We start from the raw sequence: 144,179 nt of genomic DNA on the forward strand, positions 1-144,179 counted from the left end.
CACTTCTCAGCTGAGCCAGAGGCCAGCAAGGCAACAGCAAGGTAGCAATCCTTCACAGCAAAGCATTCCAGGTGAGTCATTTGGGCAGCTGGCAGCTCCTCTCGGCAGGCTGCAGGTTCTGGTTCAGAGAATCTGTCTCAGGAAGTGCCTTAGTTGGTAGGGTCAGGTACCCAGTTTATGTACCCAAAAGTGCCTTTGAAGTGGAGGAGACTTCAAAGAGTGTTTTTTAAATGCACAAGGTCCCCTTTCAGTACAGGTCTGTCTGCAAGGGTCCCAGAAGGGGTTTGGCAGTCCATTGTGTGAGGGAAGGCCATTAGCCTTTGAAATGTAAGTTTCAAGCCCCTCCACCCTTCCATCCCAGGAAGACCCATGCAATATGCAGATGTGTGCAAGTGTGACTGAGCATCCTGTGTTTGTGGTTGTCTGGGTGAAATGCACAAGGGAGTTGTCAACCAGCCCAGCCCAGATGTGGATTGGAGACAGGCTGTAAGGCACAGATGGATTTTAGGTGCAGAGAAATGCTCACTTTCTAAAAGTGGCATTTCTAAAATAGTAATCAAATCCAACTTCACCAATAAGCAGGATTTTCTATTCTCATTCTGGCCACACTAAACATGGCCTATTTACCCCTTTCTGATCAGACTCTACCACTCAAACAGTATATGAGGTTAGCCCTAATGTTAGTATATGAAAGGAGCAGGCCTCACAGCAGTGGAAAACGAATTTAGGAGTTTTCCACTACCAGGACATATAAAACACACAGGCATGTGCCCTGCCTTTTACCTACACAGCATCCTGCCCTATGGGTTACCTAGGGCCTACCTTAGAGGTGACATATGTAGGAAAAGGGGATTTTAAGGCTTGGCAAGTACTTTTAAATGCCAAGTCGAAGTGGCAGTGAAAGCGCACACATAGGCCTTGCAGTGGCAGGTCTGAGACATGGTTAAGGGGCTACTTATGTGGATGGCACAACCAGTGCTGCAGGCAAGCTAGTAGCATTCAATCTAAAGGCCCTGGGCACATGTAGTGTACTTTACTAGGGACTTACAAGTAGATCAAATATGCCAACTGGGTATGAACCAATGTTACCATGTTTTTAGGGAGAGAGCATGTGCACTTTAGCACTGATTAGCAGTGGTAAAGTGCACAGAGTCCTAAAGCCAGCAAAAATGAGGTAAAAAAAAGATAAGGAGGAAGGCAAAATGTTTGGGGGTCACCCTGTGAGAGGCCATTTCCAACACTCTGTAACTGTGCGGATTAAGCAACAGCAAAACAGGGAGCAGAAAGGATAAACCGAAAATTAGGCTTGTTTGGAGCATGTGGAGCGTTCACAGTTGGAGGCTGGGGCAGAAAAGGAGTGACTTCCAGGGTCATACTTGGAGCACAGCCAATCATAGACTGCCAGCATCACATCCCTCCAGGCCCTAGGGTATTTCCTTCCTCAGCAAGATAAGCAGGGTCTTCAAGGTTGAACTACACACCATCTTCAGATGTAGAGTTTCCGTTGCTGTGGTGTTGCACACAGCTCCTGTCCTTCCATTTTTGTTGTTTTCCCCTTCTGTGTATTGTATTCCTTATAGGTGTATCTTCATTGCATGCCTTCTGAGAATCCTAAGGATGTTTGCAAGATCTGATCGTCAAAAGCCACAAATCCTGCCGCAGTTGACAAACCTGACGATTATCCTGCTACATTTTGGACCCAGTCACAGTTCCTCAGTGGGAACCCTGGGATAAGAAAAACAAGGACATTGGTATTGCTGATAGACAACGTTTTCCTTGCTTTAGGTTTAATTAGGTCATGGCTCGGCAGTTGATTGTGTCGCCTGCATAATCCTGTATTTTGCTTTACCTGGACTCACCCTGGAAGGCCAGTGTATTCCCGAAGACAAGGCCATCTTGTGTTAAGTTTCTCTTTTCTTTACTCCTATTTGCTCCCTGGGCAAGTGAAAACCTTTTGGGGGTTCAGGATTTACAGAATGTGAGATTTGTGGACTAGCATCGGAATATTTACTTCTTCCAAACCTACGTAATAACAAGGTCTTGACAGTGACTCTTAAATGAAGCTTCGGTGGTGTGGGATCATTCTGCACAACAAATCACAGTTCACATGAGCGCAACAAAAAATGAACAGTCTTCAAAGGAAAATATGAGGGTAACAATCTGAATCTACCCAAACTAAATTTGAACATTCGCACAACTATTTAATGGGAAACTTGGTGTACTCCTTACCATAGTCCCTTAACAGTTTTCCTTAGAAATATTTTGCGAAGAAGAACCTAACACAATTTGCCTGAGGAAAACTTGTCACACAGAGGCAAAACATACGGCAACTGGGTAAGCAAACTCAGATACCACAGGTTTAATTACAAAATGATAGGCTAAAACTGCACATAATAAATAACACATCTTGGGCTATCGACATTTACTTGGTGTGCTATTTGTGCACAAAATAAGGAGCAACTTATAATGTGGCCCTTTGTGTCTCTTTTACTCTGTAATGTACACACAGGAAGACGTAATATATGGTCGCAGAAAACATGATTGTATGGCCAAATGCTTTATAGAACATGCACTTTCATTGTTTTAACCACTGCATTGTCAACTAGGAAGTTAAAATGACTGTACTAGTGAAATGGTATTAAAATTATTTTTAATAATATCGAGAACTCTACATAAAGTTATACACTGGTAAAATAAAGAACTGTTCGCCGATTCCCAAATCAAATTTGATGTTACAAAAAGTTGTTCACAGCTAAATAATATTACACATATTCAGAGCTGACATTTACACTATTAGAGGTGTAAACATGTTTAAAGCCTATTGAAAATATGTAGTTGTCAAATTAAAAAATAAATTACGGACTATTTACCACAACATCAACTTAAGTGTTGAAGATGCCAGTAATTGGTATACAGCTATTCTGCCATGGACAACGCCGTGTAGCGGGATCCACCAAAGGCAGGGGCGTAGCTTCAGGGTGGTATTTGGGGTGTAGCACCCCTCGAAGACAATATTTCCTAATAAATAGTTGGGTACAGGTGCTTTCAGTCGGGTATGGTGGTATATCTGTCAGATTATACTAGGAATTTTTCCAATTTACACAGACAAATGCGCACCCCCCACTGTTTCTTGAAAGTCCTCAAAAATATGGAGTATTTTACAAAATATTGTGTTTTCTCTCTTAGTACTCCTACCAATCCGCATTCCTCTACCTTTTCACTGCTGTTTGGCAACGGCAATTGCTGCATATGTGAAGGCGGGGTGGGGGCAGGACGACGGGGAAGGTGGGCGAAACAACATCAAATAAAAAAAAACACTTACCCCGTGCCGCCCATTTCCCACCACAGTCTCCTGCTGCTTCGTTCCTATTGTGGTGTCCCAGCATTCACTGGGAGACCAGCACAGGCTCCCAAGCAATCCTGGCACTGCTTACATGCTACACGTAGCATGTAAGCAGAGTCAGCATTGGTCTGAGTGGCAGTCACTGCAGCTCAGACACAAGCCTGGGATCTGTGGTTTTCCTCCAGCCCAGTTGTGTATACAGCCAGCTTGGAGAAACCTAAGTGTACATGTGTGTTCGGCTGGCCTCAGACAGACGGCCAAACACACATGCGCACTAGTGTGCTCCCCCCTCCTCCCGCCTTCCATCTCCCATGGCCCAGCCCTGCTGGCTGAGCCAGCAGATGAAAAAATTGTAGAAAATGAAAAGATAGCAAGCTATTGTTTTATTTTTCATTGGCTGGCACAGCCTGAGGGGATGCCCCCTCTGCCACTGCAGAGGAGCCGCCCCTGCAGCTCAGGCCCCTCTCATGCACCCTGCTTGTCGAATAATGAATTTAATCATTATATGTGAGCCCGATTTTCCGAAAATCTGAAGCTCACCCCATCCGCCCCCAATCTTACTAACCTAGCTACGCCCCTGCCCAGAACACACCATGGCTACATCTGTCACAGGAGTAGTGACAATAGGGGACAGTGTCCATATGATAGCTCACTGATGCCACGCGGGCAGGCGAAACCATGTAGTGTACACAGGGGCATAGGGGGAACATGGTACGGGTACTGCCTGCGCTGAACTGACCTAGAACCAAAGAAATGTATTACACTGTACTTAGCTTTATGGCGAAATCATGAACTTCACTAACTCTTCGGAGCTGGCACAACTCGACAAGCAGAACATAGGTGACAAGTAAGAACATTCATATGAAAAATATTGTTACTGGTTTAAATGGAGGTATGAGCCAGAAATGCTCATTCACATTTTGCCATTTTATTTAGGAAATACAGGATTCTTTCTGCTATCTTCAAGACGTCTTCTGTCTAAGCATACTGCAGCTCTTAGGCCTACATTTATACTTTTTTTGCACCGCATTTGCGTCATTTTTTGACGCAAAAGGAGCACAAACTTACAAAATACAATTGTATTTTGTAAGTTTGCGCCACTTTTGAGTCAAAAAGCGGCGCAAATGTGGCGCTAAAAAAGTATAAATCAGGCCTTTAGTTCGTAGCGACACTTAAAAAAATCGAATTGCCTTTCTGGAAAAAATGTGGCTATCACATTGAAGAGACTAGATTGTCAATAATCCTCCCCAGCCCTCCAATTTCAAAATTACATTCTGGTCAAGGGTATCACTTAATTTAGAACGAACATTATATGTGACAAGCTAACACAGCGGTGACATCAGTGAGGATTACACGCCTTGGTTTTAAAGATGAAGGTAAGTAACTAACATTTACCGAGTTAAGACGAACGTTCCCAAGGTAAGTGCAGTCAGAAGGTGTCAGAAAAGTCACACATCCAGCTGAGAGGCTGAGACCAAGTTTCAGAGGTTGTGAGAACGAAGTGCTATTTATGTAGCTGATAAATGTAAACAGCACCCACCATGAGTGTTTAGGAAATAACGTGAGTTGTGGTGCTTACCTTCTCAAAATCTGCATGGTTCGGTAAGTATCATCCACTTTTCCCATTAAATTCTGGCAAGTATGACATTGCGAAATTTAACAAAGGGTGTCTTATTTAATGCACTGGATAATTGCTGGGTGCAGTAAATACCACCCAATTCCTGCAAACTGGGGGTTAGGCAGGGGACAAAATATTCTGACCAACGTTTACTCGGGGCCTGAGATTGCACTATGTCTGTTCCTCATTGACTATTCAGGGCAGCTAGCATAGTCAAACAAGGTTAGGCCTAGCTTCCACTTATGGTGGACCGTATTTCACTAGATTCTGATGAATGGCAAGGGTAAAAAAATGACGTTTAAGCCCCTTACTGAATTTAAAATACAGTCACTAATAGCTCACTGAAAACAGCAAAGCATCCAACAGCCTGACATAAGCAACAGAGAAGGCCCTCCCTCCATACATAGAAGTTGTGAAAGGGCGAATAATTAGTAATATTTGGAACTCTGAGTGAAGCATGCGTAATGAAACAGAATGACGCAGAACGTTTAACAGCCACTGAGGTTCTTGGCCTTAGAATGCGTCATGTGCATGTCGCACGCATCTATATAATGCGTTTGAGCGGGCACTTGATATGATTCTTTCACATAAGCCCTTGAGCGCCAGAAATTCACAATGCAAACCAAGGCTCCAATAGAGTTATCTACATAAATGTGTTCTAAATGTTGTCAAGTCCCAAACGGGAGGAACTGAAATACACTGGGCATTATCCCTACTTTTGAATGTGACCGTAATACTAAATAAAATACAAATTAAAAAATAATGGGTACGACATTGCCAATCAGTGACTGATCGAAGACAGCTGTATCTAATCACCTCTCATCACTGGCAGATATGAAACCAGTTCACCTCAGAAAGCGTGATTCGAAGGCAGCCCATTGGTAACCCTGACACTGCCGATGCTGTGCTCTAGAAGACATGTGCACATTCTGTAATTTCCATTACCATTTTAACTTTCAGTTTCTTCCGCCCAGTCTTTACACAGTTAGGAACTTTAAATCGGGAAGAATAAGACCTTTTCCAGGACCACGGATACCTCCGAGTATTTCAGCATACATAACATCTGAAGGAAAGTGTATGTCAACGTCCTCAGTTAGAGTACACTCTCCTTGTATACTTTGTTTGAATATTGATTTACCATGTACATCATACAATTTTGGCTATATTGTGTTTACTCGTGTGAGCATTTAATTAAGTAACTTTAAAACCTGTACCTAAATCGTTGTTCAACTTCACTCACCAAAACAAGAACTTATTTGCCTTTCCTTCACAAAAACGAAGTGTTGTGCTCTCCATTACTTAAATATACTAAATACTCGTTAAGCTATTTTTTGCATGTTATGTTGTTTTGTGTATTCAGGACTGGAAACTACATCTTCTGTATTTGCAACTCTGCTGTTTCAAAGTTGCTTCACAACTGCAAATTGAAAATCCACCTGAAGTACTATTATCCCACGGATATTAAATATGTAAAACAGGCTGCAAATCCTCTGAATAGAAGAATACTCTACGGCGAAATGCAAAATATCATGTGCAATAACTCGGTATAAAATTTCACTGTAGTAAAGTTACCAATTTTAAAACATTAGAAAACACATTAAAAAACAGTAGTTTACTGCACGTGTGAAAAAAAATCAGTGCAGACAAAAGACGTCAGTAAGCAAATCGTTTGTCGTCGGGGTAACCCAGCTTGGTCAGGTTGTCCTGACATGCGAACTGGATCATGGGAGGGGGCCCACACATGAGGATAATAACGTCGTTGGATGGAGGAGGCAGGTGACCTTTTATCATCTCTGCTGTGACGAAGCCCGAGTCATACTTCCAATCTAAAATGAGAATAATCAACGTACCGGGTTACACTCCTGAAATCAGCATCACTGCAAATTACAACACCGCATATTTAATCCCCTTCACTGCTAAAAGTATCCCATATTAAATAATAGAAATTACTCAGAGCATGAGATGAAGTAGCAGGAGGGTCTATGACAAGGTGCCACTTGGGAACTAATTTCTACCATTATGTTTACTATGCTCGTTATGCAGTAAATACCGGACAGCAGTAAATATTTATTTTGTATACTAGCATGACTATGATCATGAGATAAACTCAAATTATGTACACATATGTATTCATTGGACAACACTGAAGACATGGAGATGCAATGGGACTGAGGGTGGCAGACAAACTGAAGGTACGTTTTCAAGGCATGAATATCTACATTAAGCCAAACAAACAAACTAACAAGTTACTTACCTTTGGTAATGCTCTTCCTGGTAGACGTGCTCTCTAACCGTCAATTCCTCACCTTAGAATATCCTTCAAGTGCAGACTACATTGGAGACTTTTCATAGCAATGCTCCACCATGCTGCTAGGTGGCATCATGCAACTCCACGCTGACTCAATGCTGTCCCTGTAGTGATGTAGCACAGCTTTGTCTAAGTGGCACCCCTACATGCTAACATCATTCATTTGTGCCCCCTCAGACATGGAGCCCGAATAATTATGGGTAACAATGGACTGAGTACTAATTTGGGACCATCTTAGATGTTAAATGTTAAAAAGAAGTCACTCCACAGAATGGGGAGGTGGGAAAGGACTGACAATTCTCTAATTGGTGAGAGTATCCACCAGAAAGAGCGTTGCTGAAGGTATGATGGATACTTTCAACTACAGATTCCTCAGATTAGTCTAGATACCAAAGTAGTACCACCCTAAGGTTGAGAGTCTGTGAAGTGGGCTCAGTCCAGAAAGTCTTGCAAAAATCAGTGGACAAAGTGCCCTTCCCGTCAGACCAGGCTTTCAAGGAAATAGTTATTTGTGAACAGGTGTCACTTGTGCCAACAAACTAGTAGTGGCCTTGGCACCGTTGGAATAGGCTCTCAGATTCTCTGGTTGCTGCTTCTTGGCCAGTTCTATGTAAAAGCTTAAGTACCTTTTTGGGGTCCAACTGATGGAGCCTTTCCTCCTCTTTTGAGGCATAAGGGGGCGCAAAGAACGGTGGTAAGATGATGGATTTCCCAAAATGGAAGTTTCAGATTTTGGTGAGAAGGTCATCTGAGTCCTCAGCATCAATTTGCCTGGGAAAAAACGTGGTGTAGGGCAGTTGAACTGAAAGAGCCTGTAGTTAACTCATGCAACTAGCAGACATAATAGGTATAAGGAAAACAGTCTTCAGGGTCATGGGATGTGGCAAGCAGCTATGCTTAGGCCTAAAGGCATTCATATTAGGAATGTGAAGACCAAAATAAGGTCTCACTGTGACATTGCAAACAATTTGGAAGGGAACGCGTGTCAAACCTTTAATACACCTTATTATAACAGGTAATTTAAACATGGATGGGTAGTCCTCAAAGCATAACCAGGCCAAAAATAATCTTTCACAGTTGCTACTGCAAGGCCTTGCTGGGCTAAAGATAAAATAAACAAAAGGACATCCATGCACCACAACCTATTTACAAACTTGTTCCGGCAACTAATGCAGGCTGACAGCAAGGATGACATCTAACACTTCTGGTGTCAGACTGGAAGCCATTAACTGCCCCTGATCAATCATCATGCATGGCATTTTAAGTTGCACACATTTGGATGGAGTACTCTGCCTTGTTGCTGGGATAGGAGGTCCTACCAAAGCAGTAGTCTGATCAGAGGACAGATACTCATGCTCATGAGCTCCAGATACACATTTATCTGGACCTGGCCTATCTAAATCTTCTTCAGAACTCGGGGCAGGAGAGGTAGGGGGAGGAAGGCGTACAGGAGCCGTTGTTCTATTACATCCAAAATGCATCTGCTAACAACTGTTTTTGTAGGAACTGCAATGTGCGAAATTGTTGACACTGCACCTTCTCGATGGTGGCAAAAAGTTCTAGCCATGATTTCCTCCAAGAGGTGGCAAATGTCCTGTGACACCTGGGTTGCAGACGCCACTTGTGCTTTGCCAGACGACATCTGCTCAATTTGTCTGCTCTGGCATTCAGAAATTCCGCCAAGTGACTGGTGACCAGAAAGATGCCTCGACTTTCCAGCAGCCTCCAGTGAAGCAAAGACCCCTGGCACAGGCCCAGGATCCCCTCTGCGCTGTTTGTTGGAATACCACATCAGAGTCGTGTTGTCCGAGAGAACCCTACCAGCGCTCCATGGATGGAAGGCCAGAAAACCTTTAGAACCAGATGATTGCCCCATATCTCTACCAGGTTGATGTGAAGCTGGCCCACAACTGGAGACAAGAGCTCTCTGATTTTCACCTTCCCCAGGAGACATTCCTCCCCAACTCAGCAGTGATGCATCTGTCACCACTGTTCGCAGTGGGTGAAGAGGGGAGAGTGTCAGGACAAAAAATAATCAGTCGGCTGCCACTGCAGCTCTTCAGCAGCCAGCTCTGAGACCTAGAAGGTATTGGAAATGTAGCCTTGATGCTGGGCCCACTGGAGTTTCAGCTTCCAATGCAGGGCTTGCACATACAACCAAACATTGCTGACAAAAAAGATGAATGAAGGTAAGAGGCCAAAAAGCCTCAGAGCAACCTTCACCTAGATCCAGGATCAAACCACAAACATTGAATAATTGCCTGAATGTCCTGGACTCAGTGCTGCAGAGGAAAAGCCCTGAACGTCACTGTGTCTAGGATCACCCCTCAATGAATGGAATCCTCTGTCAGGCAGTCAGGTGAGACCTGTGCTCAATTATTGTGAAATCCAATGCTGTTAAAAGTTTCCTCATCCTCATGAGGTGGTCTATGACTTTCTCTAGAGAGCCGCCTTCAGCAGCCAGTCACTAAGCTCCAGTAAAATATCGGAACTCCCCACCTCCAAAAATGGGCAGCAACCATTTCCTTCCCTTTTCTGAACACCTAAGGTGTGCTTGTGCTGCCAAAGGGGCGCACAGCAAACTGTAAATGCCCCAGACCTGCTCTGAGCCACAGGTTATGTCTCTGGGACTGCCAGACAGATATATAAAAATATACTTTGTGCACGTCTAAGAACACCATCCAGTCTCTTGGGTCAGAGTAGAAAGGATCTGAGCCAACAAAAGCATTTTGTATTTGTCCTTCCACAAAAAGGCGATTAGGAGTTGGAGGTTAAAAAAAAAGGATGAGAACCTGTCCTTTTTTTAGATTGAGGAAATACCATCAGTAATAACCCCGCCTGCCTCTAGGTCCAGTACCCTCCGACTGGGTGAGCATGCACCACAAAGGGAAAACCAAAGTGGCTTGATGGCGTTATATATATGGGAAGAGAAGAAAAAGGACTGATGCCCCTGTTGGCCTGCACAGTGTCTGCAGGTCTCCACACTCAGGGCCCCAAAAGCCCTTGGCTGTCTGCTGCATCTCTGACTAAAAAGACTGTATCCGCAAGCCCATCATGTATTGTGTGTGCTACAGAGGCTACAAGCTCCTTCAGGACTACTGGCAAGATCCTATTAGGTATGCATGTGTGTTTTGGCCAAAAAGATAGACTTTATTTATAGATCTCAGTTCCAAGCAAGTACAGGAAAACATATGTTTGCCAGAGGCCTCAATCCTTTTGGATTCACTATTTAGAGGATTTGTTGGAAATGAGTTAGGATTCACCTTACTAGTCAAAGCCTGCACAATAAGGCTTTGTGGAGTAGGGTGCATGGTGACAAAACCCAGGTCACCAGATGCCAGTCCATGACGCATGGCCCACTTGCTCCTTCACATCAAGCAAGAACATGGTTTGAACCAGGGAGCCAACAAGGTATATGTAAGGGTATCATTAAATGAAAGCAAGGGTTCAGATGTTGCCGGCTTGGGATGTGGGATTTCTATCAAACATTTGTCTTAGTCGCAATGGAAGATTGCTGTAATTCTAGTATTTTAGCTGCCCTCTAAACTGTCAATGCGAAAATCTGTTTATTAACATTTTCAGCATATTATAACATTCATTTGTACATCAAACGCAGGATATTTATTATGTGCAATTATTAGTGGACTGGATGAGCAGAACTGTCCAAAACAGACAGCGGAACAACTGGCTGCCAAGACATAATGCAGATGGTTCCACCACTCACCATAAAACTTGTATATAACAGGGTTAATTAATGCATGAGCGCTATCAGAGAAGCCCATACACTGGAATCATGAGTCACACAGATAATTGAGGATGTTACAGGCAACACAGTGGCACCTTAAACCATTCCAGAAGGTCATTGTGTACGTACAGCAGCATGCATTCAGGCACAGATCTTCAGATAAGTCACAACTTAACGATAAGAACATGAACAAACTTTGGAGGACTGTCTCTATGAGCAGCAGGCCCGGGCCGGAGCATAGTCTCTGGGGCACAGAGACCCCCTGTTTTGTCCGTGCGCTTCAGCCGAGGGCAGATACGTGCACACAACACAGTCCCCTGCCTCCCTCATAAGTCACACTCTCAACTCAAAGGCCAAGGTCAGAACCGCTGCGCAGTCTTCAGCACCCAACCCATCGCACTCCCGCACCAGGAGTAGATACATGAACTCTGTGGCCGTCAGACCGCTACCTCCACATCCGAGGCCAGCCCCAAACCTCGCAAGCATGCCAGCATCGCCTCCCAACTGACTGATAGTGGGTACTTATGTAGCCCCAGCGCATCTTGCCTCGCCAACGCCACTCCCTCCACGCCAGCCCACACCTCAAACGAGGACTTCCAGGCCCTCTCAACTGGTGGGTTAGACGACTTCCACCGGCAGGTTATCAATCTCTTGGCCGTTATCAGGCCTAGGTCCAGAAATCGTGCTGCAGCTCTATTCCGCGCGTTCCTTGGAAATAGGCCCAGTATACAGGACTCCCAAGTGAACGGTACAGGCCGCAACACGCACTCCGATAAGCAGCCCACCACTGCCCCCCAGAAGCAACTCAACGATGGACAGGACCAGAGCATATGGATAATGTCCGCATCATTGCGGGAGCAACGGGGACACGGCGCGTCACAGCGAGCAAAGTATCTGTTTATGCGGGCTGGAGTGAGGTATGCCCTGTGTATGATGTAGAATTGAATCAAGCAGAATCTGGAGTTACGCGGTATGTTAACATGGCCGGAAAGAGCTGACTTCCACTGCGCGTCTGTGAACGGAGTAGTTGTATCCCCATCCCAGGCCTCGCACGGCAAATCACATTCAAGGGCTGTGTGTAGGCGCAACGCCTCAGTGAACCATCGAATTAGGTGCCGTCCCTGTCCCATCACCTCTATATACTGTATCAATAAATGTGTGGGAGGAGCAACAGACAGGTCACCCCATTTAGATGCCAGTGACCTCAGCAATGAATTATACAGGAGAAACTGCCCCGCAGGCAGGCCTGATTCCTGTACCAGCGCAGGAAACGGTGTCCGCTTACCATCGACATACAGATCACCCAGCGTATGCAGCTCTGCTGCATGCCACGCTCCCAGCTCGGACCCGGACGTAACTATAGAGCCACGGGTTGTGCCCAACAATGCCAGCGCCGGCGCAAACAGGAACGCCCCCCCAGCAAGTCGCAGGGACCTACGATAACAGCTGAAGGCCACCCTGAGGAACAACTTGTCTGGTAACGCCACTTATGTTATTGGGTGAAACAAATGTGAGACTTGCATGAGGGTCCAAGGGCCCTGCAGGGTTGCCGTATTGGCGAGATTCAGGCCCACCAACCACTTGGACACCCGTTGGAGCTGGGACGCCAAATAGTAGTGCTCCAGGTTAGGGACCGACAGGCCACCCCTCTCCAACGGTAAATACAATTTCCTGAGCGCGACTCTACACCTTCCCCCATTCCAAATAAAGTCCCTCAATGTAGATTCCAGGTTCCTGAAGAAGCTAGGAGACATATAATGCAGAATGTTAGTGAAGAAATATAAAAGGCATGGCAGAACTATCATTTTTAATAGCGCTATCCTACCTGCCACCGACAGCGGCAGCGGCTGCCAAAAAGTAATCTGGGACTTGATTGAGGACACTGCTCTCTTAAGGTTTCCGTCTATTAGATCATCTTCATGGTGATAGATGCGGATGCCTAGATAACGGAATGCACGGGGCTGCCAGGGAACTGCACTCCTAAAGAAAAAAAGCTCGGGATCAGGGAGCCCAGGGTCCAAAGGGAAAAAGCAGGATTTAGCCCAGTTAACCCTGAGGCCAGACAACAAGACAAACTGCTGCAGTAAGGACCCAACCCCTGGAGGGATTCGCAAAATATCCCGGAAGTATAACAAGAGGTCGTCGGCGTTTAGCGATATCGCGTGCACACCATCCCCAAGAGGGATGCCTCAGCTCGTACCACTGTCACGCAAGGCTGCCGCCAGCGGTTCCATAGCAAGGGAGAAGAGTAGTGGGGAAAGGGGGCAACCCTGCCTCGTACCTCTGCACACATTGATTGGCTTTGATATAATGCGCCCCACCTTAACCCGAACCTGCGGCTTAGTGTATAGCAGTTTAACTATACGAACAAAAAGGGGCCCCATGCCGAACCGCTGCAAGACCCTGAAAAGATAAGGCCATTCCAAGGAATCAAAGGCCTTCTCCAGGTCAAGGACAAGGCAACCCGCCCGCGGCCAGACCCGCCTCGCGTAACGCATAACTCAAAACAGCCGCATGATGTTATGAGACGTGTCCCTCGCTGGAACAAACCCATTTTGGACTGGGTGCACCAGGTCCGGCGTGATGGGGGCCAAACGTATCACTAAAATTTGGGCTAATATTTTTTAATCCGTACTGAGCATGGCTAAAGGGCGGCACAAGCCCAACTCAACCGGATCCTTGTCGGGCTTGGGAAGAGACACTAGCATCGCCTCCCTTTGTGATGCCGACAAGTGTCCCCTCTGCACTGCCTCCTCAAAGACACGGAGAAGCTTAGGCGCAAGAAGTAGAGTAAACGCCTTATAAAAGTCGGTCGGCAGGCCATCCGGGCCCGGCGTCCTACCTGACGCCAGCTCCCGAATACCATCCTGCACCTCAGTAAGATCAAGAGGTTCCTGCAGCGCATTCCTCTGGTCAGCTGTTAGACATGGGAGCTCCACTCCGGAGAGGAAGTCATCACACAACCGCTCGGGGGCCATCACAACTGAGGTATACAACGTCTCATAGTGTTGCGTAAACGCCGAGTGTATTTCCCCAGGTGTATGCAACAAACGGCCAGTCTCCGAGCGAAACTCCATAACCGGGCCATGGTCGCGCTCACCTCTGATCAGCCAGGCCAGAAGTCTACCCGACTTATCTGCTGAGGCGTACGTTCTCGCTGAGTGAGCGGTGTAATTCAAGCGACGTAGCCGATCAAGCAGAGTTAAACACTCGGCACGAGCCGGAGACAACAACTCCATTGCTGAGGGATCCCGAGCAACTTCCCGCTCCGGGCGCAACGTTTCCCGCTCTATATGAGCAAGGTTCTGCTCAACCGAGTGTCTCGAGTTCCACTGGGTCCCCATGCAATGGCCGCGGATGAAAACCTTAAAGGAATCCCACTCCAACAGGCCCATAGAGGCGGTGCCCTCATTGTGCTCAAAGAACTCCGGGATGGCCGTTTCCAGTGATGTCTTAAAGGCAACGTCTTCCAGAAGCTCAGGACTGAGCCTCCAGGTAGGGACAGCTGAAGGTGAGACATCCCAACAGAGGCCTACAATCTGCGGATTATGTTCCAAGTGCGTGCGCCCCAAATAGTCCACATCTACAATTGCGGAGGCCAGGTTCTGCGTGCAGAATATTCGATCAAGGCGTACATGCAGGGAGTGCGGGGCAGAGTAATAGGAATAAACTCTATAGTCAGGATAACGCAACCGCCATATATCAATCAAGTGCCAGTGATGGGCCCAATGGACCAACCCGCGCGCAGCCGCCACCGTTGGTGATGTAGTCAGCGGGGGGAAAGGAACAATATAAATCTATATCTAATACACTATTGAAGTCTCCACCCAGCAACCAGGGGTAATCGCTCCAACCCGATAAGTGATGGGACAAAGTGTGCAGAAAAGAAGTCTGATCTACATTTGGGGCGTAGATAGAGCCCAGCATTAAGGCCCTGCCCGCAAGCCGCCCGCGCACCAGGTCAAATCTCCCCTGTGGGTCTATGATCTAATCTTCCGCAACAAGGGGACATCCAGCTTAATCCAGATCAGGGCCCCCCTTGAATAGGAGGTGTGGCCTGTTGCATATAATTGCCCTCTCCAGCACCGCTGCAAATGAGGGAGTTCTGCCAGTGCTAAATGGGTCTCCTGCAAGAAGGCGAGGTGGACCAAGTGCCGTTTAAGATACAAATATATGGAATACCTGCGCCTAGGTGTATGTATACCGCGCACATTCCAGGTAAGTGCAGTGCACGAAGTCATGGCGGTTTTAGCTTAGCATGCGCGCATTCCACACCTCCCGCCCCTAAGCACAGCGCAGCTCGCAGCATGTCAATGACCTCATGCCCAGACCGATCGCTCGCGCAGTGCCTCCAACATAAACAAAGCAAAGGCAATACCATCAGAGCAGATGAACAATCGCAACGTTTCCCGCTCTATATGAGCAAGGTTCTGCTCAACCGAGTGTCTAGAGTTCCACTGGGTCCCCATGCAATGGCCGTGAATGAAAAGCTTAAAGGAATCCCACTCCAACAGGCCCATAGAGGCGGTGCCCTCATTGTACTCAAAGAACTCCGGGATGGCCGTTTCCAGTGATGTCTTAAAGGCTGCGTCTTCCAGAAGCTCAGGACTGAGCCTCCAGGTAGGGACAGCTGAAGGTGAGACATCCCAACAGAGGCCTACAATCTGCGGATTATATTCCAAGTGTGTGCGCCCCAAATAGTCCACATCTACAATCGCGGAGACCAGGTTCTGCGTGCAGAATATTCGATCAAGGCGTACATGCAGGGAGTGCGGGGCAGAGTAATAGGAATAAACTCTATAGTCAGGATTACGCTACCGCCATATATCAATCAAGTTCCAGTGGTGGGCCCAATGGACCAACCCGCGCGCAGCCGCCACAGTTGGTGATGTAGTCAGCGGGGGAAAGGAACAATATAAATCTATATCTAATACACTATTGAAGTCTCCACCCAGCAACCAGGGGTAATCGCTCCAACCCGATAAGTGATGGGACAGAGTGTGCAGAAAAGAAGTCTGATCTACATTTGGGGCATAGATAGAGCCCAGCATTAAGGCCCTGCCCGCAAGCCGCCCGCGCACCAGGTCAAATCTCCCCTGTGGGTCTATGATCTAATCTTCCGCAACAAAGGGGACATCTGGCTTAATCCAGATCAGGGCCCCCCTTGAATAGGAGGTGTGGCCTGTTGCATATAATTGCCCTCTCCAACACCGCTGCAAATGAGGGAGTTCTGCCAGTGCTAAATGGGTCACCTGCAAGAAGGTGAGGTGGACCGAGTGCCGTTTAAGATACGAATATATGGAATACCTGCGCCTAGGCGTATGTATACCGCGCACATTCCAGGTTAGTGCAGTGCACGAAGTCATGGCGGTTTTAGCTTAGCATGTGCGCATTCCACACCTCCCGCCCCTAAGCACAGCGCAGCTCGCAGCATGTCAATGACTTCACGCCCAGACCGATCGCTCGCGCAGTGCCTCCAACATAAACAAAGCAAAGCCAATACCATCAGAGCAGATGAACAACCGGTTCCTGCCCAAACCCAACAACTTGAACTTTCAGCAACACAATCACACATATTAATCATCCAGCAGCAGGAGATCACACAGGGAATCAGGCAAGCTCAAAATCAACCAGCCTGGCTATACTGGATAACAGTAGGGGGAAAGGGAGGGCCAACGGCGGGCCAGGCTTTGGGGCCACGATCTGAGACAACCACAGCACCAGTGGAGGCCACACAGTTTATCAGTGCAACAACTGGTTTCCTGGCATTTAGACCATCAGGCTGCCCGTTCAGAGTTATATGCCATCTCTGTGAGCCAGGCCCACCATCTACATCAAGCAGAGGGCCAAAGTACCCCCCGGCCGTCCAGATATGTCAAAGCAGGGCCTAGAAGAGGTCGTCCGCAGTGGCAGAAGTCACCACCGGACAATCCGGGAAACCCAACTCCGAGAGCCGGTCCGGTGTGACAGGACGGTCACTGGGGGGCTGCGAGATTTCAGTATCCGACTCGGACACCCTCGGGGAAGTGCCGATCGCCGCTGCCGATTGCACCACCTCGCGTCTCTCCTGTGTTAACTGCTCCAGATCAGGGGCATGCGCCACGGCCTCAGCAGTACCAGCACCCCTCCTTTGTCCGCGTCGCCCCCGGCCGCGCTTGTTCTGTGACGCAGGCGGGCGCCTCTCTGCCTCACGGCCCGAGACGTGGCCCGTTGACTCCAACCAGTCCCATGCAGCCTCTGGCGTGGTGAAGAAGAGAGTTTTGTTGTCAGCTATGATGCGGAGCTTGGCTGGAAACAATAGAGAGTACTCCAGGCACAAGTCTCTAAGCCTGCGCTTCAAAGGCATATAGGAGGCCCCGTCTCGCTGCACTGCCAGAGTATAGTCCGGGAACAACATTATTTGTGCGTCATCTACTCGGGGCGGCGGAGCGGACCTCACCGATTTGAGAATGATGTCACGATCCACATAATGAAGCAAACGTATTATGAAGGGGCGAGGGGCCACTTCCTGGAGGCCGGGCCGCATGGGGATTCGATGAGCCCGTTCCACTGGAAAAAAAAGGGGGTCAAGGCACCTTCCGGCACTAGCCCCCTCAGCCAGTTCTTTGAGTAAGTCACTGCATTCCGGCCCTCTGCACCCTCCAGCAAGCCCACCACTCGTATGTTATTCCGCCAGGTGCAGCCCTCCGCGTCCTGTACACGGCGCTCCAGCTCAGCCACTTGTGCCAGGGCATCCCCCATATTAGCCTCCCAGTGAGACGTCGCCGGCGCTAGCTCATCCACTCTTGCCTCCAACAAACCTGTCTTGTCCGCCAAGTTGCGATGGTCAGCGTGCAGCAGAATAAGGTCACTGGCTACTTTGTCACTCTTGGCTTCCAATGAGGTGCGGGCACGCTCCAGCGAGTCGCCAATGCGTTCTACCGCGGCCAACACAGCTTTTGACTGTCCTGCGCCGCAGCATCCTGCGCCCTCCCGGCACCAGTCCCGCTCCCGCCATGGCCAAAGTCCATCCACACTCCAAATCAGCACCACTGCGCACTCCAAGCAACTCACCGCAAGCATTGCAGTCTGCGCTTCCCAGCGCGGACAACCAAATCCACGGGACCAGGTCAGGGGGAGCAATAGTGTAAGTGCGACAGCAGCGCGTCAGTTCAGGTCCTCCGAGCCAGCACCTACACACTCCTGGTAAGCCACCACGATGGCGCAATTTGCCCAGCACCACGAGGCAGGAAGGATCCTCTCTCCGCTGCCAGCTCCACACCCAGCATCAAAGTCCATCGCCTCCTCGCCTCGAGCTCTCACAGGGCAGGTGCCTCACCAAACCTTCAAAAGGCTGGGCCCGCTTGCCAGCACCCCCAGTATGACACCAAGCAGCAGCACGTGCAGCCCGGCCTGTAATGCACCTGCAGCCAACCTCCATCCACTGCTCACGGGATTCCGGCTGCCAGCTCCGGCCCACAGGTAGTCTGAAGAAGTGGTCCTGCCAGGAGCAGACTGCTCAATGCAAGCCACGTTGCCAGAAGGCCTGAAGCCCCCCTCCAATGTCGTGGCTCTCTGCCCGGGAGGCCGAGGCCCGGCAACACTCGCCTCCCAAGCTCGCAGGCTCCTCTTTGACTCTGTGGGGGCGCTGGTCCTCCAGGCACCTCCCACACTCAGGCCCCGATGGTCCGGCCTCTCGGCGCCCAGAGCCCGCACCACCACTAGGCCGCGGCCGCCGGTCACCGGCGCTCGGCAGGCCGCTGACCCACGTGGGCTCAGCCTCCCGGGGCACTGCAGCAGCGTTGCGCCCTCACCAGCCGGGCGCCGCCAGCCCTCAAGCCCCTGTTGATGGCTGGATAAGCCGGGCGGTGCGCGGAGCTCTTCTAGCTCACGTCCACCATTTTCAACGGCTTGGCCATGCCCCCCATCAATGCGAACAAGTCTGTTAATGGCCCATGCAGCAAATTAAGCTCTGTATCAGGGAAGGTATCAATCCCTCTAGAATTTTGTAAATCAAGGTACAGGGCATCATCAGTGTAATAAGGGCGGAGCAAGTCATACTCCTCTTAGTCATCATCATCATCATCAATATCCTGTGGTGTACCCTGCTCTGGCAGAGAGTCAGAATTAGAGCCAAAAAGAGGACTAAGCCTGTGCTGATGGCTATAACAGGTTGTGCTTTTGTAATCTCGTGGCATGAGATCAGTCAAGCTTGAGCCAATGTCTGTTCAGCACCCAGCATGGATGTCAGCCCTGGATCATACACCTGCACTGGCACCGGTGTTGGGAGGCAGAAACCTCTGTGTATCCTGGGGCAAATGTGGAAGTCTGACCCAACCTCGTAATGGTCCCAGAGACTACCAGGGAGGGACCCATTTGAAGCAACCTGGATGGAGGCCCATGCAGTTCCATAAAGCCCAAAAGGTGCACTAGAAGATGGAACTGCAATGAAAATGTCCAACATGGTGTCTTTGAAAGCCTTTGTTAGAAATTGGGTTTTTGGTTGGCAGTCAGGTTACCCCCTGTCCAAGCAAGAACCCTCACTCTAGTCAGGGTAAGTCACACACAATCCAAATTATCCTGTGCCCACCCTCTGGTAGCTTGGCACCGAGCAGTCAGGCTTAACTTAGAAGGATATGTGTAAAGTATTTGTGCAATAAATCATACAATAACACAATATAGCACCATAAAAATACACCACACAGTGTTTAGAAAAATATATAATATTTATCTGAATATTTGCAGGTCAAAACGATAAAAGATGCCATATGAAATTGTAGAGATATCACTGAAAAGTGATATAAGTGTCTTAAATCTTTAAAAAGCAAACAAAGTCTCTTTCAAGCACAAAGTACCTGGTTTGGAGTGGAAAATCTCTGCAAAGGGCAGCAGAGGAGGAGATGCGTGGAAAAATGGTGTGTGCGTCGGTTTCGCCCCTTCACACACGGATTTGCGTTGTTATTTTTCACGCGGGGAAGACATGCGTTGTTTTCCGCCACGTGGACAGTCTCCTTCTGTGGGTCGCGGGATTACCAGATGTCCCGGGGTCTGTGCGTGGAATCCTGGGCTTGTTATCTGGCTGCGCGTCGTTCTGGTGGGCTGTGAGTGGAATTTTCTTCCTCACGGCAGGCGTTGCGTCGATTTCCTCTCTGGGAGTCGGGTGGCGTTGTCCAGGCGGGCCGTGCGTCGAAGTTCCGGTCACACCGCAGGCGGCGCGTCGATCTTTTCCTTGTGGGTTTGAGCGCCGTCTTTCCGGATTGGCGTGCGGTAAATTTTGCACCGCGGAGCAAGCTGTGCATCTAATTTTTCGACGCACAAGGAGTCCAGTTGAAAGAAATAAGTCTTTTTGGTCCGGAGACTTCAGGAAACAGGAAGCAAGCTCTATCCAAGCCCTTGGAGAGCACTTCTGCAGCAAGGCAAGAGTTCAGCAAGGCAGCAGTCCTTTGTAGAAAGCAGTCAGGTGAGTCCTTTGAGCAGCCAGGCAGTTCTTCTTGGCGGGATGCAGGTTCTGGTTCAGGTTCTTCTCCAGCAAGTGTCTGTGGTGGTAGGGCAGAGGCTCTGTTTTATACCCAAATGTGCCTTTGAAGTGGGGGAGACTTCAAAGAGTGGCTTAGAAGTGCACCAGGCCCCCTTTCAGTTCAATCCTGTCTCCAGGGTCCCAGTAGGGGTGTGGCAGTCCTTTGTGTCAGAGCAGGCCCTCCACCCTCCCAGCCCAGGAAGACCCATTCAAAATGCAGATGTACGCAAGTGAGGCTGAGTACCCTGTATTTGGGGTGTGTCTGAGTGAATGCACAAGGAGCTGTCAACTAAACCCAGCCAGACGTGGATTGTAAGGCACAGAAAGATTTAAGTGCAAAGAAATGCTCACTTTCTAAAAGTGGCATTTCTAGAATAGTAATATTAAATCCACTTCACCAGTCCGCAGGATTTTGTATTACCATTCTGGCCATATTAAATATGACCTTCCTGCTCCTTTCAGATCAGCAGCTACCACTTCAATAATGTATGAGGGCAGCCCCAATGATAGCCTATGAAGGGAGCAGGCCTCACAGTAGTGTAAAAATGAATTTAGGAGTTTTACACTACCAGGACATGTAAACTACACAGGTACATGTCCTGCCTTTTACCCACACAGCACCTTGCTCTAGGGGTTACCTAGGGCACACATTAGAGGTGACTTATGTGTAGAAAGAGGGGAGTTTTAGGCTTGGCAAGTACTTATAAATGTCAAGTCGAATTGGCAGTGAAACTGCACATACAGGCCTTGCAATGACAGGCCTGGGACAAGGTAAAGGGGCTACTTGAGTGGGTGGCACAACCAGTGCTGCAGGCCCACAAGTAGCATTTAATCTACAGGCCTTAGGCACATACAGGGCCCATTATTAGGGACTTATAAGTAGATTAAATAGTCCAATTGGGTATGATTCAAAGTTACCATTTTAAAGAGAGAGAGCATATGCACTTTAGCACTGGTTAACAGTGGTAAAGTGTGCAGAGTCCAAAAGCCAGCAAAAACTGAGTCCAAAAAGTAGAGGGAGGCAGGCAAAAGTTAGGGGTGACCCCCCTAAGGCATGTCAGGTCAAACAGCCTTGATCTGCTGCAGTGTTGATAGCAGCCTGGAAACGTTGGCTGTGTCAGGATCAACTGAGAGAGTGGTTCCCTGGCAGAGTGCAGCTGACATGTCCATGCTCTCAAACCTTCTTGGAGTCAGAGTGGTAGGATGGAGTCAAGTCTGGCTTGCTTTTAATGCTTGTGTTTGGTCTTGGACTTTGACTTACTGTAGGTCTTATCACATGACTTCAGAGTCATGTCCTAAACCCAAACCCCAAAAGCAGACCTTGTGCATGTCTGTAACCAACATGTTTCTTGAATGACACAGCACGCCTTTCAGCCACTGAGGTTCTTGGCCTTAAAATGCATCATGTACATGTCACACGCATGTATATAATATGCTTGAGTGGACATTTTATATGATTCTTGCATATAAGCCCCACGTGCACTTGTGCACAGAAACTCATGGCTCCAATAGTGTTAGTTACATAAGTGTGTTCTAAATGTTGACAGTTCCCAAATGGGGTAAACTGAAATAAAATGGCCATTATTCTTGCTTTGTGCATGTCTATCGCCAACATCTGTTTCTTGCAGTTGTGGAATGGCTTGAATCCTGTTGTTTTTTGGTGGGGAAATTGTTCCATAACACACTGAGAAAAGTTTAGAGTCACTGGAAAAATGACAAAATGTTGGGAGAAGAGCTCTGCCTCTGGGTTGGAAGGTCAAGAAAGAAAGGAAATGATGTCTGTCTGTGCATGTAGCTCTGCTCTGTCATTTCCAGTACGGTGTCAACACAGAACTGCTGCACAAAATTATTCAGATCCAATCTGGCTCCTGGGGGATATTCTAAAATGAAGAATCTGTGGTTAGAAGTATCCATCAGAAACTGTCTTTTGGAACACGCAAACATTATAGCTATGCTTAGAATAAGCCTTGATTCTTTAAACTTATGATCATTTTCATCTGAAAGTGCTGAAGGGGTAATGTATTAGAGAAAAGTAAATCAGAAACTGAATTTAACAAAAATAAACTTTGTGTTTGGAGGCCCATTGCAAACATGAAAGCTTTCATATTATCATCAAGTTATAGCCTGGCTTTTATTAACATCGTCATGTGATAAAATGAAGGCATTGCTCCAACAGAAAATCATAATTAGGTTTGAGACTCTCACTGTCCGGATTGGACGTCTTAAGGTGGAGCGGTCTGTTACGTTCTCTCCCCTTGTCCCTTCACATAATTACACACTTTCTTTCATTGATATCACTGCTCCTTGAAGAAAAGAGGCTATAATGATGGTATTCTGTGAATGTGATCCCCGTGATCGAGGTCCTTTCGAGGCGTCTACCCCGCCACTCACAGAGGAAATCAAGCCGTACCAACATTAACGAGGCTGGACTTATGGAACTTCTTTCAATGCCCATTGAGTACAATGGTAGTGCAACACAAAAACAGTATTAGGTTGCGCTGCAGCATCCAGAAGTGACTGCTGTCACAAGCAGAAGAGGCAGAAGGGATTAAGGTGGGACTCAAAGAGGCGGATTGCAAGAGAAGTGCTTCAATCGCCTGTGTAACTAGCACTGAGGAAAAACATCTCTGCAGAAGGTATTAAATGTACTTTATGTGGCCCCATGGCAGATTTAGTTAATGTGCACATATCCATTGCAAGACAAAGAGACTGCCGTGGCCCAAGCCTAATGTGCTCTGACCGCTTTAGGAAACGCGCAATCCTTCAATAAGGAAGCCAGCACGTTCCCATCAGGTGCAGTAACCCAGTAGCGAAGTGAAATTAGAGTTGTGTAATTCCTCCTGGTCCGGTGTTGTGTGATATTTTTCCTGTCACAATATTTGGCATCATTTCATATGGCACAATTAGGGATTATTATTCTAGAAGTATTTATAATGGATAAGTGTAAAACATCTAAAAAACTAAAAAAACATAATGCGTTAATGATGAACACTATATTAAAGCATTACCACGTTATTTTTTAAGCACATTTCAGTGAGTCATATTAATATGCACAGGCTCTTGCTGGGCATCAGATCACTTGGCACGATATTTCTGATGTGTGTTCGGATGGTGCAAAGTTGTCTTGATGGAGATCATTATGGCTAGCTCCACATTCCTCATGGCACCGAACTAGATTTTGCTACAGTTTTAGCTGTCTGGCCTGACCTAACACCACAACAAAATAGAATGCACAACAGCATACACAACAAATACAATACTCTGTGCAGTTCATACAGCACAGAACAAGTTACAAAAAGAGCCCTGGGAATATTTATTCCTGGGATCGGCTTTTCGGTTGCATTTTGTGGATGCGTACATTATTTGTTTTATTATTTTTGGCGTTTCCGGTCTCAGCTGCTTTCTTGCCCTTGCCACTACTTGAGTTTTACTCTGCAAATGACACGGCCCTTTTGATATTACGTTTGTTACAATTAAAAGACATGGCAGGAGCTGCTGAAAAGGACGAAAAAGCAACCATGAAGGGCAGCTTATAGGTGCGACATATGTTTAACGCTTAGTTATGTCTTCACAATGAATATCAGTCAGTACAGCGCTCCCCACCCTGCATGCATTTCAAATTTGAATATACACCATTATATTAACTATTAACTCTGCCTGTGCGTTTACTATCCCTTGTGGTGTATTCGATGCACAGAGATGGCGCGTTTAAGTATGATGTCTGCCTAATTTAACGCCTGAATAGGCATCACAGCATTGCCATTAAAGCATCTATTGAGAGCCTGCTGATGGGTGTAATTTGTTTGATACTGTATTAGGTTTTCACAACACGTGACGCTGCCAGGCCTTCAATATTAAGGCTGCCAATATGTTTTTGTTTTGACGTGTATGGGCTGCACATGCATAAGCGCTCCTAACAGCTTACACTTGAAAGCCTGGACAGATTCTACTGTCTGATAACAAGCGCAGCGATGAACGTGTTGGCCTTGGGTGTGTAGTAAGAGTGCTGCTAGGAAGGGCTGGAGGGGCAGCACGTGGGTAGGGGGTTGAGGGAGTGGGAGCCTGGGCTTGGTCTCCAACTCAGCCGGGTGGAGAGTTCTTAGGGCCTCATTACCAGTTCGGCGGATGGGATTACTTCGTCACAAACAGATATCCCTTTTGCCGTATTACAAATTCCATTATATTGAAAGGAATTTGTAATACGGCGGTCGGGATATCCCCGTCACGTTTGTGAGGGAGTAATCCCCTTCGCCAGGAATGAGGCCCCAAGTGGGCATGTCGAGGTGGCCGGCCTAACCGACATGTGCACTTACGAGTGCACCTGGCACCCTCCTCCCTGGTGATGTGGAAGATGCCGGTCCCGCCCTACCTAAGCAGAAAAAAAAATGCTAATAAAATGCTTTTATTATAATTTTATTTTTCTGCTTCCTTTCGGCAGGGGGCGACCCCTGTGGGTGGGATAAGTTTGACATTAGGTTGTGACTTCAGAGCATGCCTTTGTAATGGAAAGTTAAATGCCTTTTTAATCAGTATGCATTTTGCTTTTAAATATAATATTTTTATGCTTGTGAGGCGCTTGGGTGACACGTCAATACAATGTTAGTATTCACATTGTAAAACAACCAGTTTGGACTTACTTAAGAGGTATTAGCTGATGTGGAAGTATATATTGCGAGTAGCAGTAAACGGAAGGGGAAGCCCTTGATATAAAAATTGTTCAATTATCCAGCCACAGATATAAACTGTTTCTAGCTTCATGTGATTTCACACACTCTTCCACAGTCTCTGGCAAGGGACAGCTTTACACTGTTGTGCTTTTTATTAGGCCACTATTTGGAAATGCATTTTAAAAAGCACTAGTTCCTCTATTAAAATAGATAAAATGATGTGTTAGAAGAAATCTAAACTGTTTGTTGAAATTGTAGCCCAACCTGACTTCTTGTGACCCTTAATTCCACTTGGTAGGTCTCGCCTTCATGAGCTTGTACTAGCGCATGCATCCTAACTTGGGAAACTTTTGTGTGGAGTGATGGGCTTGAAGCCTACCCACTGCTTACCATTTGCATGCTTCATGATAATTCTCATTTGCTGCCTTTTAATTGGGCAGGCATGCAAGGCGTCACTTCTTTTTCTTTCGGTGGAACACAGACCAAACACCGATTGCTTCATATGGTGCTGTGATTCTGGTACTATTTTTTATTTTTTTCTAGTTCCCCTACCTCAATATCAGCGTCTAACAGTACTGCCATCCTTGTTGCTTCTTATCCTCCCACCACATCTTTATTCACAGTGCAACTCAGTCCATGTTGCTTATTCCTTCTCCCACCCACCCCTGTCCCTGTTTATTCTCCCCTTATCCACTCCGTCTCGGTTTCTTCTCCGCCCCGCCTTACCCGTCCCTGTTTCTTCCCCCCTTCACATACAGAAGACAAAAATAAGTGCTATGATGCGGCCAGCACTGCCCGCTTAAAAGCACTTGTTTTAAAAGTCCTGTTCTCTACACCCACTGTCTCCCGTTCACCACCCAAACACATTGCCAAAGCCAATAGTCTGTCCATATGCAAGATTTATTGACTTTGCCAATGATTGTTTAACCTAGTGTCAAATAAAAAAGGTTTTGGTTTTATTAGTGATTCTAAAATGTGTTTTGATTAATTCAGTAGATATACCCACATATTTGTCTTACCCAATCAAATATTCTCAATGGGAACTCTCCTGCTTTATGGGACCATTATTCCAAACCATCAGTCTTTGCAGCCACGTTGAAATATCAGAATATTAGCATCCATTTTCAATTGGACGACAAGATCTTGTTAGACTTGGGTCTGACTTAGATGCTAAGGGCTTCATGTTAGGTGGGAGAACCTAAAAATGCAATGGTACAAAGAACACAATGAGTCTATTGATGTAGAAGAAGCACCAGGTTAAGTCTTACCTTTTGGTGGGCGATCTAACGTGTACCACAGTTTAAACTGATCTGGGTGGTTATTGGCCACTTCTTCTAACTCTGCTCTCAGTAGTATGTCTTCCTCAGTCTAGAAATTAAGCACATTTTGAATTACCAAACATCTCAAGTTCTACAGCAAACTGTCAAAATATATTTTATTCAAGCTTTGCTTAATCTCATATTTTAGCACACGTGGATACCGTACAATCTGACCAGTGCTAAGCATGCACTGACGTCTGAAGATGGATAATTTTATCACTAACGCTAGGTATTAGGTTATCATGGCTGTCCAGATCCCTTTCCGATGGCCGGGGGCAAGCAGGAACTATTGGGCCCAACCATGGAGGTTATGTCTTTTTACTCCTAGTCCAATTTATTATGGCTCTTGAGTAACTGGCCAAGGCCTGCCTCTTCAGCACTTCACTCTAAATGGAAGTGTGGGTTCAGCATTCAAAAGGTTTTCACGGAGATGGAAGAGCAAGTTATGCAAGGGCTCATAACTCAATGTGGCCCCCACAGTGGCCCAAAAAAATGACCACTCCAATACTTATCTTTAGTGTAAAAATGCACTATTTATAACACACAATAAACACAGCACAATAAATAAGACTAGAGCACTCACGCTTGAGGGTGCTCTTGTTCCCCATCTCCTCCTCCACACTTTACTTGGCATAGCTGGTGGAGTTTAGTATGTGACCCAAGGTCCTGTCCACACTAGTAATGCGCATCAAAATCTGGCTTTGGCCTTGAAAGTATTGAGCTCTACAGGCAGTACACTACCAAACTTCAAAAAGCCTCACGTGGGCCTGTGGCCCTGCTTCCACCTTACACCCAATCATAGCCTTCAAAAGAGTCCAGGAGCCAGAGTGCTCTTCTCCTCCATGCTTCACAATAAGCAGCTCCTACTACAGTCTTCCTGAGGTTGGTGTGCTGAGTCGTCACAAATGACGACAGTTCTGGGTGCAGCGACTCCTCCTCCTTCTTCATGTTTCTTGTCAGTAAGTCACTGAAGCAATGGCACTCCTGTAGGCACCTTCTTAACTTGTTCCTAAGTCTCTTCTCTGGTCACAGGGACTCCTCCAACATGGTGATGGCTTCAACATTCATATTGGCCCCTTCCTGGCATACGAGGGTCACAAATATGGATGAAATTCCTAATCAGACCGAATCCTATGTTCGATGCCCCCAACAGTCTCAGTGGCCCCCTCCCGGCATAAAGGGTAACAGACACAGGTGACTTTCCACAGTTTCAATTTCACGGGTGAGGACCCCAACACTCTCTGACAATGGACAACAGGTCCCAGCAGTCCGAGGTCCCCCTACCGGCACACAGGAGTCATGGACAGGGGCGATGGCCCCAATAAGATCCATAGCACTCGGCAACGGCCTGCAACAACACAGGAGCCATGACAGGGATTGCCTAATTCCGCAAGAGTGGCCAGCTCTCTTGCAACATTGGCCCTGACTGGACCGGACTACTTACACTCTGAGCACTAGAACCCACTCACAAGGATCCCTGCTTGGCTATGCTCCCTCAAGGATCTCTCCTCCTACTCCTTACAGGGCACACAGGTCTTTGCAGCCAGATGGAAGGCTGGTGGAGCAGGCCCAGGACAAGCGTCCTTTACTCCTGGTGATGGCCCCTTACGCAGATGAGACTATGAGACTAACAGACCTTGGTCCCAGGTCCTGGAACTAGCAGCAGAAAGTATTGATGATATTCTTTCTCTTGATGAGACGGTGCTGTTTAAGTATGGGGCTCATGCTCCCACCTTCATAGTCCAAATCTAGAAACATCTGTGATTTAGTGTCTGGACTTTCAAAGTTGTATTGGGGATGTGAGCTCTTTAAATGGGCTCTCTTCTCTGCAATGACCTTTTTCAAAGGAACAGTCTTTCACAGTAAGAATGGTTCCAATTCTGAGGCCCACAACACCAGCCAAGAGAGTAAATGGGGATCACACCTGGCTGTCAGCCTCCACTGAAATATGCCTCATAAAGGTTCAAAGGACTAAGCCTTCCTCTGGATCAATATTCCCTAGTAGTGCCAACCTTATCAGTCCCACCATCTCCCCAACAATAAGCCCAGGTCTCACTGACCAGTAACTGTTCTTGAAATAAAAAAAAAACCTTTAATGTGCACAGAGCATGATCTGCCCCTCTCCCTCAGCCCCAGCCCTCAGCGATGTCAGCAATACACATCTCCTGTCTGGGGGATGCAGTCCTCACCTCTTCAGGCCCTGGGCTTGCAAAATAGAACCCACAGGCCTCCATACAACACAGCATACACATACAATTATCATGCACTACACACAGTTCATGTAGGCCAAGTGCACAGCTACAGAACTTTACACATGTAGGCACAGGGAAAAAGGCCTGTTTACTTTATTGATTCTACTGAACACAAAAAGGTGATGCTGCCACCACCATGCTCATGTCACTTAACTCCAGGTAAAGGCAATATCCCTCTACCTTCACAAGTGTAGTGCTTGGTGTGCCCCTGTAGGTCTAGGCAGACCACATTATCGTGAGACAGAACTGGGTCATGGAGCACACGCATGATCCGTGCTTGTCCATGAACAGAATATTATTACCAGGGATTCAGATATCAATGCAGCTGGGGCACACAATGGCATGTCCGTCACCTTGCAGAGGACTTCTCCATTCCAACAATGACAAAAACTCATACTAATGAGTACAAACTGAACAATGGGAATTATAAGGTACGGAAGTTAGCTTCACTAAAAATATTTAAATGTTTTGCAGACTATGCCTATTTGTAATTTCAATAACAACTAACATAACAAAAAATCTGCCCATTTACCTGATTTGCAAAAATAAGATAACATTTGGTATCATCTTTTGGATCCGTTGTGATGTACCGGATCAACTGAAGCATCGGAGTTATCCCTGAGAAAGAACAGAAATAAGTTGAACCCACACATAATGGAAAATAATAGCACGTCTTCAGTGTATTTTCTATTAAACACATTATTGAAATTTTATTTCTTCAGATAACGGTTTATTTTTTTTACTTTCAGATGCAGGTATTGTAATGATGCTGTCACCTGTGATGACAGTAAGCATAACCGTGACAGAGCTATCTTTTCAGAGAGTATACTGAAGATGCAAATCATGGCATAAAGTGATAGGATATGTTGTTGGCTTCATCCTGTACGGAGTTAAAATATTAATAAATCAGGTGTACCTTTCACATACACACATTGCATGAAAAGACAAGCACATGTGCGGCAAGTGGAGGAGAACATGATGCATAATGCCTGCACAAAACCTGGCGTGATAGACACTGAGGGTTCAGAGCTATTTAATTATCCACATTATGGGAGTCGGTACATCTGAACTGTCCTTAAATATGAAAGAACTCCTTGCTTTGTCTAATCCCACTGTTCATTTATAGCCACATTAAAAAAAAAAATTATAACAAGAACTTTCAGCAGATGTTGGAAAATACTGTCAGACACTGTTTATTAAATGAGCAATACTATATACGGGCTCACGGCTTATTTCCCACCCCCATGATAGGTAAAGTAACAGGTAATTAATGTTTTTCAAAATAAGTTTTGAATTCCTATCAAGGACCCAGCTAGTAATGAATAACGGACTCAATAAAAATATACCAAAATCTTATTCACTCATCTACATCAGCGATTATAGGTAAACCATCACTGGATGCCGCTAACTGCCTCAAAAGCATTTTACCATTAATGTCTTGGAAAATGATTTCTTACTGAGTTGATGGCTATCTTTCAATCTAATATCCGGTTTGGTTTGATGACATCCGTCCTCATAGTGAACACTGCCCTGGTAATATTTCTTTAAAACGCACATCTCATATAGAATGCCAGCACCAAGAGTGCAATCCCTGTCTCGCAACCTGTAACCTTACTGAGATCCAAACAGGTACTCTTTGAAGTCATAAAATCTTACACCTTAGAAGGTGAAAGTCTAGGCTCCACTTACAGTGGATCTAACTCAACAACAAAAGTACCAGCATTTCTAAAGACAAGTCTGTCATGTCGTTGCCAAGGGGAATCCCCTACCTCTCAGTCAAGGACTTAAGTGCTTAAAAAGTATTATTCTATGCAAAGGCCCATTTTCTTCCATGAAAATGGAATCGCCTAAGTCAACAACGTGCTATATTACTATTTGACTATCAAGTTAATTGTAGGGGCAGTGGATAAAGGATTCAAAAGAAGCAGAAAATCTGAGCTTCCTATCAGTGTGCAGCTGTAATAGTTAACCCCAAACTAGAAAGTAGGTGTAAGCGCAGAATTAAGCCTGTGCTGTTTGTAGCTCAGTCATGAGGACCTTGGAGTGTGCGAAGGTACATCTATGTTTAATCTAAAGTATATATATATATTTTTTTTTTTCTTACTGACCAATGTGTTTCTGCAACATTGGTGGCAAAAATGCTGAAGCCTTACAATGTTCATGTTACAGACTTGTGCTGGATTAACCTTGTATGTCTGTGGCCAACATGTGTACTACATATATGTTTTGACTTTAGTAGGAACATTTCTGCATACGTATCTCATGTGTACTTCTGACACACACTCTCCTCCTCAACTCACCTTCCCCAGTTTGCAAATTAAAACGTCAACACCCCAAAGTTTGCCATTTTGTTTGACTCAGAAGGAGAACTGATGAGATGTGTCACATACGGTAATGTTTTATGAGTTTCCCTATAGCGAACTGTAAATTTCCCGAAATTGTATGTCGCCTCCTAGGAATTACCTTCGATTCATTAGTAAGCCAAATAACACCTCTACAAATGTTCTCCCTACTTGCTACGCAGTAAAACTTACAGATATAATAAGCACACTCCTGCTTTATTCATTAGTCATGTAGGGCCTGATTTAAATATTGGCAGACGAGTTACTCAGTCACAACTCTGATGGATAACCTGTCCGCTGAAATCTAAATCCCATTGTATCCTATGGAAATCAGATTTTCGGCAGACAAGGTATCTGTCACTGTTGTGACAGAGTAACTCATCTGCCAATCTCTAAATAAGGCCCTTAGTTCCTGTTTATACAATACAAGTTAAAGCTTCTTTAAAGCACATCTGTTCATAAGATAATGGTTTATGCTAATATCAGCAATCTTAGGTTTGCATATACTATTTATAGCATGCTCCACACTAGACTTTTTCTCGGAGCCAACACTATGCTAGCTCAACTTTGCATATATGACACCATTATTACAGGAAGAAATGCCAGTTTTTTGTTTTCTGTGCACATAAAGAATATTAGTACTTGTTCTCTGTTGTAGTGAGAGGTTTAAAAAGTACTCATTAAAAGTTGAGTGAGTGTTGAGAAGGTCCTCTCTGATTGTACAACCAGATATCTAGCACCAGTCCTTTCATTTTAACAAAATTAGGGTGCTGAGCAGGTAGACTCACTGAACGTGCAACTGTATTGTTAGAGAAATGACTCATGTCCTGATCAGAATTAGTACAGCATTCCATCATTGAAGTAACGACGCGGAGTGTGATTGTGGATACAAATAAAAAAAGAAAACAATACAACAACTCATTCTGTCCCTCTGATGAGTTACATGTTGGAGCAACCCAATGCCTGGAAAAAGTAGATAATAGCACACTGGAGGGGAGAAGCCCAAGTGTACAGAAGCAAATACAGTACTGTGCCTATGGGATGCGACACTCCAAAAGAGCATTATTTACCTTAAATAGAGTTACCCTTAAGGAAGAAGTACAGGGTAATATGTCAAATTTAGCATAATCTTAATCTAACCACAACACGTAAAACAAATAACCTCTGGCAGGACATCCATAAATGGCAGTGAGAATTCAGAACATATCAAGAAACCCACCAGTCAAATAACCTTGCTACGTCCCTCCAGTAAAGGTAGGAGCTAGAAGCTGAGAGATTGACATTTATCAGGGAACACATATTTTAGGCAATACAAAACACAAAGGTGTTATTTGGTTACAGCCTTGAAGAGTTTTTCGACATGCTTCCTCTCATCATTAATGTATTTTTTCTTTGCATCTATATTGGTCATTTCACCAGTGTGGGACGAAGTGGAATAAACGGTTTCATGGTACTGCTGCTGTTCCCAAAGGTTTCTTCTTTGTTGAATTGCGGTATTGCCTCATAGGTGTTCTATGTAAACCACACTTTATGCATTAAATGGAGCAAGCTGGGGGTGACAAAAGACTGGACACTTATGTGTGCACATCATTCAGTACAATACAATCACAGTCAATAAGGAGGAGAAGGACATGTACAAGTGGAGACCCTTTCGTAGTAGAACAGTGGCATGCTGGGAGGATGTAGCCCAAAAGAAGAAGTCAAACAAGTAAGAACAACTCTCACTTCTCAATGCACACAATGAAGAGAGCGAAAGAAACATGCCATGTGCTGCAGGCACAAATTTCGCAGCTGCTTCCATTGCAGGCACTTTGGCATTGTCCATGAGCTCCACAACAGTTGGGGCTAAGAGTAATAAACTCCAGTGCTCTGTTTCAGACAGACCAACAGAAAACAAAAATTGGGGAGAATTCCAGAAACAAAAAGAGTTCCCCAGAATCTAATATGAAGCACTGCAAGTATGAAATGAAGGGCATCACCAAGTACACTTGCTAAATAGTACCTTCCATGGACCACACTGGAAGAGGTAGCCAACCATCATTCATCCACATTCGGTTGTATAAACACAGATTAGGAAGAGTGTTGCTGCGAGAGAGAAACAAACCTGGGAAACCTCTAAACTACAACAGGCAGGAAGTAGGCCTGTAGCCATGCGGTTCTGTTTCCAACTATAGGTGCAACACTGGACCCACTGCTCTTGTTCGTCAGGCTCACAGAAGGGGAAACACACTAAAGGCATAGTCTAAAATAGAAACAGCTAGCAACATGATAGCTGTCAGAAACAGTCAAGAGGGAACCCACATACGCAGGTGCTCAGCACCCATTTCTGCCAACGATCTCCAACACCACTATAGTGGATTTTGTGAGATGCATGTATAGAAACTGAGAAATATTTTCATTATAATTCCTACATAATGCTGGTTTTGATTCTTCTGGTAGTTCTCTTTTCTTTTAATATCTTGTTTGTAAAAATACGACATGGCATATACAAGAATACTGTGCAGGTCCCTGTTGACACCTTAAACCCACTTCATACGCCGGTCACTAGTATGAGAGTAAATAATCTCACCTGTTCCTCCAGCAAGCATTCCAATATGTTTAACAAACTTCCTCTGCGGTTCAGACTTTTTGTCGGGCCTGATAGCAAGTTTTCCTGAGTAAAAGACAACAGAATAAACATGTTCACAACTAATAAAATATGTTATACTCTGAGTACGTGCAAATTGGAACACTTCGCTGACCTATGTTCATGATTCCCAGGATGCTGACTTATAAATTAATAAATAACCAAGTTGCTCAAGAGCACCAAAGGTTCAAATTAACAAGGAGGAGTGGGCTTATTTGAAAACGTGGTAAATCAATACAGCAGCTTTATGCTGTTATTCCTTTACCCTACAAAGAAAATAGTGTATCGCAGGGTGGCTCTGTTTTTTTTTTTTTTTTTTTAAACAAAATATAATTTATAGCAAGATTTTTAAAGACCACCTGCATCGTCAACATTCTAAGCAATATATAACTACTTGTAGCATTAGTACAACTGTGGTTAGCTTCTACCCCCAACACATAATATGATAATAGTGAAAACAGCTGCAGATGTTTAGAGCAACAGGAAGCCAGTAAGTGAAAACAAAAACAAGCATTTGCAAAACAAATGTCTCTTCCTTGGGACCTATTGACTCTGCCAATGCCTTTTGGCAATGCAGTACATGATCGGCAAGATGAAGTGCAGTATATCCAAAAGCTAAAAAATAAATAACTAGAAAGGTGCTATGACGTGGATGGCAACATTTTGTAAACACGTGCATACATCACCATACGTAGATTCATGAATGCATGCCTACTAATTGACGTGTACACCACTTTTAATTTTATTTTACCAATCTGAAATGAATTGCTAATTAAAAAAAAAAAATCCAGTAGCGCAAAACTGCTGCTGATAGATAGCAGTAGCAATTTACTGCCTAGCCCTCCATAAAACATAAACATAATAAAATATTTTTGTTAAAAAAGGGCCTAGTCGAGAGAGACATGGAGCCACAGAGTGTGGGTGAAGGTAGGAAGCAACATGGAGTGTGTGGGGAGGAAGGGAAAAGCAGGAAAAGGAGCAAACGAGTGAGAAGCAACATGGAAGGTAGGCAGAAAAGCACACCAAGAAAAAAGCAGCACAAGGGAGTTTGGCAAGTGAAAGAAACACAAGACAGAGCGTGCAGCACACAAGGGTGACATCAACACAGGAGGCAAGTATTTGGGGGTGCAAAATCAGAACAGAGAGAGAGTTTGAAATACACACTCAAGTAGTGCTAAGGCAGGATGATGGACAAGCTGGGACAAGGAAAATAACTGAAAAGGAATCAAGCAAATGAGTGACAAAGCCAATCAATATTAAGCAATGGGCAAGCTTTGCATATCTTGTGACAATCCATCTCATACCGTGGGTGAATACTTCCCAACAATCACTTTAACTTGCATGTATTTTTCACTTAAGGTGTGTGTTATATTTAAACGTATTTACATGAAGGGGAAATACCTACTAAATAGGTGCAGAATATTTTGTTATTTTTAATCATTTTCATACTTTTTTATGCAATTCAAGGGCTGGGGATTTGTCAATGTTTAGATAAATGAACTTGCTGTGCGATGGGTTTTGGGATCGATATTTTCGATGTTGTTAACGGTTTAAAAGAAAGCAGGACAATACAGAGAGAAACTAGTGTTGTCAAAGTCGCCTTCAAGTGTAGAATACAAAATGTATTTCTGCTTTCAAAGCATAATTGATCTCATAAGCGTTGAAAGACCAATATGCAGAATAGCTATAATGGACCTGCAAGAAGTTGCAGATGCAGGGTCCTTGATTCATGCGAAGAGCAGTATGTGCTCTATTTGTGACATCAAGGACACCAAATGGCGAAGCTGCAAAAGGAGGAGGGAAAAGTGGTGGCATGTCAGCTTGTAATGGACAACATCTTCTTGAAGTTCACGTTATTTTGAATGTACCTGTTTTGCAGCGGATGATGCTGCAGGCAGTGAATGTGGAATATTTTCACTTTCCGTTTAGTAGCTGCAAACACACTTTGATGGATATCACCAGAAGCACCCTGCCTAGTTGCATTTTGTCTTGTTCATGGGAAGCAGCAGCGTGGCGTTCCTTGAGCAGAAGCCCTCTGTCACTAATGTAAACATTGCACGTTTTTAATAAAGCCTGAATAACGAGATGAGCAGTGGAGCAACAGAGATAATGTAAACACTAAGGGCTGGGTGTAGTATGGGAGCAAGGAAAGTGAAACACTAGAGGGCGAGAGCTGGAAAACACATGCACCTCGATAAAGTGGTTAACCAAAAAGAAAAATTAGTTCTTTAATGTGAGCAGTGACGGGAAACATATCAGACAGACAAGAGGATAGTAAGGAGGAAATGGTCAAGGGGAGGGTCAAGTCACCAAGTAAGAATGCAGCAAATATGAGTGACAATAAAGATAACTAATGATGAGCAATGTGTGGGCTCTAAGCCACTTTAAGATATTGGTTAGCCCACAATAGATTTTTCACAACCAGACAGCGCTCGATCTAATGAAAGAGCAAATGTATTGATTCATTGATGCTTTTAACATCAGGACTAGAAAACTCTTTGGCGATGGGTGACCTGCAATCTATTATCTGCAGTTACTGTAACATACAGGAAAAGCCCACTGATGCTCAGGCCTAACGGTAAAATCTAAAGTAAGGTGAAGGATGATAAATATTGCAATAGATTGCTCACGGAACCACTGTGATAGGCAAAAGCTGACACAAGAATATGACAATAATTCTGGCAAAATGATAGATCAGCACGCTCTTCCGTTGAAGATGCCCTTTAAAGCATTATTATTAAATTGCTATGTCATTTACAAGCATATGATTAAAAAAAGCAAACCTACCTTCCTAAATAAACTATTGAACTCAAGTCACCAAACATCAGGCTACAACCACACAACTGTATGAAGCATCCAAGGCCTAACAAGGACATGTACTGAAAGAAGCATTCACCTTTTAGTGCATAGTGTCTGCAATGGCGTCTCCACAACACATCACCAGTTACCTATTGTTCCTAGTCTCATTGACCTCACCACCCACGTGTTGCTCCTTCCAATCTTTTAATTTGGCCTCTTCTCTTTGTAAATATGACTCTGGCAATCACAAATAATGCAGTAAAAAACATTATCTTTTGTAACCTTTTCCCCTTTGCTATGTGCAACTCTCAACAAGACTTTCACTCCGTAAAAACCATGAATAAGATAAGTGACACATACCCACTTATTAATGCTTATCTATGCTTACTTTACTTTAAATAAATGCTGAGGAGATAGTTTTTCGATTGTCTTTTCAAAATATGATCATAGCAATGTATCTTTTTAGAATGGCTTCATTTAGGTAGGCTGGAGGGTGATTTCTCTCTATCTGGCAGTTTCACTATGCACAAACTAGTTTAAAGTTGGTGTGAATTAAGAGTTTGAGTAAAAGATAACACAGCTGTTCATGCCTTTCTATGGTGGGAATAAAAAACTAGGGGGGTTATTCTAACTTTGGAGGAGGTGTTAATCCGTCCCAAAAGTGACGGAAAAGTGACGGATTTACCACCAGCCGTATTACGAGTCCATTATATCCTATGGAACTCGTAATAGGGCTGGTGGTATATCCGTCACTTTTCCGTCACTTTTGGGATGGATTAACACTCCTCCAAAGTTAGAATAACCCCCTAGGTGTTGTTCATGTAAACTGACCTTTATGTTAATAGCTTGTTTATATAAATACTTCACATTTACCAGTTTGGAATCACAGAACGGAAAGGGTGGAAAGTAAGATTTTTCCATCTTCTATACGGAAATTAAGATGCCAAATCTTCCAACTGTTTTTTTAATTTAAAAAAAGGAAAGTCTATTTGCACTAATTACATAATGTATGCTCACTCTGGGGGTCATTCCAAGTCTGGCGGGCGGCAGAGGCCGCCCGCCAGACTTCCCCCCTCCGAAATACCGCTCCGCGGTCGAAAGACCGCGGAGGGTATTCTAAGTTTTTCCCTGGGCTGGCGGGCGGTCGCCAAAAGACCGCCCGCCAGCCCAGGGAAAAACTCCCTTCCCACGAGGATGCCGGCTCGTAATCGAGCCGGCGGAGTGGGAAGGTGCGACGGGTGCTGTTGCACCCGTCGCGTATTTCACTGTCTGCCAAGCAGACAGTGAAATACTTGTAGGGGCACTCTTACGGGGGCCCCGCGACCCCCCCTACCGCCATCCGGTTCCCGGCGGGCGGACCGCCGGGAACTGGATGGCGGTAGGGGGGGTCGGAATCCCCTCGGCGGCGCAGCTAGCTGCGCCGCCTTGGAGGATTCCAAAGGGCGGCGGTACACTGGCGGGAGACCGCCAGTGTTGCCGGTCCGACCGCGGCTTTACCGCCGCGGTCGGAATGCCCTTGGGAGCACCGCCGGCCTGTCGGCGGTGCTCCCGCGGTCCTCCAACCCGGCGGTCATTGACCGCCAGGGTTGGAATGACCCCCTCTGTCTTCAAGTTTAGTAAGGGTCACTGACTGTATAAATCATATTTTCGTTGGAAAGCATTAAGGAAAGACTTGAGACTTGTCAGCATGGTGTGTAAGAGATAACTATGTAACTGGAAGGTGTATGAAACAATATTTTTAGATATGTATTGTTAGACCTGACAGCCTTAGGGTGGTCACCCCTAACTTTTTGCCTGCCTCCCTCCACTTTCTGGACACTGTTTTTGCTGGCTTTTAGACTCTGCGCACTTTATCACTGCTAACCAGTGCTAAAGTGCATATGCTCTCTCCCTTTAAACATGGTAACCTTGGATCATACCTGATTGGACTATTTAATTTACTTATAAGTCCCTAGTAAGGTGCACTATATGTGCCTAGGGCCTGTAGATTAAATGCTACTAGTGGGCTTGCAGCACTGGTTGTGCCGCCCACTTAAGTAGCCCCTTTACCTTGTCTCAGGCCTGCCATTGCAAGGCCTGTGGGTGCAGTTTCATTGTCACATCGACTTGGCATTTAAAAGTACTTGCCAAGCCTAAACCTCCACTTTCTTCACATATAAGTCACCTCTAATGTGTGCCCTAGGTAACCCCTAGAGCAGTGGCTGTGTGGGTGAAAGGCAGGACATGTACCTGTGTAGTTTACATGTCCTGGTAGTGTAAAACTCCTAAATTCGTTTTTGCCATACTGTGAGGCCTGCTCCCTTCATAGGCTAACATTGGGGCTGCCCTCATACAGTATTGGAGTGGTAGCTGCTGATCTGAAAGGAGTAGGAAGGTCAAATTTAGTATGGCCAAAATGGTAATACCAAATCCTGCTGACTGATGAAGTTGGATTTAATATTACTATTCTAGAAATGCCACTTTTAGAAAGTGAGCATTTCTTTGCACTTAAATCTTTCTGTGCCTTACAATCCACGTCTGGCTGGGCTTAGTTGACAGCTCCTTGTGCATTCACTCAGACACACCCCAAACACAGGGTACTCAGCCTCACTTGCATACATCTGCATTTTGAATGGGTCTTCCTGGGCTGGGAGGGTGGAGGGCCTGCTCTCACACAAAGGACTGCCACACCCCCTACTGGGACCCTGGCAGACAGGATTGAACTGAAAGGGGACCTGGTGCATTTCTTAGCCACTCTTTTGAAGTCTCCCCCACTTCAAAGGCACATTTGGGTATAAAACAGGGCCTCTGCCCTACCTCATCAGACACTTGCTGGAGAAGAAACCAGAACCAGAACCTGCATCCTGCCAAGAAGAACTGCCTGGCTGCCTAAAGGACTCACCTGACTGCTTTCTACAAAGGAATGCTGCCTTGCTGTTGCCCTGCTGCCTTGCTGAACTCTTGTCTGGCTGTAAAAGTGCTCTCCAAGGGCTTGGATAGAGCTTGCCTCCTGTTCCCTGAAGTCTCATGACCAAAAAGACTTCTCTTTTTCATTTGGACTCTTCGTGCGCCGAAAATTTCGACGCACAGCTTGTTCCGCGGAGAGAAAAACGCCACACACCGACGCTGACCGACGCGACGCCTTCGGGGCGGCCGGAACTTCGACGCACGGCCTCGCAAGGACAACGGCGCCCGACTTCCAGAGGGAGAATCGACGCGATGCCTGCCGTGAGAGCGAAACTTCGACGCACAGACCCGCGGAACGACGCGCAGCCGGAAAACAAGCAGGAGAATCCACGCACAGACCCGGGACATCTGGTAATCCCCGCGACCCATAGAAAGAGACTGTCCGCGTGCCGGAAAACGACGTTCGACTTCACCGCGTGAAAAATGGCGACGCAAGTCCGTGTGTGCAGGGGAGAAATCTACACACACACCATTTTTCCACGTATCTCTTCTTCTGCGGCCCTTTGCGGAGACTTTCCACCAGAAACCAGGTACTTTGTGCTTGAAAGAGACTGTGTTTGCTTTTTAAAGACTTAAGACACTTTATATCACTTTTCAGTGATACCTCTACAATTTCAAATTGCATTTTTATTCGTTTTGACCTACAATTATTCTGATAAATATTATATATTTTTCTAAACACTCTGTGGTGTATTTTTGTGGTGCTATATTGTGTTATTGTATGATTTATTGCACAAATACTTTACACATTGCCTTCTAAGTTAAGCCTGACTGCTCCTGCCAAGCTACCAGAGGGTGGGCACAGGATAATCTTGGATTGTGTGTGACTTACCCTGACTAGAGTGAGGGTTCTTGCTTGGACAGAGGGCAACCTGACTGCCAACCAAAAACCCCATTTCTAACATTGGTGATCAGCGGTGAGGATAGGACTTGCATTTGTGCAGTGACATACAGTAGCTAAGTATTTCACTACCTACCCACAGTTGAAGGTCAACTTGATTTTTATCTCTTTTTTGCAAATTCGTTTTTCCTGACAATTTTCAAAAACTAAATCCTCACTCAACATGTCTCTGACTGGGTCTCAAATAGGAGACTTTGACCTAGTCCTGTTGGATGCATATATGGTCAAACAGCTAAGAGGGTTCTGCAGGGCAATGAGGGTAACCACCCAAGGGGCCTCCAAAAAAGAGGACTTTCAAGTGGCGCTGAGAGCCTGGGCAGAAGCCCATTTAGAGGAGGATGATGAGGAAGAGGAGCCAGAAAATGGCCCCTCAGAGGATTTGTTGCTATCAGTGGATGATGTTGCCACTGCAATTGTGCCCCCTTCCAGACCAGGGAGCAGTGTCTCTGTGCAAAGCCTGACCGCAGAGGAAAGGAGAGAGAAAAGGGAGTTCCAATTGCAAATGGCAAAACTGAAAATTGAGGCTCAACAGGAGGAAAGAAGGGCAGAGAGAGAAGCCAAGCAAGCTGAGGCTGAAAGAGCAGCCAAACAGATTGAAGCTGAAAGAGCTGAAGCTGCAGCTGAGAGAGCCTTGGCTGAAAAGAAACTGTTATTGGCTCATGAACTGAGTCTCAAGGTGCTGGACCTCAAGGCAAAGCAGTCTGAATCCAGCAATAATGGTGGCAGCATACAGACAGGACCTGCTGGAGAAAAGAAGGTTTGTATACCCAAAAATGTGATGCCCAGTTTTGTGGTGGGAGATGACATAGATAAATGGTTAGCTGCTTATGAAGTTGCACTAAGGGATCATGCGGTTCCTGAAGGGCAATGGGGGGTAGCTATGTGGGGTTATGTGCCGCCATTGGGGAGGGACACACTTCTCACATTGGATCAACCTGATCAAAACACATAACCACTTCAGAAAGCCACTTTACTTGCCAAGTTTGGGCTGACCCCTGAGGGATGCCGCCAGAGGTTCAGGGACAGCACCAAACAAACAACACAAACATGGGTAGATTTCTTTGACTTTTCCAGTAAGGCACTGAATGGATGGGTGCGGGGCAACAAAGTAGATAATTATAAAGGGTTATATGACTTGATTCTGAGAGAGCATATGCTCAATAGTACTTTTACAGAGTTGCGCCAGCACTCAGTGGATAGTAAGCTGACTGATTCCAGGAAGCTTGCTGAGGAGGCGGACCTCTGGGTTAGCACCAGAGTGTCCAAGAAGGTACCTGGGACACACACCCACAAAGGTGGTCAGGGTTCCCAACAGAAGAACGAGGGGGGAGATAAACTTACAGATAAGGAACTCTCCAAAGGCCCCCAAAAGAATTCCCAGGGAGGGGGTGGCAACCATTCCTTTTCCAGATTTCGGAAAAAGCCAGGGACTTATGACAAATCAGGGAGATCCAACCCCAAATGTTTAGAGTGCTACCAATATGGTCACTATAAAGGCGACCCCAGTGCTCCAAGAGGGCACCGTCCACTACTGGACAGACACCTGGGTTGACTAGTGTAGCGCTCGGGGGGGGGAGATGGACCCAGATAGCTTTGGGGAACAGGTAGAGATTTCCCTATTGTCCCTGGGAGCAGGAGAAATGGTGCCCAAAGCCCACATGCCCCAAAATACTTCCAAGTACAGGCAGTGGGTCACCATTGATGGGCAAAAGGTGGAGGCTCTGCGTAACACAGGAGCCAGTATGACTACTATCAAGAGTCAGCTGGTGTCAACAGAGCAGATAGTCCCTAATACATTCCACCAGGTCATAGTCACTGACAATCGTGAGTCACCTACCAGTGGCTCTGGTTCCCTTTGAGTGGGGGGGGGAGGTCTCTGGTACTCTGAAAGTAGCTGTGAGTCCTGCCATGCCTGTAGATTGTCTGTTAGGCAATGATCTTGAGCATACTGCTTGGAAGGAAGTAGAGCTCAGATCTCACCTGGAGATGTTAGGGTTACCTGAGTGGGTCTGCATGACCACACGGTCCATGGCTGACCGAGAGGGAAGTCAAGGGCGTCTGGAGCCTGGAACAATGGCCCAGAGAACTGCCAAGAGGAGGGGCATGGGGCGCGGGAAACCGGTCCCAGAAGTTCCCGCAGTGGTTGACGGGGCTCCTGAGAAGGAGGCTCCCGAGCCAACTGGGGAAGACATTGCCACCCTAGGTGACCTACCTGAGCTTGATGGCTGGCAAGTTGAGGGTGGACCCACCAGGGAGGAATTCTGCAAGGCGCAGAAAGAATGACCCACTCTAGAGGGTCTGAGGAAGCAAGCCTCAGACCAGGCAGCAGGTGGAGCCTCTGGCGATCACCACCTATATTGGGAGAATGATCTCCTCTACAGTGAGCCTAAGGTTCCGGCCATTGGGTCAGCGCGTGCGCTGGTAGTCCCCCAGTGTTCCCGAACCTTCCTACTGGGTCTGGCTCACGACATTCCCCTGGCAGGACATTTGAGACAAGGCAAGACCTTTGACAGGCTTGTCACCCACTTTTATTGGCCCAGAATGAGGACAAACTCAGATAAGTTCTGTAGATCTTGTCCTACCTGCCTGGCCAGTGGTAAAGCAGGGAAAAGGGTTAAAACCCCCCTGATTCCACTTCCTGTCGTTGGCACCCCCTTTGAAAGGGTGGGCATCGACATTGTTGGTCCATTGGACCCCAAAACTGCCCTAGGCAACAGGTTCATCCTGGTTTTGGTGGACCATGCCACCTGTTACCCAGAGGCAATCCCTCTGAGGACCGTAACTGCACCGGTGGTGACCAGAACTCTGATGGGGATATTTACCCGTGTGGGATTCCCAAAGGAGATAGTGTCTGACAGAGGCACTATCTTCATGTCTGCATACATGAAGTCTCTGTGGGATGCGTGTGGTGTAACCTACAAGTTCACCACACCCTATCACCCCCAATCTAATGGTCTTGTGGAGAGATTCAACAAGACTTTGAAAGGCATGATTGGTGGCCTCCCTGAGGCCATGAGGCGTAAGTGGGACGTCCTCTTACCATGCCTTCTCTTTGCTTACAGAGAGGTCCCCCTGAGGGGGGTGGGGTTCAGTTCCTTTGAGCTTCTCTATGGGTACCCTGTCAGGGGACCCTTAAGCATTGTCAAGGAGGGGTTGGAGAGAGCTCCAAAGGCACCCCCTCAGGATGTGGCCAGCTACATTTTGACCCTCCGCAACCAGATGACCCGCTTCTGGAAAGAGGCCAAAAGTAACCTTGAGGCCAGTCAAGAGGTAATGAAACGCTGGTATGACCAGAAGGCCACCCTAGTAGAGTTTCAACCTGGAGACAAAGTGTGGGTAATGGAGCCAGTAGAGCCTAGAGCTCTCCAGGACCGCTGGTCTGGCCCATTTGAAGTTAAGGAGCGGAAAGGGGAGGCCACTTACCTAGTGAACCTCCAAACCCCTAGGAACTCCCTAAGGGTGCTCCATGTCAACCGACTAAAGGCTCATTTTGAGAGGTCTAAGGTCAACATGCTTCTGGTCACAGATGAAGGAATGGAAGAGGAGAGTGAACCTCTCCCCGACCACCTCTCTGCCAAAGAAGGTGATGGGTCAGTGAAAGGGGTCATTCTCTCTGACTCCCTGACTCTAAACCAGAAGGGAGACTGCTATGAGCTGTTGGAGCAGTTCTCCCCCCTGTTCTCCCTTACTCCTGGACTGACCCACCTCTGTGTTCATGACATTGACACAGGTGACAGCCTTGCTGTGAAGAACAAGATTTACAGGTTATCGGATAAGGTGAAGGCCAGCATCAAGGAGGAGGTCTCCAAGATGTTAGCTTTAAAGGTTATCGAGAAATCCAGTAGTCCCTGGGCCAGCCCAGTGGTGTTGGTCCCTAAGGCTACTGCCCCAGGTGCGAAGCCAGAACTGCGGTTCTGTGTGGACTACCGGGGTCTCAACTCAGTCACACGGACTGATGCTCACCCTATCCCCCGAGCTGATGAGCTCGTTGACAGACTGGGCGCTGCCAAGTTCCTGAGTACGTTTGATCTTACTTCAGGGTACTAGCAGATCACCCTGACTGAGGGGGCCAAAGAGAGATCCGCATTTTCAACCCCTGATGGCTATTACAAGTTCCGAGTGATGCCATTTGGATTGAAAAATGCCCCCGCTACCTTCCAACGGTTGGTTAACGGGGTCCTAGCTGGCAAGGATGCCTTCTGTGCAGCCTACCTGGATGATATCGCTGTCTACAGTTCCAGCTGGGAGGAACACCTGCTCCACCTCAAGGAGGTGCTTCAGGCCCTGCAACAGGCAGGCCTGACCATCAAGGCTCGTAAGTGCCAGATTGGGCAGGGTTCCGTGGTGTACTTGGGACTCCTAATGGGTGGTGGCAAGGTGCAGCCACTCCAGGCCAAGATTGAAACTATCAAGGCCTGGCAACCACCTAGAACACAGACTGAGGTGAGAGCCTTTTTAGGCCTCACCGGATACTACCGCAGATTTGTCAAGGGCTATGGTACCATTGTGTCACCCTTGACAGAACTCACTTCCAAGAAACAACCTAGATTGGTGAATTGGACAGAGGCTTGTCAGAAAGCCTTTTACTCTCTGAAGGAAGCCATGTGCACGGCCCCCGTGCTCAAGGCCCCTGACTACTCCCAGGAATTTATCGTGCAGATAGACGCTTCAGAGTATGGCATAGGGGCGGTCCTAGCACAGCTAAATGAGGAGGGCCTAGACCAACCAGTAGTCTTTATTAGCAGAAGGCTATTACCACGGGAACAGAGGTGGAGTGCTATTGAGAGAGAAGCTTTTGCTGTGATCTGGGCACTGAAGAAGCTAAGACCCTACCTGTTTGGGACTCACTTCCGGGTTCAGACAGACCACAGGCCCCTCAGATGGCTCATGCAGATGAGGGGTGAGAATCCAAAACTCTTGAGGTGGTCCATTTCCCTACAGGGGATGGACTTTACGGTGGAGCATCGCCCAGGGGTTGACCACGCCAATGCTGATGGTCTCTCCAGATACTTCCGCCTTAGCGATGAGAGCTCCCAGGAGGTCAGGTAGCTCTCCCCACTTTCAGCTGGGGGGGAAACATGTTAGACCTGACAGCCTTAGGGTGGTCACCCCTAACTTTTTGGCTGCCTCCCTCCACTTTTTGGACACTGTTTTTGCTGGCTTTTAGACTCTGCGCACTTTATCACTGCTAACCAGTGCTAAAGTGCATATGCTCTCTCCCTTTAAACATGGTAACCTTGGATCATACCTGATTGGACTATTTAATTTACTTATAAGTCCCTAGTAAGGTGCACTATATGTGCCTAGGGCCTGTAGATTAAATGCTACTAGTGGGCCTGCAGCACTGGTTGTGCCACCCACTTAAGTAGCCCCTTTACCTTGTCTCAGGCCTGCCATTGCAAGGCATGTGTGTGCAGTTTCACTGTCACCTCGACTTGGCATTTAAAAGTACTTGCCAAGCCTAAACCTCCCCTTTCTCCACATATAAGTCACCTCTAATGTGTGCCCTAGGTAACCCCAGGAGCAGGGTGCTGTGTGGGTGAAAGGCAGGACATGTACCTGTGTAGTTTACATGTCCTGGTAGTGTAAAACTCCTAAATTCATTTTTGCACTACTGTGAGGCCTGCTCCCTTCACAGGCTAACATTGGGGCTGCCCTCATACAGTATTGGAGTGGTAGCTGCTGATCTGAAAGGAGTAGGAAGGTCATATTTAGTATGGCCAGAATGGTAATCCAAATCTTGCTGACTGGTGAAGTTGGATTTAATATTACTATTCTAGAAATGCCACTTTTAGAAAGTGAGCATTTCTTTGCACTTAAATCTTTCTGTGCCTTACAATCCACGTCTGGCTGGGCTTAGATGACAGCTCCTTGTGCATTGACTCAGACACACCCCAAACACAGGGTACTCAGCCTCACTTGCATACATCTGCATTTTGAATGGGTCTTCCTGGGCTGGGAGGGTGGAGGGCCTCCTCTCACACAAAGGACTGCCACACCCCCTACTGGGACCCTGGCAGACAGGATTTAACTGAAAGGGGACCTGGTGCACTTCTTAGCCACTCTTTTGAAGTCTCCCCCACTTCAAAGGCACATTTGGGTATAAAACAGGGCCTCTGCCCTACCTCACCAGACACTTGCTGGAGAAGAAACCTGAACCAGAACCTGCATCCTGCCAAGAAGAACTGCCTGGCTGCCTAAAGGACTCACCTGACTGCTTTCTACAAAGGACTGCTGCCTTGCTGTTGCCCTGCTGCCTTGCTGAACTCTTGTCTGGCTGTAAAAGTGCTCTCCAAGGGCTTGGATAGAGCTTGCCTCCTGTTCCCTGAAGTCTCAGGACCAAAAAGACTTCTCTTTTTCATTTGGACTCTTCGTGCGCCGATAATTTCGACGCACAGCTTGTTCCACGGCAAGAAAAACGCCGCACACCGACTGACGCGATGCCTTCGGGTCGGCCGGAACTTCGACGCACGGCCTCGCAAGGACAATGCCGCCCGACTTCCAGAGAGAGAATTGATGCAACACCTGCCGTGAGAACGAAACTTCGACGCACAGCCCCGCGGAACGACGCGCAGCCGGAAAATAAGCAGGAAAATCCACGCACAGACCCGGGACATCTGGTAATCTCCACGGCCCATAGAAAGAGACTGTCCACGCACCGGAAAATGACGCTCGACTTCCCCGCGTGAAAAATAACGACGCAAGTCCGTGTGTGCAGGGGAGAAATCGACACACACACCATTTTTCCACGTATCTCTTCTTCTGCGGCCCTTTGCGGAGATTTTCCACCAGAAACCAGGTACTTTGTGCTTGAAAGAGACTTTGTTTGCTTTTTAAAGACTTAAGACACTTTATATCACTTTTCAGTGATACCTCTACAATTTCACATTGCATCTTTATTCGTTTTGACTTACAATTATCCTGATAAATATTATATATTTTTCTAAACACTGTGTGGTGTATTTTTATGGTGCTATATTGTGTTATTGTATGATTTATTGCACAAATACTTTACACATTGCCTTCTAAGTTAAGCCTGACTGCTCGTGGCAAGCTACCAGAGGGTGGGCACAGGATAATCTTGGATTGGGTGTGACTTACCCTGACTAGAGTGAGGGTTCTCGCTTGGACAGAGGGCAACCTGACTGCCAACCAAAAACCCCATTTCTAACATGTATGTATTGTATTTTCACAATTTTTAATTAACACTTTTGATGTACTCTAGATTTTTGTGCTGTCCCTCATGTCAAAGAAGTTACCTATACATGACAGTTTATACATTATGTTAACCAAAATACTAATAGTTTGATTGTAGAAAGAAGCACTGAGAAACCATTTTAAGTGTTCATTCGCTTAGACCAATGTTGAAACCCTGGTGGTATCAAAGGTTAATTAAATGTTTGAATGATGGTATTGATATTATGTTATAATCTAGACTTTAAATTGATGGTGTGTATTGAAATGATATCGACTTTCTAATGATTAGTGATTCAAATATGTGTGCAAAAATAGAGAAATGCAGTTTTGTGTTGTTCTGCCTGAAATGTATTAACAGAGTTAATTTTTCAGAATTTACTGTAACATCAATATTAATGAAAAATTATGAATGTTGAATTTATAAGTTTTCATATTAAAATGTGCTTATTAGAATTTATAAATCAAATATGCTGTATTAATTCACTCGCATTAGCTTAAGTGAGGCCTGCAAGGCCTTTATTCCGTGACTGTGCAGAGAATGGCGATTTATTTCTTAACATGCATATTCTTTCAGACTTCATTCCCATGAGAAGACTAGCTTTGGTAATAGGTCCCTACTTATTTTCTTTACACATAGAGAGTTACACAATTTTGACTTTGGATGTGGAACAGCCTGAACTGTGGACTAGCATTTTAAACATTTATTTCAATATTGTATGGAGTTACATGGATGGATGCTGTTCCCATGACAGATCTGGGAAATAAGATTTTACATGAACTTTGATATGTCGTTAACCAGCTGGACTTTGGTCAGATTCATAATTTAGAATCCAGACAGAATCTTAGCTGATGAAGAACTCACATGCTGAGCTGCTTGGATGGAGAGGTATCTTCCTCTCTGCCTTTCCCCTTTGAAATGCCTTTCTGACTTACAGAGTTTCCCCCTAACCCTTTGTAAAAGACTCTTGATCGAGCTTCTGACATGCTGACGCTTTCTCTTTTCACCTACCTTTTGCACACCTTAGTTAGTACCCTGTTGCACGAGGTTACCCTTTTCCAAATTCTTTTGCACTTTTTGTACCTTTTGGTTTTTGCCCACAAGTGTTCCAACCCACATGTTTGCACTTAATTTGGCTAACAGGGTTTCCCTGTGCCCAGCTAAATTGAACTTCGATGACTTGAATTGCATTGATGCAAAGCTGAGCAATGTTTATTTTCTCTATCTCAGATTCTCTTGTTAATGTTATGCATTTTCTTGTAAAATGTTTAGTTTTATTAATGCTAGTTTGTTCAAACTTATTTTGTCGCATTGGGCAACCCTTGGTGATTCTGTATCTTTATAACTTTGTTCTGCAAGTTGTCTATATGACACTAAGCTAGAGTTTGTAATAAATCACTTACCTTTATTCCTGACTGGAGTTTTGCGTGTATGGCCAAATTGGTCATACTGTCTAACCTATCTGGTTGGTATTTAATCTCTGTTGTATGGTTCTTTGACACCCTACACAGGGTCTAATGATCTGTTGACCTCATTGGGCATTAATTCCTGTGAAGGATGAAAATGCTACATCACTTTTTAATAAACCTGTTCATGCTTTCATTCATCACCAAGTAACATTGTCTCGATTTCGCATTAATTCTCCACTTACTACTCTGCCCCCAGTTCAGATAAATATGGATAATGCATTCAGAACTTACCTTTAAATTAGGAAGGTACTGAGAATGTATTCTTAATATAGGAAGTTTTAACAATGACAGTAAAGTCCAAGGGTGGTCACTGCAAAAATGTCTTTCACTACTTTATACCATTTGTTTTTAGCCCTATGAATCTCGTCACCAGATCCCATCTACACTTCCTCCGTTCCAATCAACCATTCCCATACCACCACATCCCTCAAACTAAACGTAAGCAAACAGAACGTCCTTGTACTGACTCTTCCCAACTCTTGTTGTTGATAAGTTGCAGTCAGTATATTTTTGTCAGAATCCTTTGTCCTTTATTTACCTCTGCCATTGTAGACCAGCAATCCATTTGGGCCACGGAAGTCAATTGTTTCCCCAATCTTCAAGTTGTCTAAATACTGCGACATTTTCCCTCCTTCTGGAAATTTAGGATGTGTGTTCTTGTAGTAGACCTGCAAAGTAAGAAGTTGTGACCCACTGAGACAATTTCTCTGCAATCATTACATTATAACCTAGACAAAAGGTTTACAGTACACAGAACACTCATTCAAAAATACATTTTCTACTTTGGACAAACAGGAAGAGGACCTGGGAACACGTGCAAATCACATTTTGTCTGGGGGAGGTTTTGGATCTGGGCTGTAACATTATACATAAATCAGAGTTCCCTTAATGCTCATTTTTGAGGATCAGCTACCCAAACTCAAGATTGAAGTGGGTATGCACATTTCCCCTTGGAAATCACCTCTTTTTTAGGCAAAAGCTCAGAATAGTATTTGCATGAAATACTTTTCATGTCCATCAATTAGATTTTGCCTCTTGGACAAAAAATGGGTGACAACAAGTTTTGTTTGACTTGAACGCAAATTATGCTTGCGTTTAGCACTCTTAGCATAAATAAAAACACCAAGAGCTTAAAATTGTGGTGAAAACAAACAAACAAAACAGGGGCTAAAACTGTCTGTGCACATTAGGGTCCAGTATCCACATAAAACACTAGAGGTAAAAAAAAAGCTGAGGGAGTGTGAGCACGCCAGGAATTGGTGATACTACCCACCCTGTCAAACTCATGACTACCAGACTCCCCCAACCATTCCTCACTGGATGGAGTACTAGGTTTCTAATGGCAGAGCTTCAGGTGACAGCTCTAACGTGATGGCGCTGGGCCACAGGACCGTCGGGTGATAGTGACTATTGCTCTGCCCTATTCAGGGTGAAGCAACTGACACTCTTTTCCCAATCTGGGACCTTCATTCATGGCATAAAAGCCTCAGATATTAAAAACACACAATGGCATCCATGTTCAAAGAAAATAAAAAAAATCCCTGTGCATGACATCTGTTAGAAATGGGGTTTCTGGTTGGCTAGGATATGCACCTAAGCCAGGCAGAAGCCACCCACTATAGTCATGGCGAGGGAGTTACATACCCAAGATCACCCCTGCTCACCCCCTTGGTAGCTTGGCATGAGCAGTCAAGCTTCTCCTAGAAGCAATGTGTAAAGCGTTTGCACAACACACACAACACGTGACACAATAAATACACCACAAAGGAAATACAACAAGATATATAAAAATAAACTGCATTGCATAACCCATCACTAGACTAAACACATGCATCAGTAATACTCTGCTACAGAAGCTGTTGTCAGAACATCACACAGGTTACTAGCACTCAGCAAAAGCAAGCAGAAGACATATGAAACATATAGGTTACTGGTTATTCTCCACCACAAGCAGTAGTCAGGTTTTCATTATTACCAGGAATGTACATATCAGGATAAACATATTACCAAAAATGCCAGGACATGATCATGAATGCATCTGCACACATATTATAAAAGGGGCGGTAAACCCTGGCCTCATATGTGAAACGCAGGAGCTCCTGTGCTCCTACTAGGGAGAATGCGGTAGTGGAATAAACTTGCACGCTGTCCCCACGGAGCTGACGTGCTCCTACTATAAAATACGGTATCTGCTTTGATAGAAAGAGCTGCGGTCCCACTCCTCTTGCGGGGGCCGCCACAACCACCAATACCCCTCCAGCTGGGTTTGGCCCCAATCAGGGTATGGTGGGGGAAACCCTCCTGGTAGAAAAGAAAGGAGGGAATTAGATGGCAGTCGCCTGTGTCCGCACGGCACAGCTGCTGTCTCCCGCACAGCCTGCCTTAGTTTCTTGAGACTGCGCATCTCTTCACAGGATGACCTCCTGGTCGGCAGGGATCGTCTCCCTCCTGCGCGACCAGCAGGCATCCTCCTTCACGGTGGTACCTGGCCACACGGCAGCCCCTCTGGGTATGTCCAACCTCTGGTGGCAGGGTCCGTCACACCGGCCTGGGCCACTGCAGTGATTTCTCAGCAGCCAGAAGCGCCCACTAGTGCTCCAGCGGCCAGAGGCTCTGAGGTTCCCAGCCGGCTCCTCCTGTTCTCTCCTGTGCTAGGGGTGGTGTGGGGCACCACAACAGTAACACTGGGGTGCTCCCTACGCCCGCTGTATTCCAAACACTGAGCGCTCTAGGGAAAAGAGAGGAGTGACCCTCATGCTCAGAAATGATGAGGGAATACAGCACTCTTCATATGTTAGTGTGCATAGAATAGGAAAACAGGGCTACCCATGCACGGAAGCAGGAACACAGAGCACACCCCGCCGCTCAAGCAGGAGACTACTGTGGTGCTCCTTCTGCACCGAGGTAATCCAAACAGGGAGAAAGGGGGGACTCCACCCAGCCCCTGGAAACAGCAATAGGGGCACAGGGCTGCAGGACCCAAGCAAGCAGGCCAGCACAAGGGTTCACAGGCAGTGGAAGTCTCTCTCAGTGACCTATCAGGTCACAGGTCAGCACAATAGCAGCAGTCCCAAGGCGGTTCCTGGCGAGTCCTTCCAGCAGCATCTGGTGTCCAGTTCAGTTGTCCATTAGTGTCTAAAAATGTGGGTGAAGATCCCCCCATACTTATACTCATTTTGCGCAGGCTCCACAAGAGAGGGAGAAGGGGTTCCAACCAGTATTGACCGGTTCCAGGAGTGTCCCCTTCCTCCTCCAGCACTGGCTCCAGAAAATTAGTCGGGGGTAAACAGGCCATTTGTGTGAGGCCAGGGCACAGCCTTTACAAATGTGGGTGTGCCACAACTCTCCCTCTCCTAGTCCAGGAACACCATTCAATATGTAGATGCACTTTTTTGACACCTCCACCCTCCCTGTGTACAGGCTGTCTGAAAGGTATGCACAAAGCCCAGCTGCCACTCTGCCCCAGACGAGGATTGGACTCAAGCTTCAAAACACCAGAGTCATAAGCCTAGAGAATAAAAGTGGCATTTTTATACTGGTAATAACAAATCCACCCACACCAGTAAGCAGCATTTCTCACTACCATTATAACCATATCAAACATGCCTGCGCTACCCCTCACAAATTAGGCAACACCACTTAGACATATGTTAGGGCATTTCCAGTGCAATCCTATGAGAAAGGTACCACTCACAGTAGTGAGGAACCAAATAGGCTGCTTGACACTACCAAGACAGGGCACACAACCAGGCACATGTCCTGCCTTTTACTCACACAGGGACCTACCTTAGGAGAGACATATGTAGTATGTGGGTATAGGGATACCACTGTGCAAGGGACTTACACGTAAATTAGATGTGCCAATTAGGTGTAAGCCAATCATACCAAATTTGGAAGGGAGAGCACATGGTTTAGTACTGATCAGCCGTGATAAAGTGCTCAGAGTCCTAGAGCCAAAAAAAAGAGGTCCGTAAAATAGGAGGAGAAAGGCAAAAAGTTTGGGGATGACCCTGAAAAATGACAGGTCTAACAACAGCCATTATTATTATTTTTTTAAATACACTGGACGGTCTTCTGCCTGAAGAGCGGACGCCAATGCCTCCACTGTTCTGGCAAACCATGGTATCCATCAAAGTCTAAATGAGGCACTACATTTGCTCTCGGGGGCTTTATTACTAATCAGGTCCAACCTCCAAATGTATCCATTACAGGGAGCAAGCTTGAATAGTGAAAATACCACGCAAACTCTACGACTGCAATTACTTTACGGAAGATAGCAAAATGGGCCTCAGATGATTTTCACATTTGTTTTTAATGCCCTCATTATCTACTATTAACATCATAGAAGGAACATGGAAACATCTTCATAGTGTCTTCAAAAAGTAATGTACTTCACAGCCTTGTCTTTTTTTTTATAGGGAGATGACCGATTAAAAAGGAATAATAATAATGAAAAAATTATAGGTTTGAAACTAGAAATAAATAAATACTACCTAGAGCTCAGAAAAACACTTCAAAGCATCAGCTTAGTGTGTGTGGGGGGGTTTCTGTGCCACAGTAGGGGCTGAAAGTGATGCTGGATGGGTACCCTACACACCAGCTCTAAAGGTCCATGACTATAGGGGTCATTATGAACACGGTGGTAAACACCGCCGTGTTCATGCTGGCGGTCTTTCTATAGACAGCCAGACCACTTGAGACCCCGCCGGCCGCATAAAGAACACTGTTTCCGCCCGCCACCCAGCAGAATGCAGGGCGGCACATTGCCAACGGATGCCAATGGAGCCGTCGCAAATGCCTCAGTGTGGCGGGTGCAGCAGCACCCGTCGCGCAGATCACTGCTCGTAAATTGGGCAGTGACCTGCACGACAGGGCACTGCATGGGGGCCCCCTGCACTGCCCATGCTAAGTCCATGGTTGCACTGCCCATAGGGGCCCCAGAGCACCTCTTCCACCAGCCTTTCGCTAGAAAGGCTGGGGAAACAGGGTACATTATCTGGAGGGAAGCGCTGCTTGAAGCGCTGCCCTGTTGGATAATGTAATCTGCCATCGTCAGGCTGCCTGTCGGCTGTTGCCTGGCAGTGGCGGAGGGCCGCCACAGGCCGCCCTCCCTGTGTTTTAGTAATATGGCGGTTCAGACCGCCATGCCGGTGGCGGTCTTTTCCGCCACCCATGGCATGGCGGTCTGAACTGCCAAGTACGTAATGATCACATAGTGATGCCATAGCATGCACAAGTGAGTTTGGACGACCAGATGGAAAAACTGCACCTAGTTCACTAAATTTGCTGGCCCCAGGCAACAATGGTGATTGCATAGCGCTTGTTTCTTCTTAATTAAATGTTATTTTCTTGAGGTATTGATTATAACATTTGTGGACCAATCTTTGCAAACTGCTGGTACTGCAGAGCTTTGAAACTGACAAATTCTGATCTATGATCTACACAAAATGGCTCCATGTGGAACATAAAGGTGTTCCTAGAAAGAGAGTTGAAATGGATAAGTGCTTTCTTAATGAAAACATCTTATGGCACCAGTCTCTTAGAGATAGCGAGTCAAAAAAGGTGTGGATTAGGCTCAAACGTTCTGCAGCCTTCACCAAACAAAAGCCTAAATAGAAAGGCATGCATGGAGCTTACTGTACCTTAAATGTACAATTGTAATAACACTTAATTGGTCCACTGACCTGACTCAACGTTCCCCAAAGGTTCCCTTAAGGAGTTTTACACATCAGTTTCAATAGTGTCTGGTATTTTTGATAGCTCTAGGTGAGTTTGAATACGGCAATGTCCCAGCTCAGAGTTAACCATCTCCTTTGTCCTTTACTGCTGTCATCTCGTTGCTCCTTTTTCGCTCTGACCTTTTTCTGTGACCTTCTACATCTTCTAAATGCCCAATTTTCTCTGCGCCTCTTGTTTCCAAACCAATCTCTGTGCCCTCCTTACTTCATCTTTCTGTTCGTCACAGACCTGTCTATTACCACTACCCTTCTCCTCCGACTGTCTCTCTAGATTTTTGCTGACTGACTTTGCCAGAACGCTTCCTTCTCCCCTCTCATTCGTCACCATTTGTCTGTGACCCTTCTGAGTAACACTGTTGACAAGTTACAGCACATTAGAAACAAAAACATTATAAAAGTTGAACCTCGTACTATGTAACCCCAGGACTGATCAGAGAACAATGAGTTGCACAGTAGACATTACCTTGACAATTAAATCCACATAACCTTTAACTTCATCACTAGAAACAGGAGTGTAGGCACGAATCACAAGATTGCCATTGACTTTTGCAGTGAGGAAAATATGCTGTCCTGGAAAGAAACAAAATATATTCTCTAGTAATTATTTCACATCTATTATGTATATTTCTGGTGAGATAACATCAAATACCATATATCTCTTTGAATTTTTACCGCCAGGTGTCACTTTTGATCACCGACTATGAAATCTGGTCTTTTCATCTCTCTCACGTATATACAATAAATTTCACTAAAATCTGTTTTGCTGTTTCATGGGATGCTTAAGCCCTGATTTATATTTTTTGGTACAAGACTGCACTAACGCCGTTTTGCACCAAAACGTTTAGCACCGGCTTGCACCATTTATGTGCACCAGCCGGGCACTATATTTATGGAATGGTGCAAGCCGGTGCAAAGGGTAGGCTAGCGTAAAAAAAAAAAAGATGTTAGTCGGGTAGGGGTGGCGGTATGGAGGAAGGGGGTTTTGCACCAAAAAATGACTCTAACCTGCCTAGAGTCATTTTCTGATGCAAAACCATCCATACCACATAGGAGTCATGCCCACCACCCCAACTGCCAGCACAGGGGACCAGGGTCCCCTGGGCATGGCCATTACACCCAGTGCGCTGTAGGGGCCCATTTCAGGGCCCCAATGGCGCTTTAAAACATAGAATAAAATACTTACTTATACTTACCTGGGATGGGGTCATCCATCCTCCGCTGTCCCTCTGGTGTGGGTGGGGGTGTCCCTCTGGCCTGGGGAGGGCACCTGTGGGTTTATTCCGTGGTGTTCCACCATGGAAATAGGCCCACAGGTCCCCTAACGCCTGCCCTGAGCCAGGCGTTAAAAAATGGTGCAAAGCAAGCTTTGCTCCATTTTGTGACCCCTCCTCCCTCCCATGTGTGATTTTAGCACAGGGGGATAAATATTGTGCTAAGGCCATAGAGACATTTTTTGCACGGGAACACTTACTTTGCATCTCATTTGCGCAAAGTAGGTTTTCACGTCCAAAAATGACTAACTCTATAAATTTGGCGCTAGACGGGTCTAGCGCCAAAGTATAAATATGGAGTTAGTTTTGCACCGAATTTGCGTAAAAAAAATTACACAAATTCGGCATAAAACAAGTATAAATATGCCCCTTAATGTATAATATAGATGACGCCATTCTTCTAGCTGGGAGAGTAAATATGCTGTGTTCGTCATTTTGACTCTCGTAGTAATATTTTCTTTCCAGTAGAGCAAAACACTGAACTATATACAACTTGGCAGGAAACAAGAACTTTATTCAGAATAGTACTGTTTTTTTATATTTGACTTGTTTGCAATAAATCCTGAAGGACTCCCTGAGCTTCAACTGCACAACTCCCTCTGCTCCATGCATGAAGAGTTTTTCACATGAAACAAAGGCAACCATGATCATTTTTTCAATCTCATTTAAGGAGGTTTTACAAGATTTTAAAATCGCCATGTTGTGCTATATTGGTACTCTACCAACGGTTTTATGGATTGACAAGATTGCCAGCCAGACGAAAATGGCTGTTCTTTTCCAAAGTGCATGATATGACCAAGGCTTTTTTCTTGAAACTAACATCACTTTATTTTTTGCTGAAACCACCTCTGACATTGATGCATTTCTGTAACTCCCTCGTACATGACTTTTACAGTTTTCAGTGGTGATAGAATGATGATGTAGTCTCGTGGGACAATAAATCTGCACCCTCCAACATTTTTTACGTTTCTCTATCCTTTTTTTCTACTCTGTTATGATCGCTGCCCAGAAAGGTGGAGGATCCTTTGTGTAGTATAACATTTGTGTATTAACAAGTTTATAAGCAAGCATCATTACATGTATTTTTGTGACACACCTCATTTCACAGTTTTTATCATCAGCGCAAAATGTAATGCATTTCACTACATCAAGCCCAGCTACACGAGACACTACTTTGTCTGCAATTACATAATCCGCCAACACACTATGGGGGTTATTACAACTTTGGAGGAGGTGTTAATCCGTCCCAAAAGTGACGGTAAAGGGACGGATATACCACCAGCCGTATTACGAGTCCATTATATCCTATGGAACTCGTAATACGGCTGGTGGTATATCCGTCACTTTTGGGACGGATTAACACCTCCTCCAAAGTTGTAATAACCCCCTATATGTCCACACAACCAACCTTCATATGCCAGCACACCCACCACCATAATCTATCACAACCAACATCCTAGTTTTAAACAACTAACATCAAAAGACAACACACCATCATACACAAACACACAGTGTGATACATCCACAAAACCAACATCATATGCCAACACACCCATCCTTATAACTCCACATAACCACCATCACACACAACACAATCAGGATCATGTCATCACACTCATAATCATACGTCCACATAAACAACCTCATAAACTAACAAACCTATCTTCAAATGTTCAAATAACTAACCTCATATACCAATACAACTACTGCCATACTGCAATAAACGGTGCGTTTATTGCAGTATGGCAGTAGTTGTATGATGGCGGTTGTGTTAGCATAAGATGGTGCATCTTATGCTAACACAACCGCCATCATAGGTCCATACAAACACTGTGGAGTTGTGTTTAGGTGAGAGTATCCATTAAAAAGGCAGGGTGTTGCTTGATTTCTTGATAACTTTGGCATCCTTACAAAAATGTGCAAAAAACTTTCCAAAGTTAATCCGCCTTGGTTTTGGCATGGCAAGTTTTGTGCTGATGTATCAGCCGGTGAGTTGGGGGAAGGGTCAACATAGTGACATTTCACATTTTAACTTCCATAAGATTCTTTGCCCTCCTTTACACACAAAAATAGCTGAACACATTTAAACCAAACTTGGCATGAAAGCCGAACTTTACCTTTGCTTGGTTTGGTGTAAATCTGTTCAGTAGTTTTCGAGGAACTAGTACTACAAAAATGTGTCAGATGGATTTTGAAGGGAGAGAATCAGCACCGTTAGTCCGCAAAGTGTACTTGAACTTGGATTCAAGGTCAGTCTGCAGACTCCAATAAAAAAAAAAAATCATCTGACCGGAAAATGAATCTTTTCTTCCCTGTCGTCCAATTCCGGTCGGTTAACCCACAGTGAGGCTTGAGGACCCAAAAGCAATGACTGACTGGCCGCAGGAGAACATTTTCACTTGAGGCTATCATTACACGACACAGAACATGGTCCCCAAATCCTGAAAATATAAACAAAAGGTCATGTGAGGGTGCTGGGTGAACACAGCTAGAACCCCTAGGTTGAGTGGGAGGATTCAAAGGGCCCTCTGTAGAGTTGTGAATGTCTGTCCACTGAGTATTTCAACTACATTTAAAGGTGATTCTGAGAACACCTAGAGGAACAGTTTACAAGTGCAGAAATAAATTCTTATCCCTGTGCAAACAAGTATTTGCACAGGGATCAGAATTACGAGTTGTGTGATACCACACACTCACAGTTTTCTGTTAGTCAATCAAGTCGTGTCAAACCTGCTGTAATGTATAGGGGAAAAGGCTTGTAAAAACACAAAACATGCAGAATTCAGTCTGTTAATACTGAATCCACTTGTTTACCTCATTTGTAAGTTAAAAAATCATAATAAGAGGTATTTCCCACACATCGTAAATATCTAACTCAGAGATAATGGTTTTTGCCACATTTCACATGGTCAGGCACAGGGCCTGGCCATATCACACAACCAGAACCTGTGCCCAACCTGACCATTTGCAGACAAATATGTTGCCGGCAGCCCTGCAGGACAAAAGAGATACGTTTTATTTATTGCTGGTCCTCAATAGAACCATTTTAAGGATTGAGCTTTGGGTTGTTGGTGTTTTCACTGATTTTTCTTGATAAGTGTAAAAGCCACTGGTTAAGGCCACCAGTCATTGTTTTAAGCAATGGAAGTTCTTAAAACGTGTTCCAATCTCCTCTTCTCCTATCTTGCTCTGTTCTCCCCACCAAATGTGTTCTTTGTATTTAATACAGTGCTTGACGTTTCATCCTCCGCCAACTCTGCAGTGGACCTCTCTCTCTCTGGCACCTCATTTGCTCCTTCTTATGCTACAACCAGAGGTTACATCGTATGGTTGCTGTTCCAAAGAAGTATAGTTCTTAGTGGCATATGCTGAGGTTTTGCTTGCAAAGCTTACAGGTCAATAAGCTAGTATTCAGTTTCTAGTTGCGTGGGGGGGGGGGGGGAGTGATGGAAAACTCCCAAATCATGCCATAATTTGTGGTCTTCCCAGGATCCAGTGTCTTCCCTGTGCAGATCACCTCTTCCTCATCGTCAGGAGCAGGTGGTCCCACAGTACCCGCGGGAACTCATTGTTGCAGCTGTATTAATTTAGTTTCTCCCAAACACAACTGTTCAGGTTAGGTGAGCCTCCTGCTGGTATGTGTTTATCACCTTTTTTATGCAGTGATCCTCGGTCTATGCTAGTGGAGGACTTCCTCATCTTTCCACCCCTCCAGCCTATCCTGTGCTGTCTTGAGACATATAAGGAAAACCATTTTCCATCCTTAATTACTCTTTTCTTGGTACACCAACTTATCTTTCAACAATTGTTTATGAAGTCTATGTTTTAACATCTTAAAGGACCTCTTCTACCTGTCACTGGTCTTCCTATGTATAATCCTGAAAACTATGGAGTGTAAGACGGTCATGCTTGGAGGCTTCCACATCTTGGACAAAATTCTGTTCCTAAAATTAAAATACCTTGCTATGATTGGCTCTGGTGGAATTCCCAGTCTGGGGCAGTGGGCACCTGAGCTCTATGGGCCTGTTCAATTGAAAAACATGTTAAGAGACCAATGGATTGTAGTATTCCGATGATCCATAGTTCCAATAGTAACTCAAAGGATGGACATTCCACCTGTTAGGTGGAAACCTGCCATTATTGGGCTTCCCTAACAGGCAGAAAGTCCACTAATGGCAGGTTGTTTGTCGGGAATATTCTCTCTGCATCTCCCTCTCTTTCCAGTAACACCTGTCTAGTCTCCGGTGATTGAATTATGCATAACTCCATTGGCTCTGATGGTCTCATCCACCATGTAAGTGGTCCTGTTTTGCAGCTATTTTGTTTAAACTTACACTGATAAGTGTCACTTCCACTGAGACAGTATCATCTTGTGTTCCAGTGTTTTCCAGGGCCTAGAACAATCTATGGTTTCATTAAGGTCTTGTTGTATACTTACCCCATCTCAGAGGGTCCATAGTTGGGTGCTTGTGAACATTAAAGTAACAAATGGGGGACACCCCTTTTCACTACTGTCATGGTCCAACACCATCATCTCAGTGCACTTTGATGTCAAAGTCATCACAAGTGACCCTTCTTAGATGTGGGGTTCTACCAGTTCTCACATTTATTGGTCCCCTGGGGCCCTTCAAGGCAGGGCAGGGAATTAAGGGATCTCTAGCAACAGGTTCAGCTTCCCCAGTATGTATGTGTTTATCTTCTAATGAGTCTGATCAGTTTAATGATAGTGTTTCCCATGATATCAGCAGTTTCAAATTCTTAAGTCAATTTTTATCCTCCTAAAAAATGCAAAAGCAACACACCCAAACAATAAAAGGAAAGGAAATCCCAGAAAGACACATGGATCCGCATAACACAGTGAAGCAAGCAAGGAGTCTGCTACAGACTCATTTTGTGCTTGTTTTACCTGCTACCCTACCTCGCCTGGCACTTCTCACCTTACAGGTGCCCATACAGGCACCCAGTAAGGCTAGATACTTCCTGTATGAGGCCAGACTGTGGATGATGAAAAATGATCAAGAGCCCAGTCACCCATGGCAGTGCTCACATGTGCTCTGCATGTAGACCCAAACAGGCCTCATTTTCCCTACCAGCTTGGCAAACAACACTGTCGACAACGTTGGTAGCCTGGTTATTCATGAAAGCTAGAAGGGCCTCAGTTGTTCAGGCTCCCTCATATGGTACAAAACTACTCAGTCTGCTCCTCCAGCCAGGGAATCAAGACCACGAACCACGGATCCTGCACCAAAAGGTCCTGGAATGCAGGCACCATATTTCAGGAGGTATGATCAAAGGGCAGCTCTTGCCACAACGATTACTGATGTTTGTAATTCAATTTGAGGCCCATATTATACCCTATTTTGCAGCAGTTTGTTTCCTGCATTAGCCCAATAGAGCTCAAGTGAGTCACATCTATTACTTTGTTAGTGGCCACCAGCTACTTGTGTGATTGATTTAAAACTGATTTGGGTCAGGGTCCTGGTGAAGATGACTCAAGTCCCTCGTAAGCCTTATATTCTTTAGCAAGACTAGTTTTTACATTCTGACCTAACCTGACTCTGCCTGGTAACGGACTTCACATCCCAGGGTCCTGAACACTAGGATGCTATGCGGGCACATTTGAGAAGCCGCAGGTCCCCGCTGCGTGGGATGCACCCAGCATGTGCCCGGGCAAAGACTGGGCCAAGTACAGGCCCGTCTGTGCCCATCTGAGACAGGGTGAGACCAGACCAGACCTGACCCTCCCTCTTACATTGATTATACAGGTTCTGGAACAATGGGGAAACATAAGTTAACCACTCCCACTGGTCCACCAACATCAACATGGAAAGTCAGGGACGGTTGACTCCATTCGGGGTAAGTCCAGCATATTACCTTATTTGTCATCAGCATTTGGGGATCTTAGAGATCACCAAGGCTCTCCATGCATTTGCTGGACATAATCTATGTGAACATGTTCCCCAAAATCCAAATAATCCCAGGCAGACTTCTAAGAATGTCTCTGCTTCACCTATTGTGCTTGAGCTTCCCAGAGACGCTGGACCCTTTGGTGGAGGAAACCTGTTGAGGGTTTGCGCGGAAGTCTATCGGGCTTACAAAGAGGTGGCCCACCCTTCAAAGGATACTGTTTCAGGTTCCTTACACCTGGCGCGGAAGAGGAAAAAATGAGTGGGAACTGTTCATATGGTGAAACTATCAGAAAGCTCTTTAAACAGCGGGAATGAGACGGATGGTTTACTTGAGGACCTAGTCAATAATAGGGTTCGAATTTCAGCTGAAAATTAGTATTCTAAGGTGGAATCACTTGTAAAGGGCTATTTGAGCCTTTTGGCACTATTGAACATTCAATTTTAAAAATAGAGTCTGAAGTAAAATTGCTTTCTTCAAACTTGTCTGGTATATCAGCTTGCCTGGCTGCCGCGAGTGACTCAGAGATGGATCGAGTGATATCACTTACCAGGGAAACTATCCAGGTATCACAAAGGGAACACAAAGATACCAGGCAATCAAGTGGGTGACTGTCTAAAATGTCACTTGCTCAAATGGGCAAGCAGGAGCAGGACCCTTCCCAGGCTACTGGAAAGACTCTAGCCAGGGATGACAATTGCTCTTGGATGCATCAAGTGGTGTTTTTGAGTGAGCCTACCACTTCGGGCCGAGCCAATCCAGCTATCCCCAGCTTGGGAGTCTCCACATATTTTCCTCCAGAGGCCACTCCTTATATGGTGGTATTGGGAAAAGGCCCTCAGTTGTTATAAGCAACTCAAAAATAAGGTTACTCATTGGTTAGGAAATCACTCCTCCATGGGGGTCTAATGATTATGATTGGGCCAATATGGTCAAAAGGGTGGGCTGGATTGGTAAGGATACTAAGACATTCGAGGGAGATTGTATCATGATAAACTTTAACAAACCCTGGGTGGCACCATGTGTATTGGCTGCTACGGGTTTGACCAAAATCAGCAAATCCTCATCTATCCTGGTCCATTTATCCTGGTCCTCCCTTTGGGTTTCTTTTACTGGGGTAAGGTGGCGTATCCTGCAAACTTGCAGTCAACGAGTTGCCTTCGGCCTCATTCAAGGATGGGTCCCCTTTAGCCTTTTTCAATAAAAACATCCAACAGATTTGAGCCTTTGAGTACACTGGATCTTTGTGACTGACTCAAACCACAAGACTCAGTTTTGGAAGCTAACCAGGCCAGCCCTATTAGCCCAGGTAGAGGCCATATGACAAAATTAAATGACCTAGGACTTATAAGTTGGAATAGTGCAACACTAGCTGACAAGATAAAGGACATGAACTGGCTTAATTGTATTTTGTGTTTCAATATGATTTGTGTACAGGAGAATTGAGCTACATCGCTTTGTTTTTTTCTGGATGGGTATAAGTCTTTTTGTGTTGCTGTAATTGAGTCAAGTAAGTGCAGGCAGGACAAGGGGTGGTGGGTCACTTTCGCCTCCCTGGCCTTGAAAGAGGAGATTGAGAAGCTCTCTACTGGGGTATTTATCCTTCAGGCCTCACGGATTTCTCTTCCAGGTGCTCCTAAGTTAATTTTAATACATTTTTACAATGTTATCGTTTCCTTGCATGAGTTGGACAGTCTGTGTCTTGGGCTCATTTATAAGAGAGCTTGAACAGGGGAAAGAAAAAGCTGCTAATTTATTTCTGGCTAGGGATTTTAATACTCACCTGTGTAAGTGTGTCTAAATTCTATTGTGGAAGGACAAACTGCTCGCTTGTGGAGGGTCTTCACATAGAACACATAAGGAAAGGGGTATTGTTAAATTCTCTCATAATTGAATTTAATTTAGCTTATTGACTTGATGATTTGGTCCCTTTTAAGTCGCAAGTGGTACCTGCCATTTTCACAGGGAAGGGTTATGTCTCTACAATTGATTTTCTTTGTGTTTCTGTTCCCTTATTTCTCAAGATAAATGACAAAGATCTCACAGAGCATATTTAGAGATTATAACCTGGTAGGCCTCTCTTTTGAGTGGTTGCAGACGTTAAAATGGAAACACCTGGAGTTATAAGTGAATGGGTAGTGACTAATAAGGGTAGAACACTTCGATGGAAACAGGTGACCCCTGAGCTTTTTAAGAAGGAGTTGTTTGTGGGTTGTGCAGCTGAGTTTGTCTGTTCAAACATTGAGTCCTCATATGGTGATGTTTTAGAAGCTAGTATTTTTTGGAAAGTCTTGGGCCTTCTTAGTCTCCCACCCTCAAACAAGCATAAGCCAGCACCCAAATGGTGTGATAGAGGATGTTCTTAAGACTACAAAGAGCCCTGGAGTCTAAGCCCAGTGACACTGTGCGAATAGTGGCTTGCCGAACTAACTAGAAGTTAACATTTAGAAGGTGAAGAACTCTATCAGAAATGAGGCTTGGGATAATCTACTGCAAGTGACTTGTCTGCAGAATAGTACCCTATTTTAGAGCCCTGTTTGGTCAAATTAGTCCTGTTTGGCTTTAAAGGATAATGGTTCCCTATGCCATCACATTGCTCTATATAGATGGGTTTCTCATTTTGCAGGGATCTATAATTGGGAAACCCCTAAAACTGATTTGGAATCCATGTTAGTCAGGAAGGGGACTTCAAATTTAATATTTACTTAGAAAAAGTTAAAAAGGGTATACTAGGTCTGACTAGGAGCAAGGCCCCTGGCCCGGATGGGATTTCCCCCGATCCATACGTAGGTAATATTGAGATATGGGCTCCTGTATTATCTCAGTCCCTTAACGCTGCCGTCAGGGAATGTCCCCCACATTCTTGGTCTACCTCTATAATAGCACCAGTTTTTAAAAAGTGTGACTAAGACAATCCGCAGTGCTACAAGCCAATTTCTCTAAAAGATTCAGTTGTTGAGGTCTGGGGCCACGTCCTTTTAGATAGACTGACTACGTGGGCAGACGAAAATAATATTTTGTTTGAAATGCAGTATGGATTTAGGCCCGGTAGGTCCACTATCAACCAGTGTCTGAACTTGTACATGATCAATAAAAAGTATGTAGTGGCATGTTCAGGTTCTATACACATAGCCTTCATGGACCTCACATCAGGTTTCGATAGAGCTGGGTTAAATTATGGAAAATCCTTTTGTCTATGGAGGTTGAGCCTGACCTTATTTGTTTCTTGAGGGATGTTCATGGGAACACTTCTGCGGTAGTCTGTTATACAGGTGACTCACTCTGAGCTCGTTCTTTGAAATATAGCAGAGTTGTCCACCAAGGGTGCATTCTAGCTCCTTTTTTATTTACTCTGTATATAAATAGACTAGAACAGGTATTAGTGGCTTCAAGAGCAGATTGCCTCTTAATAGGCACATGTCCCTTGCCGGTATTGCTTTATACTGACAATGCCATATTGATGACTAAAACTGCAAGGGGTTTGCAAACCCTTCTGAAAACTTGTGGCTTTTATGGAGGAGCTCATTTTAGCAATTTATTTTGACGAACCCTTTGTAATGGAAGCAGGACTAGGATCAAACTTTCCGGGTAGGGGTCCATAATCTATCAAAGGTCAGCGCACTTTCCTATTTGGGAGTGATGCTTGACTCTGAATTGAATTGGAAACCCTTTCTACAAGCAAAATATGGGGCGTTTATAAAAGCTAATGCAGCAGTTTGTGGTTTCGCTTCCAGATTAGGGAGGAAGCCATTGAAGGCTTTATTACAGATATAGCAGGCAAAATATCTCCCTAAGGATTTATATGGCAGTGATATATAGGGTTATGCCAAAAACTGAGCAGCTGCAGATTATTGAAAATAAATTCCTCAGGTGTTTGCTAAATGTTCTTCAAAGTACTTCATCATTTATTGTGCATGAGGACGAGCTATCTTTCAGCAAGCTATCGCGCCTTCTTGTGTTGGGTAAACATTTGTACAAATCCTGTATCCAAACAAAATAAGGACATTTTGTGAGACTGTGTCTCCCTTGATAATGCCCCCAGTATACCGTGGCTTAAGTACATCAAGAAGTCTTTCCGATAGTTGGGAAGGGCAGATTTATTTACCAATTCTGTGGGGATTGGTCAAGGCTGACAAGAAATGGATTAAGGAACCGTTTTTAATGCCTATTGTAGGGAGCAGGTAAAGTCAGGAAACACAGAAACCTACAGTCCGAGGGATTCCTGTGTTAAAAATGGCTCAGGAGCTGGAACCCTATCTCACATTTGTGTCTAATAGGACCCATGGTGTTTTTTTGACCAGATTTAGGTTTCATCAATTCCATTTACCCTTCGTATTCTCAAGAGGCTAGCAGAATTTCAAGTCGGTGGGCCCTTGCAGTTGCGACCAGGTGTCTTTGCAAGATACTCTGCATTTCACAATGTTTTGTAAATGTTATGCTTAAACAAGGAAGATGTATATCATCCCATTATTGAAGGGTCAGGATTTGTACTAAAATTTGCCCTGTGCAACTGTTTTTACAATTACTGCCTGATGAAATTGTTACTTATAATGTTGCCAGTTTTCTTTAAATACTGTTTTGAAAACGAAGCGTGATCAGGGGGGACTGTATGGGTGTATTTTTAGTCATGTAGTTGTGTCTTTTACAGTTAACATGTTTTAACTGAATGAGGGAATCTGATGATGAATAATTTGCAATTCCACAATTCCATTCTATGTCACATGGCATTATTAGTATAAAAAAATTTGATGATCAATGGAAGATTAGCCATCCTCTGGATTTCGAAGTCTGTGTATTAATCAGTGTTGTGGTGTTCTTAGGTCACTTAGACTTAGGGGCATATTTACAAGCTCTTAGCACCACCGGAGCGTCACTTTTAGTGATGCTACCATGGTGCTGTGCACTGCACCATATTTACGAGGCAGCGCTAAGCCACTTTTTATGGCTTAACACCACCTTGTAAATATGGGCCCCTCCGACACAGTTTTCTGCAGCAGAGGGGCATTCAATGGGTGTTGCTGTGGGCGTTCCACCACAACACTCGTTGCTTTTGATGCTGCCCCAGATTTACAAGGAATCCTAAATATGAGCAGCACCTACAACTAAAGCCACCACAGGGGTGGCATTAGCATGGCGTAAAATTTCAATATTTTGTAGTTTAAATATGCATAACCAATGCACTTGACCAGTCACCTGACAGACAAAGCCCTGGAATGTGCCGCAAGTAGGGATAAAATTGAAGCCTAGTAAACCCAAGGAAGTCTGTTTCTTTTCGTTCTTTCATCTACCAGTCTACACTCTACATATCTTAGACCCTGAAATAACATCAGAAGTATTGCATCATCAAATACACTTATCCAAGAAAAGTACTACACGTGGAGCAATATCCACAAACTTCTCCCTAAGGGAAATTTCTGTAGATTGCATGGTATATCATGAACGAGAACAGATCTATTACATTTCAACTAAACTGAGCTAAGTGGATGCTCCAATAGTCCTGTTCAGAGGGCTAAGGGCAAGAAACAAAGAGATCTTGAAGAACATTTGACCACCTATTCGGCAGGCACAGAAGCTTGGATTTTTCTGTCAAAGACCACATAACACACACATAAGAAGACCCGCCTGCATCCACTTTAACAAGAGAAGATCATTACTACCAACATGGTAGAATAAGAGAAGGCAGCCTGATTCCAGTGAGCACCAGCTGATGTAAAAGAAGTTAATGATCGGAGAGTCTTTAAAACGTTCATAGTGGTTGGAGACATAGACATTGCTTTCCCTGGCTTTACAACTTTTAGGTATAAATGCTAACATTTTTGAAGTTTCTTGCCCAATATTAGATAAAGAGCAAGATATATAGATAGATAGATTATTTACTTTCAATAATGATAATGGTCTTTCTGGTAGATATTACTTCCATATTCTTCACCTTTTGAATCCTTCTCAATCCTTCCAGGTACTGTGCAAGTCAGCAGGTGATGCCATAGGACTCTGTGTTCAGTCCACACTTCATCCAGATTCAAAAACATGGAGCCATATATAGATGCCATCCGTGTGTGAGAACAGCAATGTATCACTATATTTTACATTCTCTAGGGCATGGAACAAGTGACAAATGAAGATCAACTAACTTGGGAACTTTTTAACACAAGATGTAGATGCCACTTGTGGTCAGCAAAGTGACATCGACTGAGTTCACTCACCCTGATGCTGAGAGAGTGCACCAGGTGTTCAACCATCAGGAAAACCCTTGCTCTTTAAGAAGTCAGCTATAGGCAGAGCTCTCCCAGACAAAAATCATAAGACTCTACACCACTCTGCTTGTTGCAGCTCCAAATGGTGTTGGTGCGGTCCATTATGGCCTCTGAAGACTTACCACTGAGCGAAGGAAAGTCTTGTGGGTTGGGCGACTTCCATATCATCAAAGTACAGGAATATGTGCATCCCTGACATGCCAAGATAGACCATGACCACAGCATTACTTTCATGAACATGGCAGGACTGTCAGTTGGTAGTGCTCAGTCATGGCTGTAAACCAGTGGTGACACCTGTAAGCCTATAGGATCAGAACATGAGAGTACGGCAATTAAGTCCAGGAACGCTATGCAGGGTCCAAGAACAAAAGAAGCTGAGACCATTGTCAACATTTTTAACCTGTCTTTCCTATGGAAAGTGTTCAGAAGTGTGAGGTCCAAGATAGGCCCTCATCCCCCATCCTCCCTAAAACCAGGAAACAGCCTGTGCCACTCTCTGCCTTGGGAACCAGCTCAATCGCCTTCTTGCCAGCAATGACTGAACTTCTGCCGACAGGATTGTGGCGTGACCTACTGGCACCTGAGAAACAAATGGGAGATGAGCAGAGGAGTAGACACCAGAGGAAGGGCAGAGGAGTAGACACCGGAAGAAGGGCAAAGCCATCTTTTACAACCTGAGGCACTCGCTGATCTGTAGTAATGGTATACCAGGCGGACAACCAAAAATGGACCCTGAACCCTACTGGCCTCAAACGACTTGATTGGAGGCTAACGCAATTAAGCATCTCTTGCAGCAGACAAACATGTATGATGCCCTTGTTGCTGGCCAGGACCTCTGCCGTCACCCTGTCCTTAAATCTCTTAAAGAGCTGGGCAGCCTGGTTGATGGACTTTGAAGGCTGCTTTGATGCCTATGGCACTGGGAAAGGCCCACTGACAGAACCCCATATGGAGCTGCTCTAAACAACTGCAGTAAGACCTCCCTGAATACCTCAATTTGCTTCAGCATTGATGATGGTCCAGCAATGTCAGGGTGCATTGGCTCCAAGACTGAAATGGGATTAGAGTCCAAAGATGCTAGTAGAGTTAGACCTTTGGAATGCTGACTGTGCAACCCTTTTCTAGAGCAGGAGCGAAGGAAGAGAAGAAACTCTTTTTCGGATTTCTTATGATTCTGTCGCAACTTGTCCTCCAGTTTCATTTGAACTTACCTGAGTACAGGGAATGGGCTCAAAAAAAGCAAACAACAGGGCTTTGAGCGGGAAAGGCCTCTCTTCTTGTGTTCCACAATGGAAAGATTGATATCACGCCTCCGAAGCCCTTCAGATGCATTAGAGAGCATTTATCACACAAATGTGAATTTTGCTTGGTGCCGAGACTGTCAAGCAGGTCTATCACCAACATCTTCTTACAGTAGTCATTACATGGCTCGAAGTTTGTCATCTTCAGAGACGCTTCTTTAGGCGATTGCCCTGATAAATGTTTGAAGTTAGTAAACTTTACCAAAAAGGGTGGGAGAAGAGCTCAAGATCATGGTCAGAAATGCATGGCAAAAGAAGAAATGACATCACCATGCAGGAGTGGCTTAGGCCCTGATTTATACTTTTTATGCACCTCATTTGCGTGATTTTTTTACACAAAGGCAGCACAAACGTACAAAATTCAATTGTATTTTGTGAGTTTGTGCCGCTCTTGCGTAACAAAATGACACAAATGAAGCGCAAAAGAAGTATAAATCAGGGCCTGAGGTTCATCACCTCCAGAGGTAATGCAGAGTACTTTGATGCCATCTGCAGGTGTATGGGAGCTACTGCAGATTTCCACATCCAGTCTGGCACCCGGGAATAGTCATAAGGTGAGGTATGTGTAGTGAGATGTATTCATCAGAAATTCAATATTCAGCAGATGGTCTATCCCCACCACAGACATCAAAAATATAGACTATGAAACGTGCACTCTATGATTTAAAAGTACACCTGGTAAAACAGCCCTTATTGCAATAGGCTCTAAATTGCACATGCAGGGGAGTATCTGGCAGTGGTGCAGACAGTGCAATGCACAGGGGCCCAGTGTTAGGAGCGGGCCCAACTACAACAGCCCCTTTGTCCTGAAACGGAACTTAAATAACCATGCTGGAGTTCTGAAAATGAACGAGCGTTAAAGATGACTTTATGTTTTGTTTTTAATTTGTAACATTTGCTATGCATGACAGAGGTCAAATGTCTTCAGAAACATTGCTGCTTACTCTTTTAACACAGAGACTGGTGTTTCTTTCACTTACTGCAAAGTGTGTGGATTTTGTAAAATGAATTACGTTTAATCTTGCTGGTATGAAATAAAAGGCTGTAAGATGTTTTCTTCTTATACACAACAACATTTCAAATACCTATAAATTAGCTGTACACATTATAAAATAAACAGGACAGCATAAAGTATTTTTCTAAATCTAAAGTTTGATGAAAAAAAAAACATTTTAATAGGGCCAGAACAAATCAAGACACTTTACTTGGAGATGCACACTGACAAATATTCACGGACACACATTATCATCTGTGCGCTACATAGTTTTATCAGTAAAATTGCATGTTTCTGCAAATTTAGTGATAATTTCAACGGAAAATGGGCTGTCTATAAATGACAGTGCCTACTACGCCATGCTTTGGTAATATATTTTTGACAGTGTGCTCCTAAATGAAACACCAGCTACATATTACACCCTTACCATTCTCTTGCTGGACGAGCTTGTTCCTAGTGTGATGCTAGGATTTTTCAGTCAGAATCCCTATGAGTTCAGTGATGTAACATTGATGGCAACATTACTAATCTGAACATTGTTTCAGCATGACTTCCTATTAGGGCCACAGGCACTCTTAAAACTCTGGGAGCTTGCTGTTAGCTCCGTCTAGTTCCTACAGCTGCTATAGTTAGAGCAACAAAATCTACTGAAGCACCTACGGGGCACTGCAAAGGACTTATTGGCCACACACTGAATAGCTGAACCGGGCGCATGCTCACCTTTATAAATGCTGTGAATGCCATTCGGCCCTGGCTGTCTCACACCAGCAAAGGACAAAGAAGAAGTTATACCCATGCTGCTGCGTGGCTCTTCGGAACAGCATGTATACAACTGGGCGTGGATCATCCCTCTTTAGCCACTGGCTTTGTTGTCAATGTTCGGGACTATCTAGTAGACAACCACTGGTCTTCAGGAGATCAGGTAGTTTGTGTAAAAGTATTTGTCTGCTTATACTGTATTACTCTATACTTCAGGGAATATTTCTGTTAGTTAATTCCCGAGCAGCTCATCTGCAATACAGACTAGTGCTACTTAAGTATCAGCAACTCTTCTGGCATTGGACCACAGCTTTCTTATGCAGAGCACCAGGCTGATCATGAGGCATTATGCTACAAGCTTCAAAACCATGCCACCATCTTCAAACAGTATTCTGCATAATCTATCATTTTAACTGTTCAAATATGGTAGACAGTGCAAAGTTTTATTTTTAAATTTTTTGATTGCAGCATTTGCCCACCACATTTAGTTGGCATCTTTTTTTATTTGTCTTTGTTTCTAGCTTTATATTTTAGCATTTGCTTACACTACAAAGAAACCCACTCCTTGTTTTGAAAAAGGCATGTGGAGCTATTTTATGGCAAGACTCTTCCTAACAAATGTCCACGAGGGTCAGACTCACACAGTCTGCCGTACTGAATCAAGTGTGACTGATGGGAGGTTAAATAACCTCAGAAGAAATTCAGGCTTCATTATAGCTTTCCACAAGAGCTTTGAATTACTCTAGTGGCCCAATGCACCAGATATTCAACCACATCTGTCCAAACTCTGTCCTTCTTATTGTGCGGTGTACCGGTGTCTGGCTGTGTGAATGTAGGACTGCTACCATGTTTCGTGATTGCATGGTTAGGGATGTGTCCATGTAAATGTAGGATTAACCTTGTCTTTTGTGAGTGAAGGGTATGTTGTCTATAGGTTGAAAGTTCTGTCTGTGTGAATGTAGCGTTAGTCATTAGCCTATGTGAATGGAGCATGCCCATGTGAGGGCAGCTGGGCGAGGATGCGGTGCCTGCTTATGTCTTTGTGTGCATGCCCTATACAAGGGCCACAACTGCTGGCTTCGGTAAGCTTTTTAGGCTTATGGTTTTGGCTTGCAGAAATGCAGTGCAGGGGGTGGAGATATAATAGCATGTGTATGAGAGTGGTAGTGAGTTCTGACATGGCAGATGCAGACTCTGTCCAAGGAGAATGAGGAGTGTGGGGTGGGGGGCAGCTGACAGACTGAGATGTCATTCTACTGAGGAGGTCCAGTTACTTTACTTGGTCCATGACAACCTAGCTATGCCACTGCACACAAGGCTCTTAAAGTGGAAACACTGTGACATAAATTACAACGAGATGCGATCTGCTTGATCATGGTGATCTTTAGAAAAACAATACAGCAAATAGATTCGGGAACAGATGGAGCTACCTTGCACCACTTGTGACTGTGCTAAAGCAATATTATTACTACCATATGTGCCTCCAGCCCCTCCCATCCTACCCGACCATTGAAGTGCACTGGATGGACCTTTTACAAGCTTTCACGTTTATTTACAGCGTATGGACCTAAAGGCAAACATCTTGAAACTGCAATTCTGTTATTCGATCCAAATCCTGACATGCTGCGTGCACAGTTCTGGATTCAGCCTTTCTCAAACAGTAACAATTTGACAGGTAATCATGAGCTGTAAAAGCTGTCTTGCATGTGCAAGAAAACAGCTGGGTATAAGCATTGTTGTTACTATTAATTGCTGAAACTTTATCCAGAAACATAGAGTATGGAGTCCGGTGTGACAAAACTGTTAACTAGTCAGTCATACTTGAGCTTTGCCACCTAATTTGCTAGAAATTAGACCGTCTTCGGAAACTGCTCAGTAATTTATCATAGAAAGTAAACCATGTTCACAAAAAACTGAATTGTAACAAAAAAGTAGAAAAGAAAAATATTATATATTACTATTCCTCTTATGTAAAGTTTAAAAAAAAAAAATCAACTAATTACCGATAGGTAAGCCCAAAATGTGCTCCGGTGATGGAAGCCCGAATCTGAATTTTTTGGTGTCATGGCTAATTTCCTAAATAGATAAAAGAAAAAATGAGAAACAGAATATTAGCAGACGCATTTCATCACGTACATTTTGACAAATAAGGACCCCCAGAGCCCCCACACCAGAAACAACGATAAATATTTTTTTTACAAGTTTGAATTTTACTAATCAAGAAACGGTATCCGTGTCAACAGGCAACCTTTGTAGTAACTTCCATAACTTCTTGTAGACATGCAGTCTCCAAACGTAAGGCGAGCAATGTAGGACAGCTGATCTACAGAAGTAACCGTCTTTGGGACAGTCAACCCTCTTTCAAGTGCACAGACGGAAGCAAACTGTGGGTGGGTGCAATTTGTCACTGGTGTAGTCGGCACCATCATATTGGCTTTCAGTAAGGAACCATGAAAGTGTTTCACAGTTCTGGGCTACTGTCCAGTATTATCTCCATCACAGTGAACTGCTACCTATTTCAGAAAAGCATATAGGCGTGAGATGTTAGAAAGACGCACAAAGGCACAAGGTCCCACATTATAAGGTGACCGCAACCTTAGTTGTTTGTAGGTGAAGAGCCTGTATGAAAGTGCCTGTAAAGAAGTTTCTAGCCAAGGACACATGTGGTGCCGCTTCCATTCAATAAACAATGTAATCACCTCAACTAAAGTGAAGAACCCATCCGATTCAGGCCAAAAGTAAAGTCGAATATGCTGTACACATTTGCGGACTTTCTTAAATGAATATGCTACTAGCCCAAAATCTAAGATATAAAGTGGTCTCCTCCAAGAGCACCACAAGTGGCATTTTGGAAAAAGCTCTACTGGCCCTAACCCTTACTCATAGGTGTACTATTTAGATTGCTACTAAAGCATTCCTATAACTGCTAAACAATCATAGAGCCTCAGATATTATGGGTTCCTACAATGGTCATTTAGGATTCAGGTGGAGTGCTATCCTCAGGTAGGATCCTACCCCATCTAATTAAAAGTGGCCAAGTGTTCTCATATCAACACTTCCCAGTTGCAGGCTAATTTCACTACAAAATCCAACCAGTAAAATAACTTTAGTCTTGGGCCACAAGTGCAGGATGGACCCAATTTATGTTTCGTGCCCAGCCCCCTCCTGTTGTATGGGGGAGGGTGGCGCATCTAATGCTGCCACTGCCAAACAACATGCTCCCCTAACCACCTACCCACATGATTCACATCACACCCTACCCCACATCAGCTTCCTAGTTTCTATTTACTGCCCACTCACAAGTGGTAAAGGAAAGGGAATACTTTGTGTAATTTGGTCAACAAAAGGCAGGTCTGCGTGGTTATTTCCCATTCTGTGGGGGAGTAACTCATAATAGGCAAATTTAGGGTGTGTCAACACGAGTTGGCATAGACCATTCCAGCAACCCAGTTTCTCCTCACCCAAATCTGCCTAAATCGTAATCAGGACCTCAGTACCAAGCTCAATTTTCAGTTGTAGAAACACATATACTGGGGAACTTGTAAAACTTACAAAGGACTCACAGACAGTGGTCTCTAAGATCTGTACTCTATGATTAGTGACAAGACCTAATCATATCTCGAGCTACAGCAGAGGAATCTTTCCTGTAGAAATATCTTCAGGATCTAAATATGCTACAATATAAGAGGGATCCTATACAGCTAAAAGCTGTGTTCCTGCTGGTGCAGTTTCTAAACCTAACGTGCAGATTCCTAAACTTCATCCAAACTAATTTACTCTCACTTCGTCTACAAAGTGACGTCACCAAACTGAGTAAAACTATTTCAGGCCACATCATCTAAAATGGTACTGCATCTGAATTCCAAGATGGGATAAGGCCAGGGCCACCGGAATTATGAAATTCTGCGGCCGCGTTTTCACCCACATAATTAAAGATTTGCTGCATTTGCCACATAATCTACTCATATGTTTCAAAAAATGATGCCTTCTTCAATCAAGCCATTCTCCAGTCTCTTAGAAATTCTTCAGAAAAGGGTAAATTCTTCTGAAAAGGATGCTATAAAATGTACGATTTAGAAGCATATTTGTTAAATCTGTTTTAGGATAGGAACCTCTTCCACCCACTAAACCACACTAGGATGGAAAGATGACTGCTTTACTCATTCTGTGTCATATGTGGCAGGAATGTGTGCCCCCAATTATGTGACAGTTAACCACCTACCGATAATGCGTGGGGCTATTGCTTCTCCCTTTTGAGACATCAATCAATAGCACAGGATTATAGGTTTTTAAACACTGCCTGTTTACATTTCTAACACACTGGAAAGTACAGGATGGATAGCTATTCATCTGTCAAAACTGCATCTCTAGAAGGGAGGTTCAACTTCGCTCTTGCTTTGCTACGAAATCCTACAAAATCACCAACTACTGCATTATTCAAAATATAACCATACGCAAAAAAGATTTTGAATTTCAAAAGTGAGTTATCTGGAGAATAAATAAAGTTGGCCGCAATGAATCCACAAGAAGTGCTTCAACGAAGGGTTAGCACACTTAAAACACAAGTTACCAGTATGATACAAAGTTTCCAAATAGAGAAAGTCCAAGTGTCCAAACCAGTAGAAAAGTAATCTTAAAGAACAGAGCATTCACCTTCACTCAAATCTTTCACCCGAGAAGCTGCATCATTTGAGCAAAATCATACTGCTTGCAGATTGACCTTTGTTTTCGATTTTATCAATGACTTCATGATGAGTCATTTAAAATTTCCATTCAGCATTCTTTAAAGGCAATCTAAGGCTCCTGAACTTTAAATATGGCAATTGGTTAACAAGTACCCAAAAATATTATTAAAATCTAAATTCATCCCTACTTTTAAAACATCAGTAATCACAGTAGTCAGACTGGTTAAGTTGCAAACAAGCCCTCAGGGGTTGAAAACTGCATCACCGGGTTGCAGATGCTACCGCCTAGTTGCTCCTCAAAGAAATGGGTGATGAGTATCAAATACTTTCTCTAGCTTCTGTGTGGTTAGACGGAGGTTGTGGGCCATAAATGTATGCAGTTACCAGAGAAAAAAAAGAGATGATGATTCTTTAAAAACAATTGGTACAAGTCTAAGAACTCGGCAATTGAGCTCTACACACTATGCAGCAATGAGCTAACATTATCAATTGTGTTAAGTTTTATCAAAGAAGCAGTAGTTCAGTGGGCGCAGCTTGTGAATATAGTTCACTTGGGTAGGAGCGGTTCAAAAACAATCATAAAAGTAAGTGCTTTACATTGCCTCATTGAACTTCTTCCTTGACAGGTACGTTCGTGTTAAACACGTGGCAAGTGCAATAATCACCATTATATTTGTATTTAATGTGTCAGTGGTTGCGTAGTTTTCCTTCCATCTACATTTCCCCCGACTTCCAATATTTGTGATTTTTCCGTGCTTAGCTGACAGCCGTTACATTCTACATGCACTGCTAGAGTGAATAGAACCATGATTGAGCAATCTGTGAAGGACAAACCTTCTCGTATCACTGGCACGTGACGTGTTTCTTATCATCCGTTGTAGTTTCAAAAAATTTCCTTGTGTTACGAAATAGTAGTTGTTATGAAATGGTTGGGCATGAAGGACATCATCTTCCTATGCTTACCTCTTTGTCTATCAACGGTAGGGGATATTTGACATTTGCATCCAATAACGTGACAGGGGCTTTCTTGGGCCTTGAACCCACAGCTTTAAACAGCACCAATACAACTGTTGCTGCAACCACAGTCATTGCGAATATTATGGTGGAATCCTACAGAAAGAAAACAGAGAAATGTTTATCGCTGTGGCCACAATAACACACAAAGCAACTAGTAGCAGGATCATGTGTTTCAAATAAAAAGATCGAACCAAGGTTGAAGTTGCCTGTACTTATAGACAGTTCCCTGAAATGTCACTTCTTTTTAAAAAGCTCCCAATAGTCCTTGGTGGTAAGACAAAGACTGAACAGTGAGTAGCTAGGAATGGGCAGTGGGTTGGCAGGCAAGGATATTTGTCCTCCCCAAAGTAATCAATAGGTTTTATAAGTTATAAAATGCCGAATATACTGGCCATCATTATAATGGTAATACTAACTTGTTTCTTCAGCCTCTAGACAGTAAAAGACTGACTATACGCCAACAGGGTTCAAATCTGTGACTTGCAGAGTGCACAGAGAGCTCAGTACCCATAACCTAACTGTTGGTAAGTGTTGGACCTGGCTTTTTGACAGGGACATCCCCAAACTTTTTGCCTCCTTCCTCCTATTTTTTCTGACCTGTTGTTGTTGGCTTATGACCTCTGAGCACTTTACCACTGCTAACCAGTGCTAAAGTGCATATGCTCTCTGTGTAAATTGTACTATTGATTGGTTTATCCATGATTGACTATTTAATTTACCTGTAAGTCCCTAGTAGAGTGCACTACATGTGCCTAGGGCATGTAGATTAAATGCTACTAGTGGGCCTGCAGCACTGGTTGTGCCACCCACCTCAGTAGCCCCTTAACCTTGTCTCAGGCCTGCCATTGCAACGCCTGTGTGTGCAGTTTCACTGCCACTTCGACTTGGCATTTAAAAGTACTTGCCAAGCCTAGAACTCCCCTTTTTCTACATATAAGTCATCCCTAATGTGTGCCCTAGGTAACCCCTAGAGCAGGGTGCTGTGTAGGTAAAAGGCAGGACATGGACCTGTGTAGTTATATGTCCTGGTAGTGTAAAACTCCTAAATTCATTTTTACACTACTGTGAGGCCTGCTCCCTTCATAGGCTAACATTGGGGCTGCCCTCATACACTGTTGAAGTGGCAGCTGCTGATCTGAAAGGAGCAGGAAGGTCATATTTAGTATGGCCAGAATGGTAATATAAAATCCTGCTGACTGGTGAAGTCGGATTTAATATTACTATTCTAGAAATGCCACTTTTAGAAAGTGAGCATTTCTTTGCAATAAAAACTTGTTGTGCCCTTCAATCCACGTCTGGCTAGTTTTAGTTGACAGCTCCTTGTGCATTCACTCAGACACACCCCAAACACAGGGTACTCAGCCTCACTTGCATACATCTGCATTTTGAATGGGTCCTCCTGGGCTGGGAGGGTGGAGGGCCTGCCCTCACACAAAGGACTGCCACACCCCCTACTGGGACTCTGGCAGACAGGATTGAACTGAAAGGGGGCTTGGTGCATTTCTTAGACACTCTTTGAAGTCACCCCCACTTCAAAGGCACAACTTAGTATAAAACAGGGCCTCTGCCCTACCTCATCAGACACTTGCTGGAGAAGAAACCTGAACCAGAAACTACATCCTGCCAAGAAGAACTGCCTGGCTGCTCAAAGGACTCACCTGTCTGCTTTCTCCAAAGGACTGCTGTCTTGCTGTTGCCCTGCTGCCTTGCTGAACTCTTGTCTGGCTGTGAAAGTGCTCTCCAAGGGCTTGGATAGAGCTTGCCTCCTGTTCCTTGAAGTCTCAGGACCAAAAAGACTTCTTCCTTTCACGTGGACGCTCCGTGCGCCGAAAATTTCGACGCACAGCTTGTTTCGCGGCGAGAAAAACGCCGCACACCGACGCTGATCAACGCGACGCCCTCGGGACGATCGAGACTTCGACGCACAACCTCGCAAGGACAAAGCCGCCCGACTTCCAAGGAGAAATCGACGCGACGCCTACCGTGAGTGCGAAACTTTGACGCACGGCCTCGCAAGGACAACGCCGCCCGACTTCCAAGGAGAAATCGACGCGACGCCTGCCGTGAGACCAAAATTTCGACGCACGGCCTCGCAAGGACAACGCCGCCCGACTTCCAAGGAGAAATCGACGCGACGCCTACCGTGAGATCGAAACTTCGATGCGCAGCCCCGCAGAACGACGCGCAGCCGGAAAATAAGCAGGAGAATCCACGCACAGACCCGGGACATCTGGTAATCCCCGCGATCCACAAAAAGAGACTGTGTCCGCGCAGGAAAACGACGCCCGACTTCCCCGCGTGGAAAAGAACGACGCAAGTCTGTGTGTGCTGAGGAGAAATCGACGCACACACCCCTTTTTCCACGCATCTCTTCTCCTGTGGCCCTCTGAGGAGATTTCCCACCAGACACCAGGTACTCTGTGCTTGAAAGACACTTTATTGCTTTTTAAAAGACTTAAAGACACTTAATATCACTTTTCAGTGATATCTTTACAAATTCGTATTGCAACTTTGATCGTTTTGACCTACAAGTACCCAGATAAATATTCTATATTTTTCTAAACACTGTGTGGTGTATTTTTGTGGTGTTATACTATGGTGTTGTATGATTTATTGCACAAATGCTTTACACATTGCCTCCTAAGTTAAGCCTGACTGCTCGTGCCAAGCTACCGGAGGGTGAGCACAGGCTGATTTTGGATTGTGTGTGACTTACCCTGACTAGAGTGAGGGTTCTTGCTTGGACAGAGGGCAACCTAACTGCCAACCAAAAACCCCATTTCTAACAGTAAGATACACAGTTTGGGCCTGATTTAGATTTCGGCAGAGGGGTTACTCTGTCACAACGGTGATGGATATCCCGTCAGCCGACATCAAAATACCGTTGTTTCCTATGGTATTTAGATTTCGGTGTTAGGGCTATCTATCCCCTCTGCCGAAATCTAAATCAGGACCTTTGACTTCTTCTAAGACAATTGTATGGAATCGGACAGATAAGCAATGGACCAGTAGTCACAGTCCTTGTGTGAGCTACATGAGTTCCCAAAATGTGCAAATATACAGACCAACAAAGATAAACAGGTTTAGTAGGGTCAACTTTGCTCAGCCTACAACAATTCTCTTTAATCTTGAACCAGCTGCCTGTCCTCTTATCAATTCTCTCCTGACCACTCCTGCTTATCAATTTTGCCTTTGACCATCTTCTTCCTTATAACAGAGGTCATAACAGTTCTGTGCCCCTGTCCCTAAACCTTCTCTCCCCCACCAGTAATTGCCTCTCCAGTAACAATACTGCCACGGACTATCCTCCATTGGCTACTCCCTCCAGCTCCTACTGTGGCAAACAATTACCAAGAATAAACCCCGGGAGCCCTGTCCCATGAAAATTGTTTTATGATGCAGTATGGCTAGGATATCACATACCAAATTGACTCCTCCCCTCAGTGCAACTTGAACAGAAATGTGGCAGCAGGTGGTCCAGAAACAGAAACACCTGAACAGCAATCCCGGGGTTTAGAGACATGGCAAAACAGGCTGTCGATACCCCAACACATTAACCTTGACGGGCTCACACCCTCTCTCACCTTCCTCTGCTGACCTATTAACTAGCTTAATGAGCTCACTAAAATGCATACTGAGCCAAATTTCATAAAAATAGCTTCCTGATCCATGTCGTTTCCAGACAACATAATAGGATCAGCAGTGTCAGTTTTCTCCTGCCTTTGAGAGGCACTTTCACTTCGTTTGCGAGCCCAAACACCAGTATGGTTATGTGCCACTTTTACTGAGCTTCTGCTCTTGGGTGCCACCTGCTTACTGCAAGACGACACTGCAGTCAGTATTGTGGGGGATACCTTGTCCCTCTCCACAGTCTTCCCTTTCACCTGCTGCTCTGCATCTTCTCAGGAACTGCTGCATGTACAACTGAACCACAAAGTGCTATGCACTGGCGCAAATCTCTGTGGGCCACAGTGTCAGAAGTCGCCATCCGATGTGCCACTCACAGTGGCCTTGCCCGAATGACCAGCAAGTCCACCCCTGGTAAGTCCCTCCCACAGACCTCCACCTGAGCAGGACTAACTCCACCTTTCTCCGACACAGCCTTGTTACCTAAACACTGTTACATAAACCTGCTCAGATGCACTCTAATACCTCTGACTATCCTCCCAGAATCACGATAGCAGCCCTCAGGGGCAAGGCAAAGGAGGCCGTTCCTATCCACAACTGACCTTGAACCCTTCCCTACCACTCCATTCTGGACTATCAACTACTAGCCCCTTGTAAACTGCACCGCCGGCTCGCAAACCACCGGTGAAGATGCCGAGTTGAGTGCTCTACCCCCTAGGCACCACAAACTCAGTAGTGAGATAGTGTTTAGTTTTTAGAGATATGACACAAGATTGCCAAGGATTTGTTTATCTTTTTTGAGAGGTGAATGTGGAGTTGTACCAAGACATGTTGTTTGTTCTGAAAGGCTGTGATGTAGAAAGAGTAGTTCTGTGCTCTCAGTGCAGGCTCCTAAACTCCCACTGCTTGCACCTGGTGAATTACCAATGAGGAATGGCTTGTGCCATCGTTGACGAGACAGAGCTACTACTGGTGGGCAGGACTTCACGTATTTCTCATTTTCAGGCTTTCCTGATGAAATCCCCTTCTTTTATGTAGATACAGTGAGGACACTGACTGATTGGATGGTCCTCACATGAGGGCTGCCCTCACTGCAGTGCATGATAGCTCATCATGCTGTTGCTTGCATGGCAAGGCAACCCCGGAAATACCTAATTAAAATCCATATTCAGGAGTCAGACAGATGTGGTAAAGGTCATAGCTTTTTGTAGAAGTGGGCTGCAGGTACGTGTCTGTGGGAACGTGTACAAAGCTTCTGCGACTGGTTATGATGGGCCACACACAGCTCTTTTGAGCCTGGGAGAGCCCATCAAACCAATGCGTAAACTTGCTGTATGGAATATGAAGGGCGGTCCTCTGCCAGGGTCTCTGTTGATCTGGATGGCATCCTGTTGAGAAATAAATGACCTCCACAGTCTGTGCCATACTGTTTGACTGAAATGGTGTTTGGTTCTTTCTTTCTTTGTTTCTTTTTAAACGTAATACTACACACATTTTCTGTGAGGACTACCCTGCTGGTTTAGTTTTTTGGGAGGGGGCTCATGACAGTTTAAGGGTAGGGTTTGGCAGGGTTTGTTATTGTATTAGTAAGCATGTGCGTATATTGCTATTGATAATTGCTCAAGCACCAGCCCTTAAAGGCGACATATTCCACTTAAATGGAATGGGTAGAAGTTATGTTGTTCCTGAATTCTTATACTGGGGTGTTTGATGGTAAGTTGTATTTTCTAGTTGAAATGTAACTTACCACATGCTTCAAGGTATAGTATTTTACTTCCTATTCAAAGCCTCACTGTGGCCACTGCAGCACAAGACACCTTTCGTATTACGGAGATATACAAGGGGGTGAGTTAATAATTTGCACTTCGGGCCTGCGGTCACTCGACATTGCGTTCTGTCTGGCTCTATTGCATTCCCTGGTCAAAGGTCAGCAGTGATAATCTTGCAGACCTGAGGCTCTCCAGAGACCTTGAACGGAGTACATCCATGACATTATCAAATGTGCGAGGTCTGACCTAGCCTATGACAAATCACTGCCTGATAATATTTGCAATGTTTGAAAAAGAATTATATTGACAAAATTGATCTAAGTCTAAAGTATATTTGGCACTTTCATGGATTGAGGAACTAGTGAGTACTTTTTAAGAAAAATATTTGTAATTACCAGTTCACTGCAAAAATCTAAATACATGATTGAATAAGTCAACTTCTGTCTCAATGATTCCCAAGGGGGTGCTACTAGGTAGCCCTAAATAAAAAGAACAGGAGAAATATATTTAAATAGCAAAAATGCAAGTATAATTAATATTAGTATATTAATTCAATGATCATCACAAGCATTATAACATTTTGATATAGTTCTTCATTTCAAAGGGTGCTTCTAATCAATAAAAGTAGGGCGCAATAACGCTCCAAAGTGAAAAGCACTTTAAAGCTCTGCTAGAACCAGAGCGCAGGCACAGCCAAAGCCAAGTCACCAAGGAAAGCAAAAGAAAGAGGAATTACGAATAACAAATACGTGTTCTGAAAAGTAAAAGTATGCACCCAGGGAATAGAATTAGCTACAGCTTGAGAGGCTTCAGGCGCCCTTATTAAGCACCCAAATATTGAAAGTGTGATACAGGACAAAAGGGACCACGATTTCTTGAGGGTGTCATTGCTATCAGGGGAGCAACAATGGTGAAGGAGTGAAAACACTCTATTGTGTACTCCATGGAAGAACGTGCTGACAGGTGCCGATCACTCCAGCTGATTCAGTGGGACCAGTGGAAAATTCAAATAAAGAACCCAAACCCCTTTCAAAAACACCCACATTTGCTCATTCTAGTGGCAAAGAATTCCAATGTGTAGTAAAACGGTGGTTCTTTTGAGACGGAGAGGATAGGACAACGAAGATGTGAAGTGGACAGCTGATCTTGCAGATTAAGTCAGAAATTACTTCTGGATTTCGAAATAGATATGTTGATAAGAAGTAGCTGGACACTCCAAACCAGGCCATCTAATGTGATAATTCACAGAAACCCTATGCGAGGAACAATGTCTAAAGGCATGATCACATCTCTTTTAAATCTAAGATTGACGTATTTTTCAGTCCAAAAGGGTGGCAGGACGGCATGCACACCATTACACTATTTAACGAATGACTTGGCTACACCTGCAATAAAGCATCAATTGATGTTAAAATCAGTTTCAGTTGTACTGTGTTAGCGAGTCTGACTTACAAAGGGACGCGAATAGGTCGACAAAGCTTTTGACTCGCAACAATAGCTCCAGTACATAATCGATAACCAATACACAATAGTCAATAATCAGCAACAATCAATAACAGTAATAATCAATGGAGTCATTAATTGTCAAGCACCATGATCTTTCAGTCATGAATAACCACACCTTTTAGTAAAGTTAGAATATGTATTTCACTATATTAAGAATGCTAAGGTCATGTAGATTAATCTCAAAATCAAATAAAACACATACAGAAACAATACTGGCTGTCCAAAGCGGCGGAAGAAACGTAATCTAATCAAAGCTTGAACTACAACATATTCTAGAGTTACAGTGCAAATTAATAACAAAGTCAACTGCTTCAAAGTAATTACTTACATTCAAATTCAGCAGAGAAATTCATCAAGCATTATTCCCTATTAGCATAATTTCATTTCCTGTCAGATGCAATGGCTGCCATTTTGTGCTCTGCTCATGTTTACTTTTTCTTTTTTTTATTACTACTGCGCTTGACGTAACGCAGTGACCTTATACTTATGTGCTGTTGTGAACCAGACATCTACTCAGGTACTGTTTTATTTTGGCGATATTTTCAGCTATTGGGTGGCCTTTCTAAGCCCATTCTTCATCCTGCAAATGAGGCGGTGAGCTCCTGTAAGACGTTTGTGATTGATAATCCTTTCATGCAATGCTTGCATCTCGTTTCTTTCAACTTCATCAATATTAAGAGTGGTTGTACTTCATACTGAAGCAGTGAATGAGCCTATATACATTGTCAGTCAAATAATAAGCCACTAAATGTGTTTTAATAGGAAGTGACTCTTTCTTCCTACACACTTACATTGCGATCTACAAGTACCTCATCTATTTTCCTTTGTGTGGCCATGCATAGATTCTCTCAAATACTTTCCTCTACTGTACTAATCATTTCCCCGGCCCAGATTCTATTGTTTCACCATATACTTTCAAAGAAATGTTCACATTAATATTATTACATAGTATGTGGGCAGGACCAGGCATCTTCAAAAGGTTTAGGAGCGTTTCCTGCAATCCATCACAATGGCCAGTGATCCCATCATTTCTTCAAAGCCTTCTTCTTCTGGAGCGAAATCTAAAAGGGCCAAAAACGACCCCCCCATAACCCATCATGTCGTCTCACAATCCTGCTCTGGATACCTTACTGGATGAACCTTTTATGTCTGCAACCAATTAAACATTACAACAAATTGAGGATTGTTGGATTACTATGGAAAGTAAGATGCTTGAGATGGAGAAAAGAGTTAGTGATCTTCAAGATGAGGTTCTTAAGATTTCTATTCTTGAACAAGAAATTCAAAAACTTAAAATCCACACTCAGGATCTTGAAAATAGAAACAGAAGGAATAATCTTCGCCTGTACGGTCTACCTGAAAATCTTGAAGGCCATGATCTTCTTGCTTTTTAAAAAAAACTTCTTATCAGACTTGCGTGGTATCCAGGATTCTCCATCTTTGAATATTCAATGAGCACACCGTCTTGGAAGCTTTCAACCTCACTCATCTAAACCAAGAGGCATCATAATGCTGTTTCTGGAATTCACTGACCTCTTGCGTGTTTTGAAAGCTGCTAAAGAAAAATGTTGTCTTATCTGGTCTCGGCATAACATTTTAATTTCTCAAGATTTATTGAATGCAACAAATGCCAGAAGGAAAGAATTTCTTACTCTCTGACCTCAAATGAGACAATTAAATTTATGTTACGGTATTCTACACCCCTGAACATGTAAAATTACTTACAAGGGCACTTCAAGATCTTTCGATGATCCTGCAAAACTGAAGTCATTGCTTTAAAGTATTTCATCACGTACTTTAAATGCCAATACCTTATGGTATTATTATCTTATGTTGCACATATATTTTACCAGTTGTTCCTTATTACTATAATGGCTTTCTTCTATAAATTTTTTTTATTTTTCTCTCTCTGCTGTTTCTCTTGTTCAGGTGCCGACACGTCTCATGTCCATTTTTTATATTCTTTTCCTCAGGTCTGGATCTTTATCCTTGATCTGTTCTTTCTATCTGTGTTTGATCCCTCCTTTTCAATCCCTCTTTTTTCTTCATGTATTTATATAAACTTTTTTATTCTATTTTTTTCTATGTGTCCATATCAAAATTATAGTGTCTATATGTTTTCTTTTTATCATAAACAGTGTCTTTCGTTTTAGTCTCTGTTTTTTTTGCAGCTCTTCATCCATATTGCAGTCCCACTTATACCCTTACATCCCAGTATGTTTAATGTTGTCTCGTGGAATGTTCGTGGTCTAGGACATCCAATTAAGCGACACAAGGCACTATTCAACCCTCATGTTATCTTTTTACAAGAAACCCACTGTAAAAATTGTTTTTTCTCCTGCCATTAATCGTAAGGGTGGTGTTGCTATCCTATTCCATAAATCTCTAAATGTACAGATTGTATCAACTCAGTGTGATAGTGATGGACGATGGCTACTGGTCAATATTATTATTTTTAATAAACAAATATCTCGCATAAATATCTATGGCCCGGTCAAATCTGATCCTGCATTTTGGACCTCTATTTAAAGACAATTGGCTAATATTGATAATCACAACATCATTATCGCTGGGGATTTTAACCAATGGCTTGATCCTTTTACTGATAGGAAATCCAAATGTAAATTTAACCCTGATAAATCCCACAAAGCATTTCATCGGCCATTGCCTCTCGTCCATTATTTGATGTCTGGAGAATTTGTAACCCTGATGCTTCTGAATTTACGTTTTACTCTAATGTTCACCATACCATGTCAAGGACTGATTATATTTTAGTTACTAAATCCTTATTACCTTCCATTCAACCCTCAGAAATTGGTTCAATTTTTATTTCTGATCTCGCACCTATTTTATCATTTCTTGATTTATCTTTAAAGATTAAAAAATCTGGAGGTTTGATAATTCTCTTTTATTTGACACAAATTTCATTACAGAAGCCAAAGCTTTTATCTCAGAACTTTTTTCATTTAATCAGCCTAAAAATACCCCTATTTCAAGTAATTGGAATGCTTTTAAAGTATCTTTCCCTGCTTTTACCAGTGCTTTTTCTGCCAAGCGGAAAAAAAATATAAATTCCCAATATCCTACATTACTTCAACAAATTAAAGTACTCGAACATTCTTATTATACTTCTAAATCCTCATCTACTTTACATGAATTGATTGCGGCCAAATCTTCCCTTAATAAACTTGCCACTATTAATGCTGCTTAAAGTAAAATAGAATTATCATGGTGGCCAAAACGAAGCTGGTAAAATGCTAGCTAATTATTTAAAGATCAAATCTGAACGCAAAAACATTGGACCAGTCCATAATGAACTCACAAATACAATGGCATTCTCTGATTCTGACATTTTCAATATTTTTCAAAACTACTGTAAATCCTTTAAGACACCAATCCCTCTGAACATGACATTAAAAAGTTTTTAGTGACCTTCCCAAACCTCCTTCTACATCTGATCATTTTGACAATCTTGAAGCTGACATAACTCTCCAAGAAATTTTCAATACCATTAAATCCTTAAAAAATGCTAATGTCCGTGGCCCAGATGTTTTTTCTAATAAACTAATTTCCTCTTTTTCTCCAATGTTTGGTCTCAAACTCCTTGACCTTTTTAATTCCTTTATTTTTAATTCAAAATCTAGTGGCTCTTTTTTTGGATGCACTAATTGTGCTTATTCCTAAACCAGATAAAGATCATACCATTTACACCAATTATCGTCCCATTTCTTCAATTAATTACGGTTGCAAAACCTCGCTAAGATTTTAGCATCACACTTTGAAAATGTAATTCCCCATCTTGTAAAATCTGATCAATCTGGTTTTGGAAAAGGCAGGCTTACTGCTGATAACGCCAGATTATTTTCTAATATTTTGCAATCAGCTAAACAAATTTAAATTCCCTCTTACAGCCTAGTCTCTGGATGCCGAAAAGGCTTTTGACCGTATTAATTGGCATTTTATGTTTACTTCTCTTCAGAGGTTTGGTTTTGGCCCTCATTTTACTTCATTTATTAAACTATTACACTCTGATCCCCGTGCCAGCATTTTTCTTAATGGATGTTTCTCCCCATATTTCACTCTACACAGAGGTACCCGGCAAGGTTGCCCTCTCTCTCCTTTGCTTTTCATTCTCTGTTTAGAACCTTTTCTGGAGCGTATTCGCACAAATACGCTTATTTCTGGGTTCACCCATAATTCCCTTGAAATTAAATTATTGGCTTATGCTGATGATGTTGTAATATATGTGTCTAATCCTAATCCTCCATAGCACCCTTTTTAAATGAAATTAAACTATATTCTAGAATATCTGGCTATAAATGAAATTTCTCCAAAAAAGGTCTTACCTTTAAATTCTCTGTGCTGTCAATTCATATTCACTAATATTAATTTTACTTGGTGTCCCTCTAAAATTAAATATCTCAGTGTTTGGTTTTCTCCTGATATTTCTAATATAATCAGTCATAATTTTAATATTTTAAAAAGTAAAATAAAAAAAATTGCTCATCTCCTGGTCTCCTCTTCACTTGTCATGGTGGGGACTACTGGGTACCCTCAAAATGATGATTGTACCTCATGTTCTTTTTACACTTTCCATGATACCTTTTAAAATACCAAATTATTATTTTTCCCAGATCAACTCTATTTGTAATAAATTCCTATGGTATAATAAACACGCTCATATGGCTTTGTCCACGCTTAAACGTCCTAAGAATGAAGGTGGTGTTTGCTTTCCTAAATAGTAATAAATTATACCACTCTGCATTTTTAATCTGACAATTTTATGCCTTAATTGATACTTCTCATATTTTCCCTATCCCATGTTGGATTGTACTTGAAAGATTACTACTCAAAGATCTATCTTTCAAAGATGTGATTTTCATATCCAATTGTGCATACATTTCTAAATATCCAATTTTAAAGTATTCCCAACATTTACTGCATACAATATTTTCAGAAGGATCAGATATTCATTGTCAGTTTCTTTGCTCATCTATTTGGTACAATAAGTTCATTAAATTTAGTTGCAAATCATTTTATTTCAAACACTGGAAAGAAAAGGGTATTTTGTTCATTCATCAATTGATAAGTCATAATTCTGTTATACCTTTTACTCAACTGCAAACACAGTTCAATTTACCAAACTCTTTTCTTAAAGAATATAAGACTATGGGCCTGATTACAACTTTGGAGGAGGGTGTTAATCCGTCCCAAATGTGACGGATATCCTGTCCACCATATTACGAGTTCCATAGGATATAATGGACTCGTAATACTGCGGGTGGTATATCCGTCACATTTGGGACGGATTAACACCTTCCTCCAAAGTTGTAATCAGTCCCTATATATTCTGCTCTTCAATCTTTTTTAATTACCAATAATTTCCCGACATCTATTACACCAATTACACCTTCAACACAGCTATGTAACATTGGCCACGATTCTAACCTTAAAGGTGCATTCATTTATAAACTTTTATTATCCCCAAACATTTCACGCTCAAAAACCCTCAATGAACTACTTTGGGAAAAGGACCTCTGTATCACTTACTACCCAGCTGTGGGATAGATTTTGGCTAAAACTATTCAATACCTCCAGGGCTGCTCGTATTACACAGTCTTTATTTTTTATTTACAATAGAGCTGTTATGACTCCTGAATGTATTGCTAAATTTGATCAAAATTCCTCATCATTATGTTGGTCTTGTCCTATCGCTAATGTCACTTTAATTCATTTATTATATTATTGCCCATATGTCTTCACTTTTTGGAAATATATTTGTATTAAATGCACACACATATTCAAACACAATGTCCTATTATCTATTCAAAATGTTTTCTTGGGCACTATGTCTCCTGATTTTATGCATATTTCTCCTAAACCTAAGTTGTTTGACCTCTTCACTGCTATTACTTTTAAGGTTATGCTGGAAAGACACTTCCAAAATATCTGTTTCAACATTGTGGAAATGTATTTGTGATGAACAAAGAATATCCAGTGTATCTTCACTGACTACTTACTAAAAGATCAAATCTGACCTTTACTGGTTTCCTTTCACTACCTACATATCTTCCCCTTTCTCTACACTCTAATCTTTCCTCATTCTTTTTTTTCTCTCTTCTTTCTTGCTATTCCTCACTTTTCTTTTCTTTCCTTTTTTATATATAAAAATGTATGACATTAGTTTGCTTATTATTAATGTGTTGACTTTTTGGAGTTAAATATTCCTAATTACCTGTTTTAATGCTACACATTTTTATTATGTATTCTTGTATTTCTTCTAAATAAATAAGCATTTTATAATTCATTGTTGAATTTCCAATAAACAATATTTTACCCCCAAAAAAGGAATCCTTAAATAACATCAGATTAGCATCAGCATGTTGGGCTTCATGCAAAACAATTTAGTAACACAAATTTGGAAAACATCTAACTATGCCTGTATCAAAACAATACAGTGGGTACCTAGAAAGAAAAAGCAAATGTGCATAATAATCAACAGTCTAATTTATAATACCTATCCTCAAGTATGGATCAGCAAGCAGAGACAGTCTTCATCCTCAGGACATCAGTCTATCAGCAAAGCATCAGGATTCAGCATCAAAGTTCAGAAAACGCAAAGTCTTTAAGCATTAAAGTTAAGCACGTCTCTTGTCAAGATGCATAAGAAATATTGACCTTTTGGCCAGCAAGAAAATGGGCAATGATGGTTCTTCTCTCAGTGCAGTGTTGTTAGATTAAAACTAGTAAAACTACATCCCAGATCCCTGCTGGTCAGTTAATCGCATGTTCACAATAAAACTAAAACTCCAAATCTATGAATGCTACCATTACTCCTTTCACATGTCGTTGATTGGTTTGTCCTGCAATGTCCTCATCATCAGGCTTGCCAGGTAATAATACTGTTGCAGCTTCCACTCCAATCAGTATCCCCATTGTTGTTCTCCTGAGAAAGTCAGTCTCACATGAATTACACACAAAATGTTACATTAACAAGAACAGCATCTTCTAGCAGTTGGTTCTCATGAGAAAGCGTCCTTTGCGAGCACATTTAAACATGGCAAAATGAAATCAGAGTTTAACTCTCTAGGACAGCCATTTATTAAATGTTAGGAAATACAGCTTTGACATGAGCCCTGGCAAACTAGGCCAAAAGATTCGATAAGTTAAGGCCTACAATTAATAAAGCTAGAGCATAATGCATAACCCTTAATATGACATACTACTACATTAGTCAAACATATATATTCAACATTTCATAATATTAATTCACTAGTAAGTACACTTTGTGAACATTAGGGGCCACTCTTCGTAATCACATTTTCAAATGTGTGCATTATTGTCTACGTTATTATATTTTCTACACAAATCACTTATTCAGAATACATGAACACTCGTTAATAATTTTTATTAATACACCTGTGCTAGCAACTTTATTTACACAACATTTTGTAAAGGATGCTGGTATGAGAGTCCTCGAGAGCCTAGACCAAAGAGAGTCTTGAATGTATTTTTCTTAAGGTCAGATGATGAACATCCATTCCATTTGAAATGAGAAGTTAATTCTCCTGGAAGTTACTCCTCCCTAATGCCCAAGACATAGACATAAAACAATAGTGTGTCTTGATGCCAATTGTTTTTAACAGTCCCTGCCCAACTTCACCCTGTACATATAAAGGACCTTACTCTGACTCAACTCTTCTTGGTCGTCTCAGACGACCTTGGATCCTGCTAAGGGATCCAAGGACTGCTTGCTGTCTCCAGAATGTCCTTCATCGAGCTGACATATAAATAGCTTATTCCCCCCCACTTATTGCTGTTTTATTTGCACCTTTGATATCCACAACTTAGGAGTGATCATACCACGTTTTACCAAATTATCTGTGCATCTCATGGAGATGTTTCTGAGAAGCCTTGTTTGGCCATTACTTGGTCATCATTTTCCATTCCCTAGTAACAGTGTCTCTCAGAAGAAACAACTGTTTTATTCTGCCCTTGGTATAAAGCTACAGTTCCATAGGTAGATCAGAGTTAGTTTTGTAAAGCTTTGCTTCTCATTTTTATAAGGGTGATACCTCTTGAAATTCTCTATCTACTTTTTCTGATGAAGAGTTTTTTTCGTCTTGATTATTTTTTACACTCAAACACAAATACAAAGTATTTCCCTTCATCAGAAGTCTGTTTAGTGTTCAGATGAGAATATTCTAGTAAAACATAAACAATTAGCACAAATGGATCCAGTCTGCATTCTGTGAGGACAGGCACAGCCTTTTCAGGTGTAAGTGTCACATACTCCCTCCCCACTCTAGCCCAGGAAACTCATCAGGATATGCAGCCTACACCCCAGCTCCCTTTATGTCACTGTCTAGCGGGAATTCACAACATCCCTATTGTCAATCTGACCCAAATGTGGACTAAACAAACAGGCAGAGGCACAAAATGGTTAACCAAGAAAATACCCACTTTCTAAAAGTGGCATTTTCAAACGGACAATTCAAAAACCAACTCTACCAACAGATGTATTTTTAAATTGCGAGTTCAGAGACCCCAAATTCCAGATCTCTATCTGCTCCCAATGGGAAACTGCAATTAAAAGATATTTAAAGGCAGCCCTTTCAGGTGTGAGTGACCACTCCTCCCCTCCCTTCTAGCACAGATGGTTTATCAGAACATGCAGACTACACCCCAGCTCTCTTTGTGTCACTGTCTAGTGTGAGGTGCAACCAGCCCAACTGTCAAACTGGTCCCAGACAGGGACTCCACAAACAGGCAGAGTCACAGAAATGGTATAAGCAAGAAAATGCTCACTTTCTAAAAGCGGCATTTTCAAACACACAGGGGGTCATTATGACCCTGGCGGAAGGCGGAGAAGCGGCGGTAAGACCACCAACAGGCTGGCCGTCTTTTTTTTTGTATTATGACCATGGCGCCATGGTCATCCGCCACTTCTCCGTTCCGCCCGCCAGGGCAGAGATGACCGCCGGGCTGGAGACCTGGGTCTCCAGCCCGGCGGCCGTCACTATACCGCCGGCGGTATTTTGACCCGGCTTACCACCGTGGATTTCCTGCGGTTGGAACCACCATGAAATCCATGGCGGTAAGCACTATCAGTGGCAGGGAATTCCTTCCCTGGCACTGATAGGGGTCTTCCCCAGCCCCCACCCTGACTCCCTCCCCTACACCCCTCACCACCCCTGCCACCCCCCAAAAGGTGGCAGGGCCCCCCTCCCCACCCCGATCCCCAACATCACAGAAACTCACACACACACGCAGGCACCACCAACACACACACACACACCGACATACATGCCGACATCCACACACACAGTCAGACACGCACACCCACATACAAACATACACGCACACATCCATACAGACATACCCCCAGACATACACGCACTCATTCCCAAAACACGCAACACCCCCGCAAGCATACTCGCACTCACACACCCCCTCTACATACAAAGACGCACACCCCCATGCACCCCCCTCCCCTAACGGACGATCGACTTACCTGTTCCGTCGATCCTCCAGGAGGGGACGGGAGCCATGGGGGCAGATCTGCCGACACCACACCGTCAACAGAAGACCGCCACTGCGAATCACAGGACGTGATTCGCTGGGCGGTGTTCTGTTGGCGTGGCGGTGGAGGTGGAGCAACCTCCACTTCCCCGCCTCCCGCCAGTATGGCTGTTGGCGGCTCAGGCCGAGCGGCAAACCGCCACCACTGGCGGTCTTCCGCACGGCGGTCCCTCGGCGTTCTTGTAAAAAGACAGCCGAGGTTGTAATGACCACCACAATCTTAAAATCAACTATACTAAAAGATGTATTTTTAAATTGTGAGCTCAGAGACCCCAAACTTCACATGTCTATCCGCTCCCAAAGGAAATCTACACTTTAATCATATTTAAAGGTAGCCCCCGTGTTAACCTATGAGAGGGACAGGCCTTGCAACATTGAAAAACGAATTTAGCAATATTTCACTGTCAGTATTTCTAAAACACATTACTATATGTCCTACCTTAACCATACACTGCACCCTACCCTTGGGGCTACCTAGGGCCTACCTTAGGGGTGTCTGACATGTAAGAAAAGGGATGGGTTAAGCCTGGTACATGGGTACACTTGCCAAGTCGAATTTACAGTTAAAACTGCACACACAGACACTGCAATGGCAGGTCTGAGACATCATTCCAGAGCTACTTATGTGGGTGGCACAACCAGTGCTGCAGGCCCACTAGTAGTATTTGATTTGCACCGCTAGTGCACTTTAATAGGGACTTACTAGTAAATCAAATATGCCAATCATGGAGAAGCCAATTACATACACATTTGGTAAAGGAGCACTTGCACTTTAGCACTGGTTAGCAGCGGTAAAGTGCCCAGAGTAACAAAAACTGCAAAATCAGAGTCCAGCACACATCAACAACCTGGGAAACAGAGACAAAAAAGATAAGGGAGACCACACCAAGGATGAAAAGTCTAAAACAGTATTTTGGCTACACAATACACACTATTTAAACAATGTTAATAGGAATGTTTTACTTAGGTCTATGGTTTCATCATAGAAATGTTAACCACCTTGATTATGTAAGTCTCTGTCTTCATTATTTACTTTGTTGTTAACGTACCTTATTAAATCTCTTCTTCACCATTTTGTACTACTTTTATTATTCTTATTTTTTGTCTTCATAATTCTATTTATTTCTTTTGGTATTTTTCTGCTTTATTAGATTATTGTTTAGGATTTTTTAGAAATCTTTCATTCCCTATTTGTATTTGTCCTTCTACCCTCGACTCCTTTACATTACAAGAAACTGTTTACAATAATTATTTTATTTGCTGATGTTTCAGTTAAAATTAATTGTCTTAAACTTTGGTTCTGGTTGTTACTGGTGTTTTATTTATACCATATTTTATTCATCCCAATGATTCCACTCTCTATTTAATTTTTTGTATGGTGAACTCGTAGCTTGACTATTTTGTTATTTGTTAAGCTTTTAAACTAAAAAACAAAAGATCTGCCTGGGTATGAGACATGCTCTCTGATTTCACATTGATCCAGCCAGAGACTGCATTGTTATTTCTTTGTCTGTTTGTAACACACAATGGGAATGCCTTGGGCAATAATGTTCTGCTTCACATGCCACTTTTGCAACTGCACTGCCTTCGCCCCACTGCCATATCAAGCCAAATGAGTGCTACGTGTAAATCCACCACAACACTAGAAGCACTGCAGCTTTTAAGTTAACCTTAAGCTATGGCTGTCCATCCATTCATATGGGTTGGTACATTCTCCTTAGATGTAGTTCTACATAATCTAAACACAAACAACAAAATCACTTTTAGTCGGGCAATACCATAAATGTAATTTGTATCATTAATAGAGATGAATGCACAGAGATATATTATTAATCCTTGCAAATCAGCATCCAGGTGCCAGTCTCCCTACAACACTGGACATGATTCACAATAAAGTGGCAAAAGCATATAGTACTTTTTCGTAGACCCAGCGCAGTCTATTCCATTCACAAATACCCCTTATATATTTATATTGTGAGTTGCATTGGGAAAAACTTACACTCATATAAGGGTTGAGACAACCAATCCTTCTTCTCATGGGCTAAATTCTATCATATGGAGTGTTTATTTCCCAAAATAAGTACACATTTGTGACCCTAAATATTTACAGTGATTGAACATTAGAAATAAGCATTAATCACAAAAATCATCGATTAGTAATATAGTCCATCATTCTCAGTTTCATTTTTCATGTTTCTCTTTAAACAGTTTGTTGGGGCGAAGTTTTCATCAGCCCATGCATGGCTTTCCAATCCTAATGGCATCCCGAGCTTTTGACTTGCTGCCAATCTTTTTGGTATTATTTACACTGATCCAAACACAGCCCACACGTTTCACCCTCCCTATGTCTGAGAGGAGTGGAGCTTTTTCAAGATGGATATATTGAGACAAATCTTTAAGGACTTCTAATTTCTAATATCTCCTTGCATGAGGTGCCACCCTTAGAAGGAAAACACTACACTCATGCTCTTTATCATTATCTTACCCTACGTGGGAGTGAGTGAATTGTGAGGGTAACAGTGTCGAACATATCTGTTGTCAGCTTGGTATGTATGCTACTTCGACTATACAGGCTTGATCTTGAATTAGAGAACACTGGCATAAAGAAAATTAATGTATTTTGTTGAAATAACTTGGTTAACCCAGTGCTTATGGTTGTTATATTTCGTGTGGTCCATAGGTAGCCTTTAAATAGTGTGTCCTAAAATAGAGGCGTGCCATTAAATTAATTTAGCATCAGATAATCATACAGCCTCCAAGGAAGGTTCATGCTTATATTTTAATATCTTAAGCTTTCGTTTATTGTAGGCTCTTCATGCTAGTTGTAATCAGTGATGAGGCAGGAGCAGAAAGCAGGACCTTTCCTTTTATGCCAGTGCACTCCAATTTAAGATCAAGGATGTATAGTCAGAGTGGTATACATACTAAGTTGACAATATGACCATTTGACATGTTACCCTCACAATTCCTTCATTTCCATTTGAGTAAAGGTGATAATAAGGAGCATGTGTGCAGTGTTTTCACGAGTGCTGTGCTTTCACTACAAGTGTGGCACTTCCTGCCAGGAGATATTAGAACTGTCTCAATAATTCAGCCTTGAAAAAGCCCTAGGCCTGCCAGCAATAAGGACTGTGAAATATATGTTGGCTGTGTTTGGATCAATGTAAATGATACCAAAAAGATCTACAGCAAGACAGGGATGTATCTTAGGGCCATTTCTTTTTCTGATATATATCAATGGGCTTTACGATTCGCTGGTAAAACATGGAAAGGATGTACCAAAGATGAGCCAGAGACCGATTCCAGTTTTGTTATATGCTGATGATGCAGTGTTAATCGCCCGTACTACAAATGGCTTACAGGGACTTTTGGACCTATTTTAAAATTTCATGTTGAACCTTGATCTGAAAGTAAACTACCCTAAGACTTTTGTTATGACATGTGGCCCACGTAATACAAAGTCTAAACAATTCATGATGGGAGGACATACTTTAAAAAGGTAAAACATTTCTGTTATTTAGGTATGTATATGAGTTTCTCTTTGTCCTGGAATACACACATTAATTTTAAGTTCCAAAAGTTGACTAGGAACAACAAAGCGATATTTCGCTTTACCAGTAAATTAGGTCACAGACCCCTTGCACAGATGAAAACACTCTATAATTCCAAGTGTGCTGCAGCAGTCTTATATGGGGCAGGAGTATGGGGCTACAATAAAATACCCTCTCTCCAAAGGGTCGAAAATAAATTCCTGCGTAGACTACTGACGGTTCCAAAATGTATAGCAAACATCATCCGCCATGAGGAAACTGGTCAATGCTTTTTGGAGGATAGGGTCTCTATTGCTCCTCTACTGCTCTGGATTAGATGCTGGCTGAATCCTGCGGCGAAACTTGCCCAAGACTGTATCTCTGATTGTTTACATTTGGACAATTCAAATAGGATCCCCTGGCTTGCGTTTTTGCGAAACTCCTTTGAGAAGCTAGGGCTTAGGTATATGTTCGAGGAACCTCATCCGTTAACCACAAACTCTAGGTCTGTCCTGAAGTCAATCTATTGCGAGCATATATCAGAGTTGAGATTTCATAGCTCCCTGAATTTGAAAACCTTTGACTCATATACCCGGATTATAACTGTTCCAAATCTTGAACCTAATTTGATCTGGTTTTCTAGTACTAAAAAATCCTTTCTCTTAACTTTTTTTAGATTTCATTTGATTCATTTTAAGGTAGCCTTCCCCGAACCGTGTATCTGGAAAAAGGATCTACCACCCTGTCACTGTGATTCCAAATCAAAGCAGAGCACTTTACATTTTTTTCTCTTTTGCTCTTTATATGCTGCTCCTAGAAAGACTTTTATCTTACCCATTTTATGTCATCTTAGACCTATCCACTATAAGGAAGCTCTGTTATATTTTCAGAGACTGTCAGACATTCAAACCTGTCACCTTGTATTACATTTTGTTACAGTTTCTTTAAGTATTAGGAATAGGTCTATTTTATTCTAATCTTTATATGTTTGTGAGAGATTTCTATTTTAAGACAATATCTGTAAACTTGTGCTTTGTGATTTTTAATTATGTTATAGTTTATTTATTTGTTACATGCCAACGGGATTTAGACCGGACGTTTACACTGTGCTTTTAGAACTTGTTTTATAGCTTTTATTGTGTTTTACAATATTTATTGATTCATAATATGTGTTTTTTGCATGCACTTTTATGGCAATTGCTGAATAAAGTTCTTGGACTGACTGACTGAATACAGCAAGACATGGCCTTGGGTTGTCATAAGAAATGATAAACCATATATGGACTGATGAACCTGCACTTCAAGACACTCTTTAACCACATCCAGCCGCTCTGAGAATCACTGTAAATAAATGGAAATGTTCAATTACTTATGATTGCGTAACTGTCAATTTAAATCATGGTGGTAATGCAGGAATCTGGCTCTTTATGTGATATATCAAAATGCTCCTAGGGTGCTCTTTTTAGGGGGTGGTGTGGTCAAGCAGCCCAAGGCTTATCAGAAGGAGGTTTTAGACATCTGCAAATACATACACAGTCAATAAGTGAGACACACGAGCCAAGGACATTGACGCCAATTTACAAAAATATTAAGAGTCTTTATGTAGGATAGGCACCAGAATCAATAGACCAGGTAAGTATGTTCTGCAAGAAAAATCTTTACTGTTCTGAAATGTCAACACAGTGCACTTTTTGGAAGCTGTGATGTTATCCTATGGAGATGAAAACAAGCACTACATTCAGGTATAGTACAGCGACTTACAGAACTAATCTCCTGGACTTAAGGTAAGAACTGGGCAAGGATCAGGATCACACCAACAGGTCACACCGAAGCGGCACTGGGGTGGCCGGGTGCAGAGGTGTAGTACGGCGTCAGGTGCCCAATGTTAGTCAATGGGGATCGGTCTAGTTGAAAAGGGTCTGTAGGTTCAAATCTTGAGATGCTCAGGGACGTGGGGACACCTTGGGTCCTCTTCTCCAATGGCCAAGGATGATGGGTGCAGAGTTGCTTTGAGGCGTTGGGTTTTCCCTACCAGCAGCACTTGCAGCTGAGGGGACCTGCGGGCAGAGGTTAGTCCGTGGTGGGCAAGTCCAAGGTGAGTTTTGTCTCTGAGGGCTGGAGGACCATGCTGGCACAGTTGGTCCAGTTCAACTTTGGCAAAGCGGTATGGGTACAGAGGTGCTCTTAGGTGTTGGGTTTTCTGTGGCCCAAGTCCTCTCAGGTCTCTTGGGGTGCCAGCAAGATGCAGGGAAGCATCTCTGCTGCTCCACAGGAGTTCCTGGGTCTTTACTGAAAGCAGGCAGGCGTCCCAGGCTTTTGGAGGCCCAGCATCTTGCAGGATGAGTCGATTTTGGTGCAAATCGGCGGGAACAGCAGGGAGGCCAGCTGGGCTGGGGCCAAGTCAGGTGCTTCTTTCTTAGGCTTTGCTTTTACAGCTCGAGTATCCTTCTGCATAGGTCAGCAGGAATCAGCTTTCCTGATGCCAGGGGCTCTCCTAAATACAGAATTTAGGGAAGTTTCAGGGAGTGTAGAGTTGTAGCCAAGGGGCTACTTACCCCTGGGGTCACTACACCCCCATATGACCACCTCCTGTGGGAATTGGGCATAACCCTATCCCAGAGTTCCTAAATCTGCCATCAACAAGACCTCTATGCATACTAAATTTGCCACAAGTCCTTGTGCCAAATGGGCCCTGGGGCGTGTGTGTGGGGTGGGGGACGCGAGTCGGCATCTCTCCTTTGAGTGAAGCCAGACCTGCATACCAAGGATGGGGGCTTCTTTGAAGACCATCAAACTCGTAATGAGGTCCACAGTCTGCACGTGCTAGGTGAGGGGTCCCTGAGGGTGGCACAATACATGCTGCAGCCCTTGGGGACCCTCTTTGGTGCCCATGCCCTAGGTACCAGGGGTACCATTTACTAGGGACTTACAGGGGGACAAAAGTATTGCCAATTGGGGAACAACTGCACAGTTTTAGGGAAAGAGATCTGACACTGGGGACCTGGTTAGCAGGAACCCAGTACACCTTCAGTCAAAATTAAATCAAATTCAGGGCAAAAAGTGGGGGTGACCATGTTAAAAAGGGGCACTTTCCTACACAACCTCCCAAAACACCCCTGCCCCCAATCGAGAGAGAATGAGACTAACCTTTTCCAAGAGAGTCTTCATTGTCTAAGTGGAAAAACCAGGAAAGGCTATCTGCACTGACATGGTCAGTCCCAGGTCTGTCTTCCACTGTAAAGTTCATTCCCTGTAAGGAGTTAGACCACCTGAACAGTTTGGGGGTTTCCTCTTTCATTTGCATCGCCCATCTAAGGGGCCTGTGGTCAGTTTGAGTAAACGAGTACGGTCTCAACTTCCTCAGGGACCAGACCACAGTAAAGGCGTAACTCTTAATGGCACTCCAACACTGCTCTCTGGCGAGTAACCTCCTGCTAATGAAAGCAACAGGTTGGTCATGACCATCATCAGTGGTTTGGGATAGGACTGCTTCTATTCCATGTTCAGAGACATTTGTCTGCACTATAAAATGCTTAGAATAATCTGGAGCTTTTAGAATGGGTTCACTGTCCAGTTTACCTTCTTTGGCATTTTCTTGGAGGTCAGTTCTGTGAGAGGTGCCACAATGGTACCATGCCCCTTCACAAACCTTCTGTAGTACCCAATCAAGCCAAGGAATGCCCTGACTTGGGTCTGGGTAGTTGGAGATTCCCAGTCCAGAATTGTCTGGATCTTGGGCTGTAGGGGTTGAACTTGACCTCCACCTACCAGGTGACCCAAGTATACAACCTTGCCTTGCCCTAACTGGCACTTATTTGCTTTGATAGTGAGGCCTGCGCTTTGTAAAGCTTCAAGACCCTTGCCAAGATGGATCAGGTGATCCTGCCAAGTGGAGCTTAAGACAGCAATATCATTTAGATATGCTGCACTAAAGGCTTCCAACCCAGTAAAGACTTTATTCACCAACCTGTGGAAGGTGGCAGAGGCATTCTTTAAACAAAACGGCATAACAGTGAGCTGGAAATGTCCATCTGAGGTCAAGAATGATGATCTTTCTTTTGCTCCACGGGTGGGTCAGACCAATCTGCCACCACCCTGATGTCAAATCAAAAGTACTGAGACATTTGGCAGCCCCTAATCTGTCAATCAGTTCATCTGCTATTGGAATACGGTGTGCATCTGTCTTGGTGACAGCATTAAGACCTCTATGGTCGATGCAAAACCTCAGCTCTGGTTTACCTCCCTTGGAATTAGGTTTGGGGACCAAGACTATTGGGCTGGCCCAAGGACTATCATAGGGCTCAATTACCCCTAAATCCAGCATCTTTCTTCCTTCAGCGCTGATGCTATTCTTCACATGGTCAGACTGTATATTTTGCTTTTGACAGGCATGTGGTCACCAGTGTCCACATCATGGACACACCAGTTAGTCTGAGCAGAGGTGAGGGAAAATGGCTCAGCATACTGATATGGGACTTGACTGTCGTCAGATTGCTGCTGGGCAGTGATGGTGTTTGAAAAGACCACTCCATCAACTGACCCATCTTTGGGCTGTGAGAGAGGAGGTCAGAGAGTGACTCACTCATCTACCGGATTCTCATCAGTGACCATCAACATGGCCACATCAGCCCTGTCATGGAAGAGTTTAAGGTGGTTCACATGGATGGCCCTGTGAGGGTTCCTGGGAGTATTTAGGTCAGTGGTTCCCAACCTGTGGTCCGGATACCCCTGGGGGTCCGCGAAGCCTCCTCAGGGGGTCGTGACTGCTTATAAAATTAAATATTATTAACAGATTAGGTCCCCAGCTTTCAGTAATGACTTGGTGGAGGGGGTCCCCAGATTCCAATAATGATTCAGTGGATGTTCCTGGGTTCCAGTATTGATAAAGTAGGGGTCCACAGAAGTCGAAAGGTTAGGAACCACTGATCTAGGTCAACCAGATAGGTAACCTCACTCTTCTTTTCAAGGCTACATCTAGGGTCACTCCATTTGTCCTGAGTGCCCTGGGAGCCACAGGCTCAAGTATCCGCACCCTCTGCCCTGATTGGAACTCCATCATGGCAGCCTTTTGGCCAAATCAGAGCTTCTAGAGCTCTTGGCTGGCCTCAGGGTTTTTTGATGCTTTTTTCATGTACTCAGCCAACCTTGAACGTAGCCCAAGCACACAGTCCACTAAGTCTTGTTTGGGCTCTTTGAGAGGTTTCTCCCTGCTTTCCCTCACTAGACACAGTGGTCCTCTTACAGGGTGACCAACTGAAGTTCAAAGGGGGAAATCCTACTCCATTCTGTCGCTCTTCTCTGTAGGTGAAAAGCAAACATGGTAACAGGATTTCCCATCTGCCTTTGATTTTTTCAGGGAGACCTACAATAATGCCTTTCACTGTTTTGTTCAATCTCTCAACTAAACAATTTCCTTGTGGGTGATACGGGGTAGTGAATTTATAAGTCACTCCATGTTCATTCCACATGGCCTTGAGGTATGCAGACATGAAGTTACTACCTCTGTCTGATACCACCACTTTAGGGAAGCCCACTCTAGTAAAGATACTTAGAGTAGGGCCCTTGCAACTGCAGGAGCAGTGGTAGTCCTACGGGGTATAGTTTCAGGGTACCTGGTGGTATGATCCGCTTTCCCCGTGCCTCTTTTAAATGTTGCTCCTTGGATAGAATAGGGTTAGTCCTTCAAAGAAATTAAAAAAAAAAAAAAAAAAGCCAAGGCAAAACTTATGTGCAGCACATCTCTTCAAACGTTAAGATAAATACATCTGTAATAAAATCAGCTCAAATATTTTTGCATACACAATTAAATAATTTGTTTGTTTATTGTCCTTATGTTACAGCCAGGAAATAAACTTCATGCAAACTATTTTTTTAAATCTCGTTTTCATATATGCCACCTGTGCGTGTATCATACCTATATTTATAAAGGTATCACATACTTACTGCACGTTATTACGAATAAACCTAGATTACCAAAGTACGTTTCTTTTCAGGCTATATATATATATATTTTTAAATACAAAATTAAAAAACTTTTTAACACTCAATTGTAATAAAAAAACAGATGCAATTCTTATCTTTGTCTAAAATCTTTACCTACTTAATATAATTCGTGAGTTCAATTCAAAAAGGAAATATGCAACTGCAAACCAAATTTCGTGCCCTCTATTTACAATCTGTCCAAATATGGGACGCATACTAAATTATTAGAGCAGAGCACTTTCTTTTTGTGATGTGTTGGTGAAATGTGAATTCACATTATTTCTGCAAGTTGAAGAGGACTCATTAATCCAACTGAAATGCACCGTCATTTGAGCATTAAACCTTAGCCTAACTGAGCTGCACCTGGGACTGAATCTCGCGTGCAGGGTGCAGGTACCGTGGAATAAATGTCTTTCTTTTTATTTTGGTTTAAACATTTTGGTGAGAGTTAAGGTTTAGCCATAAACTGTAAGTGTAAAGGCATTCCCTGTGGTAACCTGGCTTCCTGCCTGTTGAGCAGAAGCAGGCGATCTGGGGCAGCGAAGAGGGTGGTTAGGTGAGCCCAAGGTCAATCCACTAGAGGACTGCAGAGCAGCATTTTAGCCCCCATCAAATTCACTCTTAGTGAACTACGTTTGTCACCTTTCCCAGAGAAAATTTCTGGTCCTCTGTTCACCTTCTAATATTCCACAAGACCCTGGCCAGACATGATTCTCAAGTAGAACTTGCTGCCTCAGTCAGTGGTTCTTAACCTGGGTTCAAGGGATCCCTGGGGATCCGTGACTGCTTAAAAAATTAAATTAGATTAATAGACTAATAATGTGTATGTAACAAAAATGTAAAGTTGAACATTTTAAAACGCTCTGTAAATGTGCAAGAATTTGAAACTGAAAGCTCAGTGGGGGTCCACAGAAGTTTAATGGTTAATATTAATTTTTGAGTTGCCTTTCTGTCTTTATTCACTATAATTATCAGTCGGGGTCATTAGGGCAGCTGCAGGACATATATTAAAGGTTTTTCTTACATTTACTGTTTAAAGGATGTGCCGATAAGGAGAATAAATACTACCTTTAGGTGATTTTTCTAACTGCCAGGACATTCAAATACCAGTCATGCCAGTATAACACGGGACAGGTGGCAACCCTATAGCAAAATAACACATTATGCAGTTTGCATGGACCAATCTAAGACTGACACATTTCCTTTTACAGATGAGTGTAGTTGTAGGTTTAGTAATTCTGCAGTGAATCTACAACCCTAGTGTAAAATGTGTCTGTATTCACGAGAGTAGTCTGTGCACTGGAACCACTGACACCGGATGCTATCTAGCTTAAAATAGGGACTATACATTCATCCATTACATATAGGATACATCTCCACAACAACATCATTAGGACTCTGATCTGCAATGGAAACCTCAGGACTGTGTGGAACGTTAGTCTTGGACTTCAGCAACATACAGTAGCAGCGTCATATTAACGGCACATTGTGTGTCATACAAACAAGGTACCCATCTGAGCCATGGACCACTTTGTACCCAAACACATATCTTTTATATAGAGTAAGAGCTTAATTATTTATAACAGATATTTAATCATTACTATATTCTGCTTCCATTTTTAAGATTTAGAGTCTGGTTTATTCTATCAAATATCTGCATGAGCCCCATTAACTCTGCGCAACTTTCTACCGCCCAGTTTTGAGGATGAAGGAAAGAGGTCTTCCCAATGGTGGAATACCATTGGAGCAATACAGACACTACTGGAAATAGTGACATACTGACTGCCCAATTTGGCCAGTCTGAAATGTAAGGGGGTACATTGCCAGAAACTGCATGAGAGGTAGTATGGCTGCTACACTAGTAGACAGAGCATCCACAAAAGGTAGCTGTAAATGAGGCATGTAGTCGCTTGCAACCGTCCACTAACAGTGGCATCCTACTGTGTAAACAAATTTACCAGTCTGAGGGGGTCATTCTGACCCCGGCGGGCGGCGGTTGCCGCCCACCTGGCGGGAACCGCCATTTGGCCGCACCGCGGTCAAAAGACCGCTGGTGCCATTCAGACATTCCCGCTGGGCCGGCGGGCGCTAACATTGTTAGCGCCCGCCGGCCCAGCGGGAAGGGGGCCTGCAACACTGAAGCCGGCTCCGAATGGAGCCGGCGGTGTTGCAGGTGTGCGACGGGTGCAGTTGCACCAGTCGCGCTTTTCACTGTCTGCTGGGCAGACAGTGAAAAGCAGGCTGGGGCCCTGTTAGGGGGCCCCTGCAATGCCCATGCCAGTGGCAGGGTCGGAATGACCCCCTGAGTCATTTGATTTGTTCTCAACACCTTTGAAAACTTTGAACGTAAAACTCCTTTAAATCTAGGTTTGTGATTGAGAATGTTGGGTAACAGGCAGGTAAATCCTTGCTCTCTTGTACTGTCCACCACCACAGCAATTAACATGGCACAATAACTATCTTATTGCAGTGTAATTGTGAGTAATGTTGCAACTAGACTGTGATATAACTCTGACCCTGGTAACTCTGCAAAGATCGTGAGGTCTGATATGTTCTAAGAAATATCACATTGAAGGCGATAGAAGTCTGCAATTTTGGTAGGGTTATTGTGTTTACTGGGAGTGGTTAATATTGAAGTCTATGGTGGTATTTGCTTACTGAGAGGCTGAAGACTTGTAAGCCGGATAATGCTTTTAAGCCGGATAATGCCATCCGAATGTAGGTGATTGGAATGTGTTTTCCGTGTATTGTAGTAATGTTTCAGGCAAGTACTTGGTTTCACTTTAATAAGTTATTAAAAGTGACACTTGCCCAATGGCCAGTGGCTCAGGCCAATTCAGAATTATTCTTATTACAACAGCACTGTATCTACACGGTTCTTGTTCACTGTACAGTACAAAACCAGTTATGCCAGATCCCTAAAACACAAGTCATTACTGAAACATGTGAAATGTCTGCCCGCATTAACTGTTTCAAACTTTCTGCAGGTGATAAGCACCTTGTTTGTGAGATACAATTGACACAGTACCTCAAAGTCAAAGGCTGTTGCTGTGGTTGAGGAGGAACTGCCCTGGATCTGACTGACCAACTGTTACCAAGAGAGGGACAACAGGTTGACCCTAAAGGTTGCAGGACAGACGGTACATGATTTATATACTTTCTGTGGTAGTCCTAGATATGGTCGGTACCAACGGCAACAGCATGTTCTAAACTGTGGTGCTGTTTCTGCAGGAGATAAAGGGTTGACAAAGTAATGTTCAAGGAGTGAGGCATTTAAGAAGAACCAGATTAAGGCTGTTTTAGCAAAATCATAATTTTATTTGAAGACACGTAGGGGGTCATTCCGACCCTGGCGGTCAAAGACCGCCAGGGCCGCGAATGGAGGAAGCACCGCCAACAGGCTGGCGGTGCTTCCCTGCCCATTCTGACCGTGGCGGTAAAGCCGCGGTCAGAAAACCGGGTCTGGCGGTTTCCCGCCGGATTTATTCCGGCTGGGCGAATCCGCCATGGGGATTCTGACCCCCTTACCGCCAGCCTGTTCCTGGTGGTTTACACTGCCAGGAAGAGACTGGCGGTAACGGGTGTCTAGGGGCCCCTGGGGGCCCCTGTACTGCCCATGCCACTGGCATGGGCAGTGCAGGGGCCCCCTAACAGGGCCCCAGCCTGCTTTTCACTGTCTGCCCAGCAGACAGTGAAAAGCGCGACAGGTGCAACTGCACCCATCGCACACCTGCAACACCGCCGGCTCCATTCGGAGCCGGCTTCAGTGTTGCAGGCCCCCATCCCGCTGGGCCGGCGGGCGCTAACAATGTTAGCGCCCGCGGGCCCAGCGGGAAGGTCTGAATGGCACCAGCGGTCTTTGGACCGCGGTGCGGCCAAATGGCGGTTCCCGCCAGGCGGGTGGCAACCGCCGCCCGCCGGGGTCAGAATGACCCCGTAGTGTTTTAGTGATTGCGATGACGTTCCGTGTTCCCCTTTGAAATACATTTTCACCAACACTGCAGTGTTGAACGACAATAAAAGGGACAATTCAACACCACCATATCATGGTGGCTATTCTGCAGACAACCCTGTCAGTCCCATCCAAACCCCGAAAAGATTTAGGGCCCGATTTACATGTTGGCGGTCACACCGCCAAGCCACGTCAGCCACTGACCCAAGAAGATTGTCAAGTCGATGGTCTTCCGCCTGCCGTATTTAGATGTTACAGTTCGGCAAGCGGATTGACAGGCGACAGCTCGCTGACGGAAAGACCCTGTGTCGGTACCCAGTGGACTTCATACAATGGCAGGGGCTATGGAATAGACTTTAAGTGACACACAAACTCTCTACCTTAGCCACAGGTTTACCCCCACATTACAAAACACACCACATTCACAAAATAACCCACTGCCATTCTGACAACACAACTCGTACATGTCGAACACAACCATTGCCATGCATCCATAACACAACATACATAAACCATTCACGCACTGCACACACACACGACACAACCACAACTACACACTCTGCTACACAAACACACTCACAACTACACACATCACGACAATAACTGCCACACAACAACACTCACCAGAATGTTACTCACGGCAACACAACATCAGTCTCACATGCAAGTGACACACATACAGACACAACCACACCACCCACTCTAGCTCCCTCCACCTCAACCAGCTAATCGCATTGCATACACGCGTACATATACCAACTCACACACACAACTCGCAATACAACATGAGAGGGCCCCTGTCACTCTGCACATAGGGACACAGTTGACAGGTGTGAATGTACGGTCATTGTGGTGCCAGCATTCATTTGACCATGAATACTGGCACCATAATGACAACTGTGTATGCGTGTGATATGTGTTGTGTACCAGTTACCATCCGTGTCTCACCCACTCGTGTCCCCAACATATGCATGTCACAGTGATTAAAAGAAACTTACTGTGACAGGTATATGTCTCCTGTGGCCCTGACCTCCGGTTTAGTGCCCACACAATGTACCCTGGCAATGCGGTGTCCTTACTTCGGGTCTGGCGATGGGGGTGGGGGGGTTGTGTTTTCTCTGTGGGTTGGTGGCAGCAGCAATGGCAGGTGTTGTCCAGTCAAAGACAAGGGTGGAATGCAGAAAAATGGTGAGTTTTCACCCCTTTCCCCCAATCTGCCAGCTCAAACATGAAGGCCGGACCGCCACTTTTTTCTTGTCGGTAAGGCACATTCAAATCTGCACGGTGGGAAGGGTGGCTGGGGTCACGCCGGCCTCTACTTTTCCCTTTCCTGCCATCAACGTGAGGAGTGTTTCTTGGCGGACACAGTGGTTCTAATGAGGTGTTTCGTCTAAGGGACCGCCAACATCTAAAGACGGTGGGCGGACTGTCCCTGCGGCAGATGGGTTTTCAGTCAAAAAGTCAATGGCGGGACCATTACCGCTAACATCTAAATCAGGTCCCATGCCTCATTCAGTTATAATTGTATACAGTACCTATTAAAAGAAAACCAACGTTTGTAGTTTAAGGTATCCATGCCCTCAAAACCCTCCTTGAAATGTGCAAATGTGCGATGCTCTCACCTTATTTTAAATTAAATTTGTTTATAGTTCTTAGTTAAGAATTAAATTACCTAAATGTTTTCAGGAATTAAAGGTATCTAACCGTGTGGTAATGTTGCCGCTTGCCTGCGATACATATGAATAAAGTGTGTATAAAATTAGACCATTCAGAGGGCACCGGGCTCAATTATTTTATTAAAGGGGGTTTGAACAAAAAATGTGTAATCACTGTTCTGCAAACACTGTCCATTTCACGTTACTTGACAGTCTCGCGCTCTCCTGAAACGTACAGCCCCCTTATAAGATAATGTGAAGCCCCGCCCATCGCCTGAGAGCAGACCACATCTCTGCAGCCAGTCTCTCACACAGACAGTCGCACGGTGAAAAAAACGACCATGGTTAGAACAGGAGGACGATGTTTCGCTGAGCATTATCTCAATATCTGCTGAGTCAGTGAATAAGTTAATTATTATCAATGCAATGCATCCTAACTGAGGCGCTCGGCGGCCTCCTGTAGCAGTACCGCCGATTCGGGCAGCACGTGTATGAGAAAACTGCTTAACTCCAATCAGGGCAGTAAGAGGCGCCTTTCAGTAGCATACACAGGAAGACACAATAAGAATACAGTGAAGACACAACACAAATGCAGCGGCACGTGAGAATCGTACATGGACACGCGGACAGCGCTGCACAAAAGAATGCACTGCAGTAGGCACGCCGCATGCACTGACAGAAGCACACAGGGGCGCAATCGTTGCTATCTGGGTGCCACTGTCAGCGAGGCTTTCAGTTCAATCAATGCCATGTGCATCAACCTTTATGCCCCCGAGTGGTGCTGCTGTCAGTGTATGCAGCCTACAGTGCTTTCTTCTGCGCTGCTGCCTGTGCTCAGCTGGTCTAGTGTCTTTGACAGCGCGCGCACACACAACTCTGAAAATATGACCGCGCATGATTTTTCAATGAATTGGGTGAGCTTCAGATTTCCCAACTCTCACGATGACATATAATGATGAAATACATTATAACACAAGCAGGGCTTAAGGTGCAATGGAAAGGGCGAGGGATGCGGATTGGTAAGGGTACTAAGAGAGATAACACATTATTTTGTGAAATAACCAACATTTTTGAAGTCTTAAAAAAACAGAGAGAGGAAAAGAGTGGGCGTGCGGTTTTGTCTGTGTGTAAAAATTCCTGGTGAAATCAGACAGACACCTCACCATACCCGATTGAAAGCAAGTGTACCCAACTATTTATCAGGAAATGCATTTATTAGGGGTGTAACACTGTAACACCCAAAACACCCCTCCAGAAGCTACGCCGGGGGGCGGGAGGTCGGGGGCTCAGTGAATAAAATACACGTACAACGAGCTCAACTAAGCTTTAAATATCCGATGTGCTGATTCAGACTTTCATTTTAATGAAGTCGGTGCAATAGTTATCATTCATCTGGGTACCGCCGAATCAGAGGTTTGAACCTGATTTTCACTGTTGTCGTCAAGTGCAGGCGGTGTGAAGTGCTTCTACGAGCTTTTGACTCTTTTTCGGGTTCCATTCACGCCTCGTTACACACGGCCCTGAAACTAGTCATTTGAACAGCCAGTAGAAGCAAACGTGCGTGCAGAGGAGGCGGCCCCCAACCTTCCTTGCATCAGCGTCTGTTTAGAAAACTATCCCACAGGTGTACTTAAAAAAAAAAAGTAACTTAACAGGGTCGAGAAATGCCTTCTGCCATGGTGCATTTTCCGCAACTGTCCAGGGTTGCAATCGGCACTGCCAATGGTCCTAATTTATTCAGTCCTAAATATTTGAAATCATGCATTCTGCTTTCACTATGATAGATCTGTTCTCACTCTACCTCAAACTTTTCACTTGCACCGTAAAATTGTTTCTCATAGTTACTGCATCTGAAAGACAAAGACTCGAAAACAGGTTCTAAAAAGTAGCGACCTTAATGAAATATAGTCTGCATTAAGTCCAGTTGCTGAGCCGAGGCATAGGTATTAAAACTGTATTTACCATGGGGAGATCCATGCCGAGCGCGCTAGGATGTCAGTCTGATATGCTTCACCGACTTACACAATGGGGAAATGGCAATGATAATAGTACTAAGCGAGCGTTAGACCTGCTGGAAAAATAAGCTTAATCGACTGTGAAAACAAATGCAAAACAAACCCAGCCTACTAAATGATGTAGGTAGGTTAAACAAACTGGTGTCTTTACGATAACAGAGAAAAAGGCTGATAAAAAGATAAGAGAAAATACACGAGAACTTTTTCTGTGAATGCACAGTTCCCACTGTGCTTCAAAATAGGTAAAATAAACATTGGTTAAAATCTGAAAATCGAAATAAATCTATAGACATAAATATTCAGAAACATACCACCACAACACATGCAATGTGTACACCAAGGGGGACGTGGCCAACTGCCGGGAGATGGTGCACGCTTAATCCCCTCGCTCCGGAGGGGCCGACTCATTTGTTGCCTGTAAGCATGCCATCCCCGGGCGGTTTGATGTCCGGAACCGAGCGGTGAACAGGGGGCCGGCCCCGGAGGCGGCTGGGCCCCCGTCCTTGCGCTGAGGCAAGCAGGGGGAGTGAATCCGGCCCGCTGACTGCAGACTGGACCTGCGGCCTGCTCCGTCGCGGGGAGCCGGGGCCTCTGGTGAGGCCGAGGGCCGCCGCCGGACGGCCGCTACCGGCTCGCACCGGTGGAGCGGTCCCGACCGGTTGACCCCCGGGGCGGGAGGCCGGACCATCGGAACTCCCCTCCGGAAAGTAGCGGAGGCGGGACTGGGCAGCGCCCGATCTCCTGAGTAGCCAAGCGGCCCGACAGGGCTCAGAGGCGAGGACACGGGGCTGGCCTCTCGCCCGACGGAGGGCCGGGGCTCCGAGGACTGGCACTGTGGGGCGCAGAACGAGGCACCGAGCAGCTGGGGAGCCCAGAGGAGCCCCCCAACGAAACAACGCCCCCGGGGGGGGCAAGAAAAATACGAAAGAAAATTAATTAAAAAAATTTAAAAAAGAGGAGCGGAATAACCAAAAAAGAGAAAACAAGGGAAATAAAAAAAAAAATTAAAAAAAAAAAAAAGAAACACGAAAGGGGAAATCAGAAGTAAGGCGGCCCCGGCCGTGCTGGCGCCCGGGCAGGGGAAGACGGGTGGCTCTGAGGCTGTGGCCCCCTGGAGTAGCTGAAACAGCAGCACGAAGCAGTACCTCCACTGAGCAGGAGAAGCCGGGACGTCACGCACTGTGGCACCTACGAAAAGTCTAGAACGACTGAAAACAGAGACCAACTACGGGCGGATGGTGCGGATTCCCCCGACGCTGTGACGGACAGCCGTAGACGCCTGGTGGGATCGGAGCGGCCCTGCTTGGAGACTGAGACCGGGCCTGCGCGGGACTATGGGGGAAGGAGGGCCTGTGAGCGGGCTCGGGCCGGCGCCTCGGGGGTGCGGCCCGCCCCACCCATCCTGGCCGATGCCATCCAAGGCCCGTCACAAGAGGAAAATCATGGCCCCCTCATCGCCACCAGCACGCAAAGAAATGGAAGAACAATCCCACCCACAATTCAACGTGCAAGAAACACTGGACAGAATACTAGGGGCGATTGAAGACACAAAGACAACACTACAACACAATAGTAACAAAGTAGCGGTCGAAGTAGGCCTCCTAAGGGCAGACCACCATAAACTGGCAGACAGGGTCAAGGAAACGGAATCTACATTAGCAATAGTAGTACCGAAACAGAAAGATCTGGCGGCCGAGGTGACTTCCCTGGCGGCTAGAGTAACACGACTTGAACAAAGGGCTGAGGATGCGGAGGGCAGAAACAGGAGGAACAATGTGCGTGTGGTGGGCCTTCCTGAGGGGGCCGAAGGAGCCAACATGATGGACTTCTTGGAGAAATGGTTTAGTACAACGGTGGCGCCTGGATGCCTAACACCCTGCTACACGCTGGAGCGGGCGCACCGAATGCCGTCGAGGCCTCTCGCCCCCGGTAGGCCACCCGAGTAGTGATTGCCAAATTACTGCATCACAAAGACAGAGACACCCTTATACAGAAGGCCATAGAGATGGGTCCATTTAAAGTAGCAAACGGGGAGGTGACGCTATTCCAGGACTACACTTTAGATGTTCAGAAGAGACGAACCTCATTCCTAACAGTCAAAAGGGCCATCAGAGACGAAGGGATTCAATATTCATTGTTGTATCCGGCCAGACTGAGAGTGATACTGGAGGGGAAAACCACTTTCCTCCAAACTCCAGAGGAGGCATGGGAATGGCTCGAGAAGCGGGGGCCCCAGGCGGGCGATCCGTTAGTGAGAGCGCGGCTGCGAGCCTGGCTCGCCGGGCCCCTGGGGCGCGGAGGCCCGGGAATCGACCAAGACTGGTGCCAACACAAACGCAAAAGGAAAAAGGCAAGAGGGTGGCTCTGGAGGCGGCGGCCCGAGTCGGTGGTGGAGCGTCCCCCCGGAGGGCTCGGGAGAGGACTCGGATGACACAGTGGTGTCCTCGGCTGGGGACTCAGGCTGTTCGACACGTGCTCCCAAGGTGACGCCGCAAACAGCTGATGAGCTCGGATAAGCTTGGCATGAAAGGACCTGGTGACACGGCACAACAGGAGAACGTGAGGCCCCTCCGGACTTGGCCGCTCCTCGAACCAGTACCTCGCTGGTCTAGTTAGCCTTGCGAGAACTGTAGCTATATGTTTGAACAAGTTTCACTGTTGCGTGATTTTCTGGGCTACCTGCAGGTTAGTAGGCGCCCTGGGGTGGGGGAGTTGGGGTTTACAGTTACCAGTTAACTTGGCTAAATGGGTGTCGATGCACAATGGTGGTAAAGGTTTGAGCATGGGTAGGGATAGACCGGAATTCTGGGGTCGCCAGGGGCGCTATTATCAAATTACTATATTACTATGGCAGACTACAATCTCTTAACGTGGAATGTCAGGGGGATGAGCACTCCGGCCAAAAGACACAGAATCCTCTCCTACTTGAAGAGAAGAGGGGTGCAGGTGGCAATGCTGCAAGAGACCCACTTAATAGCTGGGGAGGTGGAGAAACTGAGACGCAGATGGAGGGGACAGGTGTTTGCCACAGAGTACTCAGCTTATGCGAGGGGAGCATTGATATGGGTCAGGGCCGGGGTCCCACTGATAATAGATTCATCTGACATAGATCGGGAGGGCAGGTTTGTGGTGTTGGAGGGAAGACTGCATGGTATTTCAATTGTCATGAGTTGCATTTATGCTCCCAATCAAGACCAAATCCCCTTCCTGACTAAGTTATCGAGTCACCTTACCCGCCAATGCACAGGAGAATTGCTAGTGGGGGGGACTTCAATGCAATATTAGACATTAACATGGACAGATCGACCCCGCCGCTGCAGGGCGCAGTGTCCACCAGAATAGCTAAAAAAACTCTGTGAATGGCTGGATACCTGGGGGCTTGTGGATATTTGGCGGGAACAACACCCAAAAGACAGTGACTACTCGTATTACTCAGGCCTCCACCGGCTACACACTAGAATTGATAGAATGACATGCACGGCGGGCCTTGCGCGATATGTGACCCACTCAGAGTATCTTGGCAGCACACTGTCAGACCATAATCCCCTGCTGTTGACACTAAATATTTTGGAGGACAGACCCCCAATTCCATCATGGAGACTGTCCCCCAATGCGTTGGAGGATCAGTCGTATAGAGAGGCCCTTCGTTGCCACCTGACAGAACATACCAAGATTAATAGTGAGTCCACCACGTCTAGAGCCACAGAGTGGGAAACACTTAAGGTGGTAGCGAGGGGCTTCTGCCTGGGTCAATCGGTGGGGGTGAAACGCACACTTGAAAGGGAATTGTCCTCCTTTGAGAAGCAAATACACGTGGGGGAAACGAGACAGGACTCAGGAGCCCAAGAGAACGAGGAATATAACCGAGCCCGAAGAGAACATTCCCGGATCGAGGCGCAGCTCAGGTGCCACAACACACAAAAATACTTGGCATCAGTACAATCAGAGGAGGGTAGGTCAGGGAGACTACTGGCTTGGCTGGTTCGCCCAGACGGGGGGCGAGAACCCATCAAAAGCGTACAAGACAAAGAGGGACTTTGCAGGCGAAGCCCAGGCCCAATTAATGAAGCGTTTAGGGAATATTACATGCACCTGTACAGGAAACCCAGCGACCTGGGGGTGGAGACCTTTCGGAATTTCCTGCAGAAAATCACTCTCCCGGCTCTGAACCCAGAAGGGAGGGATAGCCTAGGGGGTCCCGTGTCAGTGGAGGAGATAGGCGAGGCCATATCGCAGTTAGCTCCCGGAAAGACTCCCGGTACCGATGGCCTCCCAATGGACTTTTACAAAAAATATAGGACATTGTTGGTACCCCAACTGGTTGAGGTATATGCGGAGGCATTGCGCTGAGGAGAGCTACCAGGCACATTGCGCGAGGCACTGGTGGTGCCACTACCTAAAATAAAAAAACAGGGAAGCACCAGTGACCGACTTCCGTCCTTTGTCAATTCTGAACAGCGACTTCAAGATCCTCAGTAAGGTCATGGCTAACAGGCTGCTCCCCCTAATGACCACACTGGTGCATGCAGACCAGAATGGTTTCGTCCCTGGCCGCAGCACATCGCTGAATTTAAGGCGGATTTTTGCTATCTTACACATGCCAGTAGTAGAGAAACCTCCTACGGGGGTCTTTTTAGCAGTGGACTTCGAAAAGGCCTTCGACTCGATTAGGTGGGATTACCTTAGAGCTTTGATGCTAAAGATGGGTTTAGGCGAAAAATGGGTGGAATGGGTGGACCTACTGTATTCATCCCCGCTAGCTAGGGTGAAGATGGGCAGAACGATCTCTAATACATACCCGGTATATCGTGGAACCAGGCAGGGATGCCCCCTATCCCCGCTTTTATTTGCCTTGGCAATCGAGCCTCTAGCGGCCCAGCTGCGACAAGAGGGAGTCGGCAAAGGAATTAATTGGGGTCTAAACGAGCATATTATCTCCCTATACGTGGACAATATTTTGGTGTACCTGAGAGATGGAACCAATGGTCTCCCGTGGGTCCTAAGGATTCTAGAGGGCTTTGGGGAACTGTCGGGACTTCGCCTAAACTGAGGCAAAACATTTGTATTCTACTACCAAACTACAAGTGCCCCGAAACGTGCCCAGGAGATGTGAACTGGGCCCCACGGACCTTTAAATATTTGGGGATCCAAATATTCCATGAGCTGGGTGACCTCCGAGATGGCAACTTGGGTAGGGCGCTCCGTTCTCTGCGCTCCTCGATTGGGTTCTGGCGATCACTGAAACTAACAACAATGGCCAGAGTAGCATTGTCTAAAATGGTGATGCTTCCCCGCCTCCTCTACTTCTTTGCTAACCTACCGTTGTGGATCCCCCCTGCATGGTTCCGTGAATTGTACGCTCTGCTTCGGGAATTGATATGGGACGAGTGTCGTAGGCGCACAGCAATGACTACTATGTGCAGACCGACGCATGCGGGTGGACTGGGGGCTCCCGACTTTGAGGCATATTACTTAGCATCCCAACTGCAATGGGTGGCCGGCTGGATGGTGGGCAAAGAACAACTGGACTTGATTACTTCCCATGGTTTGCTGAATATAGACCGCATGATAGCATGTATGATAGGGAAGAGGGTATTCCCCCCGGAGACAACTTAATGACTAACGCTGCGACGTCGTGCTGGAAAAGATGTATGAGTAGGACCGGAGTTAGCCCACCCTACTCTCCGGCGCTACCGCTCTCGGTCTTAGTAGTGGACCCGAAGGGACCAGCTCCGGAGGCCGAGGGCTAGGCCCATGGACGGGTGCAGGAGTGATGACGGTGGGAAAGCTTTTTAAGGAGGGGGTACTGCAGAGCTTCGTCGACTTGGTAGGAAAGGGGGTCCCTCAGGGTCAATTTTTGATGTACAGGAGGTTAGTGTATACTCTGAAAGACCATTGGGATACGATTAATGCGGAGCCCGGGGTCCACGGAGTGTTACACCTCCTACTGACATCGGGGGAAGAACCCCACTTGATTACGAAAATATACCGAGCCGAGATAGAGGCTGCACTGGTTCCCATGCACTCATTGAGGGAGAGGTGGGAGAAAACGATCGGACATGTATTGTCCGAGACAGATTGGAACGGAGCTCTGGCTTATCCCCGGACGATCTCACGTAATACCCGCTTACAATACATCCAATATAACTACCTGCATAGAACGTATCTTACTCCTCACCGACTGTTCCGTATATATGGGGGGACCCCCAGGACGTGCCCCAGATGTGGGGAGGCCGAGGCAGACTTTGACCACATGATGTGGAAATGCACAGTGTTACAGGCCGGCTGGAGGGCAATGATGGAGCTCATATCAGAGCTATATGACACGGAATTGCCGTTTACTCCCGATATATGTCTGCTGGGCCTAAAGACGGACACCCTACGAGAGAAGGTTAAAAGTCGATTCCTGGATCTCGCACTGGCCCTCTACAAGAGACTGATTACGAGGGGTTGGAAGGCTCCTAGCCACCCCTCACTCGCTGAATGGAAAAGTGACATCGCGAAGTGGGCCAGGGTGGAATTACAGGTGTTAAAGGCTGAAGAAGCAAGGGGTGTTCGTCAGACCCCCATAGCTCTGGGGTGGGAAGAACTAATGATGAGCTGGGAGAGTAGAAGGAAAGGGCCATTAACTCCCAATACAACACCAACAGTAGCAGAATCCTAAAGGAGTACAGAAATGTGATAAGGGATACACCCAACAATACCACCTATGGGGGAGAGAAAAACACCAATGAAAAAGTCAGACGAGGGCACCGACAGCTCACAATAAGCCACAGAGGGCAGCGCGGGGTGGGTCACACTCTCTTGCAAAAGGCAGTAAGAAAATATATAAGGGTGAATAGATATTCCCCCAGGTATGGCGCCCCTAGGAAATGACCCCTATTATCCAACACCAAAACCACCCACAAAAGGCCACCAAGTGGGTACATAGTTCAATTTCCAGTTAAAGCTGTTATGAGAGCATATAAAACGAATGGGTAACAATAGAACGACAATGAGCAAGACTCTCAGAGAAAGTGACACTAGAATCCTAATGCTAACAGAAGACGGAATTTAGATAAGGATCAAGAAGTACGTTAAACCATGACACGAGACATATGTGAACTTATGTAGAATAATGTATCCATTTGGACACTGTGTACGACAAGAATTAGATGTTCCCATCAATATACCTGTGAAATGTAAAACAGCGAAATGTTAATAAAAATATATTAAAAAAAAAAAAAATGTGTACACCAAGAGATTGAACCAAAATGTTATTCAATACACATAGTAAAATGAATAAATGCTAGGAATTGTTGTATTGGTGGTTACCGGCGCCGCGCGCTGTACAGAACACGCGGTGCACCGGTTTGCTTATTTAACTGCTGCGCAGCTACGGAGGGAGCCGTCTTCCCCGTCTCTGCCTCAGCGTCTTCCCCGGCTCCCTGACGTCACTGGCAGCCCTTTATTTCTATTGGCTCAAGCGAGCCAAGGCTCAACCAATACAGTTCACAACGCTAGGGGTTGCCGTGGCAACACCCCTACAACATTTATACGTTTGGTAGTGCCCGCGTTCCCGTTAGTCCACCGACGCGACACTACAGGAATGTAAGTGCTTGAATCGAGCTTTCTGCTATTTGCACACTTTGCCAAAAGTGCATGCATCCAAGGATACACCATGGGTCCCTGCATTTAGGGAACAGGCACACGCCACCATTTAAGGTCTGCTAGCACAGGTGTTTTAATTAGAAATTATTAATGAGTGTTTATGTATTTTGAATAATGAGTTTATATAGAAAATGAAATAACGTAGAAAAATAATGCACAAATTTGAAAATGTGACCTCGAAGAATGGCCACCAATGTAAACGAAATGTACTAATTAGTGAATAATACTTATGAAATATTGAATATGTACTAGACTAATGCAGTAATGTGTTGTATTAAGGGTTATGAAGTATGCTTTAGCTTTATTAATTGTGGGCCTTAACTTAGCGAGTGTCTTGGCCTAATTTGCCAGGCCTCATACAGAAGCAGTATTTCTTATCGTTTAATAAAAATGCTGGCCAAGTGAATTAAACTGTGAAATGTCCATTGTCTTGTTAAATGTGCTTTACGGAAGATTTTCGTGAGAAGCGACTGCAAGGAGTTGATGTTCCCCCTAGTGTAAAATTTTTGATGTAACGTGTGAGACTGACTTTACCAGGACAAGAACAATGAAGATACTGACTGGAGTGGAAGATGCAACAATATTGTTACCTGACCACCTGATGATGAGAACATTGTAAGGGGGACCAATTAACTGTATGTGAATAGTGAAATATTAGAATTCATAGATTTGGTATAGAAATTTTATTGGACAAAGTATGAACATACGATTAACTGACCAATAGGGAATTAGGGGATAGTTTAAGTGACTTTGATATAACAACGCCGCAGCAGGAAAAGACCACAGACGTAGTCAGATTTAGGAGAGAAGACACTTTAGGAGAGGGAGAGATTTTACAGATTATAGGAGAGAGACCTTCATATCGACATTGGGCTCATTCTCTCTGATTGAGAGCCTGATTTTTTGCTGATCAACTGATGACCTGAGGACGAAGACTGATTCTGCTTTGCTGACGCATACCGAGGATAGGTATACAGTGATAAACTGTGACTGTTATGCATATTCTTGCTTTTTCTTTCTAGGTACCAACTGCGCTGTTTTGATAGAACCATAGTTAGATGTTTTTCTAAATTTGTGTCACTAAAACGTTTTGCATGAAGCCCAACATGCTGATGCTAATCCGGTGTTAGTTAAGGACCATCAGAAAAGACTGACGATTACAGGGACTAAATGTTTGATGAATTACTTTGTTGAATTCCATGTATGTTACAACTTTGTCGCAGCTGACCCTGCTGTTGATTTGCACTGCAACTTTAGAATGTGTCGTGGTTAGAGCTTTGATTAGATTACATTTCTTCTGCCGCTTTGGACAACCTGTGTTGTTTATATATGTGTTTCATTTGATATTGAGATTAATCTACATGACTTTAGCATTGTTAATATAGAGAAATAAACTTACTAAACTTTTACTAAAGGTGTGGTTATTCATGGCTGAAAGGTCATGGTGGTGTGGAGTATATTGAAAAGTGTATGAGACACTTGGTTATATGTTGTAATTTGTCTGGTTTAGTAGGTTGATTGGGCGTGGTCAACAAGTCAGTGTGTGAGTTAAAGTGGGCAAGAGGAACATTTTGACTGAGATTTGGCGAGTCCTATGTGCACCAGGACAGACCCATTGATCAGTTGAGAGTAAAATTTGCGGGTTGAATTTTGCTTGCGAATCTGGGAGACCAAGAAAGAGGAATAGCTGTAAATGCGAAAAGAGCCATCAGTGAAAATCCGTAAGGTTTCTGAAGCGTTTGTGTTACCTTTCCAGTTTTGGGGTTTTTGGTTTTTGGTTAGTGCTCGCAATATTTTGCATTAGTTTTGTATGAATTGGAGTCTAGGAGAACGAGCCGCAAGACTTTGTCAGCCCCAGTACGTGTGAGTGTGATGTCATTGGAGCCGCACTGGGATAGGTCGGTTAGTGAGAAGGGTCGTGCACAGATTGGCAACTGTCCGTGAGAGGCAATTGGTTGAGATCGTGGGTGAAAAGAATCTTGGGATTAAAAGTCATTTCCTGATTTAATATTGAATAAAAGTAGAAAAGATTAAGTTTTACAAGGCGTTAAGAAGTGCCCTAAGAGGAGATATGTATATTACAGCGAGTGTAGGCGAGGGTACACTGCCGGAGGGTACACCGGCTTACATTGTAATGGAAGAGAGAGGTGTCGCCCCATGTCTTTGGTTAAAGAGATGGTGCAAATTGACAGAGAAAGATGGGAACATAGAGTTTCCTACAAATAGGATGTTCACTTTGAGGGTTTTGGAGCATTTGCGGATGGCGCTATATGAATCAAAGTCCCTTCCAAGACCAGCACAGTTTGAGACATTAGCGGTCTGGGAACTAGTAGCCAGACAGCAACAGCAATTGAAATTCGAGAGAAGGATGAGAAGGGCAGAAAATACTTTAGCGGAGGCTAAATGGGATTGGGATCAAAAGATATGGAGAACAGAGACTGTGCAAGGGATTAAGTTGTTTCCAGCGATTGCGCAGGAGGATGAGAAGGAAGGAAAGAAAGTGACTAGGAAAATGAATAGGAGTCTGTCCGAAAGTAAGGGAGCTAGAAAGTCGTCAAGAGTAGAGGAGGAACCGGACGATGAAGAATTCCTTACAAAGTTATTGAGAGACCGACCACCACCATATACAGTACGCGAGAGTGGTCTGAGTACTAGTGCTAATCCGACAGCTCCGACACAGGTTAATGGAACAGTGAGTCCGGTGCAGGTTAATGCTAACCTGACACCGAATGCAGTGCAAAGTGGTCCTAATGTGCCAACTACTCCTGTAGTACAGACTCAGATGCAGCCGCCATAGGTTCCGAGAATATATCCTGATGTGCCTATTTTAGAGACAACTTTGAATTTAGTGGTGCCCACGGAGCAGGTGGTTTCAAGACCAATGTTGGTCCAGACTGAGCCAACTCCAATTTTGTTGCCCCAAGTGCAGCCACAGGTAATGCCGAGATTTACACCAGTGACAGGGACACAGTCAGACTTGACTCAGATGATGAATCAGAATATGGGAGTTACTCTCCCACATAGTGTAGGTGCTAGAGCAGCCCCGGATGCTATATCACTACAGATTACTGTTGGTCCAGCGGTACCATTATTTGCACAAAAGAAACCGACTGTGAGTGAACAGGGAGCAATGGCCCAGAGTTTAATGAGGGGAGGAGATAATGAACAAATTCAGATAGTCTCTCCCGTGGGTCATTGCTAGATCTTAGTCCACTTGTTGCACTTCCAGATGCTATGACAGGACCAAATGTAAGCCAGAGCCTGAAATTATTGACACAGCAGAATTCGAATGCAGTGGCACAGCAGGGGCCCCCGGTCCAAGCGAGTAACATTTCGTTACAGGGACTGACAGCTCAGCAATTGACTGAATGGTTAGACAAGCTGAATACCCCACATAGTGCCCCCAAAGGAGAGGAATATTTGAATTGTGCCAGACTAAGCATTGAATTGTGTCAGACTAAGCATTGAAGTGGGTGAAATAATTGAGGGAACAATGGGAGTGAATAGGTTAGAATCCCACACAGAGGCAGAATTGAGATATTTGTGCCCAAAAATTACAAGAGAAGTGACCAGGGTGCATCAGAGAGTAGCAGAATTTTCTTAGAAAAGTATGGCATAGAGATTGAGAAAACAAAGCATTTGAAAAAGAGCTACAGGTTAGACTTTGAAGCGAAAGATTTTGAACATATGAGGTCGGCCGGAATGAAGGCACACCATAAAGAATTGCTGCAGAATGCCCAGACCTGGGGAGAATTAGACAAATGGGAAGGCAGTTGGGTGAAGAAAAGAGACAAGAGAAAAAGGGATTCTTTGGAGCTGACTGAGAGTGTGCAGCCAGATAGAGATCCAGTAAAAATATTACCAATGATGAAATTCCAGGGGGAAATTTTGTTCATGTCCCATGGAGCAGAAGTGACATTCATTTACAAATGATTATCCAAAATTGAGAGAAAAGCCTGTAGAGTGGTATCAGCAGACGGACAGGTTTGTGACACCAGATATAGTGGTTGCTGCTGATTTGTGGGTCGAGTGTTAAAGGAGTGTAGACTGGCCAACAAGTGAACCGGAGGGAGATAAGAATACAGATGCACCGTCTCCTGAGGTAATGAAATATTACTAAAAGGTGATTGAGTTTCTGAAATCGAGAATTTCACCCAAGAATATTGATTGGCAGAGGATTGACAGGACAGCTCAGGAAGCAAAAAAGTCAATACATGCGTATTATGAAAGATTGTTGCAGGCATTCAAGCATTACATTGGTACAGAAACAATTGAGGCGAAAGACATGCTACATTTTGTGTTCAGATTTGTGGAAGGATTGAGACCTGAAATTAGCCAGATGATTAGGAATCATTTGATTTTCTGGCAATCAAAGCCGATTGATGAGGTGTTGCAGTATGCAAAATACTGTAGTGATGAGATTGAGTTGAAGCAGAAAAAGTTGAAAGAGAAGGCGATGGTGACGCAGATTAAAGCAGCTCAAACAGGAGTGCAAGGTAATTTTTCACAGCAGATGTCACAGCAACGGGGAAATGTCATGTTTCAGCCCCAGATGAGAGGTAGAGGGCGTGGAGGCAATATGAATCGTGGTCCGGATTTGAATACTGTAGTGGTTCAGAATGATGTGCAGGGAATGAAGAAGCTATTGACGTGTCACATTGCGGAGCCGTCGGACATTGGAAACAGGAGTGTCCGATGATGGTGCATGAAGGTGGTGTTTAGCAAAGTAATGACATCAATTCATTCCAGAATGCGAGAGGACCAAGAATAAGGGGTCCTAAACCAAATTTTCAGAATAATGTGAATCAAGTGCAACATTTTCAGCCCATGCAGCAGGTGCAAATACCCAGTGCACATGTGTCACAGTTGCAGCCAATGCAGCAGCAGGTTCTCATGGTATCAAGACAGCAAATGCAAAAACCTCAGGCCCGATGGAGCAGCAACAGATGATGCTTTCTCAACAGGTCACAGGTCAGGGACAAGACAGAAGTAGTACCACAGTGCACCAATTCCCGTCACTCAGTGAGGAAGGAATAAATGGTGAATGGACGAGTGACAGTTCAGATGAGGAGCTATGTGTGCTTGCGACGTCTTTAGAGGTAGATCAGAGAGGACCCTATGTGAGGGGAAAGGTTCTGGGTTGCAGAGTTTCATTTTTGGTGGACACAGGAGCTACACGCTCTACAGTGAGAAGTGCAGAAGTTCCGAATTTGCCCCTTTCAGGTAGAACAGTTCAGGTTGTGGGGGTGGCAAACCAGTATTTGACAAACCTGATTACCGACCCAGTTGAAGTCGAGATTGGCAATTTTCAGGTATTGCATAAGTTTCTGGTATGTGATTCAAGTCCGGTATCCCTACTGGGGAGAGACTTGCTGTATAAGACAAAATGTTTGATTACTTGCTCAAATGACGGAATTGAGATTCAGACAAATAGTGATGATGAGGAAGACCAAGCCCCAGAAATAGAATGTGAAACTACCAATGAGGAGTACCCCTTGATTGAGTTTTCCCTGATGTTCACAGTGAAAGAGCTCCATCCTGATTTATAGGGAACAGTGCAAGAGAAGGTGTGGGATTTGACAGGAAAAGAAGTAGTTTTGATTAAAGAAGTGGAGCCAGTCAAAGTTACCATAAAACTGAAAATAGTTTTCCCCCAATTTCCACAGTACCATATGCCACAAGATGTCTTGATGAAAGTGGCTCAGATAATTGCAGATTTTGTTAAGCAGGTAGTTCTGAAAGAAGTGTTGAGCAGTCTATGTAACTCACCGATAATGGGTTTGAAGAATCCCTGTGGGAAGGTTCGGATTGTTCAGGATTTGAGAAAAATAAAGGAGATTGTGGCCAAATGTTGTCCCGTAGTGCCAAATCCAGCTGAGATACTATTCCAAATTCCATGTGATGCAGAGTGGTTCATGGTCATTGATTTGTCACAAGCGTTCTTTTCTGTGCCTCTTCATGGGGATAGCCAATTTCTATTTTGTTTGAAATTTCTGAACTGAGTCTATTGCTGGTGCAGAATTCCTCAGATTTAAAAAAATAATTTGGAGTCATTGGAATTGCCTTTCCGATCGACTCTGGTGCAGTACATTGATGACTTACTGATTGCGTCCAAAACAAGGGACGAGTGCAAGTATGATACAATGCCCTGTTGAACTGTTTGGGAAAGTGGCCATAAATTGTTTCCACTGAAGTTGCAGTATTGTCAAAAAGTAGTGAAGTATTTGGGTCATCAGATTGAGAAAGGGTCAAGGAAGATATCCAGAAAAAGAATGACAACAATATTGCAGAAAAGTCCCCCAACCACACAGAGAGATGTCAGGACGTTCCTGGGGATGGTGGGCTATTGTCGCCAATAGATTCAAAATGTTTCAGTCATTTCAAAACCATTGCAGAAGCTGACTCATAAGGAAGTCACTGATCCCATAGTGTTAGACCAGGATGAAATAAAAGCGTTCACTGAGATGAGAGCGAGTTTGTGCAGAGCTCCAGCGTTGGGTATGCCTGACTACACGAAGCCTTTCACATTGTTTTGTCATGAGCGTGATGCATGTTCATTGTCTGTCTAGTCTCAAGGCAATGGAGGCGCACATCGCCTAGTAGAAAATTTTTCAGGTACTTTAGACCCAGTTGAAGCAGCCTTACCAGTTGCCGCAGTTGGTCAAAGTCTTTCACAGTGTGAAGGTGTGGTGATGGGTTATCCCCTGACGGTAATGGTCCCTCACTTGATTGAGATTTTACTGACAAGGACGAAAATGCAATACTTGAATGGTGCTAGGTTGACTAGGTACGAAACGAGTATTTTGGGGTCACCAAATGTGACATTGAAAATGTGTACAGTGCTGAACCCGGCAACCTTACCTCCGAGTGAAAATGCTGAAATTGAGAAGGAGGAAGATGTCGAGCATGATTGTCTCAAAGTAACCGAGTTGTGCACAAAACCAAGACCTGACATTAGAGATACCCGATTGGAAGAAAATTATCAAATTATTTTTGTTGATGGTTCTTGTCTAAGAGACAATACAGGGACACTGAGAGCTGGATATGCTGTGTGCACAATCACAGGTACCTTGGAAGCTTCCTGGCTTCGAGGAGTGTATTCTGCCCAGGTAGCGGAACTGGTCGCCATTACTGGAGCATGCCATGTTTCTGCCCAGCTGAGAGTTACAATCCATACGGATAGCCAATATGGGTTCGGAATAGTTCATGATTTTGATCAATTGTGGTCACAGAGAGGTTTCCTAACCTCTTCTAGTTTGCCAGTGAGAAATGGTGAGAGAACTAAAGAACTATTATATGCAATTCAAATGGCTGAAAAGATTTCTGCGGTGAAATGCATTAATTGGGAAATGGATATGCGGATCAAGTCGCAAGGTTTTGTGCATTGAACTGTACATCGTTCAAAGACAAGTGGGAACTGTTACCTGAAGAAGACGAAATGTGTACAAGTTATGCTTTGAGAGTAATTGACACTTTAGAAGAATTAAAATCTTTGCAGAATAATGTCGACAAGGAGGAAAAATGTTCATGGAGCAAAATGAAATGTGTTCATAGACAAGATGAATTGTGGGTTTCCGAGGAGGGCCAATTGGTGTTGCCAAACAGCCTGTTGTCTCAAATGGCAAGATACTATCATGGTCAGGCACATATTGGGAGGGATGTCATGGTTCGTCTGTTGAAACATGATTGGTTCAACCCAAAGTTTAGACAAGTTGGTGAAGCAGCTTGTCATCATTGTGTCATTTGTCAACAGTTAAATGCGGGGAAAGGGACAGTGGTTAATTGGAGCCACATTGGAAGAGCATGAGGTCCATTCAGCAGAATGCAAATGGATTTTATAGAGATGCCTGTGTGTGGAGGCTTGAGATATGTGTTGGTGGTTGTATGCATCTTTAGTCACTGGATTGAAGCGTACCCTACACAAAGAAATGATAGTCTCCCAGTAGCAAAACTACTGCTCAGGGAACTGATACCGCGTTTCGGGTTTCCAATCTCTTTAGAATCAGATAGGGAAAGTCACTTCAATAATGAAGTAATTAAATTACTGTGTGCAGCATTGAACATTGAGCAGAAGTTGCATTGTAGTTGATGCCCTGAAGCATCAGGACTAGTGGAACAGATGAATGGTACTCTAAAGTCAAGAGTTGCAAAGGTGTGTGCAGCTGCAAATTTGAAATGGCCTGATGTGTTGCCTTTAGTATTGATGTCAATGAGAAACACACCTGACAGGAAGACAGGATTGTCGTCTCATGAGATCTTCATGGGCAGAGCAATGAGGTTACCAGCGGTGTCTGCAAATGCACTTGTCAACATTACAGATGATATGGTGTTGGATTACTGCAAGGGTCTGGCTGATGTAGTCCGCTCTTTTTCTCAGCAGGTGGAGGCCACCACACTACCACCAATCTATGACCCAGGGCACAACCTGAGAGCTGGGGACTGCGTTGTCTTCCGCAAGCCCATGAGAAAGATGTGTTTAGAGCCTCGTTGGAAGGGACCCTACCAAGTGGTCCTGACGACTACTATAGCTGTGAAGTGTGCTGGGATCCCGAACTGGATTCACACAAGTCACACGAAGAAAGTAGCATGTCCACTGGATCATGAAGAAGAGTTGTTGAGAGTACCAACAACAGTGAGACAAGTCTCAGGACCGGAAGAAGAACAAAGAGGAACTGAAACCGGATCTGAGCTCGTTGAGGACGCTTCAGTCCCTCCTGTGAGAGACAAGGGTGGAGACCTCCAGGAGAGTATCGAAGAGCCTATCTCTACTGAAGCAGCAGAAGAGCCTAGTCAGAGGAGGGCTTTCCCAGAAGCAGACGATCTTGAGAGACAAACAGAGCAATTGCCAGAAGGGGAAGGAGTTGAGGTGGATCAAAGTCAAAGTGATCTGACTCCTCCTGAACCGGTTGCAGATCCGTCAAGAGAAAACACCACAGAACAAGGAAAAGGTTCAAGATCAATCTTGAAGAGAATACTGCCAAAGGGTCCACTGAAAGGAGATAAGTGGCCGGAATCACAAGCGGAAAAAGGGAAAGAGGTGGTTGTCGAACCAACAATTGAGGAAGAAGTAGACACCACAAGGAAAGAAGATCTAAGTGAAGGAGAACTGAATGGTGATTGAAAGTTGAAAACAATGCTAAAGTCATGTAGATTAATCTCGAAATCAAGTCCGAACGCATATAAGAATAATATTGATTAACCAAAAAGACGCCAGAAACACAACCCAATCAAAGCTTGAATCACAATACATTCTAAAGCATTAGTGCAAATTATCAGAAAAGTTAGCTACAATAATGCTACATAATCCAGCAAGATAGTTTGTCAACCATTGGTCTCTGCAATTTGTCAATAGTCATGTAGATTTTCTCAACTAATCCAGAGTATCATCAGCATGTGAGGCTTCATGCAAAACAATTTAGAACACAAATTTAGAAGACATCTAGCTAAGGAAAATTAATAAAACAGCACAGTTGGTACCTAGAAAGAAAAAGCATAAAAATAAATTTAAGTCATATTGTCATATCTACCTATCCACGGTATGGGTCAGCAAAACAGAATCAGTCTTCGTTCTCAGGTCACCAATCGATCAGCAACACATCAGGCTCTCAGTCAGAGAGTATGAGCCCAATGACATAATCTTGAGTCTCTTCTTTTCAATATCGCATCTCATAACGGGGTAAGATCTGCCTAAAATCTGGTCTGCTCTCCCTCTGTCACGTTGTTATATCAAAGTCACTTAAACTAACCCTTAATTTCCAATTGGTCAATTAATCGTACGTTATTACTCTACCCAATAGTGATTCCATACCAAATCTAAGAATTCTAATATTTCTCCTTTCACACAACGTTGATTGGTCCGCTTTATGATGTTCTCATCATCCGGCTCGTCAGGTATCGAATTTGTTGCATCTTCATCTCCAGTCAGTGTCTTCATTGTTCTCATCCTGGGAAAGAACCTCCAGCACACATTACATACAGTCCGATACATTTTAAGGACACTGACTCCCGTTGGTCGGTTCTCATGAAAAGCTTCTGCTAAGCATTTTATAAAACAATGAACATTTCACAGTTAGTTCACTCTGTCAGCGTTTTCTACTAGACGCTAAGAAGTACAGCTTCTGCATGAGGCCTGGCAAACTAGTCCAAGACACTCGCTAAGTTAAGGCCTACAATTAATAAGCTAAAGCATACTTCATAACCCTTAATATGACAATCACCATGGCGGTAGCCGCCTAAAGCCAGGCAGAAGTCAAAGGTCCGCCCACCATATAATGACAACACAATCCGCCACCTTTTCCAGGGCGGTACCAACGACATCAAAAGCCTGGCGGAAACAGACCTCAGAAGAGAAAGGACTCACCATTGGAGACACAGGGAACAACCACGCCACCATAGAGCCCGAGCTGCAAATCTTTCCAATGATCTTTTATGTCCTGCTCTACCACGAACACCAACGACAGCAAAGAGAGTGACACACACACGCAACACACACATCCCCACCCCAACACCATACACACAATCCGATGCAGTAATAAAACATATTGACCCGTACCCCGGAGGAATAATGCAAGGACAACAGGAATGTGATAAAGTAAGTGTAATAATGTAAATACAGTATAAATATGAAAATGCAATGCAACTGGTATATACGTATGTACAGTTCAAGGGACACTGCCCGGTCCTCACTGTGCGTGGGCCAAAGGGCCAAAGTCCAAGACCCCACCTGTCACCTGCAGCAACACGGAGAGAACACTGCAGGGGTATTAGTTGGAAAATAGGCAGGCACCTCAGGGGATGGAGAACGGGGGGCACCTCAGACGGCAGATGAAAGAAGACCACTGGTTCTGGAGGGGGCAACATGCCCTGTGCTCTGTCCTGGGGAGTGCAAGGCCACAGCCTCTCAAGTAGGTGACTTGCCCACATGCTCTGGAGGGGGCAACATGCCCTGTGCTCTGTCCTGGGTAGTGCAAGGCTACAATCTCTCAAGTGGGTGACTTGCCCACTGGTTCTGGAGGGGGCATCGTGACCTGTGCTCTTGATCCTGGGGAGGCTGGGGTAGGTGGGTGTCTTACCCACTGGTTCTGGAGGGGCATCGTGCCCTGTGCTCTTAAACCTGGGAGGCTGGGGTAGGTGGGTGTCTTACCCACTGGTTCTGGAGGGGGCATCGTGCCCTCTGCTCTTCATCCTGGGGAGGCTGGGGTAGGTGGGTGTCTTACTCATTGGTTCTGGAGGAGGCATTGTGCTCTGTGCTCTTGAACCTGGGGAGGCTGGGGCAGGTGAGTGTCTTATCCACTGGTTCTGGAGGGGGCATCGTGCCCTGTGCTCTTCATCCTGGGGAGGCTGGGGTACGTGGGTGTCTTACTCACTGGTTCTGGAGGGGGCAACATGCCCTGTGCTCTGTCCTGGGGAGTGCATGGTCACAGTCTCTCAGGTGGGTGTCATACCCACTGGATTTGCAGAGGTAGGCCCACAGCAGCTCATGAACGCTGGACTACATACTGTCTGTCGGCAGTGATGGCTGCTCAGTGGTGGTAGTGGTGCTGCTGGTAATGGTGGGGGAAGGCTCAAGCCCATCCCCTGCAGCCTCGTATGGCTGCCCACTGGTGGTGGTGGAGTGGTGCTGCTGCTGCTGCTGCTGGTGGTGGGGGTGGTAGTGGTGCTGCTGCTGCTGGTGGTGGGGGGAAGCTCCAGCCCATCCCCTGCAGCCTTGGACGGCTGCCCACTGTGGTGGTGGTGCTGTTGCTGCTGGTTGTGGGGGGAGGCTCAAGCCCATCCCCTGCAGCCTCAGATGGCTGCCCACTGGTGGTGGTAGGAGGCTCCAGCCCATCCCCTGCAGCCTCAGGCGGCTGCCCTCTGGCAGTGGTAGTGGTGCTGCTGCTGATGGTGGGGGGAGGCTCCAGCCCATCCCCTGCAGCCTCGTATGACTGCCCACTGGTGGTGCTTCTGCTGGTGGTGGGGGAAGCTCCAGACCATCCCCTGCAGCCTCAGATGGCTGCACATCCATGGTTGGTGGTGGGGTCTCCGTCTGAGTCCCTGCACCAGGCCCCTTGCCTTTCCTGGCAGCAGCTGGTGCTGGCTACTTACCCTACCTGGCAGCAGCTGATGCTGGCACCTTGTCCTTCCTGGCAGCTGCTGGGGCTGGCTTCTTGCCCTTCCTGGCAGCAGGTGTGAGACTGCCTCCCTCATAATGTTTGCCAGCACCCCTGCAATGGAGACCAGGGTGGTGTTGATGGCCTGCAAGTCCTCCCTGATCCCCTGGTACTGTCCCTCCTGCAGTCGCCTGTTCTCCCGCACGTTGTCCAGGATCTGGCCCAGCATATCCTAGGAATGTTGGTGTGCTCCCAGGATCTCTGCAAGTTGGGGGACTGTGGGCCTCTCCAGTTGGGGGACTGGATAGTACTGGTACCTCTTCTTCGCTGACATTGGCTGGGATATCTGTGGGGATGTAAATGCTGTGTTATTATTTCTGTGTGTGACTTATTGTGCATCTGTGGGTTGCCCTATTTGTTTGTATTTGCCCTGGCAGCTTTAACTTGTGTAGGTTGGTATGTGGTGGGTTAGCTGATTCTCTCCAGTGTGCATGCTTTGGTGATAGGTGTCCATGCAGGGCTGTGAGTGATGTCCATGCATTGGTGGTGCATGCTCGGCTTGGCATTGGGATGGGTGGGATGTGATGGCGGGGTGTGTGGGAGGTGGTGGAGTGATGGGTTTGAGGGTGAGGGTGGGGGTATGTGATGGCATGCAGGTGGGGGGGTGACAGTAATAGAGAGTTGACATACCAGAGTCCAGTCCTCCTCCTACTCCGGCCAGGCCCTCAGGATGCATGATTGCCAACACTTGCTCCTCCCATGTTGTTAGTTGTGGGGGAGGAGGTGGGGGGTCCATCGCCAGTCCTGTGTACAGCGAGTTGGTGTCTTGCTGGAATGGAACGTACCTTCCCTGTAGGTTGTTCTACCTCTTTCTGATGTCATCCCTGGTTCTTGGGTGCTGTCCCATGGCATTGACCCTGTCCACAATCCTCCGCCATAGCTCTGTCTTCCTAGCAATGGATATCTGCTGCACCTGTGCTCCAAATAGCTGAGGCTCTACCCTGATGATTTCCTCCACCATGACCCTTAGCTCCTCCTCTGAGAATCTGGGGTGTCTTTGTGGTGGCATGGATGTTGTGTGAGTTGTATAGGTGAGGGCGTGTAGGGTGATGTGTTGGGTTGTGTGATGTGGGGTGTGTGGGTGCTGTATAGGTGATGGTGGTGTGTGGCTCTGATTTTGTCTGTGTCGTGAGGGGTTGTGGGTAATGTGGGTGTGTGTTGTTTGAATTGTCCAATGTGGTGTTGTTTTGTATGTGTGTGTGTATTTTGAGCGCAGCAGTATGTACCGCCAATGGTTTACCGCCATTGAATGTCCGCCGTGGTGATTCGTGGGTTGTGATGTGATGGGCATTGTTCTGTTGGTGTAACGGTGTGGGTTTTGATACCGCCAGCTTATCACTGACCTTTGGTGTGGCGGACTTGTGTCTGTGGCTGAATAGTGACGGATTGGTGTGTGTGTGTCATAATATGGTAAACGGATATCCGCGGCGGTATGTTGGCAGCAGTCAGCGTGGCGGTAAGTGGGATTTACCACCAGTGTCATAATGAGGGCCTAAATGTGTCATCACACCAAATTTACCAACCACAATTTTATAATTCTATTTCTTCGACATTTTGTCTTCTCCTTGAATTTTCCCTATTAATTCTTTCCCTTTTCCTTTCTTCCCTCCTCTGATTATTTTTAGACCTTTTCAGTTTAATTCTTTTGCATAATTTGCATAATCCCCATATTCCTAATAGACAACCCACGACAATTAGTATTCTTGTATAATTTTCAACAGCACCCCATTTCAAATACTACTAAGCCAATCTCCCACCGAAGCAAACCCCTTACCAACCTTTTACCAAACTCCTGGTTCTTTTAACTCCTTCAAATCACTACTTGCGTTAGTCAGATTAGTAAGTAAGGGCCAGATGCAGGAAACGTTTAGCGAGTCGCAAACGGCAAAAATTGCCGTTTGCGACTCGCTAAACGCATTTCCCTATGCAGAAATGCATATTGCGAGTCGGGACCGACTCGCAATATGCATTTCAGAATCGCAAATAGGAAGGGGTGTTCCCTTCCTATTTGCGATTCGGAGTGGAATGCAATACCATTTGCGACCGCATATGGGGTCGCAAAGGGTATCGCAGTTACCATCCACTTCAAGTGGATGGTAACCCACTCGCAAATTGGAAGGGGTCCCCATGGGACCCCTTCCAGTTTGTGAATGGACCCAAAACATTTTTTTCAGGGCAGGTAGTGGTCCAAAGGACCACTGCCTGCCCTGAAAAAATACCGAAACTAAAGGTTTCGTTTTTTTTTAAAGTGCAGCTCGTTTTCCTTTAAGGAAAACGGGCTACACTTAAAAAAAAAAAACTGCTTTATTTAAAAGCAGTCACGAACATGGAGGTCTGCTGACTACAGCAGGCCTCCATGTTTGCGAGTGCCAATAGTCGGTATGGGGCCGCAATTTGCGACCCACCTCATTAATATTAATGAGGTGGGTCATTGCGACCCCATACCGACTCGCAGACGGTGTCTGAGACACCGTTCTGCATAACATTTTGCGAGTTGCAAATAGCGAGTCTCTATGACTCGCTATTTGCAAGTCGCAAAATGTTTCTTTGCTACATCTGGCCCTAAGTCTCTTATCTCTTTACTATTGCTAGGTATGTAAGAACAGCAATGCCTAGAGTTAATCATTTTACAGACTCCGCCATCCTTTGCTAAAAGAATGTCTAAAGCAAGATGATTTTGAAGAGCCATAGCTCTATCCGCAGCCAATTCAGTATCTATCAGGAGTATTGCCCTTGAAAAACTTGTCAGCATGTTATCCACAAAAGTAGACAACTTTCAAATTTTGATCGAATTCAGGATGACTCCCACTGAAGGAATCACCGCACCAAATACATCTTCCACTATCGCAGAAGAGGACTCCCTCCTCTGTCTCTTATGAGTAATTCTGTCATTTTCAGACTCTTTTTCAAATCCTCCATCTGGTAAATCTTTTGGAATACTATCCCCAAATAATATGTCCCATACCATCCTCTTGGAAGATGGTAATAAGCATTAAGTCCACAGATATAATAGATCCCCGGAATTGGAGGGTCCTGCCCATTCAACATAAATGTCCATTTACTCTGAAACAAAAACATATGTATAGATTCACTCATGCCCACAAATAATGTGTCAGTGCGTGACTTTGGCCTGTATATACAAATCTTCCCTACATGTAATACATCTAAAGCTAGTTTCCCTTGCGTTTTAATTGCATTGTAAGCATACTCATTCTTGTAAGCCCTTTTCTCTAAACCTTTTTCTAATTTCTCTTTCAGTGTCTTTCTCCTGTCATCAGTATAATCTAAGAAGCATTTTTCTAAAGGTGTAAGCAAGCATGTTAGGTTGTTCTTTTGCGCATATGATGTACCAAACGTTAGTGTAGGCTCAAAGAATGCTCTAACTAATACTATGTCATTATCCTTAGCTATTCTACTCAAATACCTAATAATAGGAACAAACGAAAACACAACATTGTGATTAGAATAAAAATACTTAATGTACTCCTGGTTATAGAACCTTGTTAGTAGCAGACTACAACTTATCCCATATGTTAATGGAAGACTATGATAGGTGACTCCTTCCTCGACTGATGAAGGAATCTGCGTACATAGAAGACAATTCTTTGCATCCATCGTTTCAAAATACTCACTCAACAAGCAATAGAAAACGTTAGAAGAAAGTTCTCCTTGCGCATTAGTATAATCATGCAAATACTTCTCACCTAGCTTAAACCTCTCTAATGCCGTTAGTGTGGTAGTCTCAAAAGCAGAAGTATGGTTGGCTCTTTTCGCATCAAGAAAAGACATCCCCACAATCAATACTATAAACAAAATCCCACACATAATTGCCAAACCAATGCTCATAGATTTAAAGCGCCTAAAATCCCTAACCTGCTTATCAAAATCAGCCATGATCTGTTAAAGAATCAGAAAGCAGAAGTAACTTAGAAATGTGCAGCAAAAATAAAAAAAATAGACAATACTTCTTTCAACAGTTCAGTTTCACTTCCAGGGACCTTTCTCCCTTGTCAAAAATCAGTTAGCAGCTTGTCAAAATCAGGTTTCAAAAAATCAAATAAGTCATCAATGTCTTTTCTGGTTACTTTCAACAGTCTCAGCTTGTTTCAACAGTTCAGCTCCTTGATCTTCTTCAGGTCACCTCTAAATATTGACTTGGAACTTCCCTATCAAAATAAAAAGACATAAACTCTTGTTGCCATTCATTTGTAGTTGCATACGCCCATTCAGGACTTGCGTATCTTCGACTTGCTATTCTTTCTTTTCAACTTTTGATCACCTTTCAACTCTCCCTCACTTAGGGCCAGATGTAGGAAAGGTTTTGCACGTTGCAAACAGCGAATTTCGCAAAACCCACATCGCGATTCCCAATTCCCCTTTTGCGAGTCGGTAACCGACTGCGAGTCGCAATTAGGAAGGGGTGTTCCCCTTCCTAATTGCAAGTCGCATCGCGATGCTGCATTGCTTTGTGACCGCAAACTCGGTCGCAAAGCAATCAAAGTTACAAACAGTTTCACACTGGTGGTAACCCATTCGCACCCTATGGACCACTGCCTGCTCTGAAAAAATGAAACAAAAATGTTTCATTTTTTTCATTTTGTAATGCATCTCGTTTTCCTTTAAGGAAAACGGGCTGCGTTACAAAAAAAAAAAACTGCTTTATTTAAAAGCAGTCATAGACACGGTGGTCTGCTGTCTCCAGCAAATTGCGACCCATCTCATTAATATTAATGAGGTGGGCCTTTGCAACCCCCTTGCGAGTCGCAGATGGAGTCAAAATTCAGGAATTTCCTACATCTGGCCCTTAGTTCCTCTTTTCTCATGGTATCTACTTCTTCCTCTATTGTTGTTCGACAATCACCTTTTTCCATTCTTCACTTGCGAATTCGGCCACTTATCTCCTTTTCGTGAACCTTCTGTCACTATTCTCTTCAAGACTGAACTTGAATCTTTTTCTTCCTCTGTGGTGTTTTCTCTTGACGGACCTGCAACAGGCTCAGGAGGAGTCGGACCACTTTGACTTTGATCCAGCTCAACTCCTTTCCCTTCTTGGTCTGGCACTTGCTCTGTTTGTCTCTTGGAATCATCTGCTTCTGGGAGAACCCCCTCTCTACTAGGCTCTCCTGCTGTGTCGGTTGAGATAGGTTCCCCAGCACCCTCCTGGAGGTCTCCACCCTCGTCTGTCACAGGAGTGATGGAACCGTCCTCAACGAGCTCAGGTTCAGCTTTAGTTCCTCCTTGCTCCTTTTTCTGTTCTGGTGCTGTAATTTGTCTCACAGTTGTTTTCTTCATGATCCAGTGGACATGCCACTTTCTTCATGTGACTCGCGTGAATCCAGTTTGGGATCCCGGCACACTTCAAAGCTGTCGTAGTCGTTAGGAACACTTGGTATGGTCCCCTCCAAAGAGGCTCCAAACACGTTTTGCACACGTGCTTCCGGACAACAACCCAGTCACCGGCTCTCAGGTTGTGCCCTGGATCGTGGATTGCTGACAGTGGGGTGGCCTCCACCTGCTGAGAGAAAGAGCAGACTACATCAGCCAGACCCTTGCAGTAATCCAACACCATATCATCTGTAATGTTGACAAGTGCATTTGCTAGAACTGCTGGCAACCTCATTGCTCTGCCCATGAGACTCTCAGGGGGAGACAATCCTGTCTTCCTGTCAGGTGTGTTTCTCATTGACATCAACACCAGAGGCAATGCATCAGGCCATTTCAAATTCGTAGCTACACACATCTTTGCAATTCTTGACTTCAGAGTACCATTCATCTGCTCCACTAGTCCTGATGCTTCAAGGCGGTACCTAAAATTCAACTTCTGTTCAATGTTCAATGCTGCACACAATAGTTTAACCACCTCGTTATTGAAATGCGTTCCCCTATCTGATTCTAAAGAGATCGGAAATCCGAAGAGTGGTATTAGTTCCCTAAGCAGCAATTATGCTACAGTGAGACTATCATTTCTTAGCATAGGGTTTGCTTCAATCCAATGACTAAAGATGCACACAATCACCAACACATATCTTAAACCTGCACACGCAGGCATCTTAATGAAATCCAATTGCATTCTGCTGAATGGACCTCCTGCTCTTCCAATGTGGCTCAAATTAACCATGGTCCCTTTCCCTACATTTATTTGCTGACAAATGAAACAACGATGGCATACTGCTTCAACTCCTTGTCTAAACTTGGAGTTAAACCAATCAATTTTGAACAGACGAACCATGGCATCCCTCCCAATGTGTGCCTGACCGTGATAGTACCTCGCCATCTGAGACAACAGATTATTTGGCAAAACGAGTTGACCCTCCTCATAAACCCACAACTCATCTTGTCTTTGAACACATTTCATTTTACTCCATGAGCGTTTCCTCTCTTTGTCATCATTACTCTGCAATGATTTTGATTCTTCTATAGTGTCAATCACTTTTAATGCAAAACTCATACACGTAGGCCCATATTTATACTTTTTGACGCTAAACTGCGCTAACGCAGTTTAGCGTCAAAAAGTTTTGCGCCGTCTAACGCCATTCTGAAGCGCCATGCGGGCGCCGTATTTATGGAATGGCGTTAGACGGCGCAATCAGACCGGCGCTGCCTGGTTTGCGTGGGAAAAAACCACGTAGACCAGACAGCGCCGGCGTAGGGGGAAAATGGCACATGGGCGTCTTAAAATGGGGCAAGTCAGGTTACGTCGAAAAAATCGTCTTAACCCGACTTGCGCCATTTTTTAACGACGCCCATCCCCCATCAACATGACTCCTATCATTGTAAAGATAGGAGTCATGCCCCCTTGCCCAATGGCCATGCCCAGGGGACTTATGTCCCCTGGGCATGGTCATTGGGCATAGTGGCATGTAGGGGGGCACAAATCAGGCCCCCCTATGCCACAAAATATTATTAAAAAAAAAAAAAAAAAAACTTACCTGAACTTACCTGAATGTCCCTGGGGTGGGTCCCTCCAGCCTTGGGGGTCCTCCTGGGGTGGGCAAGGGTGGCAGGGGGGGTCCCTGGGGGCATGGGAGGGCACCTGTGGGCTCATTTTGAGCCCACAGGCCCCTTAACGCCTGCCCTGAGCAGGCGTTAAAAAGTGGCGCAAATGCGCCGTTTTTTGCCACGCCAACTCCCGGGCGTCTCTTTTGCCCGGGAGTATAAATACCACGTAAAGGCCTGGGAGTCATTTTTTAGACAGGAACGCCTCCCTTGCATATCATTAACGCAAGGAAGGGGTTCACGCTAAAAAATGACGCACATTCCGGGAACTTTGGCGCTATTCGCCTCTAACGCCATAGTATAAATATGGCGTTAGTTGGCGTTAGTTTTGCGTCGAAATTGCGTCAAAAAAAACGACGCAATTTCGGCGCAAACGGAGTATAAATATGGCCCGTAGTGTCTTCTTCAGGTAACAATTCCCACTTGTCTTTGAACGATATACAGTTCAATGCGCAAAACCTTGCGACTTGATCCGCATATCCATTCCCCAGTGACACGTAGTCTTGCGACTTTAGATGTGCACTGCATTTCACCATGGCAATTTCTTCAGGGAGTTGAATCGCATACAACAACTCCTTTATTCTCTCACCATTTCTCACTGGTGATCCAGTAGAGGTCAAAAAACCTCCCTGCGACCACAATTGACCAAAATCATGAACTATTCCAAATCCGTATTAGCTATCTGTATAGATGGTGACTCTTAATTGAGCAGAAACATGGCACGCACTAGTAATAACAACCAATTCTGCTCCTTGAGCAGAATACACTCCCCGAAGCTAGGAAGCTTCTAAGGTACCTGTAATCGTGCACACAGCATATGCTGCTCTCAGTGTCCCTGTGTTGTCTCTCAGACAAGAACCATCAACGAAAACAATTCAGTCATTTTCTTCCAATCGGGTATCTCTAATGTCAGATCTCGGTTTTGTGCACACCTCAGTTACTTCTAGACAATCATGTTCAACATCTTCTTCTTTCTCAATTTCAGTAGTATCACTTGGAAGTAAAGTTGCTGGGTTCAGCACTGTCATCTTTTTAGTGTCACATTTGATGCACCCAGAATACTCGTCTCATACCTAGTCAACCTAGCACCAGTCAAGTATTGGGTTTTCGTCCTTGTCAGTAAAATCTCAGTCGAGTGAGGGACCATTACAGTCAGGGGATATACCATCACTACTCTTTCACACTGTGAAAGACTCTGACCAACTGCGGCAACTGCACGCAAACAACCTGGTAAGGCTGCTGCACTGGGTCCAAGGTAGCTGAAAAATATGCTACTGGGCGATGAGCACTTTTATGGACCTGCGTCAAGACAGACAATGAACATGCATCACGCTTATGGCAAAATAATGTGAAAGGTTTCGTGTAGTCATGCATACCCAACGCTGGAGCTCTGCACAAACTCTCTCTCAACTCCGTGAAAGCTTTCATCTCATCTTGGTCTAACACTATGGGATCTGTAACATCCTTATGAGTCAGCTTCTGCAATGGTTTTGAAATCTCTGAAAAATTCAGGATCCATTGTCGACAATAGCTTACAATTCCCAGGAACATCCTGACATCTCTCTGTGAAGTCGGGGGACTTATCAGCAGTATCATTGTAATCCTCTCTCTGGATATTTTCCGCGACCCTTTCTCAATCTGGTGACCCAAGTACTTCACTACCTTCTGACAGTACTGCAATTTCAGTGGTGACACTTTATGACCATACTTTCCCAAATGATTCAACAGGGCAATCGAGTCATACTTACACTCGTCCCTCGTCTTGGATGCAATCAATAAGTAATCAATGTACTGCACCAGAGTCGATTGCAAAGGCAATTCTAACAACTCCAAATTCTTTTTTAAGACCTGGTTAAACAAGGAAGGTGACTCTGTGTACCCTTGAGGAAGTCTACACCAGCAATAGACTCGATCTAAGAATTTGAAACAAAGGGAAATTGACTATCCTCATGAAGAGGCACAGAAAAGAACGCTTGTGACAAATCAATCACTGTGAACCATTCTGCATCACATGGAATCTGGAACATCATTACAGCTGGATTGGGCACTATGGGACAACATTTGACCCCAATTTAATTTATTGTCTCAAATCATGAACAATTAGAACTTTCCCACATGGTTTCTTCAAACCCATTATTCGTGAATTACATGGGCTGCTCAAAACCTCTTTCAAAACTCCCTGCTTCACAAAATCTGCAATTATCTGAGCCACTTTCATTAGGACATCTTGCGGCATACTGTAGTGTGGAAACTGCGGAAAAACTGCCATTGGTTTCAGGGTAACCTTAATCGGCTCCACTCCCTTGATCAAACCCACTTCTTTCCCTGTCAAGTCCCACACGTTCTCTTGCACTGTTCCCTGCAAATCGGAATGAAGCTCTCTCACTGTGAACATTGGGAAAAACTCAATCAAAGGATACTCCTCATTTGTAGTTTCACACTCAGTTTCTGGAGCTGGGTCTTCCTCATCATCACTATTTGTCTGGATTTCTATTCCATAATTCGAGCAAGTAATCAAACACTTTGTCTTACACAACATGTCCATTCCCAGTAAGGATACCGGACTCGAATCGCAGACCACAAACTTATGCAGTCCTTGGAAACTGCCAATCTCAACTTGCACTGGATCTGTAATCGGGTTCATCAAATACTGATTCGCTACCCCCATGACCTGAACTGTCCTTCCTGAAAGGGGCAAATTCTGTAGCTCCTGTCTCCACCAAAAATGAGACTCTGTGACCCATTACGTTTCCCCTCACATAGAGTCCCCTCTGATCTACTTCTAAGGAAGTAGAAGTAGAAGTCGCAAGCACACATGGCTCCTCATCTGAACTATCACTCATCCATTCACTATTCATTTCATTCTCACTATGTAATAGGAATTGGTGCACTGCATTACTACTTCTGTCTTGTCTCTGACCTGTGACCTGTTGAGAAAGCATCATCTGTTGCTGCTCCATCAGGGCTTTCCGGTATCTACATTTGCTGTCTAGGTACCACGGGAACCTGCCGCTGCATCTGCTACAACTGTGATGCTTGTGCACAGGGCATTTGCACCTGCTGCATGGGCTGGAAATTCTGCATTTGGTTCATATTATTCTGAAAATTTGGATTTGGACCTCTCATTCTTGGTCCTCTCACACTTTGAAATGTGTTTACGTCATTATCTGGCTGAACAACACCCTCTTGCACCATCATCGGACACTCCCACTTCCAGTGTCCCACGACTCCGCAAATGTGACACGGCAACAGCTTCTTCATTCCCTGCACATCATTCTGAACCACTACAGTATTCAAATCAGGACCACAATTCATATTACCTCCACGACCTCTACCCCTCATCTGAGGTTGAAACATGACATTTCCCTGCTGCTGCGGTATGTGCTGCACAAAATTTCCTTGCACTCCTGTTTGAGCTGCCTTAATCTGCATCACCATTGCCTTCTCTTTCAACTTTTTTTGCTTCATCTCAATCTAATCACTACAGTATTTCACATACTGCAACACCTCATCAATCAGCTTTGCCTGCCAATAAATCAAATGACTCTTAATCATCTGACCTATCTCAGGTCTCAATCCTTCCACAAATCTGAACACAAAATGAATCATGTCTTTCGGCTCAATTGCTTCTTTGCCACTGTGCTCCTTAAACACCTTCAACAATCTCTCATAGTACGCATGTATCGACTCTTATACTTCTTACACCGTCCTATCAATCCTCTGCCAATCAATGTTTTTGCGCGAAATTCTCACCTTCAGGAACTCGATCACCTTATAGTAATATTTCATTACCTCGGGAGACGGTGCACCTGTATTCTTATTGCTCTCTGGTTCACTTGTTGGCCAATCTACATCTCTCTTGCACTCAACCCACAAGTCAGCTGGAACCACTATCTCCAATAATGTGTTCAAATCTTCCCATAAACATTTTGTGAGCTTCACGAACCTGTCTGTCTGCTGATACCACTCTACTGGCTTCTCGCTCAATTTTGGATCATCATTCGTAAATTATAGAATATCACTCCTACTCCAAAGACCATGAACGTAATTTCCCCCTGGGATTTCTCTCATTGGTAAAATCTTTACCGGATCCTTGTCCTGTTGTACAATTTCAGTCACTTCTCGAGAATCTCGTTTCCTTTTGTCTCTTTTCTTCAGCCATCTGCCTTCCCACTTCTCTAATGCTCCCCAAACCTGAGCACTCTGTAATAATTCTTTAAGGTGTGCCTTCATTCCGGCAGATCTCATGTGTTCAAAGTCCTTTGCCTCAAAATCTAATCTGTAACTTCTCTTCAAATGCTTTGTTTTCTCAATTTCTATGCCATGCTTCTCTGCCAAATCTGCCAATCTCTGGTGTACCTTGCCCACTTCTCTTGTAATCCTTGGGCATAAGTATCTCAAATCTGCTTCTGTGTAGGACTCTAACCTATTCACCCCCATTGTTCCTTCAACTAGTTGACCCGCTTCCATGCTGAATCTGTAACAGTTGATCTGCTCCAGACCCTTCGAAGCATTCTGTGGGGTATTAAACTTGTCTAACCATTCAGTCAACTGGTGAGCTGTCAATCCTTGTAATGAAATGTTACTCACGTTCACCGGTGGCACCTGTTGTACCACTGCATTTGGTGTCTGCGATGTCAATAACCTCAAGCTCTGACCTGCAATTGTTCCATTCACGGTATCTGGAAGTGCAGCAAGTGGACGGAGATCTAACAACGACCTTGATCCGTCAAAGGTCTGAACCATGGAAGAGACTACCTGAACTTACTTATTTGGTCCCCTCCTCATTAAACTCTGAGACATATCTCTCTGTTCACCCATTATTGGTTTCTTCTGCGCAAATAATGGTACCACTGGACCAACAGTAATTGGCAGTGATATTACATTTGAGGCTGCTCTGGCACCTGTACACTGTGGGAGAGTAACTCCCATATTCTGATTCATAACCGGTGTCAAATCTGACTGTGTCCCTTTCATTGGCGTAAACCTCGGCATCCCCTGCAGCTGCACTTGGGGAAACAAAATCGGACTCGGCTTAGTCTGAACCAACAGTGGTCTCGGAACCACTTGCTCCATAGGCACAACTAAGTTCGAAGTCATTTCCAACATAGGTACATCAGGATAGATTCTCTGAATCGGAGGCAGGTGCATCTGTGTCTGAACTACTGGAGTAGTCAACACATTAGATCCTTGCACCACACCCTGTGTCTGGCTAGTATTAACCTGTACCAGACTCACTGTCCCCATTGCCTGTGCCGGGGCAGTTGGATCAGTACTAGTACTTGGACCATCCTCATGCACTGCATACGGTGGTAGTCGATCTCTCAATATCTGCATCCTCAGCATTTGATTCCTCCGCATTTGATTCCTCCTCCACTATGGAAGACCTTTTTGTTTCCTTACTCCCAGACAAACTCTTAATATTTTTCCTAGTTGCTTTCCTTCCTTCCATCTCATCCTCCTGCGTAATTGCTGGAAACAATTTAACATCCTGCAATGTCACTGATCTCCACTTCTTTTGTTCCCAATCCCATCTCGCTTCTGCTAAAGACTTCTCTACTTTTCTTACTCTCCTCGCTGCCTAGCTACCAGCTCCCAAACTGCTAATGCCTCAAATTGTGCTGGTCTCGGAAGGGGCTTCGATTCATATTGCTCCAAAATTCTCAAATTGAACGTCCCATTCTCAGGAAACACTAAGCTCCCATTCTTCTCTGTTAACTTGCACCATTGCTTTAACCAAAGACATGGCACAACACCTCGTTCCTCCATTATAGTGTAAGCCGGTGTATTCTCTGGTGGGGTAGGTTCTCCTACACTCGCTTTAATGTATGTATCTCCCCTTAAGGCACTCTTCGATGCCTTGAAAAACTTCGTCTTTTCTATTTCCTGTTTATTGAAAATCAAATCAAAAAATGACTTTTACTCCCAAGATTCCTTTCACCCACGTTCTCGACCAATTGCCTCTCACGGACGGATGCCAATCTGAGTGCGACCCTTCTTACTAACCAACCTATCCCAGCGCGGCTCCAATGATGTCACACTCACACGTACTGTGGCTGACAAAGTCTTGTGGCTCGTCCTCCTAAGCTCCAAACCACACAAAACGAATGCAAAATATCGCGAGCACTAATCAAAAACAAAACAAATCCATAAACAAACCTGCTGGTTTACTACAGGAAGGTAACACAATCGCTTCAGAAACCTTACGGATTTTCACTGATGGCCCTTTCGCTCATTCAGCTATTCCTCTTTCTCGGTCTCCCAGATTCGCAAGCAAAATGTGACCCTCAAATTTGACTCTCAAATGATCAATGGGTTTGTCCTGGTGCACATAGGACTCGCCAAATCTCAATTGAAATGTTCTCTCACCCACTTAATTCACACACTGACTCGCTGACCATGCCCGATCAACCTACTAAAGCAGACAGATTACAACTCATACACTTTTTCAATATACTCCGGAGTCTTAGACCACGCAGGGTCCGTACATCAACAACCACGTGGGCAATTTTTTAGCACAAAGCGCCACACACATGTGAAGTTCGACGACTTCCCTACTCTCATACTGCGGAGTATGCACACTCCTTCTAAAACTTAATTTGGATAACGCAAGCTCCCTAAATCCTCACATATGTCACAATTCACCTGCGATTTGCATAAGCTGTGCAAGCGCAACCTATCTCTCTCACTCTGTCACTATATTGCCAATACCCAACACCACTAGCAGGATCCAGGATCTGGGAAAGTAATTTCTGGGCTTAAGGGAACATCATTTTCTCTCCAATTATCATTTCAAAAAATAAAATCCAAATCT

At 44.7% G+C, this 144,179-nt stretch overlaps 1 protein-coding gene across 2 annotated transcripts; it reads right to left on the reverse strand.

Moving 5' to 3' along the window:
* Positions 1–2,633: 2,633 nt before the first annotated feature.
* Positions 2,634–111,430, reverse strand: CYB5R2 (cytochrome b5 reductase 2). 2 transcript variants are annotated; one of them, XM_069223555.1, is made up of 9 exons: positions 110,882–111,430; positions 76,899–77,045; positions 73,254–73,326; positions 55,228–55,334; positions 49,565–49,694; positions 33,660–33,743; positions 29,281–29,366; positions 26,446–26,545; positions 2,634–6,787 (listed from the first exon to the last, which is right to left on the reverse strand). In XM_069223555.1, the coding sequence occupies exons 2-9, from the start codon at positions 77,022–77,024 to the stop codon at positions 6,615–6,617; spliced, it is 879 nt and encodes a 292-aa protein (XP_069079656.1). In that variant the 5' UTR covers positions 77,025–77,045; positions 110,882–111,430; the 3' UTR covers positions 2,634–6,614. The 2 variants fall into 2 exon arrangements, with proteins under 2 accessions (XP_069079656.1, XP_069079655.1); XM_069223554.1 differs by lacking the exon at positions 110,882–111,430 and adding an exon at positions 110,518–110,630.
* Positions 111,431–144,179: the final 32,749 nt, after the last annotated feature.

The sequence above is a fragment of the Pleurodeles waltl genome, chromosome 3_1 (assembly GCF_031143425.1).
Source record: "Pleurodeles waltl isolate 20211129_DDA chromosome 3_1, aPleWal1.hap1.20221129, whole genome shotgun sequence".
Classification (NCBI taxonomy): domain Eukaryota; kingdom Metazoa; phylum Chordata; class Amphibia; order Caudata; family Salamandridae; genus Pleurodeles; species Pleurodeles waltl.

What these genes read in the sequence shown, in the direction of transcription:
- CYB5R2 (XM_069223554.1), bottom strand. An exon ending in ATCTTATTTTTGCAAATCAG is followed by an intron (nt 26,546 to 29,280) that starts GTAAATGGGCAG and finishes CTTAATTTCTAG; the next exon opens with ACTGAGGAAGACATACTACT. An exon ending in GTTAGATCGCCCACCAAAAG is followed by an intron (nt 6,788 to 26,445) that starts GTAAGACTTAAC and finishes TTCTCATTTTAG; the next exon opens with ATTGGAAGTATGACTCGGGC.